Source organism: Periophthalmus magnuspinnatus, chromosome 19 (genome assembly GCF_009829125.3).
Source record: "Periophthalmus magnuspinnatus isolate fPerMag1 chromosome 19, fPerMag1.2.pri, whole genome shotgun sequence".
NCBI lineage: Eukaryota > Metazoa > Chordata > Actinopteri > Gobiiformes > Gobiidae > Periophthalmus > Periophthalmus magnuspinnatus.
The window spans coordinates 24,804,240-24,914,143 of NC_047144.1; the positions used below are offsets into that span (position 1 = coordinate 24,804,240).

At 38.3% G+C, this 109,904-nt stretch overlaps 5 protein-coding genes across 5 annotated transcripts in view; 1 reads left to right on the forward strand and 4 right to left on the reverse strand.

The window, feature by feature from the left end:
- ubtd1b (ubiquitin domain containing 1b) overlaps window positions 1–7,993 on the forward strand; it is a 14,284-nt gene extending 6,291 nt beyond the window's left edge. The window contains exons 2-4 of the mRNA XM_033984185.2: window positions 2,411–2,638; window positions 4,509–4,666; window positions 5,457–7,993. Of these exons, the coding sequence (XP_033840076.1) occupies window positions 2,411–2,638; window positions 4,509–4,666; window positions 5,457–5,714 (644 nt within the window). The 3' untranslated portion in view covers window positions 5,715–7,993. The remainder of the gene's footprint in view (window positions 1–2,410; window positions 2,639–4,508; window positions 4,667–5,456) is intronic.
- A 15,114-nt stretch (window positions 7,994–23,107) lies between these two features.
- Window positions 23,108–66,506, reverse strand: antxr1c (ANTXR cell adhesion molecule 1c). Its single transcript, XM_033984187.2, has 18 exons — window positions 66,308–66,506; window positions 56,127–56,198; window positions 55,171–55,242; window positions 54,806–54,887; window positions 54,713–54,743; window positions 54,561–54,634; window positions 54,372–54,440; window positions 51,851–51,931; window positions 49,878–49,938; window positions 48,257–48,355; window positions 47,361–47,430; window positions 41,075–41,153; window positions 38,424–38,519; window positions 35,713–35,751; window positions 35,453–35,554; window positions 34,975–35,142; window positions 32,902–32,982; window positions 23,108–24,801 (listed from the first exon to the last, which is right to left on the reverse strand). The coding sequence occupies exons 1-18, from the start codon at window positions 66,475–66,477 to the stop codon at window positions 24,562–24,564; spliced, it is 1,686 nt and encodes a 561-aa protein (XP_033840078.1). The 5' UTR covers window positions 66,478–66,506; the 3' UTR covers window positions 23,108–24,561.
- An 809-nt stretch (window positions 66,507–67,315) lies between these two features.
- On the reverse strand, window positions 67,316–69,823 carry rbp3 (retinol binding protein 3). Its single transcript, XM_033984182.2, has 4 exons — window positions 68,561–69,823; window positions 68,286–68,476; window positions 67,952–68,094; window positions 67,316–67,861 (listed from the first exon to the last, which is right to left on the reverse strand). The coding sequence occupies exons 1-4, from the start codon at window positions 69,752–69,754 to the stop codon at window positions 67,536–67,538; spliced, it is 1,854 nt and encodes a 617-aa protein (XP_033840073.1). The 5' UTR covers window positions 69,755–69,823; the 3' UTR covers window positions 67,316–67,535.
- A 1,292-nt stretch (window positions 69,824–71,115) lies between these two features.
- On the reverse strand, window positions 71,116–73,154 carry gdf2 (growth differentiation factor 2). Its single transcript, XM_033984184.2, has 2 exons — window positions 72,385–73,154; window positions 71,116–72,182 (listed from the first exon to the last, which is right to left on the reverse strand). Exons 1-2 carry the CDS (start codon window positions 72,713–72,715, stop codon window positions 71,299–71,301), a joined length of 1,215 nt encoding a protein of 404 aa, XP_033840075.1. The 5' UTR covers window positions 72,716–73,154; the 3' UTR covers window positions 71,116–71,298.
- Window positions 73,155–73,482: 328 nt separating this feature from the next.
- gdf10b (growth differentiation factor 10b) lies at window positions 73,483–77,944 on the reverse strand. Its single transcript, XM_033984183.2, has 3 exons — window positions 77,554–77,944; window positions 75,212–76,107; window positions 73,483–74,893 (listed from the first exon to the last, which is right to left on the reverse strand). The coding sequence occupies exons 1-3, from the start codon at window positions 77,801–77,803 to the stop codon at window positions 74,702–74,704; spliced, it is 1,338 nt and encodes a 445-aa protein (XP_033840074.1). The 5' UTR covers window positions 77,804–77,944; the 3' UTR covers window positions 73,483–74,701.
- Window positions 77,945–109,904: the final 31,960 nt, after the last annotated feature.

Consider the following 109,904-nt stretch of genomic DNA (forward strand, 5'->3'; position numbering starts at 1 on the left):
AATGGGCTGCTCAGCTATTTGCTAAGGAGAAATGAAAGAAGTAGTTGAGGCGGTCTCTGGCACAAAAAGACGTTAACATTATCAGGAAAATATTACATGAAAGAGAAGTTTTGCATCCTTGTGTGAAATGGGACAGTATTTTACATTTGTGGTTTAATTTGCCAAGAGGTGGGTAATATTCAAAGTGTTGTAGGTTTGATGGAGCAGGTCTCATAACATTAATGTACGTAATGGAAGATGTATTCAAATAAGTTTTGTCAAAGTGACACTTGGGGTTGCTAGAACAAGGTTGCGATTAGGATGGCACAAGATCTGCCTGGAATGTTTCATAATGTGGGATTAATCTTATTTTGTAGTTTACTTCACTTACATTTTAAGTGTCATCCATTTTGTCTCTTGTTTCACACCCATAATGTATTATTGTGGAACATTCCAAGCAAAGCAGTAACATCTCCATGGAGCCAAGCAGGTGGCAGACCTTCCACCAGAAAGTTTACCAAGTGTACCTTTAATGTTAATAAGAGGATCAGCTATATTTTTTTCATAATGAACAAAAAGTGCAGCTAGCAGTAGATACTAATGGTTCAGAGACACTGGTAGAATAACTTGCTTGGTCACTTGCTGCCGTTTAGACTATGCTGTGTGCTAACATTTTTTCCACATGGTCAGCACTCTTAAACTTGGAAAACCTTTAAGTGCAGCAATAAACACTAAATAAAAAATAATGCCAAAAGAAAGCCCAGACAGGAATGTAATGGTGCATGGTATTTTGGCCAGAACTTCAAAACAATTTCATAAATAGTACTGTATCACAGTCAGATGTACTTTTTTTGCTTTGAAATGTCCAATAAGCAAGCTTCTTTTAAGTATCCAATTTTCCCCAAGAGCTAACCCTACACCACCTTTAGCCATCCGAGTGCCTATAAATAATTACTCAAAGAAAAACAAACTGTGTCCTCCTGTTTCCATTCCACTGTCTGAAGTTCTTTGTGTGACTCACAAAATAAATGTTTACATGCTAACACATAGGTCATCTTGTGTACACCTTCTATATTATATCATGAATAAAGAGTGCTTTTATGCTAGGTGACATGAGTAAGGTTACATAAATGATCCTCCATACATATCAGGTATTCGTGATCAGGGTCTAATTTTAGCTTGGGATGACATGGGCCGGGTGTGACGCTAACAGCTAACATTTCCCATTGCGGTCTCCCTGTTTATAGACATGAAAACATTAATCTGTACGGGGATATGATTATAAGACGCCAAACACATTCCCAGCATTCCCTGTGGTCCGTTCAGACATAATGATATTCCCATTGGTGTTTTCATTAGCGTGGATGTAGCCGCAGCTAGCGTAGCACCATGCAAAGCAGCCTACATACAGGAAGTGTGGGCATCTGTGGGGGGCATTGTAGTGTAGAATTAGTTTGGGTTATTTGATGTGAAAAGTTTCTGTGGGAATTAAGTCTGGGGAGAAAAATTGGTGTGCGTCCTTATTTCCACTTGAAGTTGCAATGACACGGTGGGCTGCTGGTCTGCCACTGAGCCACACAGATATGCTCATATTTGTCTTAAATTTTGAGTGATTATCTCAAAACTATTGCATTCAACAACATAAGAAGTTTAATACAATATCTTAAATATTGTGTTTTGGTTTGGTTGTTTAAAAAAGTTTACTTTCTTTGTAACTATACTGCAATAGCAATAGTACCTTAAAGGCCCTGTACTGTATTTTTGCTGTCTTAAAACATGAATAACAGAACATTCCCTGCAATAAGCTTCTAAGAGCATTTCACAACTATCAGAGGTCTGAGTTTTACCATCACAAACACTTTATAATTGGATGCAGACAATCTCACTTTGATTTAAGAGCTGCATTTACAATACATTTGAAGTGGGGCAAAACTTACTTACAAATGTATGAGAAAAAAATCTGATCCAGCCCCTTGAACTTTTTCCCTGTTACTACTTCCACAATGGTGCCTTTAACAACACCTAGGCCTCCACTTTAAATGTTACATGACGAAGCTGTATTTTGATCTCATGATACTAAAACTCATAAATTCTCAGTACTCATTTTGATACCAAGATCATAATTAAAACACTCTTTCTTTAGACAGTAGAATGTGATTTTTAACATTAAATCATAGTACTTTCTTTTATATTACCATGTGGTCTAATCCCTCAGTTGTCCACTATGGCCCACTATGGAACCAATCTGGTTGGTTCCAGTTTTGGTGCTAGTTTTAGTGTTAATTTAGTATCTGATTTTCGATACTTTTGATACTCCAAAAATGCTAACAATTATTGAGAGAACCTACAAGTATTCAGTTTTTTCTTAGCAGTGTCAGAATAAATGACTATACGGAATAAGGAATAAAAGTCCATTTCTGTTGTTTCTCAGGCCGCAATGAACCACTGCGTAAGGAACGCCCCAAGTGGAAGAGCGACTACCCGATGACAGAGGGCCAGCTGCGCAGCAAACGGGACGAGTTCTGGGACACGGCTCCGGCCTTCGAAGGGCGTAAGGAGATCTGGGACGCCCTGAAGGCTGCTGCTGTGGCGCTGGAGTGCAATGACCATGAGCTGGCCCAGGCTATCGTGGACGGAGCCAGCATCACCCTGCCCCATGGTGAGCGCAAGGGTCCAAAACTGGTCTAAGCCCTATAGAAGATTGAAGATTTTCAGTATAAGTTGCGCCAGCAAAAAATACATAATAATGAAGGAAAAAACATAAGTTGCATATTTTGGGAAAATTTACAAAATGATACAATACAAGTTTACAAAATCCAAGACCAAGAACAGACATTTTATCTTTAAAGGCAAGTTATAATATTAATAAAATAGAGAACACCAGGCTGAATAGCAGTACAGCACGCTAACGAAACACATAGACAACAAACTGAATACATGTCTGGTATGTTAACATTAGATTTTAAGGTAATCAGATAAACTACACTAATGTAACATATTGTCCACAAACACGACAGACATGAGAGTTCTTTTCATTGATGTTCATTAAATACAACATAAGCTCTGGCTCATGTTACAAATACGCACAAAACTGCACATGAACACATGGAAAATACCACTTACACCACTTTAGCCTGCTAGTATACAGACTGGTGAACCCAAAACTTTATATTTTACTTTTCAATTGTTTCTTAAATAGTTCTGTCGGGTCAGACTTCACATTGGCGTAAAAGGCTGAACCAGAAAACAAAAAGTAGTTTTCGCAACCTTAAACAAAACTTGGGATAAACTAAACATTTACAATATTGTTCCAGATGAAAACTGATCAAGTTTATGTTCTTATAAATGAAGGGGAAATAAATAAAGGGAAAACCAGTCAAGTAAATTTGCTTACAGGTGTTGCATACACACCAGCGTCATCTAGTGGTCCAACCAGTGAACTGTAACATGTATAATCGACTGTTGCATAACACATTTTTCTTTGGCTACATGAAGCATAGACAATGAACTGAATGTGTGTCTGGTCTGTTAACGTAAGATATTAACCGTTAATCAGATAATTAAAGCATAAAAAACAAGCTAACAAGTTAACGCTGGATCTCACTCCAAATCACTAAATCCATTCAATTCTTCATCCTTGGTGTTGCTTTTGAACAACTCCACCAACTCCAGAAATAGATGAAGCGCCGCTCCGGAGGTAGATGACTGCCATACTGATAAAGCCTAGAGTGCCCTCATGCAGTTGAAATTATACATTATAATAATTTTGCATAAATCGCACCCTCCGCCAAACTATGGAAAAAAAAGTGCGACTTATAGTCAGGAAAATACAGTGATAGTAATAAAAGTATACTACATGAAATGCTAAAACCAAGGCCTGTAAAATGATGAATAATTGCTAAAACGGGATATTTGACTTTCCTGTAAATCAAAAACAAATCAACATAAATAATTTTCACATTGTAAATATTGACTATTGGATGTACTTGTGTTATCAAATGTATTTTTTATTTTGATGCGCGAGTCTAATATGGCAGTAGACTTAATCAGACAATGGTGTGTCAGCCAAATTTAGTATTAGTATTTAGACTATTTTATTGGGATTATTATGATTTATGTGAACAAATGCATAATAGGAGAAGGCATGGAGTAAATTTGAGCTGGATTGACTGGACAGTAAAATTTTTCTTTTCACTTTTAAATATACCACTTACTAGTTCTTATACATGGCTTGTGCCACCCTGATCCTGTTTAGTCGATTAATTGATACAAAGTTACAAACCAAATTATCTGGATCGGCAGCACAAGTGCTTGAAATCCCTAAAAAATCTTTTCAAGGTTGGAAAAGTGATGGAAATTTTGACTAAGTGGCTGGTTACGATTTCAGACATTTTCAGGGCTGTTTATTGCTTTTGAAGACTTTGGGCGTTGTAAATAAAACATTTAGCCCAATGTAATCTTGAAAGTGTCCCAAGATGCCTGAATTTCTTGTGTTAGATGTTCTCTGACAGTAGTGTTTTTTTCTGAAGGTACTTTGACAGAGTGTTATGATGAGCTGGGAAACCGTTATCAGCTGCCTGTGTACTGCCTGGCCCCTCCTGTCAATCTGATCTCTGAGCGCAGTGACGAGGAGCCCAGTGACAGCCCTGAACCCCCGACTGCCCCTAAGAAAGAGTTCCAGCTCAAGGTACCACATCTCAGGTTTAATACTACCATTGAAGTTTACCAACACTGTTTTACTGTAGTACACATATTTCTAATGTTGAACAATTTGCCATGAGAACAACAAATAAATTACCATATATTCATATGTAACATTTTCTTTACAGATGACGTCAACATATTGTCAAGTCAAGTATCGCAGAATGTTGTTAGTAATGGCACTAGAATCCTTTGTTCATTTGTACTGTGTGCTCTTTTGTACTTTTTGTTTTTACAAAGTTTACTATCAACACCACCTTTGACAAACCTCTACAGCTGCTTATTGACAGTCGTTGTAATGCTGTTGTGAATTGAAAAGTATAGTCCCAGTCAGATCTCAAAGGTTCAGTGTGCAAGATTTAGAATTGTATAAACATTACATATCTGAGTGCCCAAATACATTCTAACGCTGATTTATTGTTAATTACAAACATTAGACATGATGGCTAGTGACAAGTGTTTTGGTTCTTAAGATGATTATCCAATCAAAAAGTAGAATGGAGTCTTACATGAGGGTTGAGTTGCCAGTTTCAATGCTGAAATCCAGTTGAATTATACCTAAACCTAATGAGGCCTGTCCATATACTCAAAATAAGAAACACTTGTATCTGTCCTCTAAGTTAAGGCACTGGCCACCCAGATCAGTTGTGATTGAAATATCATTTTTAAAACCGTAAGAGCACAAGCTACATACTGTTCTTAATACCATAATCTCCTATTATTTGAAACAACTCACTGTTCCCTCACTTCTTACTTCGTTTTTGTGCCCCCTACAGGTGCGACTGTCCACTGGGAAGGACCTGCGTCTGAGCGCCAGCATGGCCGACACCATCGGTCAACTGAAGAAGCAGCTCCAGGCCGAGGAGGACATCGACATCATCCACCAGCGCTGGTTCTTCTCCGGCAAACTGCTCACAGACAAGACGCGCCTGCAGGACACCAAGATCCAGAAGGACTTCGTCATCCAGGTCATCGTCAACCCGCAGGCTCTCAAAGCTCCCAAACTGTCCACCTCTGCTCCCATTTCAGAATGAGATAGTACATAGAAGTACATGCTGGAAAACTACGGTGGGACTAAAGTGCTGCTTTGAATCAGAAAATTTTTATTTTTCTAAGATTTGCTGCACACTATTTGAAGACAAGCAAGACTCACTTGACATTTTGGCCTTGTGTCTGAACTCGCATTTAAAGTGCCAACAGAAAAATCTTATCTGTGAATTTGAACACCTACAAAATAACTACATTTCTATCCAAGGACACAAAAGGCCTCTAAGATGACACTTTGTTTGTTTTTTTAAGAGGAAACAAGCTTTTTTGCACATTTGATGAAACTTTTGTGGTAGTTTGTGTGCCTTCTATTATCAAAAAAGGGTCCTAAAATATTAGTATGTCACTAATCCTTGTATATTTGTAGCCTTCTAATCTAAATCCCACTTTTTAATTATTTTGAATATGCTGACCTGTTTGGAGAGGAAATTCACTTGATGCATTTTAAGTAGCTGATAAAGACTGTTTCCCCCTCTCTCCATTCATTGTAACTAAAGATGACCCCTTATGCACAGTAGAATATTGCACCTATGAATGTAATCTTGTACAATTCCCTTACCAGCTTTTGTGTATGAGCTACAAAATGGCTGCTAATCAATAAATCATCAAATTGTACCTCTGAAATACAGGGACATACTTCATTCATAAAGGGATACATTACATTTAAACCAGCATTAAAATAATACCTATTTTTATACAATCATTACTTATAGGCGCAATTTGTAACTTTTCCAGTGGAACGTCCAATGTCTGCTTTTGTCCATGGTAGAGTTGTCAACAGTATCGAAAGTCAGATACTAATTGATACTAAAATTGGTATTTAAAGTTGAGTTGACTCATTTGACCAGTTATCAATGCTAAAAAAAGTTACATTCACAGGACAGAAATGAACCTTTCCTGAATATCTTTAGAATGATCTTGAGCTGTATCAGAACAAGAACACAAAGTAGTATACGAGTTAGAAATTTTAGTATCGTGACAACACTAGTCCATGGAGATATTATTGCTGTGGAAAAGACAAGCAGAACTCTATACCAGAAAAGTTATGCATTGTTTCTTTTAATCTGTCAATGTAATACACCTCCCTGTATCTTGTCAAATTACTTTTAGGTCATAATTCATTTTTTCCATATACGTTTGAGGGATGTTTGAATCATATGCAAACTTGAATAAGCCTTGTTTTTATGTGCAATACAGTAGACCTCATTTAGTGTTCCTGACAGGTATATCCACTTTTCAATGTTGCTGGAGTGACCCATGTTGTGCAGGTACAGATCATATAATCACTTACTGTTCTTGGGCCTTAAAAGTTACATTTCTGTGTTTTAATAGTAGAATATTATAACTTTAAAAAGTATATTCAGCGTTTTCATTTTTGTCGGTGTATGTTGGGATGTAAATCTGTGGAATGAGGTTGAAGGTGCAGTTACTATCAGACATTGTCAAATTGCATTATAATTTTAAAAAACCTTAACCATGTGGAAACAATCATCTAGGTTCAGAAACATGGCTATTGCTTAAAAGGCAAAAACTACTACATGTGAACTTTTATTTCTGTACAGTGCGCATTTTGAAAAGCTGACTAAATTTGTTAAATTCTGCTCATTGTTCTCACAAGCACCACAATATTCTGAAAACAATTGACGTCTTGCCATAGTATTATATGGAATTTATGAATTTTCTAATTTGACATTGCCACAATAAATTTCCATTTTGAATATTGTTTTGGCATATCTGCTGTGAATATATATTTCAGTTTGACAAATTCCATTGGAAAAATTGATTTATATCCGTCATTCAGGTTTGGGTGTCCTAGATTGTCATACTGTTAACTCTAAACAGCCCACACACTTGGACTACCTGCAGTTCAAAGTTTGCTTCAATATAAACACTAAAAGGGACATCAGGCTTCTGATCTTGTATTTACTTTAACTACACAGTTAATAGCTGTTTTGTTATTGTGGCTCAAAATGACATGTTCAAAGAGATGATGTCTTGTTGCCTTTGAGATATTAATGTTTCCCAATTTCACACTACAAGCCATACCAAAATGCACAACCATCATTATATCCACAGAGAATTTCCTAAAAGTATTATATTTAGATAAACCAGAGATATTTTTCGACAAATTAAAGACTATAGAGAAAAAAAATCCACTTATGAGAGAGATTAAATCACATTTTTACAAGCAGTTGTTGCAGTTGTACTTGTTTAATTTTGGACTATTTTAAGCTGTGGAATAAAAATGTTTTATTACAAAGTAAAATGCCTAATGTTTTTTGTTTTTTTGTTTTTTAATGCTCCTCTCCGTGGAGATTGCTAAATTTTATGCCATTTTGTGAAAAATTCCAGCAAAACCGCATTCACAGGGAAAAGACTGCTTCTGACAAACCACCAAACTAAACCGAAAACTTGTATAATACTCCTTTAATGTATTAAAAACAATGTTTTTGTCAAATGTCTGCAATGGTGTTTTTCTGCATTGACTAAAAATGATCACACGATGGCACTATTTTGACTAATATCAGGTAAATCATTATTATGCTATGTAATTTCTAACCAATTCTAAATTCTGATAAAATTGTGTCTTTACCCCATGTCACCACACGATGGTGCTCTGCCTTTAGAAAAATAAAGACCAGCCACAGACGTATGAGGCCAACTCAGGCAGCCAAGGTAAGAAGATGGAAACATTTTGGCTGTTTACCTCAACTATGCAGTAAAAGTCTGTTAGGCCACTTCCAGAAATCTTCTCGAGAGCAGTTTTACAAAAAGGGAAATGACAAATCAAATCTTAATCAGTAACAGTGTATTATTAGAGTACCCCATTCAGAGGTAATGCAATCGTTCCTGGACATAGAGGGGGATTTTTTTAGCCAGTGGTTCCAAGCGCATGTCTCTTTCTGCAGATTCAGTCATCCCCGCTCCCATGGAGACTTGTGGTGCACCAGATCATGAAAAAGTCCCTTCTGATGCTGTAGTTTTTACCCTGAAATTGAAGTCTGTGGTCAGTAACCTGCATTATACTGACCAGCAGAGCCAAGATGACCCAGCCACACCGGACACACTGGATTTGGAGTCATAACATTGTTGCCAAACTGAATTAATTTTAATATTTTACCACAATATTTGGTAATAAGGATATATAGGGGCATGACTGTACCACTTTCCCATCTGCTGTTTTACTATAACAAGGAATCTTTCCCATTGTGAGAGGACTACCTCACATTATGCCCTGGAAGGAACTACCATTAACAGTCCATCCATCCATTTTCCTCCACTTATCTGGGGCTGGGTTGCGGGGGCAGCAGTCTAAGCAGGGACTCCCAGACTTCCCTCACCCCAGACTCTGGTGCGACCCCAAGGCGTTCCCAGGCCAGCCGAGAGACATGGTCCCTCCAGCGTGTCCTGGGTCTTCCCTGGGGCTCCTCCTGGTGAGACATGCCCAGAACACCCAGAACAGATGCCCGAGCCAACTCAGCTGCTCCTGTCGACGTGGAGGAGCAGCGGCTCTACTCCAAATCGGCCATTAACAGTCTTTATAACTTAAACAAACTTTACTGATCCACAAGGGAAATTACTTTGGACACAGTAGCAAAACTATCAAGACTTAAAAACAAATAACTTTTTTTAAAATTTATTTTATTTTTTTTTATTTCCATTACCCTAATGCTGTGAGGTTAGAATAAAAAAAAAAGAAATGAAAGTCCCAGGTGTTGCTAGTTCACAAAGCCAGAGCACAAATTCTCTAATTTATCATGAATGGTTCACAACTAACCAAAAACAAACTGTAAATGAGTAAAATGCAGCTGTCATGTCAAAGCTGTCTATAGTGCAATCAAATGTGGTCATTGATTTGTTTATTGTATCCCATAGTACAGCATTGTACTTTTCCATGTCTATGGAGACAACAGGTTCAATTTTGTCACATGTGCTTGAATTTACATAGCCACACCATGTCCATGAACCCCCCAGTGGAAAAAGTGAGGTCTACTGCACCTTTCTTTCTTTATTTTATTTTTTTTTTCAATTTGCCTAATTTTATGGCTAAGGCAGCTGAAAATGCATGTAATACGCCAACTCTTTTCAACATTTCTGTCCTTTTTATGTCATTACTATGCTATAAAAATTGTTAAAAGCAGCTACATTTATTTAACATATGCCCTTCGTGGCTGATCAGCTTACTGCTAATAATACCTAAAATAAAAGAGAAGTGGACATATTATTAGACTTTTATGTTTTTTACTTTTTAAGGAAGTAGTCAGACTTTTTTTCAGGATGTTTTTGTGTCTTTGTCACTTCCCTTTTCAATGGAATATAAAATTCAGAACAGATTTTTCAGAGAGTTATGAGACAGTGCAGGATAATGACGCCCAATCGTTATGCAAAGCAGCCGTGTCCAGAATAGACAGAAATCCCACGGGGTCAGAACCTCAGGCTGGTTTGTAGGCCTAGACGCACGTACGTGAGGCTTGTTATACTAGCTTTAGCCGCTAATCCTTACCGTCAGTCTTATCCATTTAACGCTGGCCAAAAGTAAGTGGTCTAATGCTACGGTGAGTAGCACTAGTGCACTAGCTGACCTCGTGGGCTGACAGGTGGCACCATGTCCAAGTTGTGTCCAGCCAATAGAGGAGGTAAGGACAAGTCGGTCTCAGGGCTTAACCTGCCGGGTCTATGCCGGGAAGGTGCAGACACCTTCCCGGCATAGACTGAATATATAAATGGCCCACCATAGAATATAAATGAACATGCCTAAGTGAAGATATCAACATTAATAACAGACCAATAAGGCGCCTTCTTTCCCCGAGGTTGCTCCTACTAGCGTTAGCAACAGGTCTGATTGACAGTGTTGCTATTCTATATAATCTGCATCGGTGAGAAAGACTGTGAGGGTTTTTTCTTTGCAGATAACGGAAAGATCTGTGGCATTGCTTTGCTGATAGTGTGTTGTCATCAGTGGTTATAATACTCAACAGACACATAGACAGAACTGAATGAACAGTACTACTGCAATGGTGAATACATTTCTATCGTGACATCCAGAGCCTCTCTGGACAACCATTTGCCAACTTGAATTATTTCTATACCAGTTGAGATCCTGAAGCTGCAGTGAAATCAGTTTTATTGCTGAAATCTCCAACAAATATGTTTGGACTGTAAGTAAAGCACTTGCTGATCAAGGGAAGTACCACCTCGTGACATCAGCAGCTGAAACAGAACATTTGGACCTGTGTAGAAAGAGACTGAATAGGCAAGGGTCACCCTAACAGGTATCCATGAAAAGAAACGACATTTTAACCCATGAAACTAATAACAGCTAGCCTGCTAACCATGCACTTCCTGATTTTTGAACCTAAAGCTCTTTATAATTAGATGCAGACACTACACAGATGACTTATTTTGACTTTAAGAACTGCTTATATATCTGGACTGTGGCAAATTTGCTCAAATGGAAAAAAAACACGAGTACAGGCCCTTTAAGTACTTTCTGCATTCAGAGTGGCTCAGACAGACTAGCTCAGATTTGTTACATTTCGTCAGACCTTGAGTTTAATCCGAACAATGTTTTGATCAACCACAATGGTCAGAATTTCACTCTGCTAAAGATCTCAAGTCTCCAAAATGGACTGATATAGTAATACAAGGTAACACACACTCCACTGCACCGTAATCTTCCTGCCAAAAATGAATACCATGGTTAGCTTTGCATTAATACATAAACTATTTTTGATGGAAGATCTGGTTGTGCCCAAGGGCAAAACCATGATTTTCTTAGGAGGATCTTTTAGACTGTGAGTGAGCGTATTTAATAGTCATAGCCAGTTGTCAAACCAGAAGGCCTAGAAGATGATAATTTGTGGTTTCTTCCCCATGTCAGTTTCTTTGACACAGTTGTTGACCTTGGTGAACACCTTGATTATAGTTCCAGAATTAATATCTTAATCAAAAAATAAATAAATAACCTGTTGAGAAACGAGCTTGCATAATCCAGATCTGTAACCATATTTAGCCCTAAAATGACATCTCATATGGGTACATGCTGCAGTAGTTTTAGAGTTACTTTTTCTATGCAGCCTCAACAATTAAATGTAGCCTATTGATCCTTTGCAGTGACACCACATTGGAAGTGTTCTGTCTGTATGTCTATGATGGAATGTTCAGCAGTTACCATGGTGACACTAGGCAACCATTAGTAAGCACTGCCAAAGAAGTTCTAAGATCATGTGAAAAAAATAAATAAATAAATAAAATTGCAAAATGGATTAAAACAACACATTTTCAGGAGTCTGTGATTAATATGAGCGTCAATGGTCTCATTTAGTTTGATTTTCAAGAGAAAAAGTAACTGACTGAAAAACTGTTGACAAATGCTAGTTAGCCACTTAACATTTTATGTGAGAGAGACTTGTTTAAGGCCCTAAACACACTGCATGCGTCAGCGTTTACGTGTGTAACCTCGCTAAACCACATGTGTGCGACACTGGCTCTGTGTTTGTCAATGGGGATGTAGGTAGAAAAAAACTTGATAAATAGGTTTGTATTTGCCGTCTGTACAGGCTGGCCACAACAAACATCAGGATCTCCAAAGTAAATTTGAAAGCACAAATTACTCATTTTTTTGAACCTGGGCTCCTTCAAATGATACATAACTGCCCCGGCAATACGCTGTGCTGATGGTAAATGCACAAATACAGTAACAAATGCATGCTTTCTATGTATTTTGATGGGGATACGGGGGTTGGTCAAGGACGATTTTTCTCAGATCTGCTCCATGCAGCACCTTGCATGAGCAGTGTGGTCATCTCCATTCACTTAATGCATTCTGAAAAAGACGTGTCAAAAATGTGCTGCACTATGTAACTTTTCTGGTGGTGGGCCTCTCACCTATTCATCTCCAAGGAGATGTTATTGCTTTGTCGGGAATATTCCATAGTATCACATGAAACTTGTTATCTCCATGAGACAAGCAGGTCAGATTTTCAAAAAGATTTGCCAGTATTCAGTAAGAATGCATGTTTTTCAAGGTATTTTTGAGTGATAACAAACCCTTGAAATAAATACTAGATAAGTTTAATGTTATACTGTGGAAAATTTCAGGCAAAGTAATAACATGGATCTTGAGATCAGAAAATCTCTAAAACAGCAACACAAACTTGGCTTTATCAAATACTTCTACTTAAAACTATTGCACAATTCCAGTCACAGAAAGTTTAATACTCCCTAATTTCTAGACTATTCCAAAAGTCTGATACTTGATCCGTAATGCTTGTGTGCCCTCCAGGTGACCGCTGCCTCATTTTCCCTGCACTGTGGGAAAATCTGCCTCATGTTAGCCGCTAATACCCTGCAGGCCCCTGGTTAGCCCCTAAGCTACAGTCTGGTTTAGTCAGGCTGTTTCATGATCACAACACAGGTGGCACAGAGTCCCCTGATTGGCTGACAGACCGCCAGGGACAGGACGTAAGGAGAGGTGAATGTAGGTGAATTGGCTGGCACACTTGGATACTGACCATTTGTAGTTGTCCATTCTTAGTCCTGACTGTCAGTAAGGAGGACATCCCATAATAGTGTAATCTGCTCACAGAAATAGTGTTGTCACATGCAGGTTCAGTGAACTTCACCTTGTATAAAACAACAAAAGTCATTTTCAAACTTTTAAACATACACCATGAATGCATTTTGAGAATGATAGTCATATTTGTAAAAATATCCCTTCCAGATTTATAGAAACTACTGGGTACAGCTGCTGATGAAGAGGAAGATAATAATAATGGTGTGTTGGATTTATGTAGCGCCTTTCAAGACAACTTAAGTGCTTTGCATTATTCTTTCACTCCTATGGTAAGCTATTGTAGCCACAGCAATCCTGGAGCAGACTGATAGAAGAGTGGCTGCCAATCAGCCCTTCAGCCATCACCAGCCCTCACACACACACCACATTTACACTAGGCAAACTAGGGGGAGTGCTTTGCCTATGGACACAACAACAGTTTCCACTAGAGCCACTGATGCCCCATTATGGCACCTCGTATTCTCAGTGGTTTCCCATCCAAGTACAAACCAGGCCTGGCCCTGCCACAGAGTTATGGAGCCGCTGAAATGTCTTTTTCTCGTGTTTTGCTGCTGCAATGGAATAAAAGACTATCTGGTTAAAACTTCATTTGCGCTGTATAAATGTCTTGACAGGTGACGGGGAATCTGAGCTGCAGACTGTGACTGACTGACAGTAACAACCAAAGAGGAAACACTGCTTTCATAGATGGATTTACACTCGATTCATATTGTTCCTGTTGTGCAGCAAAGCGATTCTGAATCTTAGTCGATTATTCCTGGTTAAACAAAGCCCAGGTAAATAAAGCTGAAATTCTTGGTTGCGTTTATGATTAAGTAGTAAATCATTTCGAACTTCATCTTAATATCTGACAACTCTAATACCTTCTATGGAACTTTGATTTATCCTTTTGTACTTGTATTTGTTCTTCCCATGCCACGCTGTCAGTCCTGCATCTCATTAGCGCCATCTGGATGTCATTTGTAAGGCCCCTATAAATACAGTTTATTCATGTGGTGTCATAAATAGCTCAAGCGCTGGAAAGACAGTGATGAGCAGTTACTGTCCCCCCTGCGTTCACTATGTAAATGTTTGGATCTTGTTGGAGAAGAGCACTTAACAGTTTTATAACATGACATTTGACATGCGGGTTTGATTAGCGTTGACCTACATAGTCAAACCGCATGACAGAGGAACCAAAATGTATGTCAATATGGTTTTGATATTAGATTGGGAGGGTGTTTTGCACATTCTTAGGGGCATTCCAAGGGTAGTATTTAGTTTGAGAACCAGGTGTCTAGAATTATGAGGTAAACATAATCAACAAACAAATACTTACTCTGAAGTCGCTATGCCCGCTGCCATTGTCATTCTAGTTCTATTATTTTGAGTTGGACTGCCAACCTTGACATCAGATAAATTGCATATTGTAAAAATTATATTACTATAGAGCCATTTTAAAGCCTCCCAGAGAATTGGTGCATTGTTGACTTGTTGGTGCACATGAAACTTGATTATTTTACACAAATCAACCTACTCTATATAATTTTTAGTGGCAAAACTTTTCTCAAATTCTGCATTGAAATGAAGGGCATTATCACTTAACTGGAAGTCTCACCACAATGAACAGTTTTGTAGGATTGAGAATTGACCGGGCCGGAATAAGGTTGATATTGTTTTTATGCTCAAAGCATGTGCGAGTTTTACTAATACAAGTTATGTTACCAAAAATTACATAAAGGTGCACTATGTAACCTTTCATGTGGCGGTTTTAATGCTCTTAAAAACATGCATTCTTATGTGAGCTACATCTCCTTTGCACAGATCTAACCTGTAACTTTGCATCATGTGTCACCTGCTTGTCTCTGTGATGATAAAAAAGTTTAATGTCAAGCATCTCCATGGAGACAAGCAGGTGGCATACCCTCTATCAGAAAAGTTACATAGTGTACCTTTAAACTTGCAATACTATTGAATTTATGGTGCAAACAACTTATACAATAGCATGGTTAGCAGATCAGATGTGTCCACTTAAGTTACTATAAAATGAAAAACTTTCCAAGATGGCCATTCTGTTTAGTCATACGTGTGGTGACCTCTACCTTGTAAATCTGTGGCCATTTTGAAAAACCTCAGTGTTTTGGTTTGAAAGTGCTGTGTTGCCCTGGTGCTGAAACGTTCGATAAACCCTCTTGATGTGTGGTCATTCTTTATTTGCTCAACACATTCATGTCACATACATTTATCTTACAGCCTCTACAATTACCCACTGTAGCTCCCAGTCAAAACCCCATTGTTTGTATATGACCCCAGCAGTTATATAACCATCACTTTGTATTGGGTTATTGTTAAATACCAGATGAAGTTACATGGGGCACAGCATTCCTTTACATTAAATTTGTGAGCGAATAAAACAGCATGGTAAGAAAATAGAATTGCTAGAAAACCTGCATGATCAGAGTTAAATGATTAAACAAACAGTGACTGCCTATGGCCATGAGCTCTGGGTAATGACTGAAAAGACGAGATCGCGGATACAAGCGGCTGAAATGGGTTTCCTCCGCAGGGTGGCTGGGCGCTCTCTTAGAGATAGGGTGAGGAGCTCGGTCACACAGGAGGAGCTCGGAGTAGAACTGCTGCTCCTACACGTTGAGAGGAGCCAGCTGAGGTGGCTCGGGCATCTGTTTAGGATGTCTCCTGGACGTCTCCCTAGGGATGTGTTCCGGGCATGTCCCACCGGAAGGAGGCCCCAGGGAAGACACAGGACCGCCTTGGTGTCCCACCAGAGGAGCTGGAGGATGTGTCTGGGGTGAGGGAAGTCTGGGAGTCCCTGCTTAGACTGCTGCCCCCGCGTCCCGGCCCCGGATAAGCGGAAGAAAATGGATGGATAGATGACTGCCCTGAAGGCGTCTGTAATGAAAAACTTACTTTTGTGCTTTAGCCATGTCATAATGTTCTAGTTGGTCTGAAATGTACATGGAGTTGTTTTTGCTTTGTGTAATACTGCTTTCTGTGGCTGTTCTTCTCAAGAGAATGGTATATATAAAAATGGTATCTTTCACCACATCTGACAAACACTTCTCTTTATCTCGCGAAATGTGTCTTTTGCTGACACACCTTCACAGACCTTGGATGGGTCATTTTAGTACTCCCATTCATTCTACAGAGCATCATGGGACAGACTGATGGAGCCGAGGCTGCCAATCTGTGCCAATGGCTCCTCTGACACTCACACACACACCACATTCATACTAGTCAAGGTGGGTGAAGTTTGCACTACAGCGACTGCTGCCCCACAGTGGATCTGGCATTCCCAATGATCTTTAATCCAAGTACTAACCAGGCCCAACTCTGCTCAGCTTCGAGATCAGACTCAGATCTCCCAAGGTGGTATGGTAACAGTATTACTCTGAGGTAACATAACTTTTCACTTCTCTTCCCAAAGTGAATAATTCTATTTCTGTCAAAAGCTTCAAGTTATGTCAATTTTCTGTCTTGCACTTAACAATAATTTTATTTATTTGTGTTTATTATTCTATGGATCTACCACATACAATGTCATACTCTCTTAGAATTACTTTTTTTTTTTTTTTTACATCCAAAGTAGTTTTAAAGTAATAGTACATCAGTTAAATCTATAGGCTGGCATCAATCACTCCTAGCATGATCCTATGTTGAAAAATCCCCTTAGCCGTCATGTTTGTTGCTCTAGTTCCCGCAGAACTATCTCCATATGTGTAAGAGACACGCTGTGATTTTTGTTTACCCTCACTGCTCTTCCTGCTTCCTGGTTGGAGGCGCTGTAAAACCTACACATTACCTGGAAGATGACTGTTCTTTAGTGCCACACAAGTTGCCCCTGGGGTCTGGCTGGTCGTGTTAGCTTTGGCAGAGGAGGGAGAGAGAGAGAGAGAGGGAGGGGGGTGGAGTGATGGGGGTGCGTAGGAGGAGAGGGGGTAGGTGGGGATGAGGGGCAGTTGGTTTTGCGGTGCCACGTTTGCATCACAGAACTGTAATTCCATTCAGGGCCCAGGAGCAAAGCTGGCACCAGAGCAGTACAGTCAGTTTTCCACGCGTCGACATGTTTACAATAGGAAGTACTCATGAGTGTAGGATTAGCATAAGGACATGTTCTAATAGATAGGAAGAGGGCCATTCAGGTGTAGAGATTATTAACAGTATTTATGTCTTTTCTCACCCTTTTTTTAATTATCATTTTGCAGTTTCAACAAAAAAACAACTACACACAAACAAAAAAAGAAAAAAAAAACTTAAAATCTTTTAAAGAACAAATATTATGCATTACTTGTATTGTCATTGGCCTTTTAACGTGGTCTTAAGTACCTTTGCTTTGAAACTGCATGCTTTAGAGCTTAAAATGCCTAATAAGAGTGCTTCCTATACCTGATCTTATGCAGCTTGCCATCTATTGGCAGAAGAGGGAATTACCACACTAAAAACAATTAATATAAGTAATGAGAAACATTCACAGACGATTTAATGCAAGCACGCAGCAGTAATGAACATGATTTGACATCAGAAATGCTTAGAATGAATCTGGCGATGATTTATTGGCTTAAAAACTGTGTGTAAAAACACCACAATTCAAAATTCAAATGAAGTGTTTAGTGAGGCTCAGAGGTAAAGGACTTTTTTTTTTTTTTTTTTTTTACAAAGGATTACTGAAACCAGTGTGAATGAAGCTAAATACAGCTCCAGGCATGTTTTTAATGAGGGAATAATACACAATAATAACACCATATAGGGTTGGCGTTTTGAGTCCGGCTGCAAAAGTGTCCTCCAATTTGAGCAGTGCTGAAGTGTAATTTTGTTTTAAATGGCCAGAGATAGTAGGTTTAGACAACATCCTTGTCTACTTGACCTTACTGGTACACCCAGTATATGTATGTATGTATATATATATATATATATATATATATATATATATATATATATATATATATATATATATATATATATATATATATATATATATATATATATATATATATATATATATATATATATATATATATATATATATATATATTATGCATGTATGGAAAGCACTCTACTTCAGTTGTTGCTGTTTTCTTTGGGCAAGACATTTCACTCACCTTAATTTCATTGTTTGTGTACACTGTATGAATTTGTATCATGTTGGTACATCAGAGTGATTAGTGTAACTAACACCCCCCCAACACCAGTGCCTGGCAGTATCCCATAATAACACTGTGAATGCAGCATTCCAGTGCGTATGAAACCAGGAAATAGCACGTAATTAATTGGACCCATGCAGAGTCACCAAACAACACGTCTGTTATTGTCACGACTGTTATTACAAAAGGAACGCAGCTGAATCCTCACATGCAAACAGTGTGTGATGTAATCAGAGAAAAACACACACTCTGAATGAATCAAAGTTGTGTCTGGGGAGACAAAGAAACTATAAAAATGTAACAAAATAAGTGAACTCTATGACCCTGGTAGTGTTGTGAGTTAGCAGTTCTTTTCTGTGGAGCTTGGGGTTTTCCAGATAAAAAAAAAAGTCAGTTTAATACAGCAGCTGAGTATTTTCTGGAAAGTAAGTTTTTCCAACTATAGTTGATTAAGTTTCATGTGAACCAGGCCATGTTTTTATGATTCCCATTTTAAATCACCTGCAGTGAGAAATGTTTTGGTGAACTTTTTTTAAGCGATTTGTACAGAGGCTCTAAAGTACCCTAAAAAAGTTTTAAAATGTAAAAATCTTGAGCAAACAAGACATTATCTTGTCCAGGCAAGACATTATTTTGTGTGAACAATGTTGACTTTTATTATTTTTGGGGACTTTAGGGGCTCTGTAGATTTGCCAAAAAGGACAAAATGAAAAAAACAAAAAAAAAAAAAACAAGCAAAAAAACCCAAAACAAAACATACCTACAATGTTTTTCTCCTACATCTGTGCCTAGGTATCAGTCTGTAATTCTAAAATAAATAAATAAATACATAAATAAAATATTACCTATAAATTAGCCTCCTTTTTAATCAGGCAGTCTTTCAGATGTTGATTTGACAAATCTAATGCCTGATGCCCTTCCAGTCGCAACAATCTAACCAGAACTAACCCTTTCAGTGGAATATCTTGCCCTAGACGCCACAGCTGTGAGAAACTTGCAAGATTTTATTTGACCATGCAACATGTTTGATGCTGTCAAACACAATAAATGTATTTTAACTGTATTCATATTCACATTCATTATCTGTTTGTGTATTTATTTTGCGCTTACCAAGTTTTTTCTACACTGGAGAATAATAGCATAAAATGTAACACTTTTGTCTCATGTACGGTCAAATACAGTCATGTTCTCTTTCGCAGAAGAAACCACAACTGTGCCTACTGGACAGCTTTCCATCTTTCCACAGCAGTGTTTGTAATGTGCCAGTCACTATGGCAACCGGAGCATCCAAATACAGGCACAATGACAAATGCTGAATACTGTATGTGTGTGTGTGTGTTTATGTGTGTGTGTGGGTGTGTGTGTGCGTGTGTGTGCGTGTGTGTGCGTGGGGGTGTGTGGGTGTGTGTGTGTGTGAGCGCACATGCTGGGTCAATGAGGTTCAGACTTTGTGGTAACATGAGACCAAGACCAAGCAGGCAACCATCAGCACATTCCTCTGGGCCTCAGGCTGGGTGCTACAGTGTCAAAATATATCACTCTGCAATAAAGATACCAGCTACTAAAAATAAAATCTGTCATCAAAATTCTTTTATAATTCACTACCTTAACAAAAAAAAAGAAAAGTTTTTTAAGAAGGCTATGATGCATCTCTAAGTTTATATATCTGCAGGCATTAGTGGGAAGAGTAACCGAAAAGCTTTACTCGAGTAAGTTACTTCAATATAATATTACAAGTAGAATTAGTGGTGAAGAGTAAAAAAGTATTTGGGGAATCTACTAGATAAGTAAAAGAAACTGCCTGAATGTTTTATGATTTACTATTTGCAGTGAATGTAATTTGAAGGACAAAACATTAAATAATGCAAAAAAATCTGGTATTTTCAAATGATAGACTGCAAAAATGAGAAAAACTGAATCACAGTGGGAAGAGTTTTACTCGACTTTTACTTTTACACACTACAGGATAATTTGCGTGATTTAGGACCTGATTTGATTCACCCAACTGCGGATCTTTGTATGTGATTTTTAAGATGTTGTGCTTCTCATTTGTGTGGTTCCAGTGTGACTCTAAGCAGCTTTGTGATATTGAAACCACAAAACATGAATGACAGACACAGAGGCACAAGATACAAACTCAGGAAATAGTGAAAAATATTTAAAAACAGCTCGAAGCGCTCTTTAAAAAGTAAAAAGGCAAAAGTAGTGCAGATTAGTGATAGTGATTCTACTTCCTCCTAATTCATCTCCAGTATTCTGTGCATTAAAAACATTCATCTGAACTATTGCATTTTACAAATAATAGTAATACAGTTTTGACTAGACCAAACTCAAAGTGCAATACTCTGATCTTTGCAATTTCAAAGTGAATCATTGAATCGTTGAATACTTGACAGTGGTCTGTGCTTTTTGATGCAGGTTTAAAAATCTGAAACATCCTGTACAAATCATCGAGAGTGCTGTTACAGAGTCATTACTACTCAAATGGGAGTAAAAGTATGGTGTTAGAAGTTCAATTTACTAAAGAAGTTACTCAAGTGAATGTAACCTGAGTACGTACTACCCACCTTTAAAATATATACCTTTATAATCATATATTTGGATGGCGGTTATGCAAAATGTTGACAGGAGTATTTGCTGCCCACAAGTATGGTTTTTTGTGTACCCGTGACCCAGACTTCTCAAACAGAACAGAAAAGGCCTGTTGTGATGTGGCTCAACACCAGTTTAATAAGCCTTGTATAATCCTCACTAGGCTCAGACTGTTATTAGCATGAACGAGAATAAAAGCAGCTAAAAACCACAATCATCACTGTGTAGTCTTTGTTAACTTTTTGGTTGTGGAGAGAAAAAAGTGTACTGCATTTTGTGAGATTTAGGCTTTTCATTATGGCCAGTTGTCCAAATGCAAAATTGGTAGCGTACAAATGTTTGCTTGGAACGTAAAAGGCAAGTGCTACTATTTTTTCCATTAACCAGATTCAAAATTTTTATAACACTGATTAGAAACCTACAATTTAAAACATTTAATTAAAGACAATTCAAGTCTTAAATAGTGCACTGCATCTGATGGACGGTCCACCGCTTTTCTATTGTTTTGCTTTGTCTGAAATGTTCCTCAGTATTGCATTATACCTATAGAGACAAGCAGATAATGCCACCAGGCTAAGTTACAGGTCTGATCTGTGGAGAGTCTAGCCCATAAGTTAAGCCAACATCATATGCTTACATTTCTGAAACAGGAAGTAGCCGAAACCTGCAAAAAAATAATATATTTTTGAATAGGCAAAATAAGTTAAGCCTCAGCATGTTGTTCATTTTAACTTATATAATAGTTTTGTTTTAATTGAGGAATAAAAAATGTGAATGATAATGACATTTCACTTCCTGAACCAGACATCCCCACACACAACTGAGCTCCATCGACTTTTTACTAGACCAAACTGCCAAATAAGACAGATAACTGATGGTGACTGACTGGTAAAAAATGTATTTCTACTTTCTAGATTTACACTTTTGTCCTCATTTGAGTCATTGCATGCAACACTTTTACCCAACCAGCTCTCCACCAAATGCATAGACCATCAGAAACTTCAAAGTTTGATGGAGGTGATAGACCTGCAGGAAAAAGCCCCAGGCAGCTGCTGTTTTTTGTCCCTTCTTTGCTCTACATTTTCAATTTTGCCCACCCTTTTAACCATCCCACATCCTTCTCTCCTTCGCATGCACAGGGGAAAAACATTGACTCTGCAGTAATTACCCATCTGGATCTGTTCTTAATTTATTCACTTCATGGATGGTAAACCCATTTAAGATGCCCTGTGGTTGTGTTCACCCAGATAGTTAGGTACAAGGCTCCACGCGCTCGTCGATATGCTTGAATTAAGACCTCCGAGTTGTCCAGAGTGACTGAGTTGGCGATTTGGGAGGTAGAAGTCGGAATGTTTTGACCGGAAGGGATTGACTGAACTCATTTGAACCTGGAAAGAAGAGGGATATTTGTAGAGGGTATTTTATTCCTCATCAGCAAAGAGAACAAGGCGTGGCGGTGGGCTTTTGAGGCTAATGTTCCAAAACACACTTTATTTGGGGTTAGTCAATGGAACACATTACACAAAGAGGAGAGTTATGAAAACATGTAAACTGTCAAAAGCAGGAATAGGCCTATACAGTTTGAAGATACATCAAAGGAAAAGCTTAGCTGTGTAGGTCTATAGTTGACTACAACAAAATATGGTCATCAATTGAGCATCAAGATCAATTGGTGTAATCAACATATTCTGGGCAGATGAAGCTAACTGTAGGCACTGCTCTGTCTGAAGTTTTGTTACTCAAGCTAAGACTTTAATCTGAGCTTTGTTTTAACACAATCTGTCCATAAAGAACGGTCTTAGACAGATCTATAACAGGTGAGATTATTTGTGCTATTAAGCATGTCCCTCTCAAATAACATTACAGTCACAACCTAGCTACAGTTAGTCAACAATTTTTCAGTTATTCTCACTTTGTTATTGATAATTAAACACCTAAATGGAACTATGAAAGCTCATATTGATCGCAGGCTTCTGAAAATATGCTAACTCATTGTTAGCCTTTCTTCTAGGTTCATAGCCTATTTAAGCTCATAATGTGTCGTATTAATGAGGAAAGCAAGGGGAGTCTCAAAGAAGCTTGTAAGCCAAACTTTATTAATAAAGTAACAAATCGTATCAATTAGAAGAAGTAAACATATACGTCTTTCATTTGCTTCAGTTTGCTGTTTATACATGTAGAAACTTGGGTTAACATAAGACACCTGAACTCTAGTGATGCTCTTCATTTAACAGATAACATGTTTGTTCACACACCACATTTACCAATGTCAACATAAACATCTTAGAATGCCTTTAATTAACAATCAATAGTATTTGTCAATTACAATAAATGTTGAAAACGACATATATTTCCAATAAAGTGTATGCCAAATGTTTGTACCTATAGCTAGCAGTGCTTCAAAGATGTGGGACCATACAAAGGCATGTATCACATGACAACATGACATGTGAATGACGTACATAAACTAACATGAAGATTACAGAAGGCACTACTGGCTTATTGATTTTCTGATTCTGTGCACAGTGTCCGGTGCTGGTTGGACACCTTGTCAATATTCAAGTACTCTCCTCTGTGTAGTGGGAGTAGAATAAATTAAAGTTGGTTGAACTGCCCTGCAGTTGCATTGTGACTGATGATGATGTAGGGAACATATGAGAATAAGACATAAGGCAGGGCTGTGTATGTGAGGAGAGCGATTACCTGAAGTCTAACCTGAGTCCACTGTTAGTCTGTGAAATGAACAGCAGCAGTATGTGCAGATACACTTCCCATCAGGACATCAGGACACTAACACTGTTCTAACACTGAACTACATGGAAATATGGACAAATACAACACAAAACCCAAAGCCTCAAAAACATCCAACATTTCATTCACAAAGGGATTTCATACAAATCATATATTGCAACACCGTTCCATACAAAAATTTCTGTACACTTCCCTGTCACTGATTGGTAGATCAGTCATCTATCACAATAAATGTGCTCTTTACCGAGGGGTCACTGGTTTATAAGTTGCTGGATGACTGTAAATTTTGGGATAGTACAAATCAAAACTAACCTTTAATACCATACCATGGCCAAATACAAAACAACCTACTTTGTTTAAATCTAATAATTTAAACTTAGCTCAATTGCACATCAGTAGTTGATACCAATAACAATGGAATCTTCCATTACATTTCTCTGAGGACAAGTGTCTGTACAAACTTTGCTGTCCAGCAACAATTGTGATCTTATAAAAGCAAACTCTGCAAGAGATTCCCTAATTCAACTTGTGCAACATGCCAAGTCACACATGAGCACATTTGGTCCTAAATAGTGGTCCTAATGATAAAATTGAACTGTAATTTAACCCCATAATGAGCGTTTCATCTGTAAAATGATTTTGAAATTTCCATGACTGTGACTTGACACTCTGAAATGTAATAGTGCTGATGTTTGGCCTGTAGCAGAGTCTTTGGCAGCGGGACCACAGTTACCTCCATAGTTTGTGAGAGAAGCCTGTGCTTGAGCAGGCAGAGACTCAGGGCCGCAGGGTTGGCGGGGGTCGAGAGGGCGGACCACAGGGCAGACCAGGAGGAGTACGGGAGGGAGGAGGTCCTGGAGGCAGCTGGCCACATGGGGGCGCTCTGGAGGGAGGGCTGGCACTGCGAGGCACAGAGGTGTAATCCGGAGGAGGAGGACAAGGGGCGCTGTTCTGGGTGCGGGGCGGGACCTTGGCCGTGGATTCATCCTTTACTCTGGTGAAGTTTATGCACCGACCCTGGCAAAAACAATGCAAGTGTAGGTATCACAAAATATACTGGTATCAATCTATGTAACCTTTCTGATGGAGGGTAGGCCACCTTGCTGTCTCTGGCAGTGGTTCAAAATGTTTTTGTCAATACAGAGAACATGAGTTGTCTCACACCTCCTTTTAGTGGTACCAGTGTTTAAAGAAAGAAAGATTTATACAATTATACATTGGTTTACTAATACTTTGCCAATTATTACTATTATATTTTCTTGTTTTAACACAATTTGTGCAGAAAACATTCTCGGCCTCAGTACCCCTGGTAAATACTGCTCTATGGAGATGTTATTGGTTTGCCTGAGTGTTCAACAATATGCTTTAAAATGTATCTATTTCTACTGAGGTAAGCAGGTAATGCCACTATTCAAAGTTACTGGTCTGATCTGTGAAAAGGCAACCCTGCACACAATATGATGCATGTTTAGACACATTTAGCAATAAGCTGTAATGTAATAAAAGTAATTGATATGTTTAATGCCATGCAGTAGAAGATTCTCTACAGAAAAGTTACATAGTGCACCTTTAAGTTATTATTTATCGTCTATACCTTATTGTTTGTATGTGGAATTTGAATGAAACTGATAAATGTTCCAGAGCCTACATCATATCTACAGCACAGGAAGACTGCAAAGCTGGTATGAATTTATTCCAGGAAGAATCACATTTCATTCCACGGTTACAAGTAGAACATTCTAACCACAACCTGAGCTGGATTCACAGGTGGTTGCCGCTACCTCAGACACCTCCATTTGTATTTTGAAAATCGAAATATAGTAACGTGCTATACCCTGCAGTCCATCAGGAACATGTTTCAGTCTGAACTCTGCCGCTTTGATATTGCACCATGACATAGAAACATCTGCCTGGGATAGTGTCTTGCAGTTGTTTCCTCATAGTTACCATATGGTTACTATTTGATTTTACTGTCACTCTTGAAAATGCACCATGATAGAGAATCAAGAGCTTGTGTCAGGCAATTGTTTCCCATGATACTTTGTAACAATATGCCTGATTGGATAGAAAGAAGTGACCCTGTCAGGTGCTTCTGTATTAGTTATTGTCAGCAAAAATGTTATGTAAAAGTGAATGAATTACGGTTTACAGTCAGATTTTTGTTCTTATTTAGCAACTTTTGCCAAACAATGCTGTTATGGGCATTTATCTTGATAAGAGTACATTAAAATCAGGTACATGCCCTTTAATAACTTAATTACAAAGAAAATTCCCTTCCTAGTTCATGTGTTTGTTGAGTTAATAGAACGGAAATTGATGTTTTATTTGAAGAAAAAAGTAAAAACATGAAAAATAAAAATGCAACATTTTGTGAAAGCACTGTCCTACTAAACTTTGAACCCCTTTAGAGCAAACCACAAACTGTTCTCCTATGTAAATGAAACTACATGTGGACAGTGAAATATGACCTGCACAGCAGAGACATGGAGATCAAGTCCAAACATGAAATTGCATGTAGCTTATAGAAAATGTGCTGAGCTATGCATTAAAGATGCTAGATTATATATAATAGAAGAGGCAAGGTTGGAAAGATAAATACTCAAAGGATGATAATCTTTCAGTGTAGCTAGTAAATTACCATCTTCAAGTACCAAAAAAGATTGGATTTTTAGCTCTTAGCAATGTCAAAGTAAGCTAGTATGTAATGGAAATGTTTGCTTTCCTATGTTAGGTGTTAAGTATTAGCTAAGCCACGACTAGCCAGAGCGTTTTGACTTTGCAGCCAAGCTAGAAGGCTGAAGGAAAAAAAAAAGTACTCATTAGGGCAATGGCTTCTTGCCTATTTCTCCTCAATTGACTTTAAAGGTACTTATATTTCAAGTCCATAATGCTTTTTCCATATAGTACATCTATCATGTAAAAGCAGGTATTTGTGGAAAAAAATAGACTCCATGCATTTTGTTAGATGAGAACCATATGGAAGCAACTCCCAAATACAGATTTTATCCAATCAGATGTTGTTGGATGAGAACCTTGTGGAAACTGATTGTGGAATCCCAGACACTTATTTCTCTGCCATGGTTCAACATTAGAATGTGGGAAGATATTAAGTTGGTGGAGCTAATGTCAATTCAAAAATATGGTTCAAAAGTTGCTACAGGTGTCAGTTTTACATGAATTGATTCAAATGACATTAACAAATTAATTTAACACCAATACACGACAAGATGAATTTATTACTGTATGTATAAAGTACTATACTTGCTTTAATCACAAATATAGACAGAAATGGAGGATGGATTTCCAGGTTAGCATTTGCCCAGCAACCACTGAGTTATTGGCTCAAACCTTGAGCACTGTTGTTTTGCCCCTGAGCAAGACAGTTTCTTACAACACTGAGCAGCCTACGTGATAGTTCACTGCAAGCTGTATTTTTATATTAAACATTTACTTGGACTTGGGAAAACCACAGTTGTCAGTCTTCACTCTCCCAGGTCTACAGCTCCACAGGGTCGTAAGAGTTTGGTGCAGTGTGTGTGTGTGTGGGTGTGGGTGGGTGTGTGTGTGTGTGTGTGTGTGTGTGTGTGTGTGAGCTAGCCTAGAAGTACCTCCCGGGAGAGAATCCACTTCATGTGAACAGGGTGGATTAGAGTCCAAGTAGAATGACTTTGACATTCATATGATGTCAGCATAATGGATGTGGTTAAGCAACTGCAATTTGCTGTATCAAATATATTGTAATTTTAGCAGTATAATCTTGATTCAATTGAAACAATAATTGATTATTGATTCATTGAAACAATAAGTTCAGAAATGGAAAAGTTACAAGTGTGATTTAAAAGAAACAAGTTAACATTAAATTTACACAAAACAACTATAATGTTTTTTGGAAATAGGAAGATAGATAATGAAATAAAGGTGTCAGTGGAAGGAACTATTTTAGAGAGAGTACAGCAGAGTAAATTTTTGGGGGTAATAATAGATGATAAATTAAACTGGAAGGAACACATTAAATATATTAAAACAAAAGTAGCTAGAAGTATAGCAGTTTTATCATGAGCGCGGGAAGTATTAGTGTTAAAATCTATCCAACAATTATACTTTTCTTTGATATTACCGTATTTGACTTATTGTGTAGAGGTGTGGGGGAACAATTACAAAACAAATATACAACCCTTAGTTATTCTTCAAAAACGAGCAGTTAGAATTGTGCACAAAGTGGGATTTAGGGAGCACACATATGATTTATTTTTACAGTCTAGATTACTAAAATTTGAGGACTTGGTGGAATACCAAACCATTCTTATTATGTTCAAAGCAAGAAATTATCAATTGCCTCCAAACATTCAAAACTTATTTAGTGAGCGAGAAGGGAATATAACCTTAGAGGAATGGCAAAATTTAGACACGCTAAAGTGCACACTACAAGGAAGAGCTTTTGTGTCTCAGTCTGTGGGGTCAGATTATGGAATGGGCTGAGTGAAGATTTAAGGCAATGTTCAAATATTAGGCAATTTAAAAAAAACTGTATAAATGTCATATTCTGTCCAGATATACCAAAAGAAAATCCTAATTAATGGTAGCAGTGGTTATATGTATACTTTTTTGTTGATAGAATGGTTCAGTGATGATGTACAGGAAAGATTATGGTGATTGTTGTGATAATAACATGAACAAGGAGAATAAGAATAACAAGAAAAATGAATATATAATAATAATAATAATAATAATAATAATAATAATAATAATAAGAAGAAGAAGAAGAAGAAGAAGAAGAAGAAGAAGAAGAAGAAGAAGAAGAAGAAGAAGAAGAAGAAGAAGAAGAAGAAGAAGAAGAAGAAGAAGAAGAAGAAGAAGAAGAAGAAGAAGAAGAAGAAGAAGAAGAAAAAGAAGAAAAAGAAGAAAAAGAAAAAGTAGTTAATACTAAGAAGTAAAGTAAAAGGAAGCTGGATGAAATTTTTGTTCAAAGTTTGAATCAGAAGAACGGGGTGGGATTAAATAAGTGTACACTTCTTCCCACATCCCTTTTGAGAATGTTCAATGTTTTTTGTGGAAGATAATTAATTTTATTTTATGGACTGTAATGACATGTACTACATGATTTATGAACATACTCAAATAAAATTCAAATTCAAATTCAAATTCATGTATCCTCTCAGAGTTGTATTTGGAGTGATTCATGCATGTTTTACCTTTACGCCAATGTCAGCTGTTATTGGGCAAGTCAACAGACTTGTTTCTTTTATTAAGTAGTTTTATATATTGTGATTTAAAGTGTCCAAATTATAACAAGATGATCCTCAGGTGTCACAGATTATAACTATAGAGTGGACACAAGGACAATATGTTTTATTTAATACTACTTGTTACTAGTTGAAGAAATAGTACCATTAGTAGTTGTGAGAAACAAGTGAAAGTACATTTACACATGGTTAGTAATACTCAGTAATCGTTATTTGTAACTAGTACCTTTACTAGTACAGTTGCATCTAAAGTCTACAACTCTTCAGCTACGGAGATGAGTATGGGAACAGCCTACATGTGTTCAGACTTGGTGAACAAATTCCCTTTTTTATGTTATATCTTTATAGCATTCCTTCTTAACCAGAGCTATAAGGAACTGTATTTGTGCCTATAGAGTTTAACGGCATACACCGCAGACAGAATGGAGGCTAATGTTTGTGGCGGATGTCGGACCTCCTCCTTGCCTGGCTCTCCTCCTCCTCGCCCGGCTCTCCTCCTCCTCGTCTGGTCTCCTGGCCGATTTCTTATGTTGTCTGATTTTTCCTGTTGTGTCTGATTTTTCCTGTTGTGTCTGATTTTTCTTGTTGTGTCTGATTCTTCCTGTTGTTTTGTTTTTTGTGTCTTGGCGGCACGGTGACTGAGTGCCATCACTCATGTCTCACAGCAAGAAGGTTGGTTCGATCCCCGGGTCACCAGGCCTTTCTGTGTGGAGTTTTTCATGTTTCTCCCCGTGTCTGGATGGGTTTCCTCCGGGTACTCCGGTTTCCCCCATCAACCAAAACATGAACGCCCTTCGAGACAACTGTTGTTGTGATTTTGGGCGTTACAAAAATAAATGAATTGAATTGAATTGAATTGGATGTCAGTATATAAAATGCATTACTTCCTACCGCGCTAAGCTGTTGTTGATTTGAGCAAATTTTGTTTAGATTTGTGTATATAGAGGAAGAACACGTTGGCATTTGTATTGATTAAGAATAATGACCCAAACACAAGCAAGAATGGTAACAATTTCAGTTGTGTAATTAGGCCAACATTGATTGACATATACTGTGTGTTTAGATTCACGTGTTGGCTCTTTTTCAGGTGGAGACTGCAGCCCTGAAAAGTTTTAGTCTCTTTGAAACAAAACTTCACACCCCTTGGAAATGAGCAGGCTGGTGAGATGGTGAGGTGTTTCTGCTGCCTGGTAACTAAACCACAAAATGACTTGATGAAGTGACATCGCTCCAGTGGGAAAAGAAGCCCAATGAGCATGCACTTAGTCATGAAAAAAATTGCCGCCAGAAATGAAAGCTGTGAAATAGATTTACTAGAGAAAGTATTCCCACTCACAACAAAACACTGTGAAACCTTAACCATTTTCCTAAACCTGACCTTAAAGGTGCACTCTAGCCTTGTTTCCACTGATTCGCTTTGGAGTGGATCGGTATGGGCCACAAGTGTCTCCACTGTATTAAGTGACTACACAAGAAACGAGGTGATTGTACAAGACACACTCATAACTGTAAAAAGCAGATATAAACATAAAATAATACTCTCTCACTAAATGCTGACTTGATCTTGTGATAAACCACCGTATTTCTAGTGATGGCAACTTTATATGTTGTGCTGACATGCTCCGCAGAACAAAGCACGAATGCAACAGCTATTTCCTGTTTATGGATGCATGACATTCACATATAAATATCGTATAAAGATATTATATTTCCAGGTCGTACAAAGTGCTGTGCAAAGGTGCAAAGGTGCAGAAGTGCAGATAAATGAATCAAATGCAGAAAAAGTGTTTATGTTACTCACAGTGCCGCTCACTAAATGCATTTTTGTGAATTGCTGAAATCGGCCTACTGATTAGGAGTATAATTCAAATAAGATTTAGATTTTATTTATTAAGAAAACATGAGTTACGTTTGGGTAATGTCGAAGCTGTGCTTGAAGCATGGAAACACAACTCAGCTGGAGGGAGAAGCACCAAACAGCATTGGCTAAACTGTTCCACAGCATCAAACATTCACATCCATATTAAACAAATCCATCTAGCATTTTTCAGTTGCAGGTGTTTTATTGCTCAAAATACATTGAAAAACATATACTCTTACTGTGAGTGGGCTCTGACATAGGAAACCTGCCTGTTTCCATGGAGACAGAAACATTTCATGCTTTACTGCAAAGCAACAACAGCATAACGAAGACAAGCAGGTAATGGACCTTTATCTTTAACCATAACGTTCATTTAAATTCCTAAACCTCATCACTTAAACTGACCAATCAAAGCAGAGCATCCTTTAACGCTCATAAATTTGGGTGTGGTCATTAAACCTAAAACATGTGTGTGTAGAATTCGTCACAGCTAGCATAAAGGAATATATTAAAGCTGACATATCAAGCTGCAAGGATGTGTCTCACTACTTTCTTTTCACTTTATGACGTCTAATGTAAAGCATGTGTCCATTTTGTCTCGATACGTAGGACATTAGCCAAGAGAAATTCTATCTAGCTCAGACCACACCACCATAACCCAGAATCGCATGCACAGGAGACAAGGGCATGTGTGATCTGTGACTAGAGACACAAATCTGGACACAATAATAGGTTTATGAGACCGTTTCTTCCCTGGGGCCATATTTTCACACTCACACCCAAAACTTAATACATCATAGTCACATTTCCTCCGCAATAAACCTACAATTTATTTTCTGTCTACCCAAGAAGAATGACGGCACAATATTACAGGGCAGGGAAACATACCAGATTTGTAGAAAAAGTGGTTTTGAAAGAAGAATGTGACACCCTTTTTTTAGTGCATTCTCAAATTCAAGATAAGGGCTGCAATCGGACTATGATAATTGTAATGGTTATCTGGACTATATACAGACTCTACAGCACATGCCAAAATACTTTTTATAACAGCAATATTATTAAATCAAAATGTCAAATTTGATCAATATAACACTTCCACAAATATTCTAGAAGCCTTCAGTCACCATACGTCAATGGTTATTTGGTTACAACGAACAGAAATATTGGTTTCATTAGTCAACAAAACCAAAAAATAGACTAGTCGACTCCTAAAATAATAGTTGCAGCCCTCCTTAAGATTGTGAGTTAGATACACCCCAAAATGCAAAATGATGTTCTTTTACTGACCCCTTGTGGCTAGAGTTGGCATCTTACAATCATGAATTTATGATTAGCAGCAATGCTAGTTTAAATGGGGTTCCAGTTCACGTACGAGTGTGTTTTCCTTTTTGTGTCCCAGGTAGTCATAATTGAAATATAACAGACTACCATAAAAAGAAACAAACCACCTGGTTGCGCTCATGAGACATCACAACTTTATAGAATACTTAGATTTTAGAAATGAGCTGGAGGACCGGTCTGAATTATACTTTGGAATTTGTTGTTTATTTGCCAGATTTCAGATTTGTTTACCTGGTTTATTGTTGATATCTCAACTATAAATATAATATAATATAATATAATATAATATAATATAATATAATATAATATAATATAATATAATATAATATAATATAATATAATATAATATAATATAATATAATATAATATAATATAATATAATATAATATAATATAATATAATATAATATAATATAATATATAATATATACTGGAGCTATCCACATGAAACAAAACTGACACAAAGATCAATAAAGCAGGTGTGTGGAGCCAATCCCTAACAAATATGAGCAGAATTATATGGATCTGTCTTCTATCTAAAATTATTAAATTCTAAATTGTGAGCATAATAAGCAACATACTCATATACCCTACTGTTTTTATGCAATGCCCACCCAGTAAATAAAACATGCCACTGAATTTCCATCATGGCATATAACATAGTGTTACTCACATGATCTCCAGGTTGAGGCCTCATCAAAGAGACTTGGTCATAGCCGCGACGGAACAGAGCCCAGATGGCATCCAGTTTACCCTGAACAAGAGGAAACAAATCACCATGAAACATAAAGCCAGAATTAGCATACTAACATCTGATCTCAACTTATTTCCTCTTTCTAAATATGTATGTATGTTGCTATTGACCATTTTAGGAGTACAAATATTATAACAATTTCCTGGTAAAATAAAGGTGATAAAAACAAGAAATATGACCAAAAGTGGTACTGTCTGATGACCTGCACTCTAGTATAAAACTGATACTGAAATACTATGATACTGTAATATTGTCAGCTCTACGTATTATAGATACATGTACGTATATGGTAGTGCAAACAATGTCTCTATTATATTTTTGCACGTGACTGTAGGGAATACAATTTTGTATTTGTCTTGTATATTTTCTGTACATTATTATATCATTATGTTATTTTTAATGATGAAAAAATACTGTTAAAATTATTAAAAACGTGACCTTTAATTAAAGGTGCACTGCATAACTTTCCTAATGGAGAGTACACCACCTGCTTATTTTCATGAAGATATGATTGGTTTACTGTCAGTGTTTGAGAGCATGGGATTAAACTTATTAATGGCAGCACGCATATGCACCATCAGGCTAACAGCACAGATCTGTTCAGAGGTGAGTCAGCTCACAGTAAGAATCCAGGTTTTATTAAAGGTACGCTATGTAACTTTTCTAGCCTTCTTGGAGACGTTTTTGTTTTGTCTGAAATGTTCTACAGTATGGCATTGAACTTGTATACCTTGCAATTCATTCCATTGTGTGTTTTAACTGCTTTAATTATACATTTATAAACTCCAGAGATCTTACCTGTAACCTCTTGACTCAGTGGATGAAAACAGATACGTTTAATACCATACTATGTAACAGTCCAGGTAAAGCAATAACATCCATGGAAACAAGCAGTGGGCAGACCCTCCACCAGCAAAGTTACATAATACTCCTTTAAAACACTCATAATGAATAAAAATGCTGTACTGTGGAACATTCCAGTTAAACCAACAATTCATTCACTATTATACCAATATCATGACACATAATGCATTCATCTTGTGCACAGTGACATATCCATGAACCTCTTCCTCTCACGTATACTTACTTAGTGTTAGCTTCACTGCCGTGCTAACTGTACTACACTGTCCTTCTCCTTCATACTGCACATACTGTTTCCATAGCAGTGAGTAGCCCTTCTGTAGGCTCTTGAATACGCCCTATGTTGTTACAAAGGGCTTCATTGTGTAATAAAACAACAAACAGGGCTGACGCCATATCTAATACCTTTAATTATGTTCCAGAATATCTTATAGGACTCTGTTGGATTCGGGGTTTATGCAACTAATTAGACTGCATAAATATGTCCACAGCCTTTAGTCTTCCCTGCTGACTTGTGAAATCGTTGCAGCGTCTTTACTAAACTTCCAACTGGGCTTTTCAGACTCCTTTGTGGGTTCACACGTCAAATTTTAAGAATATCAGGGCAGCAATGCAAGAATGTACAGCAGCAAAACCACTGATAACCGGTTCGACTGATATGATTTTTTTCATGGTTGATGCTGGTACTGGTTATTTGAGATCCAGAGCAACTTATAGCTGATGAGTGATGATTATCTTGGGGCGACTGTCTATACTTCACACAGCTATACATAATAACAATCGATGGGTCTACTAACGCCCTATACAGCTAAAATTGGCAGTATAAAGGAATACATTTTTGAAGCAACATATTACTGACAAAAAACTTCAAACAAGATAATTTGCTCCCTTTTATTCTAGACAGATAAAGGTATTACACTTGATTAGTCTTAAAATACAACAATACAACACCATCAATTATGTAGTGTTTGAGAATCAATAGCATGTCTACACAATCCCTGCAATATCATATTACATCCAATCAACCAAATACTGGCAATATTATAATTTGTTGCATGTTGAATGCATCCTAACTGAAACCCTTGACCCAAAATGGTGGCATGTCACATACATAGTGCTCATAGTGCTTACCCGGATAGGCGTGTACCACTTCCGGCTCTGCGGTGGCTTCTTGCTGTGAGGTTTCTTGGGTTTGGGCTCATAGGGTTCATACTCCTGCTCGGGCATCTTCACCACAGCGTTCTTAGGTTTCTCCAGCTTGGCCCCTTCCTCTGTGGAGCCCTTCCCTCCCCAGCGCACCTACAGACAGCCAAAACCACAAGATTATAGCCTCTTGTAGGATAATGGTCCATGGACGGTGTTGGGAAGTAACTGAATTCATGTACTGAAAATATTCATATTCTGCATACTAATTACATAATATAATACAACTTGGTGTAAAAGTATTCCAACTATTCAGAATACAGTACTCTGATTGGCCCATGTAACGGAATATGTTACAAAATATATTTTAATTTGGGTATTGAGAATTCTATAACTAAATGTTTTTCAAAGTATTCTTCTCCTCACTGTCCATGGATACTACATGGAGAGACAAGTTATTCTTCACCTCCATTCGCTTGATCCCGCCAATGCCTCTGCCGCCGTAATATGAGGCATCCACGGTTGGCCACTTTTTCTTGGGAAGGCCATCGTCATCGTCATCAGATTCCTGCAAAGGGATACAATGCATTAACATAAGCTACTTTAATAATTTATACTTATATTTAGGAAATATTTTGTTGTATGTACATTCAGAGTTGACACAGTGTAACTTATATTTTGTAGTTATTGTCCATTATAAAGTAAAGCAGCTAATCAGTAACTTACAGGCTCAGGAGGGGGTGGAAGAGGTGGCTCTTTGATCACCTGTAAAAGTCAAAACATGGCAATACAACAATTAGGGTACATGCAAACCACTCATTGCATTCAAGCTAACGCCAAAATGATATTCAATCAAGAGTAGTTATGCCTATATACTCCTATAACTATGAATTGTAGTTAACTGTATATATTGTATTACAAGTTTGCTCACACTTGTTAATATGTTTATATTTGATACAAAGAATAATTTAATGTCATACATAGGGTGTGTTCACAACCCGGAAATAAACCAGGACTAGAACAGGACCAAACCAAGTCCACAACAGGATTTAAACCAGGACCACACCAGAACAAAGGTCAATGTGGCTCTTTGTGGGCGGTACATGACATTTTTCATGAAATAAAGTTCAGTTTGTCCTGCATCAGTAATTTGCATAAACTTGAGTTTCATTCATTCATCCATCCATCCCGCTTATTAAGGGCTGGGTCGCAGGAGCAGCAGCCTAAGCAGGGACACCCAAACTTCCCCCACCCTTGACACTTCCTCCAGGTCCTCATGGGGGACCCCATGATGTTCCCAGGCCAGTCTCGAGACTTAGTCCCTCCATCGTGTCCTGGGTCTTCCCCAGGGTCTCCTTCCGGTAGGCGCCCAGGAGGCATCCAGGACAGATGTCCAAGCCACTTCAGCTGCTCCTCTCAACGTGGAGGAACAGCGTCTCTACTCAGAGCTCCTCACCCTATCTCTAAAGAAGCACTCAGCCACCCTACGGAGAAAAGTCATTTTGACTGCTTGTATCTCCAGTCTTGTTCTTTTGGTCACTACCCAAAGTTCATGACCATAGGTGAGGGTAGGAACGTAGTCAGAACGTCAGTTGAGAGGTTTGCTTTTTGACTCAGCTCCTTCTTTTCAACAACAGTCCGATACATTGACTGCATCACTGCAGATTGCCTGTCAATCTGACACTCCACCCTTTCCTCACTTGTGAACAAGACCCTGAGATACTTGAACTCCACTTGAGGCAGGGATGCTCCACTGACCTGGAGAGGTAAGTCAACTTTTTCGAGAGCCATGGCCTGGGATGAAAACTGATTTTCATCCCAAAAGCAGAAATAAGATCCTGTAGTCCCCAAACCTGATCCCCTCTGGCTCTTAACTGCACCTACCCCATACTCCTGAAGTACCCCCAAAAGAACATCAAGAGGGACACAGTTGAATGCTTTTTCCAGAACTGCCAAGCACATGTGGACTGGTTGGGCCAATTCCCATGAACACTCAAGCACCCGATGGAGGGTACAGAGCTGGTCCAGTGTTCCGCATTCAGGATGAAAACCAAACTGCTCCTCCTGAATCCAAGGTTAAACTATTGGTCAGATTCTCCTCTCCAGTACCCTGGAATAGGCCTTACCGGGCAGGCTAAGTAGTGTGATTCTCCTGTAATTGGGACATACCCTCCACTCCCCCCTGTTAAACAAGGGGGACCACCACCCCTGTCTATCAGTCTAGAGGTACTGTTCCTGACCACCACACAATGTTGCAAAGGTGTGTCAGCAAAGAGCCCCACAACATCCAGAGACTTAAGATACTCAGGGCGAAGTTCATCCATCCCTGGCGCCTTGCCACTGAGAAGCTTGCCTACCACCACAGTGACTTCAGCCTGGGTGATGGAGAAGTCCTCTGAGTTCCCAGTCTCCATTTCCTCCTCGGAATATGTGACGGTGGGACTGAGGAGATCCTTAAAGTATTCCTTCCACCGTTCAACAGCGTCCCCTGTTGAGGTCAGCAGCTCTCCACCCATACTGTAAACAACACTATTTTCCTCTCCTGAGGCAACAGAATTTGCCAGAATTCCATTGAAGCTGACAGATAGTCCTCCTCCATGATCCCCGAACTCCTCCCAATTCAGAGTTTTGCCTCTGCAAGCAAAAGAGCTGTGGAACACTTGGCCAGCTAGTACTCGTCAGCTGTCTCAGGAGTCCCACAACTCGCTTCTCCCCGTGGGTAACGCTAGAGAACTGGAGAGTTCAACCCCTCTCAAGGAGTTGGGTTCCAGAGCTCAAGCAGTGTGTGGAGGAGAGGCCAACTACATCTAGTTGGTAACACAAGCTCAGGCACCTTCTCCCCCAGAAAGGTGGCATTCCATGTCCCCAGAGCAAGCTTCTGTGTCTGGCTCATGCCTTTGTTGGGCCCAAGGGAGGAAGGCCCCACGTTGCGCCTTCAGGCTGTATCCAGCTAGGCCAAGTGGGGGAAGGCCCAGCCACCAGGTGCAAACCGTCAAGAGCCCACCCTGGGTGGGGCCCTAGTGACACCAATCCAGGCAACATATCTGTCTTTGATGTAATGCTCATCATAAATGGCTTTTGAAACGCTCTTAGTCTGATCCATCACCTAGGAGCTGTTGGCCATGAGCGAGCCTACCAGGGCATGAAGTCCCTAACAGCATAGCCCCAATGTTACAGATATACAGCTTCAATTTAACCCCCCCAAAAAAACTAAAAACTGATAGGCTGCATGATATATCATAATTCTTCACTGCACAAACATAAAATGCCACTAACTTGGCTTTGCGCATGCATATAAAGCTCAACTAGTTTTGCAGCACTTTGGAAATACATGATATTCAAAAGCATGTTGGTCATTTTTCATCCTCAAGTTCTTATTGGCCTTGGATGTGGGTTGAGTAATGGTAACATGAATGGCTTTGTAAAGAGATCCTTACCACAGTGCAGCACAGGGGCCAGAACCACCACATGAAGAGCAGAGCCAGTAACAGGAACAGCACCAGGAGAGTGATCAGCAGGATGGTCCCGTCAAACTACACATATACGGTATACAGGTTAGAATGAGGACACCAAAACATATGTGATTCTGCACTGATTTAACAAATAGGTTTTTTCGAGATGACATTGGCTTATCTTTGATCTCAATAAGTCTAACATGGTTCCTATTACTGACCGCAGAGGAGGATCACATGTGGTTTCTTTCTATCTCGTGGCGTATCTATTTGAATGCAAAAGTGGGGATTGTGTTAAACAAGACATATGCTTTTGTCTAATTATAATCTATGACACATGTGGATCATTATATTTTGGCTGCTGACTTCCTGTTGAAAACAGTGCCTCAGATTTCCACCTGCCCCTTTACAGTGCATCGCCGCAAACGTCATCACAACAAATTGCTTATCTTAGGACTATGCTGATGGCCCTGTCTATGGAAAGCTGGATTCTTTTTCATTTGACCCAAAAATGGCTTTTCAATGCTGCTGAATCCTATCCTGCCTTAACACAAAAAAGAATAAATAAATTAAAAATAAGAATGTATATACAAAGCAGTGGCTGTGGACAGGACAATAAATATTACTACTCAAACATATTTGAATTACTAAACACTAAATACAACTCAAGGAGCTCAAGGAGCTGACTGAGTAAATGAGAAGGGGAAACAAGTATAACATGGTTAAAGCTCTTAAAGTCAATTTGCATAGTATGTCTCCTTTAGAAATGACCTAATCAGTGTAATTCTTACTTTGGAAGTATAATGTTTGGTTCTTAAGAATATTTCAGATTGTTAAGTTAGTTTTCAGCATTTATGTGTCTATTACGAAATGATCTCCAAAAATACCCCCAATGACTCCTTGATCATGTTACAAATGGGCTCTATTCAGCCTTATTTATCCTGTAAATCACAGAGTGGCCTCAGGACAAGCGTTAGCAATAGGCTTCTTCTGCACAAAGCTGAAAAGCATCAACATGTGGACTGTACATTCAACCACAACAACGCAGGGCAAACTGTCTCATTCAGCAACAGACTGTCCAAAACTCCCAACACATGGTACTCCTGCTGTTGTCTTCAGTTTTTACTATCATCAGAAAATAATGATGTATATATCCTTAAAGATCCACAAGAACCTGCTTAATTCCTCTTGGAAACAGCAAGTAGGCCATTATGACACCGCACATATCAGGCTACACCAATGTAATATCAGCGAAGTCTTGTGCCTGCCTAAAGCTGCTTGTGATTGGTCACGCGTACAGTTGATGTCTTTTTTTAGCCAATCACTGTCTCTATTTTCCCTGTCTCGCACTTGTTTACTTCTGAAAACAGAGAAAAAAACCTAGCAGTTCATCTGAACAGTGCCTGAACAATCATCGCAGCATTGACTTGGAGGAGATGAGAAGCACATGACTAAAATCTAGTTAAGTTAAATCAAAGAAAACAGTTACCGGAACACACCCCAACAGTTGTCAGATCCTGTTCCAGTTTGTTCTGGCTCAAATTAAGCCCTCTAGCTACCTACTTTTACACTATCAAATGACTATAACACTGCTGGTAGGTCCATGCATAAGTATCCATACTGTATGGCTTAGCAGAAACCGAGGAGCAGCTAATTGCCAAAAGTGTATCTAATTGAGCTCTATATTTGAGCCCACACCACAGCTGTTTGGATTTACAGTTTTGTCATGGCGATGATGTCACTGGGGCTGAGAAAATGCAGCTTCAAAGTGGTCATTTCTGTTGGGGAGACTGGAAATGTGCCATGGCTCTGTTCCATATGCTCCAACATGACTGCTTTATTTTACCAAATCATTTTAAATGCTCTTAAATTGCAATCTGTTTAATCTTGGTTTGAGGGAACTAAGCTTGGTCTGGCCCCATGCTGCGGCTGGCATTCTGATTTATAGTATAGTAGCTTTACGTTAGTGCTAAAGCTAACTCATTGCCCTACGCTTGGTCAAGAACCTGTTGCTCATGTGAAGAGGTTGGGGGACATTTTGGATTGGACTACTTGCATAAAACCGCTGTGGTAAGCACACAGCAAAATTACGTCTAGTTCTTCTAAAAATTAAATGGGATTGAGAAGAATAAAACTGTAACTGAATACAAGTATTTGCATCTAAAAGTATTTGGCAAGCACTGACTTTGAAAAAAACCTTAGCACCTATTGCTAAAAATATACCTTATATTTAACTAAAACATGTATCACCTGGATCCACTATTCAGTTTTTTGATCCAAGAACTCAAGAACTCCCCCAGAAAGGCATGCAAGTAATTCCAATACAAAAAATGTATTTTTAGCATTAGAGGGCCTCATTTCTAGTGGCTTAACGCCCCAGTATGCAACTTCTAGCCAAGAAACAGACTAAAATAAAAAAAACTGTTTTTGTTTTTAGTTTGTTGTTTGTTTTTATTGCATAGAAAAAAGTAAAAAATAAACACGCCCTCTTACTCTGAGCAGGCTTGCATCTCCAGAAACCTGACTGTTATTTGGCCTGCTCGTAACATCTTTGTCTATGTATCTATTTAGAGTGAAATAGTTAGCCTCATTCCATACATGTTTTGACCTTGTCCAGTATTCCAAAAAGTACTTACACATTCTGTTGTGTTGATGTGCACGTTGCTGCTGATGAAGGACAGGCCATCATTCATGCTCACCTGCAGATAGATCACTCTGAGAAAACACAAAAAAACAAAACTTACATCTGTTCAATATCCAATGACATCATGGTCTTATATGGTAATTAGCTTGAAGAACTTTCCGGTAGACACTTAGTAAAACTGGATGAAGTCATTGTGAAGGATAAATAACTTTGCAGAACCAGAGAGCCATGACTTGGTTCATTAGCAGTGAAATGTAATGTGAACCAACAGGAAACCACCAGAGATCACCAGGGATTTGGTCTTGTAAGAGGATACACGGATGTTAAGGAGAAATTAAGTAACTGCTAATTATTACTGTAAAAGACGTAACCATTTTTATTTGAATGATTGGCTAATGCAGCATGCTGCAGATGTTAACTGGGATCTAAATAAACAATACAACCTCCCAACTTAGTATTCATTCATTACCAACCGATATTTTATTAGATTCAGCTATTGTGAAGCCCAAAATTCCCTCATGAATCTTAAAACTGTCTTTGACTGCGAATAAAAACTAAGTATATGATTTTTTCTAAAAATCATTTAAGTAAAGTGCAAGCTACAAATCATTTTACGCTAAATGGTAAATCCATTGAAAGAGTCAACAGTAAATATCTTGGATTTTGGTTTGATGAAAACTTATCATTTAAAACATAGATCTTAGAATTACGTAATTCATAATTTTATTACAGAAACAAATATTGTATTACAGAATATTACAAAAAAGGAATAGTGCAACCAACCTTCCTCTTTGTACTCTATTATGTGGATGTGGTGTACACTTCTGTACTGGATTATGTGGATGCGGTGAACATGCAGACTTCTGTACTGGATTATGGGGATGTGGTACATGCAGAATTCAGTCTCTACTTTGAAACCGTTGGGTCCACTCTTTCACTCAGCCCTTTGTTTCATTACAGGTGATGGATTTGAAACCCATCACTGTGTTCTCTATAAAAAGTGGGTTGTCCATCACTGTCTGCTAGAAGAGAACAGCACTGTATGAAATGTATCTATAAGAAACTACTTCAAAAACTGCCAAAATACATCATCTGCTTGATAGTCATTGCAACCGAAACATTTAATACTAGATCACATGAGGATAAGGACTAGCCACTCCACAACTGAGATGGGAAAGAGGGCTTTTACCTATTTTACTTCATAAAAATGGAATACACTCCAAGAAAAGTAAAACTGAACACGTTGATGACACAGTTGCAATTTAATAATCTAGCAACAAGCTTTCATACATACACCCATCCAGGTATTTTCTTCCACTTTATCTGGTTCCGGGTCGCGGAGGCAGCAGTTTCAGGCCCTATCTCTAAGGGAGCGCCCAACCACCCTGCAGAGGAAACTCATTTCGACTGCTTGTATCCGAAATCTTGAGAGCCCTCATTGTATAAATAAAGACAAATAAATCCAATAAATAATAAATAATAAACTTCACGAATCAGAAAAAAACCCAAACAAACTAAGAACTGTTGTTTTCATTACAGGTGCACTGTGTAACTTTTCAAGGAGTTATTATTTTCCAGGAATGTTCCACAATATGGCATTCAACTTAACTATCTTGATGCAATGTTTTTATAGCTAAAAACACCCTTTGAAAAACTTGCATTCTTGCTGTGAAAAGGGTCACCACAGATCTGACCAGAATTTTGGCCTGGTGACATAATCTGGTCATGTCCACAAATAGAGATACTTTAATGCTATATTGTGGAGTATTCCAGGCACAGCATTAACATCTCCCAGGAGACAGGCAAGTAGGTGGATAGTGGACATAGGTGGACATAGTGCATCATTAACTTTATAATAAATGCTAGAAAAAATAATGGCTGTTGTAACTGGCTGGACAAAAGTTGTGTCTGCCAATAGTTTTAGTTGTGGTTGCCAAAGTGAATCAGCCAGATGCCCTTCCACCGTATTGCGACCAGACAATATGGTCTTGGGTGAAATTTGAACCAGCAACTATCTGATTAGAGGCTGAAGGCTCAACCATCCATTCTTCAAGATAAAACTAAAATGAGCTAAAATACATCTGAAGTGAATTTGAGGTGATGTCCATTTATAAATTTAATTTTGACAAATTTTGGCATGTCTTCTGCCCTTTGGTGTTTTTTTAAATATCAGACATAAAAATACATTCTTCTGCTTAAGAGATTAAACATGCAGAACATCTATATCTGTATCTGTATGTTCTTGAAAAACATTGGTTCAGAAATGTAAAGAATCCGTTTGACCTTCTAAGACCAGTTTAAAAGTATTTGGGGTAAAGCAGGACTTATTGGGTAAAAGTCCAGGTGAGTGTGAGTGCACAGACAGATGGAAAACAGATGTCCAGCTGATGTGCCTGCTCTGACTGACAGGACAAGAGAGGAGGAAGAGGAACAAAGTTGGGTTAGTGGGTGAAGTTTAAGACTGAAAACAAACAGCTAGAGGTCGAGGGCCAAATGGAGGAGTTAAAAATAGAGTTAAATAGATTGATAATATGACACGAATGAATGCTTAAAGGGCGTATATTATGCTATTTTCTGATCTATGTTATAATGTTGTTTCCTCACTGAAAACACTGAGTTGTGTTTTATTTCATTCACACATGATTAACAAATAAATCCCTTCAGAGTTCTTCTCTCAAACTGAAAACACTCTGTTCCACCTTGTGATGTCACGTGGTAATACAGCAAGTGTTTTTAAAAATCCATACACCGTCACTAGAATCATTTCCATGATTTCAGCCCTGGAATTGCCCGTCCTTACTGAAGACAAGATAAAAGGTAACCATTAACATGAAAACTACCACTACATGACCTCACAAGGTGGAGCAGTGCATTTTGAGCCTTGGAGATGTAGCCATGTATTAATAATAAAAGATTCCTCAAACAAAATTCTAAGTATGATTTTTAATGAAGTAACGACATTATAACATGGCTTAGAGTGCACAAAAGTCACGAGAATCCATCTTGACACCCAATAATAATACACCCAATTATCCTTACAGCGGGTAAGGATAATTGGGTGGGCCGACCAGTCACAGAGCAGCATTGAGGTTTGTGCGGAAGCTAAAGGAAACCAAAACAAACCAAAAGACGGCAAAGCCAACAGACATACTTCAGCCTGTTGTAGCGTTACTGCAGACTATTTTGTTTGTGAAAAATATGCAGAAGGTAAATGCTGTATACATTTGTGGACAGCCTTTCTCTGAGCTGGATGTAACAAAAGTTAGATTTTTGTGACACTCAAATAAACGTCATGACATTCCGCGGGAGCAGTTCCAGATTGATTTTGTGTAGAACTCAATTCCGATGATACACATCAATCTGGTGTGAGCCAGGTTACCCTTAAAGTGCATATGACAGATTTTCATTTTGTAATAATTACTTGGTTTGGGATAGTACTTGTGGTAAATAGTCCTGGTCCTGTGGTAAATAGTTAGTCAAGTCAAGTGTAAGGAGAATAGGAAAAAATACTGAAATAGGCCCATGAACTGAAAAACTAAAACAAGAATTACATGTATTATACAGCATCTGTTTGTACAGATCTAATCTACAGGGTTAACAGTTTTTATGTAGAATAAGACAGGATATTTTACTGCTTGTGGAGGAAATGATGGTACTTAAAAAAATCACAGCCATTGCAACTTGCTTTTGATTAATCTTGCAGCCCTACAGCACAGTCATAGCCCTGTCCTTCCTTTGTAGACAAACTAAACATAAACCAAACATTACTAAACTTTATTCAACATCCATTAGTGAGTTACACTGTGTCTATATAAGCCTTCCTTTAAATAAGAAGCTAACTTTTCACATTTTTTTTTCAACCCCGTGGAGCACATGTGGCTGGCTGCACAGTTGAAAGCACAGACTTACTGCTACAAGTCTTTGATCATTCAGAGTGGACAAGCCCAGAGCCTAACACTGACAGCGGGGAGGGAGAGTGGGCGAGTGCGCCACACAGGCAAATAAAAGGCAAAACAGACCAGGAAAGAGGTGGGGAGAGGGGCTGGGGGTCTGGAAAACAAGCAGAGGTGCAACAGAGCCACCGTGGCACCATAGATAGGGCAAAGATGGGGGATGATAAGATAAGAAAGACTTAAATATCTGATGCAAAAATGGTGGAAAAGTAGTTGTAATACATAGCTCAAGATAATTAGGCAACTATATCAACTTATGTTTAATAAATGATAGATGTGAAGACCTTTTTCTTTGCAGTGGTTTAGAAATAATTATTATTTATTTGTACTACATTAAAAGCAGAACTACTTTATTTTAAACGGTTTGCAGGGGACCAATGTATTCATCACTTACTCTTATAGATTATCCAACAATGAAACACTTTATAATTAGATGCAGCCATTACACAAGAAAAATTTGTTTACCGTAATTCTTTATAGTTAAAGCTGCCTGAAGCTGCTTATAAGGCGTTTGTAATGCTGGTACACTGTTAGCAGGCTAGTTGTTGTTGGCATTACCATGACGGCAAAACTCCGCTCTGGTCTCTGTTGTGAAAAGTGCTCATGAACTCATTGTGGTGAATGATAAGAATACTCCAAATGTGTTAGGAAGTGACGAATAACTATTAAAAATGAACTTTTAAGACAGTAAAAATCAAATGTTTGTACTTTTTGTTCATTTTTTTTATGGTTAATTTATTGAATTATTAGTTTCAATATTGTTTATTGTGAGCAATATTTCGCACCTCAACAGTTGCCCTTGTGATATAGTAATTGCAGTAGTAGTAGTAAGATATAGAGTAATGAGTTTAAATAACAGGACAAAATGTACTCTGAATTTGATGACCAATCTCTCAGGTAATCAAAATTTACAGTTTGAATCATTAGCCTGAGTAGAAAATATTCCCTATGAAAGATGGAATGGAGATGACAGCCAGAGAAAATATCTTGTGGGTTTATAGGTTTAATGGCTGATTTAACTGAAGGAATTTTGATCATGGACACTATCACCAAAACAAACAGCTTTAAAGATGAAAAATGTGTGCTGTCAGGTCATTTTATAGACAGGGATTCATCCTAACTTATTTTTCCTTCTTATCTCACAAAATCTGATCTTCTGTTATAGGTTATTTGGTTTTCTAAGGTCAAGGTTATATCATCTAGCACAAGTATACAAATCCTGATTTAATGTAATGTAATGTAATCTTACCTTCTGTTGTTACTACATTACAGATGGTGTTTATTTAAGACTGATTCCACTCACAGACAAATGTGAATTCTAGTTTTGGTCCATTTTGATTTTATTATCTACTGACAGAGAAAGCATTAATGTGAATGTTTTTATTTTTTATTTTATTTTACTTATTAATACAATAGTTAAAGCCCCAGTATGTAAATTTTAGCCAAAAACACTCAAATAAAGCATGTTTGTTCATTTTGGTCATTTTTATTGCACTGAAAAACTTTGAAAAACATGTATCCTTACTCAAAACATACCTGTATCTCCACAAAACTGACTCTTATTGGGCCTGGGGAGGGGAAGGGGGGTATCTATCTCCATGGATAATGTTTCGGAGTATGGCTTTAGCTTTCTATTTTCTTAGAATCATGCAGGTGATGTGCCTCCTCTAGAAAGTTACATACTAGAAAAATCTAAGAAATTAAGGCAAATGTTGAATGTTGAACAGAAAAATATTACAATTGTTTGTCAACTAAAACTGATATGTACTGAAATGTATCTTCCATATTCTGAAAAACCTCACTTGTGTCTGCACATCATAGTCCCTGTAACAAACTTTGATCCATGAGTGAGGAACTATCTCCACTTATGTCACAGGCTTTCATAGGGTTCTCATGCACATTTATTTATTTATTTTTTTACCACATACATCAGTATTTATATCATAGCAAAATACTTGAAGAAAAATCTGGTACAGGGCCTGTATTCAGTCATTGTTACTCAGGCAAAAACAATGCATAATTTAACATGTAAATCCTTATGTTGCGTGTATATTGGCACTGCTACACAACCCGCTATATTCTGCTAAGCTTCGGTGGAATAAAGACCATAGGAATGTGGCCTCCGATAGGGATCATAAAAGCTGCTAATGTATGGCAGGCTTCTTAAAAGGGCTCAACCACACGTGAGCTAACAGTACATGTGCTTCTATGGGCAAAAACGTGAGTAAGAATACATGTGGAGACTAACGCTGAATTATAAGCGTTTTTCTGAGTGGAAAGAGGATCAACAAGAGGGGAAAAAAGTGGGAAAAATAGTCTACTTACTTTCCAACTTCGTCGATGACAGGAGCCGGGCACAGTAAGAAGGTGTCCTCTACGCTGGCTGGTTTCTCATCTAGAGAGCAAATATTGAAGAAAAGCTCAGTTCTAAGTAACACTGTGCATGACTAGTGCTGTCACTCTACCAAAAACAATGTTAAATCTTGCTTTCCTAACTGCTGCTCTGTAAGCTCTTTAAACTTGGACTCAAATATCATAAATCAAAGTGGCAAAATCTGTCAATGAATCTTTGTTGTAATCAAACCATAGGATTAACATTATTGCCTGTCCAGTCAAAACCACATAGAATCATACTTTAAAAAGAAACATGTGTCTGGAACCGTATTTGTGTCTCATATTTCTGATGGGCACTGACAGCTGCATTAACCAATCAAAGAAACACATGGTCCATTTGTGTCAAAACAAATATGTGAGATTAGATTGGAGCATCCCAAGTGAGGATGGTTACTTGTCCCGCTCCTGATCTGAAACTCTTTTGTATTTGAACAGAAATTAACAAAAAAGAAGCATGGCTCAAGTACTTAAAGAGTGAGAGAAAATGAAGGAAGGTGAACTTCAATAGTTTCCATTTTTAAATCTCTATTGGTTTGTATTTTGTATTTGTAGAATTTATTATCCCCATAGGAAAATTCTAACAGCAACCCATTGACCCAGACACAGGGAGAACATGCAACCTCCTCACAGAAAAACCCCAGCCATGTGACACAATCATCAAATCATGTAACTGAAGTGCTGTGATGACATACCTCTTCTATTTTGTTGCTATTTGCATGTTTATCATCCATAAACAGGCACCACACATAATAACAATTCACCTAACTGATGTGTAACCATATATAATATTTTACATAAGAGAGTTCTGGATGTCTAAGAGTACTCACTGATTGTAACTGTGTCGTTGACTTTGAAGCTGCACAGCACCTGGTCGATGTTCCTGGCGTGGAGAAAGCCATTCCCCCTCACCACCACTTGAAAGGACTCTAAACACAAAACAGGGTACACACAGAGATGAATTTATATTAACCATAGCATTTGGAAACATTTTGTGGTTGGATGAAAATTTTGCAAATATAGAAAAGAAGAAGAGAAAAAAAAGAAAATAATTAAGAGGTGAATTCCTGTTCTTGTTGTTTTTGCAAAGTTCTTCTGAACACACTAACCTTATCCTTTTCATATCCATGTATTTCAGAGAGACAAAAAAAAAGTATAGTTGCCTTCACAGTTAACAATTACAAAAAATATATATATATATATATTTTGAATTGTGAAATTTCCTCAAAATATTGTCAATAAACAACTTGAAACTCATTAATCATTATAATCTAATTCTTTGGTGTAGGTCAATTATGCATTGGCTGGGATCCAGAATACACACTTCTTCAGTACTTTACAAAGATGTGAGTCTGGCCACCAGTAAATCTCCACACGTTCAAATGGGCATGACTGACCTTTGGATTAGCCAATCAGGGACACGTGTGGTCTGCTCGTATCAATCAAATAAGGCTGCTCATGAGGGAAAAAGAAAGGAAAAAAATCACAGGGGACTGAAAGAGATTGGAGATTTCTGTAGAATCAATGAGCACTAAACTCTGTTAATCTGAGCTGAGAGAAATGTCATTTGGTTCTAAATGATGGGTGACCAACACTAAAAACACCATTCTGGATTTGCCAGGCAAAAATATACATTAGGAACACAGATTATGGTAGATGTTCATGATACTGTGTGATTAGTACAATATTATACAATATATGAACAAACCAAAGATAATACTTTCTGAAGCACGTCCAGAGATAAAGGGGAAAAAAAAGTCTACAACAAAATTTAAAAAATGCAAAACCAACTTGCCCAAAGACTGCTGGTGTATTGTGTTTGCATGTGGCTCTTTTATAGCCTGTCAAATTTTCATAAAACATAACATTATGCTTCATTGGTTTGCAGAAATTCTATTGTACACAAATTACTTTTTAACAACAGGCCCACAGATGTTCATTCAAAGCTTTCTTGTTTAGCCAACATTATTGAATCAACTTTTAATACAGTCATGTAGCTTTCAGTAATTACAATCATTATTTTGGCAGAGAAGAATTGCATTAGATCTGCAGCCAATCCCACCCCTAGCCTACTCTGATGGTCACTTAGTTTAACAGCTGTCTTTAAAGGCCCTATATCCTATTTTTTCTCACACATTTGAGCAAAATTTATCATGTGTCGCAGATACATTGCTCTTGAGGTCAAAATATATTAGATAATCAGGAAGTGCATATTTGCTGCCGTCTTTAAAATAATTCCCACTGCACTCTCCGTCCCTGCAGATTTCCTATGAGTGACCCGTGTGCCCATGTACGGAGGTCTTCCCGAGCTGGAATTGCCATTACTGTAGTGTGGAGTGAGAGATGGGGTCCAGTAATGAAATTAACACAGTTCGACGCTTAGGGGAGGCCACCATCGCTCAGAATGACTCACAAGGGACCAGTTGAAGTGTGGTCTCTTGAGCTGCTTACCTCCTGCACACACGCTGGAAGGCTCGGCGGCCAAAATCTCTATGCAGGATTTCTTAATGATCTGAAAACACACAAAAAATTAGGAATTATAACAAAGGCAAACCAACTGAAAAGCGCACTATGTAACTTTTCTGGTGAAGGGTTGGCCATCTATTTGTTTCGTGTCAGTTTTTATTTATTTATTTTTTAAACCCTATAGTATAGTATAGTATAGTATAGTATAGTATAGTATAGTATAGTATAGTATAGTATAGTATAGTATAGTATACTAGTCTATGTGGTCTTATACTTGCACAAGGTCATTCTAAGGCTATTCAGAAAAGATTAATGTGACTTTTTTAGTATTTTTTTGTAAAATTTATATCTGCTCAAGTTAGTATCTAGTTTTAGTATCTGCTTTTCAACACTACAAAGTATTTTGATCAATATAAAGACCTCCAATTGACTAACATTCCAACCAAAGCAATAGAATCTCCATGGAGACAAGCAGGTAACAGATTCACCCAATTAGAAAAGTTACATAATGCAACTTTTCATAAATGAGGTTGTGTAATGTTCTCCAACTAGTTTAAAACAGCTTACAATTACAATTTAACCTTGAATACCACTAGCTGCCAGCACCAGAATACCAGGCTCAGTATACGTGGCGCCATACCTTACTTGAAAGCTTAGAACCTCCTCTATAAGTAAAAAAAAAAGTTATAAAATGATTTAATAAACCTACCAAACAAAAATAAGTGTGTGGTTCTTTATAGTACAGTATAAAAGGAACAATAGGATCAGTCTGCCAAGTTTTTACTGCCTAGACTTTTCAGACCACTCTTTGTGAACCCTTGGGTGCTTATGTGACATAATCCTGGTAGATCAGCAGTTTCCGAACTACTCAGCTCATCTGGCAACCATCAACATGCCACGTACAAGAGTCACTTACATCACCTTTATTCAACTTTCTAATGCCCGATTTAAAGGGGCGCTATACCTGATTTTCTGTATCTACTTATAAAATGTTTATATCCTCCGTGAACCAGGAAGTGCAATACTGGCTTGCTAGTTGTTGTTAACATTACTGTGATGGCAAAACTCTACTCTGGCCTCAGAAAAAGCACTTATAAACTCACTGCGGTGAATAAATAAGCTGCTACAAATGCGTTAAGAAAAGTAATAAATAGCTTTGGACCGCTGCAGTTTAAAATGTGCAAGTGCTGTCTTCACATATTTAAAGGTACAGTACGTCACATGTCACCTTTATAATTCCATGTGTGTAATCCCTCAGTTGTCCAGGTTTGATCCATTGCAAAAGAAAAATAATAAATAATAAAATCTGTCAAATGGACAAAACGTTGTAGGAGTGAAGATGTTTCGCTGCTCATCCAAGCCAAAGGAACAACATTTCTATGGAAACAAGCAGTTCAAGGTGCTCCGCCATGCAGAATAAGAGTCGGGTTTGTGGAGATGCAAACGCACTCACTGTAAAGATGTAGACTTTTCTTGTTTTTAAGTGCAATAAAAGTAGCCAAAATGTAAAAGAAAGTTTTTATTTTTGTCACTTTTTTTGCTAAAAAGTTACACACTGTGGCTTTAAGTGGAAACTGGGAACAGCACCTTTTATATAGCCATAAGTACACCCATTTATTTTGATTAGGCTTGATTATTTTGGCCATGAGTATGGTAGTATGTCCTTGATGTACACATGAGGGAAGAAATTTACCTTCTTTCACCTTTGTTGGAAGGGAAACCTGACTGGGCTGCTTGAACTGTACCGCCTCAATATGTTAGTGTTTAAACGTTCAATACACACAAAGACCTACAGTGCTGGCAGCTTAGGCTAACACAGCATGATTTAACTTTAAGCTCCAAAACATACCTGACTACCGTATATAGGTTTGTGTTTTTTAAATCTAAAATTGCAGAGAAAATGATTATTTACTGTAGATGAAGATGTGAGTAACTTGTGTGTTGAAAAGTCTATGTACCGAATCAATGACTCCTCGGAGAGCGTGGAAGCCGCCCAAGACAGGAAACACATGCTCGATGGTGTCTGCAATGGTGGCCAGCTATGGGGAAAACAAAAACAAAAATAAGTTATAAACAATTCACCATTATTCACATTGGTAAATTGCTATGGTTGGGAAATATATTGGTGCTAATATCAATATTGAGGTATCAGTAATGGAAAAAATATAATATATATAGTGGGAAAAATTTGAGTTTTTCACAGTTTTTCTCAGAATTTGCATTCCTTTTTGAACAAAATAGTAAATTAGAATGGAAAAAGAAGCTTGATGAAGTTACAGAAATGGCTCTACGGTTATACAATCAGCCTTAAAAGTACAACAATTCATATTATATACTGTATAAATACATGTTGTTATGTTTTGCAAATGTAAAAAGTGAATTTATGAACATTACTACAACCTTACTTCAATTTGCAGGTCTTACCATAAAACTTTAAATAGGCCTATTATGCAAAAATCTACTTTTTAGAGCTTTTAAAAATGTTATAGTTGTATCCCCTTCTCATTTCCACTCTCAAAGTTGTATTTGTTTCAGTAATCTTTATACTCCTATATTCAAGATGTCATTGCTTCAATCAAGCCCCGTTTCCACAGGTGTGCACCCGCTACTCTGTACTCACTTCGTTCTTCAATTCTATTTTCTTAAGTGGAGATGTGAAAGATTCGGCAGCATCATGTAGTTATTTTGGTAATGAAAAAAAATAACACTATTCGCTAGTGTGATGTGTCTGTCTCTTTCTATTGTTGCTATGAGTCAGTTTGACAAACATGGACAAGTTTTCAAAAGTTTGCGCCTGTGACACAGTTTGCATCCATTAGTGAATGTGTATGAAAGATAGAGTATTTGTATATCTGAAATTGAGTGATTGCGTGTGTGAATAAATTGGTATGGTTGTGTATCTGTGTGAGCTGACTGTTTTTAGAAATGGCGTATTTGAAGGGCGAGATGTGTTGTATTAGATGTATGTGCCATATGTTTACAGGTCTTTCATCCACCTACACCAAACTGTTACTTTTACTTAACATCAAGCTGTCCAGGGGCTACAGGTGGAAATTAATATTTTTACTATAACCTGGCACCATACATCTTTCCTGTTTTTTTGTTTTTCCTGTCAGTGTATTGTTGTGCACTGTCCCTGTCTAAATAAAAGCATACCACACCATACCATGTGCAGTGTGATGTGCGGGTCAGTGGATTTGTTTCTTTTATTAAGTCATTTTAGATCAATATTACGATTTAAAATGTCAAAATCATAACATAATGATCCATGAGTGTCATAGATTATAACAGACACAGCCTTAAAATATTAATATTGACAGCAAATATTCGTTATCGGCCACAGCAGGACAGGACAACTATAGAATATCAGTATGAGATGAGGCAAAAATAATGGACATATGGATACTAATAAGGAATGTTCAAACAGGAAATGAGTCATGCCATTCACAGTGCTCTAAGTCACATAATGGCTGCATTTATAATCAATGAAAATAGGACAGAAGTTACAGTTTAGAAGCTGTATTCGATTACAGCCAGTGATGAGTTCTCATGAGACTCGTCTTTCACCATGTAAGACACGGGAACTCCAATCATCAGGTCGCCTAATTATTTACTATTATGAATGTTGCAGATGTTGCTCTGGCAGAGAGAGGGGCAGCTATAGAGTGAGAATGAATAAAGCTGTTTTTGTGGGGGTCTTGGGCTATAGAAGTCCAGTGAACAGACGTCATTCAGCAGTGTGAGAAAGCCTATTGTACAGACATGCCAGGGAAATCTAGGAGTGCTGCAAAGTTCCTATTCATGAAATTGTACTATTAATGGTAACTTCATGTCTGGATGTAATCTCATGCTTATGTTATTATTTTCCACCTACTGTTAAGAACTTTGGCCCAGCCTTTATACTTTTTAATAGTGCTATACAAAGTTAACTTGGCTTATTTTGCACAGTGACTAATATAAAGCCAAGATTTTTTACGCCAAACTTTAACTAAACTGAGATTACAGGTCAAACATATGATTGTTGCTTTAATGCTACCAAACTACAATAACTGTCTTCTTTCATTTGCTGTATGTATGTATCTTGTATGATTTTGTAAGCTAAGCAGAGTTGGACATAGTGCTTCGTGCATGGATAGGAGACTGATCGGAATACCAGGGGCCATCATGGAGCGGCATTGGCTCTAATGCAACTGTTGTGTCATTAGGCAAGACACTTTGCACACCTTGCCTTGCATAAATGAGGCATGTGCATGAGTTATTGGTGGTGGTGCGAGATGCCAACTGTGCAGATTCAGTCTTTTTTCAGTCAGTCTACCTCTCGGCAACTCTGGAGTGAATGACTAATGTGACTTTGAGAGTCCAAAAATCAAATGTATTTTTATGCTTATTCAGTTGTGTCCAGATACAGTTACCTAAGACTAACCAAAAGAGCTCTATGTCCATCTGGTTGTAGCTTCTCAGTTCATGTAGAAACCTTACCTGCGTTTCATTGAAGTCTTTCACCCCCACACAGTACACAATGGCTCCAAGAGACCTGGCTCTCTCGGCCTGTTGGAAGAGAAGGGAAGTCATAAATCAAGCACATCCATGGGGCAAGTACAGAGCAGACCCTTTGCTGGTCTCCACAGAGCATGGTTTAGGATAGCAGTTTGAATGTGCACTCGTTACCTCTTGCTGTGCTGTTATAAGCTGATGCTCCTGCAGTTCCCCATCTGTCAGCGCAATGATCACACTAGCCGTCCCTAAAAGAAATGTACACCCAGGTTAAAACCTTAGCAAATCTCTTCAAATATATGAATGTTGAATTCTTCGGTGCTTACCAAAGTTTTCCTTGTGAATCTGTTCATTTGCCTGTCAAAATAGAACAGATCATGTAAATATAAATAACTCATATCCAATGATTTCTTACTTACTTTCTGAAGTCCAAGGTGCATGAACGTGTCTCCACCTGGAATCTCTCGTCTTAAAGCGTTAAGGCCCTTCTGGATGTCCACTCTGAGCATTCATAGAAACATAATTTTAGGTTTGTGTACATTGTGGTTGTTTCGTGGTGCGTTTGTTTACTTTTTAAATACAGTTTTGGCTCAAAAAATACTTGATATTCAGATTCTGAATATGATGATGTCATATTCCCAGATGGGGACAAGATACATTTTTGCAATTGATATTGGTATTTTGCTGTGAAAATTTAAAAAAAGGCAAAAATCAATCAATATTAACATTTATAAAGATTTAACATATTCATAAGCTCTGGCAGCAGGTATGGAGGGTTATTTACCTGTTCTCTGTCAGTTTCATGATGGTGGATGCCATTGAGGAGAATGTTATGAAGGACATCCTGAGCATGGGGCTGTTACAGAGGAAAGCATGAAATCACAAACCAACCAAAACATTCCGTCATTGAAGAATACTGCAGAATATTCAGCCAAAAACAAATAAACTGTCAAAATGATTCTTCCCTTGAATTCATAAAACCTCCAATGACTGATTAAGCAAGTTCACCATTTTGATCACAGATATGTGGTTTGGAAGCTATGAGAGAAGAAAAATGTATAGTTCTCACGTAAGGGCTTTTGTTTTTTCCCAGTAGGCCTATTGACTTGCATAACAACATGTTGTATGGGACACTAGTCTGTTTTCAGTCTCATGCGTGACAATGACTCCTAATGACTTATTTCTGCTCAAAACACGTCACAGCATCTTCAGTTGTGGTTAAGTTTTGACTGGGTTTGTAAAATATATTTTGAAAACAACTGGGACCAGCTAAACATGCAACACATGTATTTGAATTGTTTGCAAGACATGCTAAGCTAATGCTGATTTGTAGTTTTGAAAATGTGTTGAAAGCTGAAAGTTATTATGCACAAATAGCATCCAGCTTTTTCCTCACCTGGTCCAGCTTTGCACCTCTATACTACAGTCAGCATGCTAACTGACTTAGCATATGGCCATGTGTAGCCGTAGGGACATGTTTTATGTTTTACTGAAGCCACTGCTGTGTAAAATATGGTTCTTCTTCAGACACCAACATTTGGGTTGTACAGGAAGCAGTGAAATGTTTATAGCCTTGATACTTTGCATTGTTTAGTCAGTACAGTCACCTCTAAATGTCAATAATCTGGTTAGGTCTTTTTTATTTGCCTATTTTTAATTAGTTAAAAAACAAAAAACAAATATGATTTATCAATATGGGGAAAAACGTGATTTAAAAAAAAAATAAAATTGTGCGGTTACCTTTTGAATTTTACTGCGAGGTTCTCCACAAAGTGAAATATTTCATCCCAGTGGTTCTTCACACTGCCAGACCTAAAAGACAAAAAATACAAAAAATATATTTAATCCTTTGGTATTATAAATATAGTACAGCAAATGAAAATAAAATGTGTTTCGCTCCACTCATTCTAAAAATAGGCTTACTGTATGTTGGGCAACAGACACCTCAATCAACTTGCATTTAAACTACAAGGTGTCATTTTTACCATTTAATATTTTATTTTATAATACAAATGTTAGCATTAGTAAAGGTAATGTGATATTTAATAGAATAAATGTCTTGAGACTGTCTGTAATGTTAAATGGCAGTTATTTAACAGCCTGCATTATGACCTGCCCCTGGAGGCTCAGGAAATTGGCTGGTCTCTCCAGGATGTCCTCCATAAAACTGACATTTATGGTAAAAACAAAACAAAAAACTGACCTCGTTTAGCCAATTGCTCTGTACATGTGCAAGTTTGAGTCTTTAATAAGGGTAATCTTTAAGGTAGAGGGCCCCGTGGCATGTGCCCAGTCAGCAGGTCAGCAGTTAAGCTAACAGGCGAGCAGGAGACATGACACATGGGGAATGAGCTAACGGACTATAGAGGCCACCTTATAGTCGAAACATAACTTCAAAATAAAGTGAGAATGACTCAATGTTATTCTAGGAGCTGAGAAACTGATGTTATAGCATATAACAAACTGCAACGGCTAGTGTGGAAATAGTTTACACATTTAATACTATGCAATTAATATCACATTTAAATTACTTCAAATGTTTAAAAAGTAAATAATAAGAACAACACAGATGGCTCGGTCTGGGCAGTTGCCTTTGATCTGTGAAAATAATATCATGAATCAGTCACTTTTTGTGATGATACACCTATTCTTTAGTGTGTTAAAGCACAAAAACACAGCAGAGAGTCTGGTTTGAATTTTTATTCATTGTTGCGTCTTCAAGTCATCATAAACACCATAGTTTTGTAAAGGACACTCTGGTGAAGGCCTTCTCAGTGAATACATCTGTACAAGTCTAGATTCAAACAGAGTATGCTATGGCACTAGTCAGGTCTGCAAAGTTTGTGTTTGCACTAAGGCTGTCATAAGTATTGAAAATCAGATACTAATTGATCCTAAAACTAATATCAAAACTAGCTACTCATTTGAGTATCAATACTGAAAAAAATCACATTAACAGGACAAATCTGAGCTTTCCTGAACCATTTAGTTTGTTTTTGAGTTTATCTTCATTCTGGTAGCATAATTGGTATTGAATGTTTAGTGGACAACATGTGACAACACCAGTTTCCACACTGCATTTATTTTAATGTATAGGCCTAAATCTATAGTGAAATACAATGATTATTATGACAAATTAAGCAACATAAAGTTTTCATTTAACAACCTGTAGTAAACCTTCATTGCACTTTACATTGTAGAATGGGTAATCAGAAGCTTTTAGAATGAGAATATTTATAGGCTATATTTCATTTCTGCAGCACGCCTACTTACTGCCTTCCCGTGTTAGACTGTGTCATCCACATGAGTACTATAAGTAAATTATAGTTTAGGAGAGATAAGTTTAATTCTGTAGTGCGAAACATATGGGGAGAGCAGCGGAGAAAAGCAACAAAAAAAGTTACAGGGTGCACCTTTATGCTGAATGAAGGTGTACTGTGTAACTTTTAAATCTGTGTAAAGTTACATACTGCAACTTTAAGTGTTGCTACTGCATGAGATAGTATCAAACATAATATATAGTGGTGGCAGTGTTGACTTAAACAATGGATTTCCAACAAAAGCACCTTGTAGCAGTATGGCCTCATGTTTTTTGTCGTGAGCTGTTGCTGAGGTTATCCCCCTTGGTGTTTTGTGTCATTGCTTAGCAGTAGATTTCTTGGCCGAGCCTGGTGGTCAGTCATCCAGGGCATACCAGGGACTTTCCCAATATCCTTTCTTTTCTGCCAAACCATTGTGGAGTTCTTACATAAAAACACAAACTTAAACATGAACTTATAAAACAGCTGAGACTGCTGATTTGATATATTCATTGGGTTTTGTGTAAAGATTGAAAAGACCTTACTAGCCTTTATAAAAAAAAAAAAAAACTAAAAAAAAAACTATTGCTTTTGCAGATGTTTTTGCTGAGCTTTCCGAAATCTCTGAACCTATAATAAACAAAACAGTCAAACAATTTGAGCAAAAATGTTACAAATACAGCCAATTTTCAACATCTCAAAAAGATTAATGACTTGGACGATAGCTACTTTTGCGTTGCCTGGATGCTATCAATGTCCGGCAAGAAGAAGTGTTTCCTCAATCTTGTGTCCTGACTTGTTCCTAACCATCAAAACTTTCGGATTGAGCAAAGGAAGTGGATAAGACCTTACAAGCTAAACAGAATTAGAAAAAGGTTGGGGTAAAGAAGGAGGAGAGGTGTCTAGTTGAATGTGCAGCGCTAACAAAATCAGCCACATGAGAATTGCAGATGCACGGCTCTCACCCCTGACTAAAGGACTGAAGCCAAGTTCTTGAGCGAATTGTTCCATTACAGCAACAGAGGGGCGGGTAAACATAAGTCAAACTTGAGGTGTGGGGATAACTTTGGCCTATTTGTTTAACACTGGGGTGAATCTGAGGACTCTTTTTGGTTCTCGTTCTCGTTTTGGCTAATGTTTAAGTTGGAACAGTACCATTGTCTGTGGCGGCTGCAATCGTGGGACTGAGGCCTAGCTTGCACTTTTGCTCACCTGTCCAAACAGCACTAGCCGAAGGAAGTGGGGCATTTTATTCAGCGATTTGTCACGCTAACATCTGATGTGGTACTTTTCTTTTTTTTACCAATTGGTGCTTTGATCTCATTTTAAAAGTCTGGGTTGTTTGAGTTGAAATGCAGCGGTTTAGGTGTTCCGAGGACAAAAGAATGGGGAGGTGACGAGCAAGACATGCCAACAAACTGTTTGAATCTGGTGAGTTATGTCATTGCAAACTGGTCAAACTTGAATGATTGTTTTTTCAAATGGACAGATTATCTCAGAGCATGAACAAAGAACATATGGCTGGCGATGTGCCGCTGGAAGCATGAAAGTAACCAAACAAAGAGATTGTGGAGTTAGCTTATCATGCAGACTGTATTGCTTAGGGCTGGAAGTGAGATAATATACTGGCTTTGATATAGATTTGCTCTGCCAGAATAAACAAGCTGATGATTTGATGAAACGGCAAGGTCAATCCCGCAAGTCACAACATTCCGAACGAGAGCAGAGGTCATGTTAGTCTGTGTGTGTGGTTCAACGTGGGTTAGTGCAAGTTAAACAAAACTAGCTTGCATAAATAGTTTGTTCTGAGAGAAAACAGGGTAACCAAGTCAGACTGATATGTGCAGCACTGTTTATTCAAGTTCTTCTGCGTACTGTCAATCTGGAGGTGTTGTCACGATACTGAAATTTCAAACTTGATTTCAATACTAAGAAATAGATTTAATACTCAAATCTTATACTTTAATCACTTATACTTGCAATTACTTATACTGTGGACTTGCAGTTGTTCTGATACAACTCAAGACCATTTTAAAGTTATTTACTAAAGGGCAATTTCTGTCCTGTGAATGTGACTTTTTTAGTATCAATACCTGCTCAAAAATGTATCTAATTTTAGTAATCTGATTTTTGATACTTTTGACAACCATGATCTGGAATGACTCACAGAATGCAACCCTGAAAAGGTAGAATGTTCAGACAAATATTTGACACTGACTGCCTGAAGAATCACAACAGCAACAGGCAAGAAATCAAACATATAGCAAGGTCCAGTTGAGTAAAACGCACAAACATCTTTCCCCTCCACAAATGCACAAAGTACTTTGATTTTAAAAAAAGAGTATAGTCTGTATTTCTGCTGAAACAGTACATACGTTGCTGATGTTTGTTGTGGTTTATGTGGGTGCTTCGCCTTTGACTTCCATTGAAACCATAATGCTGCTTTGTGATTAGTAACCAAGACCAAACAGAGATGCAGAAGATAGATTCTTGTGAGTTTGATATGCAAGCTAAGACAAAATGATAAAAACACAATCAAGTGTCTTCATTTCCCTCAAGATGTTTCCACAGTTAGCTACAGTAAGTTAGGACATTTCACTTTTCCATGTATAGAATTGAGTTCCAGTGTCTTTAGTTCTATTCCCCAAAAATTCTGGAGTTGTGTTTTGTTGTTATGTAGTAATACAGAAAGTGCTACATTGTATTTTTAACTTCACTTGTATGTGAACTTCACTTCACATTTTAATAATTTCAGAACTAGAATTGCCAATCTCTACTAAACAAAAGACACCTGTTAACTTGAAAACTACCAGTTCAGGAGATGACAAGGACAAAAAATTAGACAATTAGACAGGAACAGATCATTTTGAGTTTTGGAGATGAGACAAAGGGTTACTCAGTTATGTTTTTGATGAGGAAACAATGTTCTAACATGGCTTAAAGTTCACAAGAGTTCATTTTGTGTAGTGTAGGACCTTTAAAAATATGTGCCGTTTTTAATTCAGAGGAGTTTATTATTTCACATTTCAAATACAATTTCAAACGAATGTAAATGTTCTATCATTATCCCTGTGTAGCTCATATTTAAGCAAGAGGCAAACCCTGCACTCTTGAGTCCAAGAATCTGTCAACAATGGGAAGCGATATGGATCATTAGCATTGCGCTGTTCTGTGATGCTGAACAGACCATTGCAGGGGGAGACAGGAATTTCAGAGGTCCCACTGGGTCTGGGAGGGCCTAAAGAATCAAAACATCTCTATACATTTGTCTTTCTGCTGAATATGGCAGAAATTAATGCATCTACCAAAAGGTCATACGTCTAATGACTGTGTGAGAGGGAAATGGATGTGAACGATGACACATTGAGTTGTTTTGAAAGTGTGTTCACACAAATTCTCGGAAATTGGTGCGAGAATGTTTTGGTGCTCTTGGTGCACCTGTCCAAAAGAGATATATGTTGTTTCCTAGATCCATCTGCCTTTGTGTCTGTTGCTTGAGGAGTATATTTATAGACAAAATAGTTTTTCCATCAGAAAGACGAAATGTAGGCTCTGCCATTATAATTCTGCCTTTTATCAAAACATGGCATGTTTTGGAGTCTATGTCTTGGATAACAATTATGTCTTAAAGAAGACATATTGTGCTTGTGTCTGGTGTATAGTTATAATCTATGACACCCGTGGATCGTTATGGTATAATTAGGACATTTCAAACCACATAATTTGGACATTTTAAATCACAATATTCATCTAAAATTACTCCTGCTAAATCCTGTGCTTATCACAGATTTAAAAAATAAAATTGTGACGATTGTACTTCAGAGCTGTGGCTGTATGCCTGTGGTGAAAACGGGAGTTGAAAATAAGCAATTAACGACTAACCAAACATGCACGAATCACTCCAGATTCAACTTCAGGTGAGACAATGGTGAGGGAAAACAACTATAACATAGTTAAAAACTCTGCTTTAAAACAGTCATGCAGCCCTCTGCTAACCATATCAACCAGCATAGCATCAATTACCCAGCATGCTTCTCTTCAGACGAGGACACTGCTATGACGCTATGTGGGAAAAAGCCACTCCAGTCTTGTATGTATTAGCACGCCTCAGCGCAGTTCTCATGGTTTAAAACATTAAAAAGGAAAATAAAGGAAAATGTCTACCACTCCAGCTGGTTCTACCCTCACTACCTCGAGCCTGCAGCCAATAGTGGCACTCCAATTTAACTGACTGGGCACAAGGCTTTGTTTGTTTAAAACCACTAACCTACTTTTACAGCTATAGCAGAAGTCTGAAGTCTTTACTGCCTGATTGTTGAGCTATTGTAACACGTTTAGTCTGAAAATTGAGGAATCATTTGACGCAATGTTCGTAATTAATACAGTTTCCAAAGGAGTCATGCCTAAAACCATGAGGTTTGGGTTAGTGGCAACCTGTCTTGTTTTTGTCTTTTGAGGAAATCTGAGGAAATCTAGAGTCTAAAACAGATTAAATATCAGAACGTTTAAAACTGCAGTAGCAATATAGTTTTTGAAAGTGAACTTCAGATTTTCAAGTTTAACAACAAAAAAAGCAAGCAAAAGCTAAAATATGTAATTTATGTAGTACCAAGCTCATACAGCAATAAAGACTTGAAACTCGGGACAAATATAAGTGGTCACAATGTCATTATTCATCATTACACTTCCCCAGTTGACACATGAGTGATGCAAAAAGAGAAATACATTGTGGCGTGGTCTGCCATATTTGGGAATATGGGTTTAACTCATGGTATCATAATTTTATTAATAAAATATTGCTAAATATTGAGCAACTTGCAATCCAGCCACTGACATTAGCAACTCATTCCCAGTTCCTATTCTTTTGTTATTGTAATTTAATTTCAGTCAGAACAAATCGATCAAGTTGGTTTACATAGCAAGTGAACTGGCCCATGTCCTACATTTCCAAAAACTGGCTATAAGAAACTCATTTTGAACCTCACTGAGACCAAACTTGTATAAATATGTGTTGAAGATTGAGAAGGCTGTCAGAATAGAACTGCACAGCTTCCCTTTACATTCTGACAGCATTGTTATTGCAAAATCTAAATTACCATGTCACCTGTTTGTCTTCACCCTCTCTACATATGGTCCATATGAACAGGACTTAAAGTCTAACATTTGCGTTCCAAATAAAACAGCACGCAGTGACACGCCTGTCCTGAGTCAGCAGATCCACATCCTTCTATGTCCATATGCAGCAGCATGGGGCTTAAAGGCATACATCTAGGGAACCACAGCTTATGCCACGAGAATTCAGAGTGTGTAACCCAAAATGAACAGATGAATGTAGGGCATTCTGGAAAGCTACCACAAGATAATGTATGCAAGCAACATTCTGTTAAAAACGGCACTGAAATGTATGTTACCACAACCTAACCCATGCAAGGACTGGTGTTGTTTGTCATAGGAAATGCTTTACAGGTGAGTGCCCTTAAAGGTACACTATGCAACTTTACTACTTAAGTTGGACAGTCTACCACTTGCTTGTCTCCATGGAGATGTTATTGTTTGATGCAGTGTAATCATGATGATAAAATTACAAACTCGATTTTGATACTGATAGACTCGATACTCAGGGATGAAGACCATTCAATTTTTTTCTATACCAATACCTTAACAATACCTGCTTTTCAATACCTGAACGGTCCTTTTTTCGGGCCTAACTTTTTTCATGTAAATTAATGGCCAATATTAAGAAAATACTGTCCAATCCTTGAATAATGTTATAACTATGTTAATTCATATTTTAAAACATAGTGCTGTGCTCTACATTTATAACTCAAAACAAATGCACACGCAAAAGAACCAGAGCGCACAGCTATTCCTCACATGGACTTACACCTGCGTATGTTTCAGTTCTGTTTTGCCACATACAGCACTTTATATCAAAGGCAGCGCTGCAGAGTACATGTTCTTTGTTTTGACAAATACTAGTGCTGTTTGTGGCTTTTGTTTGTGCAGAGCGCAGCCATGATGTGTGAGCACCTGCACTGCTGTTAAATAAATCAGTGCAGTGTGTGCATTGGTTCATTGACCCAGGCATTTAAAGTCGAGGAACCAAAAGCTGGCACCAAATGAACAGTTTTAGTTTTATGATGCCCGCACTTACCTGACCTTTTTTATCAGCTTCAGTTTCGGGGCCCAGCCCTACTCAAAACCGGTTAACTTCTGTCCTGTGAATGTGACCTTTTAGTATACTTGTGAGTATTTACTTTTGATGATCATTTTAATTGTAGAGAAGCACATGGCGGACCCCGTGACCAGACAGGTTACACAGTGCACCTTTAATATTGAAAGACATGCTTATAACTTGATGTGCAATTTGATAAAGCCTCACTATCACGACTCTTTTATTCCATTACTACCATGGATTTTGTAGAAATGAAATGTATGTGTGCATGTATGAAGTGTATGTTTTTAAGGCAGTAATAAGGTAGTTATGTTAGACATGTTTGTAGCACCTTTCAGCATTATCATACCTCTATGCCATTAAACCCTTCAACTTCTGATGTCTGCGTCGCCCTTTCCCACTTGTTTAAAATGTGACATAATGGGCTCTTGACTTCCATAAAAACCTTTTGGACTTCACTTTACAAGCAAATTGACTAGCGTCTTCTTTGCTAGTCCACTCTTTTCTCTATTCATGTTACAGCTATCCCATCTGCAATCCGAATAGACTTTACATAACTTTGAGCTAAACCAGATGACAATTCCACCCTTTTCATCATAGATTCCATGGTTTTAAAGCCACAAAGAGGGATGAGAAGAGCTGTGAAGTGTTGACTAGACAGAATAAGCACCAGATTACGTCACTACCAGTGGTAATAGTTACATCACTTTGAACCAAACCCAAAAGGAAGAGGCTAGCAATTGGCAGTTTGGATTGATAGTCCCTTTAAGGCAATTTTTCCAAGCTAAAAGTCAATAACCTCATTAGCAAGTGACACCATTAATGAATACAGTAATCAATAGGCTCTTTTACACAACTGCTTTTGGTGTATTATGTAGCAGTTCCTAAAATTAGTACTTTCAAAATCAGCAAATGCAGTAGAATATCCATCCAGGAGTGTAGTGATTAATTGGAATAAATTTTACTATAAAAATAATATATAGTCATTATATGGGCTAACAGTCTTTAAAACATGAGCTAAAAGATGTTTTATAAAAGACAAATGTAAAAATACAGTAGTTAACAATTTGTGATTTTAATCAATAGGTCTACTACACTTCAAGAAGCCTATATACGTACCATATTTTTTATCTGATTTTCTGTTTTTCTCATAATGTGGAACCCAACAGGCCTAGTCCAGAACACATAAAAGTTTCTCCATAAAAAATACACTGCCGGCCTTAGGGGCAGAACCGTAGGTGGGCTATAGGAGATCTATAATGAGCTTCCTCCTGTATGAAGTCCAGTGTTGGCTAATCCTTGTTAGTCACCCCCTAACTGGCCACAGACAAGGCGCACAGACAAGCTAACAATAGCAGCTAACATTTAAGAAAAGGGGATGTTTCATTTTTTGAAGCATGTGTCAGTGTTTACAGCACAGTGTCAGCCAAATGCAGCTCAACATCTGGAGAACAACTGTGCCTTGTCCGGTTGGAAAGATAAGAAACATGTTCAAGATAGGACAAGACATTCACATCATTTAAACTTTTACTATGGCCGTCACTATGACACATCCACGCACCATTTGGAACCATTTCTGTCTGTCTTTGATCATTGTAAGGACCAGTCTTAAAAATTCATCAAAGCACATTTTCCATGCTTCCTGTCCAAGCTTGCACCTCCTTCACATTAAATAAAAGATCCAATTCAGCAAATGCCTGGCTGCAAATACAGTTTGTTACCCAGGTTATAATTAAGTTGTGTTTTGCACACAGTTGAAGGCTCTTATTATGTAGTAAACAGATTGTCCACTGATTTACCTCAGTGGATATGGCAGTAATTATATTCCCATTTAAATGAATAGATTTAAAGTGAATAGCAATTTTGCAGCATGGAGAGCCAGTCTCTCCATTCCTGTGTTTCCCTGGGATTTTATTTTATCCAGCCTCTGAAGGTCAGGGTAAAAAATGCTTAGACCACAGCATTTTTCCTATGTGGGCGTGCAAGAGTGAATGAAAGAGTGTAGCCTACAAGTCACCAAGGACAGTTAATGTCCCTTTATGATATAACATACAAATGTGAGTCAATTGAGCTAAAAGTGTGTGTTAAATAGTTTGAAATAAGACAGAGCATAATAATATAAATCTCTTTTGCTTATTCAGCAAACTGTAAGATGCACTCATGAACGTCATGACGCACACACGCACCCGCGAAACTATGCGCTCGCGCCCAGCAGAGACAACCTGAAACAGTGAAAATATGCACCGACAGAACGATAAACGACACTTTTTCCCCCCAATAACTACGAGGACAAGTAAGAAAGTCAAATGTGTGGACAAGGTAAAACTAGACTAGACTTTTTTTTTTTTTGCTATAGTTCGTTATACTTTGCTCTTTTAGGAGTGACGTGACAAGCTACTACTTTGAAGTGAATAAGCTAACAGTGAATAAGATAACATTCAACTTACTTATCCAGCACAAAGTAGAGGTCAAACGCTCCCTGACATGAACTTTCCTCCTCCTCCTCCTCCTCTTCGTCAGGCAGCTCCGGCTCGGCATTTACAGATGAAGAATTCAGCAAAAATAATCCCAACATCGCCAAAACAAAAGTGACACCCAGTAACCCATGTCTCGCCATGCTTGTCCTTCTAAAAGTGTAAAAGTAAAAGGAGCAAAAAGAAAAACTCCTCGAACAGTGACCTCCGCTGATGTTACCCGGATGGAGACAAAGGATGCAGGCGATGCTTCCACGTCTTTGTAGGAGAGTTCAGCGTGCAAACATGACACCCCGCATCAGTGAGTGCACACGATAAACCAACTGACTAGAACAGGTTAATGCAGCAGGAAAAAAGTTGTTCCAAATTATCTAAAAACAAATCCAGTAACCGCAAAGGTAAGCTAAAATTATCACTTAAATTGTGTTTCATCCAAAATGTCGATGCAGGTTTCGGTCAGAGAAAGTAAAAAGAAGCTGTGTACAGAAGAGGAGCTTTGGCGCTGGAGGAACTGAGGGCCTGGGGGACGACTTGCCTGAAATGGACCAGGTGTCATATTTCAGCATGAGGAGGAGAGAAGGACGAAAAAATGGGTCAACATCCCATTTTGTACCTCCCTCCTTAAAGCTGCCTGATGTTTAAAGGGATCTTGAGCCATGTCAACTCATTACAGCCTAAAAATCAAACTTAAAAGACTATTTTGTTGTGAAAATTGGGAACTGGGGAAAAAGACCAGGGTATTTTTTGGCTCTTCTTTATTTCTGTCTTTTCAAGACTTGGTCTAACTGAAATGAAACAGCACTAAATGTAATTGGTATAAATGCATTTGTCTCACGTTAAATGTACATTAGTGTAATATAGAAAATGCACTATGTCATTCAGCAACAAAGTATTTTCTTTGAAATTAGACACAATTTGCTACAACATCCATTTTTTTTATTTTCCACCTCTTGAATTGATACACATGTGTAGATCCAAAAGTGAATGCATTCTGAAAAGTCAATAAAAACACAGACACAACTGCACATTTGTTTCTTGTAAGTTCAGTGTGCATAAATTGTAGTTAGTAAAATGTCTTTTCTATTGTATTATCTGTATGCTTTTATAAAAGACTCAGTGTAACTAATGTAATTGTAATTGTCTAAAGTTTAATTCCTGAAACTATTTGGCTGCCAGTGTGAATGTGACTCCTTGGTGTGCTTTATTTCTGGCCAGCAACTTGCTTGTTGAGAATCTCCAGTGCTGTGTCGAGAGCTACACTGGCTGCAACAGGGATGTGTGGAGCGATGCCCGCCCCCTCCCAGGCTGGTCCAGCAGAGGTGTCTGAGTGCACTGTGGGGATGCTGAGGAAGATGCCGCTCTCTCCGATCTGGAAGGCCTTGGCTGGGTGGGACGATCCAGAGGTGGTCTGTCCAACGATCATGGCACGACCAAGTTTCTTCATGATGTAGACAAATTCTTCTGCAGCACCCGCAGTTGCTCGACTTGTCAAAATTATCAAGCTCTTTTTGGACCCATACCTTGTGCCTGAACACAATGGAAGGTAAAGGTGAAAAACATAAGATAAAAAAAGTGTCAACAGTGACATTAAGAAAGAAATTTCATTGAAACAATTACCAGTGAGTTCAGACAAGCTGACAAGGTCAGTGGTGGCACCAGTGGTTCTATCATACAGCTTGTCCAGCACAATCTGCTTGTCACCATCAAAGAAGTAGGAGCAAAAGCCAGAAATTGCTGTAGTAGGGCCACCAATGTTGTTTCTGTAAAGTAAGTTTTTGTGAGTGTAAGTTGAGTTGTTAATGTATATTGCACAAATAGTAGCAGACTCAACATATCAAATTAATGTTCTTATCTATATTTACTCTCAAAGTGAGGCACTTTCACAGCTTTAGTGATTTTTTTTCATAAAAGGAAACAGGATCACAAACTGTAGCAATATTGGATTACCAACCTAAGATCGACGATCATGGCATCTGTGTTGACAACTTTGTTCCATACATGTTCAACAATAATCTGGGCGATAGGCTTGACCTCCTCAAAATCACCAAACATATCAAATCGAAGATAGCCAATGTTGTTTTCAAAGGTATTGGTTTGGAAGGAGACTTTAATCAGATCAATGTACATCTCTGGGGAGTAATTCTGGAGATAAAAACATAAATTCATTAATTTGACAGAACAAGGCAATATTTCTGTTTATTTCTGCTAAGTAATAACAACATTTACCACTGGTGGCAGTGCTGGAGTGTTGCTGGATGTTTTTAGACTCTTTCCACCTGAGAGAAATTCCAAAACAGCAGACAATTTTGTTTCCAAGTCTGTCTTAGACACAACCAGGTTAAAGGCTCCACTTGCCAGTAGTCCCCTTAACTTAGCTGCTACAGCACCTCCAACATCTTCAAAGGCATAGTTGTCAGCAATGAGAACTGCTGCACCTTCAATAATAGCTGGGACTTGGGCCTGAAATTGGACAATCTTGATGGCAGTTGCCAGGGCATCTTCAGCATTAACTTCAACATCAGGACTAACACCAACAACTTCCCAAGTGGAGCCAGTTATGGGGTTAATGGATTTAGCTGTTGGCACTGTAACATAGAAGTCTGTGTCTCCGACTTTGATCTTATCAATCTTCACTGAACCCCCAGCAGTCTTCTCCCCCACAATGGTGGCCCTCCTTAGGTTCTTGAGACAATAGGCAACATCTTCAGCAATGCCCTTTGTGTTTTTACTTGTGAGAATAATGAGAGGTTTGTTTGTACCATATCTCTCCCCAAGCAGTGCGGACAGGGACATGAGCTTAGTGGTGGTGTTTGACGGCCGGTCATAGACACTGTCAATGTGAATTGGGGGCTCAGCTTGTGTAAAATAGGACACAATGTAAGGAAGTCCTGAAATATCTCCACTACCAGTGTAACGCAAATCAAAGATCAGGGCTGATGTAGGCAAGATTTTATTCCAGACTAACTCAAGGAGAAGTGCGCCAATCTTATCAGCCACCTCTTCGCCAAGGATGTGATCAATCCTCAGGTAGCCAATGTTACCTTCCAGGATGTCGAGCTTGATGGAAGTCTGGAGGACTGCCACAAGCTGCTCTGGTGGAAGTGGAGGCATCGTTTGTGGAACTGCTGGAACATAGTTTGGCTCATAGGTAACCTCCAGGCGCGGGTCACTTACTGTGCCTTGGACTCCAGCGCTGAGTACCCGAGCCAAGGATTCTGCATCTGGGATGTTCAGGATCTCTGTGTTGCTGCTGGCTGCTCCAATTGCCTCCTTCATTCCGAGCAACTTCTCTGGGGAGCAATAATTGTCCATGACAATTTTTGCCATATCCACCATGAGGCTGGAAGAAAATGTCGCTTCGGTAAAGAAACCATTTCCCAAAACTACCAATGAAACAATAAAAAAGATAACTTTTGACATTTTGACAGCTTGTGTAAAAGAGAAAAGTTGCTATGGAAGCAGAACCTCCGTCTGCAAAGACGCTCTTTGTCAAGTGTCACTGTTTTGGCTGCTTGGTTTCTGTTAACATACACGTAAGAGGATTTGCTACATCATAAACCCGTAATCGTATTATCCCGAGTGCTTCTGGGGAATCAACCTAGCCAAGTAGGTGTAGTAACAAAGGTGTTTGTGGACAAAAATATGCCTGTCTTTTTTTTAACTTTATTATTTATAAAGTATATATTTTTGAAAACATAAGGATCCTTGAGTCAATCAGTTTTGTTTTGTGACCATTAAACTTTATCCATATGTATTGTACTATATAGTGTGAAACTAAACTGATCTTTCCATGGATCACTTATATTACCTGTATATTAGCTTAAAATAGTTTTCACTTAAATACATTGAAGAGGTACAAACAAATGTTTGATTGTTATTTTTAAATATTAATTAGATTACACAGTTAGATTGTATTTTCTAATAGCTCCCTCTAATGTACACAAATAGCTGCCTAGTCGAATATATAAAATGTTCAAGTTCACAATATATTGCTTTTGCTAAAATGTCCTTACATTACATAGCTCTATTTAAAGATTAATTATATTCAGCCAATAAAATGTCTACAATCTCCATAGCAACATCAAATTAACTATGTAGCCACTTTTTTTTTTTTTAATAAAAAAATTACATTAAATAAAGTAGGAAGCATTTATTTGTGTTTGATATTATTAGAAGCCTTCATTCTTCAGTAGCCAATGCTGTTTGGGAGTAGGTCAGACAAAGTGTCAATTCTATATTCTGTTTTTTTGGACATGAACACTGGTGTTCACCTGATGCTCTCCTGTCAACAGTCAACATTCAACTGCTGGCCAGTCTCAGTAAGCATTTGAATCAATAAGGGCATTATTATAGAAAATATTCCTTATTTACCTCTGCATCTAAAAGTGTTAAGCATGGATATTTTACATAAATTCCAAATTTAAATAAATACATTTCCAAATGGAGTCATGGCAAACAAGAAACCGTGTATTTTTGTCTGAAAAAGCCAAGCCAAACAACCTGATGTCACTTAACTCACATGATTCTACAATAATGTGTAATTTCACATTAAACTGAGTGAAATGAGGTTAGTGTGTGAAGCTGTTCTGTGTGCCTTTGCATCAAGGGATTAAGCTCCTCTTCTACACAGTATACTATCTCCCTCTAGCGGTTTGTTGAAGCTATTACTATTCATTAAAACAAACGCACACAATCCTAGTTAGTTCAGGAGCATGAATAAAATAATTCACCATTTAACAAAAATAATATTTATTTAGCAGACTTGTTACATGTTGGCACGATTTACTTAATTACGATATGCATCAATGCAGAAACATGTTGTACTACCTATACAATAAAATGAGGTAAATTGACATTTTACTGCACATGATTTCTAAATACATTAATAACATAAAAATAAAATATATACAATATTACAATATAGATTAGACTAACGTCAGACTGCCATTTACTTTTCTATGAAACTATCTGCAGCCACACTCTGCCACCTTCATTTCTTCATACAAATACCTTATAGTGAGGCGTCCGTTCTCCTGATACATAACTGTGATTGGGTCCAGTTTAATAGGAACACAACATGCCATGTTGGCCTTTTTGGGGTTTTTGATGTTCATTATTGTTTGAATGAGCGCATGCTTGGATGGGGATGACTCATCTGTCAGAGGATGGTAGCACAGGCCCCGACATTCAAATGCATCATATTCTGGAGGAGCAACAATCCAACTGTCCCATCCAATTTCTTTAAAATTGACTTTGAGTGAGGTGCGACGACAGTACTCCCTCTCTGCCTTTCGTTTTTTCCTTCTTGGACGGTGATCCTCAAATGTTACATTGGAGAATTCATTTTCTTCCTCAACAGTGTTATAGTGGAGGATGCTTTCCTCTTCATGAATGATCATGTCTTTCAGTTCTTTCTTTGCCTCTCTTCTTCTGCTTCCAAGATCATCAGAAAAGATTATCAAAGCTGCAGAAGTGGTGTCGGTAACCGACATGTTGAAACATCCATCTGTGTTGTTATTACTGTCCGAAGTCTTACAGCTTTTGGTGTCCACCACTACATCAACCCCACAGACCTCACTGCCAGACTTAATCCAGCTTTTAGCAGATGTAGTGATATCAAATGTTTCCCACTTGCTGTGGAAACAGGTTACTTCTTTACCAACCAGAAGTTGTGTTGTGTCCAGTTCATAGACTTTAACAGTGCCATTGAAACAGTCTTTTGACCTTGTGTTTGCCTGAAAAAAGAGCTGCAGTTCAACCGCTGTGATCATTTCATAGGTGGGGATAGTGATGTTAAATATCATCCTTTGCTTGGACTTGGTGCCATTGATCCCTCTCAGTGATATATCTACAGAAAAGACAACAAAGACCATGTAAAAAAGAAACAAATTACTCAAAGAATTGATTGGTGAAACGCATTTATAATAGCTACTGCATAATGGCTATTTGACACATACTATATGGTTGAGGTCCAACTCATTTCTTTCCTACAAACATATAAATCAATATTGTAAAATATTGATTTATATATTGAAGTTGTAAAACTGTACCTTGCACAGTGAAGCTCCTTATCACATCAGACTGAGGGATGACTGAGCTGTCCAAAGCATACTTGTTGTAGAGCTCCATCATGAACTGAGGAGGAGTGATCTTGTTTTTCTCTTGAGGAACATCCGACAGGTTGAGTTTCCTCAAAAAGTCTTCTTTCATTGTCCCTAGAAGATTTGCCATCCTGTTTTTTGTGTCTTCCTCTTGTGTCAGCTGAGAGTAGAGTCCCTCACTGTCTTCTGGTTGAATATCACCAATTAAGGGCTTGCAGGAGCCACCAGAAACCACAAGGCTCAAACACAACTGGAACAGGAATGTTCTGATGTTCAGCATTTTCAAAGAAAGCTTTCTGCACCTTCCAATCTTTAGCAGCTGTTACTTTCTTCCAAACACATTAAAAGTGACTTTGTAATGGCACAGTCTGAAAATGCATCACTGCAAGGACCGCAGTTATGTCCGCTCCCATGCTCCGAATATAAACAGAGGGACTTGTGTCAACCAAAACAGTAGCTCACCCAGGCTTATCACCCCTCAAAGATGCCTTCTTTAGGCTGTTTATCAATAAAGGGCGAGCTGCTAATGAAGTCTTTGTAAACACTGACAGTGATAATGAGGGAGGCACTACAAACTGTGGGGTCCTTAGGATGCAGACATATCCTGATTATGTCCCTTTTCCCAGCTCAGAATGATACTGTTTGAGCAGGAGTAGCAGAAATAAAACATACTTTTTGATGACTGATACAACTTTGAATGTATTTATTATTCAAGATTCAAGATTACTCATTTGTCCTGAAGGAAATTTGTAATATTTTGTAATACTGAATCACAACTGTCTCTTATTATTTAAAAAATGTAGATGCCATATACCATAAAATTTAAACATCATGTATAAGAATAGCTTTTTCATCTATTGAGTTTTATATTTTTAGCCAAAAGTCCAGAGATTAGTGTGTTTAGTGTCACTGGCCTGAATTCCAGTCACTGTTTTTATTATTAGATATCTTTGATATTCTTCCTTGGACTATGTTCAATATGAAATGAGTCATCAATATGGAAACTATAAATGACAAATGGAAAAGGCAGAGTGGTTAATGTTAGCATCCCAGCTATGAGAGGGTGTGTTTGATCCCTGGGCCATTCAAAAGGGGCTCTGCAAGTCCTCTCTGAGTGACTATGAGTTCTGTCAAGGCAATCCTGCATTTCCAAATGTGCGTGTAGGTGTCTAATGTGTTTGCTCTGATTCCACTTGATAAATAAGGCCAAAATGCCCAAAGTTACTGGGTTAGGATTTATTAAATAAATGTAATTGCATCCACAAAACTTGAACTCAAACTTCAAAATTACCCAACTTATTAGTTTTTGCATATTTTTAACATAATAATATTGATTGAAGCTTTCAAATGTGAACAAAAGTTATTTAAACTTAGTCTGAAAATAAATTCTCACACAGTAATGGTCCTACATTCACAGTATATGCCTACACTTCATATAAACATTGCTGGTAATCTCGTCTGTTTTGTGAAACCTAGTGAAATCTAGCCTACTGATGCATACAATGGTAATTAAACACAAATATGTTTTTACTATGGAGAAAAGTGATAAACACACACAATTATGATTTCAATACCATTGCATAAATCCCAAATAGACAGCAGGGGGCAGCACTGCCTTGTCTTAAAATGTGCTCTCAACGCAACTGATTCAAACTATCATCACGTGTAAGAAATAGGTTCTAATAACAAACAGAATGTCCCCTGTAATCACAGGCTTGAATACTGTATGTATTGTGTGAAAGGTGACAAGAAGACAAAGTCGACATTTAAGCACAATTTTTACAGTATAATATAATTTTAGAGGTTATTAACGTGGCATTGACTTAGGGCTAGCCATTTGAAACTACAAACAGCAACATTAAATTAGGAAAGTGTTGTTGAAATGTGTTCCCAATTATACGGCACAGGAAAAGTCCTGGATTAAAAGAAGCTATCAAGTCAAAAGAAGAGAAGAAAAAAAAAACTCTCCCAGTGTAAAAGAGGCAGGAAAGTATGCTAAGAAGCTTATTTAAGTGTGCCTTATCCACCTAATCTGTTCCAAGACTTCCGGATCATTGCATACTCACAGTACTGTAAGTGCACTTTTGAAGAGTTATTGAAGAATTGCTTAATGAAACACAACTGTGAATAGTTGGCACAGGGATAGAAGTCACCATAGGGTATGTCCGAGAAATAAACTCATGTCCAAAGGTTCATATTTATCCTTCGAGGTTATGGCTGGTATACCCTTTACTCAGTCATTTCTATAGTTCTAGTGACCCCAGCTCTACCGACAAGCACAAGTATCCACTGACATGCCGGGGTAAACTTTGAGCACCATGTTTCGGTTTGGGTCGAGGAAAAGTACACTAAGAGGGCTCATTTTCTCTGGAACACAACAAGGCTCAGGAACACCAGGAATGATCCCCACTGCTCTGACAATGCTCTGGATGGTGGCGTGATTGGATGGATGCACCACCTGCAAAAGCAAAATAAGCAAATGAACATTCTTCTAAATTACAGCTTTTGTCATAGTCTAATGGCTCTTTTTCAGCTTCATTGTTTGATTTTATAACTTTTGGTTGTTTAAATTAACAATTTTGTGAAGTCCTGCAAGGTGACTGCAGTTGTGATTTTACAACAAAAAATAAATTAAATAAGCTCAAATAAATATATTAAGTTAAATAAATAAATAAATGATAACACCAATCTGTTAATGCAGTACAAAAGTAGGTATACATTTTTCTTAAATTGCATATCTTTGAATACTTTTTGAATACTATCTAAACTTCCTCACCTTGGGAATGGGGAATCCGCAGGTGCCAGCACAGTAATAAGCATCAAACGACTTTGGAGCCAAAACCCACTCGCTCCAGCCAATGTCTGCAAAGTCCACCCTTAGGTATCGTCTTGAGCAAACTCTGGGCTCACTCCACTGTCTTCTCCTGGCCTTCTTCATCGTCCTTTCATCAAAGCTCAGCACCTGGGGCTTGCTCAGACCCTCGCTGTTCTCCTGCCCTTGCTTTTTAATAGGTTTAACCTCAGTTTTAGCTTTGGCTGGAAAATATGTGTTATGCCATAGTTCATGATTCTTAAAGCTGTTGTACTGGACTTCTTCGATGTCATTAGTTTGAATCTGGAGATTAAGCTCTCTTCTAATTCTGGATGCTGTTGCTGAATCATCACCAACAGAAGCTGGACCATATCGCTGAAGTGATAAAGCAACGCTGTTTGGCTCATCAATTGCTTGGTCATCTGCATACACCATAATGTAGGGTACGTTAGCTGAAGACAAACGTTCTTGATTAGAAGCACCCCGAGGCTGTGTTTGAGCATATCCCATATCAAAATCTGCAAAGATCACAAGCTTCCTGACATCCCTAGCATGTTTCAACACTGCTGTGATGTCTCTAGTTTGCCAAGATCCTTTCTTAAACGAGCCAAGAGTTATGTTTCCCAGTGGTATTGCAAAATCGGAGTTTGAGGACGATCCGTGGAAGAGGAGTCTCGGAGATTGATGGAGAGGATGGGATTCAGATGTGTGTCGGGGCCTTCGGAAGCGCCACATTCGCTGCTGCTGCTGCTGCTGCCGGGGCCGCTTGTGGAGGAAGTGAAAAGAGGCCAAGAGGATGAGCTCCGAGTCCGGGATGGAGGTTAGATTGAACTGGAAGAATTCCTTGCCTTGAGATATCACTGCGAAAAAAGACAAATGTTAACTATATTTGTTAATGCATGATGGAATTGGAATTGTGACTTGTTTATGCATCATCTTTCTAGACATAAATTTACACTAAAACCAGACAGAAGCAGCAATTATCTCTGGATGATGTATATGCACTTGGATAAAGGCTTGTCCACTTAAAACCCCAAATTGAGCTATAGTTCAATCAAGCTACAGACTGTTACAATAACTATATATCCCACAAGACTTTAAATCCAAGGAAGATTTATGAGGAAAAATTCTAATATGCTGCAACCCACACTGGAGTATACTAAGCTTCAAAACATCCTCAGTGTTTTGAAGAATGATCCTGTAATTGCACCAAGAATATGAGATTCAAAGGGCCGAGCTTTTCGTGACTTGACAGAGTTGCACTGATGCGTTTAGTGGTTTGGCCATACAGATGTTTGGTTTAACAGATGATCTGAAGCCCTCAAGGTGGATTCTCCCTGAAATGAACAATGAAGAAGTTGCCCCGCTCCTTCCCTCTTTTTCCCCCATCAAACTGACTGACATGAATCGCAGTCTAATAAATCTTTCCCCACACTTGTGACTGACATTAGCAACAGCATGGAAAGAATTAAAAGCAGTCTGGTTAAGTGCTGCCTCACGCATGACCAAAACCTCATCCTATATCGCTGTAATCTTCAAGTTCAACCTTGTCTCCCACACTTCCACCGCAGCCTGAAAGACAAACAGTGGATCTGTCCAGTGGGTCCACAGCATATGGAAGTGCTTAGTGCAGAAAGAGCTCCTCTGAGGCTTTTTTCTCTGCGCAGCCGGTGTCTGGGTGTGATAATAGTCTCTTGTCTAACACCTAGGCTGGTGCTGCTACCGGTGAACTTGCACACTTTGGGGCGTCAGTCTCCCACTTCACTAAATCTCGTAGTGACAAGGCGCAGAGGTAAAGATGCGCACCCTATGGACCAGTTAGGACACTTGAAGATGGACTCAACAGCTGTTGGCTGGACACTTCAATGACAGTTTACTATTATTATTCTGCATTATAATGTAGTTATATCCTAATAACCATTTTATACAACAAATGATCGCAACTAACCTCACCACAAACTCAGGAAAAATTAGGTGATATATACCAGGCTTAAAAAACTGAAGCTGGTGGTCTATGTGTTGGCATAAAAGCAAGTCACAAGTTACATTTATTACTACAAATAAATGTATTACTGCCACTGTGAGCCTATGTTTTGTCTGTGTTTGTAGCCAAAAAATAATACTGTAGCTTCTAGACAGCAGTCCTTGTATATAAAAGAATAATTTTGAGATAAACTTCAAATTTGAATGCCCATAATGATACTGCACGTGTTATATAAACCTCATTTTGGTTGTATAGAAGCTTAAAAGTAACCTACACGTGAGAGAACCCAGACCCTGATACGCACACATGTATGAAAACTCACCTGGGAGCGCTTTAAAACTCCTCACAGTGTTTCCATCCCGCTGGCTGTGGCTCTGCGGGTCCTTACTGTACTTCTCGTACACTTTGAACATATTTACCGAAATCATGTCTCGTTTGGCGCTTTCTACTTGCGATGAATCACCTTCACTCGGACGCACTACTTCACCAACTTCCTCCAGCGGTGCCACTTTACCCCAACTGCTCTCCAAAATCACCAATATGTGCACAATATGAAAAAGCCCGTTCGCCATGGCTGACGTTCAGACAGATAGTTCCATTCAAAACCCGCTGCAGAATCTTTAACGCGACTTTGGAGTAATAAGGTGGCGTGCCAGTAGTATCCAGGTGATTCTCGTGTGAGCAGCTCTGCGCGCCTCACGGTCTACGGGCTGTCCTACTGTGTGCGCGCGTACGGGATGATCCTCTTTATGGCACGCGGTGACGCAGACGCACAGCCAACGAGATCCACGGATTCTTAGAGGTGAACTACAACTGCTGAACATCATCACCCTGCCAGGAGCTGAGAATGTAGAAAATACAAGTGTAACGAGAAAATAAACAGCCTGGTTTATTTGTATAGCACAATTGGTACACAAAGTAAGTGATTGAAAGAATAAGCATAATCACAAAACCAACTAATCAAAACGTCAATAATAAAATAAATAGCAAAATTATCATTAAAAGAGAAGAGTGCAAAATAAAAAAATAAAACAAAACAAAAACAAAACGTTAAAATAAATAAAACAACAACAGCAACAACAACAAAAAAATAAAAAAAACAAAAAAAACAAAAAAACAGAACAATTTTGAGCCTGCATTTTCTCCTTGTCAAAGAAGACTATATTTCAGACATTTTTGTGTTTTTACTAGCCTTTGTTGTACACTTGACACCATTGCCTAACCTATAGCAAGTTGTTGAGTAACTGTTCATTTCGTCTTCTTTCTCAGATAGCCACATGTGTGAGGATAGACCTTTTCCAGGTGAGTGATATTATCTTTCTCCTAGTGTTTTAAAGAACAGATTGAACGCTGAAATATAAACAGTACAATAAAAAACTGAAGACGTTTCAAGGCTGACAGGCTATTAAAGTGATAACACATGTCGTGCTATTCTTCTATATATTAGACAAAGAAAGATGCTGTGTACAGTTTTGGTCATGGGGTGAAGAGCTGATGCAGAACACTTTTAAATAGGAAAAGAGACATTTTTCTACAAGATAATGTGCTTTTCTGTAGACTCTTGCTAGTGCTGCACAATGGCTGTATTCTCTCTTATGGCAGCAGGTTAGAGATACATAGGATCAGACTGCCATTAAAATACCTCCAATAGTGCCCAAGGGAACCACAAGGGGCTCTTTGACACCAGTGGGACTTGCAGAGGAGATAAAGAGCCACTGGTGGGACTGGGATCTCTTTCAGTTAAACAGGGGTATGTGTTTAAAAGATGTCTTGCTTCAGCCACTCAGTCAGACAGCATCTCTCTCCACCTAGGGAGTTGGATGGTCTTATCTGTCAGTGTGGTCTCCTCTAATTGGTCCTAATGGGTTAGAAAGATACATCTCCAAGGGTTTCGTCAGATGGACTCATGATGATTGTGTGCAGTTTTTAAACAAACATAAAACTGAGTGACTCTAGATGAAAACCTGACTGGATTTTTATCTTTTCTTCATAAAGATGTTCTAAATTTGACTGAAAATATGAAGATAACATTTATGTACATTTACTGTAGTGGAAATTTCTACATAGGGCTGCTTTATATGAAAGAATAGAGAAAGGACATTCAAAATATACTTGTTGGAGGCTGTCGGACAAGATGTTGCAGACATGTTGATGAAGGTGTGTTTATGAAGTTAAGTTATAGAACGTGGCCTTTGAATATACATGACACTATTTTGACCTTATATACAGTTATACCATTGGACCTTAGCATTTGAGCCTTCCGATTTCCAAGTAAAATGCATCCCTCCTATGTACTCTCAGCTCTCAGTGCCAGCCTGCTTCATGGACGAGGGCCAGCCCACAGTGCGTCCTCTGGTTAACCAGCTGTAGCCACTGAGCCAAGTCTTCTCTAGAGCAATGATTAGCTGCTGCTTCAAAGGTAATTGAAACCCTTGTGAGTATTTATCTCACCCACAGCAAACTTCATAGAGTTGCTCACTTTACAGCCCTCCCGCTATACGAGAAGGAGAGTAAATGTCCAAGCAGGATTTTAAAGGATAATTGGTTGCATTGAAAATGGTTTTGTCCAAGGAGTATACATTCTAAGTGATCATAATGTCACCTCATTATAATGTTTTTGCTGCCAGGAATCAAAAAGCTATGTTGAGGTTTTGTGTCCCACACATATCAACTAACCCCACAACAATTGGGTATTATGTAAAATATGATGTGTTAGAGAGAAATTGTACTAGTGATGAAACATACTTCTAAGGATGTAATTATTTTCAAACATACAAAAAAGATAGTAAGTCATTTCCTGTATATTGCCAAACAACATCAAGAAATTTCAATATTGTTTATAAATACATGATTGCATTGGTTTAAAGGCTGTTCTGGACTGCTTTACTTATAACAAAAGGACAACACACAAGAGATTCCTCTGACATATCCAAGACAGTCACTCATTCAATCAGCCCAAAATGTGCCCTTTCAAATGATTCATGTAAAAATGCCTGTGGTACATGAAAAAGATTGCTGTAGTTTTTAGTAATATTTATTATTTGTTTCTAACTGGAATGGGATAACATAACTTTCATAATTCAGTACATCACTCACTGGAGGTTTGTTGTGACACTGATTGATTTTTGCTCGTAGACACACACTGTCAGTAGTTGCAATGTCTCTTGGGAGGTTTTTTATTATTAAGCTGTCACATACAGTGTGATCAGTGTCTGAACTATGCACATCCCATGGTTCAGGCAAAGCCCACAAAGCTATGCACAGTATTCTATACAATAGAATGTTTTCACACATGGACAAACAAAGGACAACAGGCAAAGTAATGTAAGCAAAACACCAAAATGAACATCTATGACATCTCTGATTCAGCTCCTCCTCTTTCTCCTGTGAAATGGAAGTATACCCCCCTCAAAACCATGCTCTCATTCACAGAATATTTGCCTGGGGTGCTCATCAGGACAGAGTCAGACGGAGGAGCCCACCATGTTTCTTTTGGCCGTGGAGGCCATTCTTCATCCGCCCCCTTCTTTCCTCCTCTTCCTCCCTTTGACTTGTTTTCATACTGCTGGCGAGAGCTGAATGACCATTCATGCTCTGCTGCTGCTGCTGGTTATGGATGTTTGTGAGAGAAAGTCCAAGGGCTGTGACATCCCCTCATGTCAAGTCTGCCAAGTGCCAAGCTATCCACACACTGTGGCATACCTCCCCTCTCACCACTTCTACTTAAATCAACATCAGTCAACTAAAATGACACTTGTGTGAACAAATCTATGCAGTCTCCATGAGAGCTCTGGGTGTGCAGTGTCGCAGCAGTCAGGTTGAGTCATATGGGAACTAGTCCATGACAAATTTATGACTGCAAATGGCTCCAATTTGCCAGAGTCTATTGAAATATGAGGAGCATAAGACAACAGATGCACCTGGGAACGTTGCTGACAGGGTAGTTGTCACCATAATGCACTTGACTACTTTAGATAAATATGTCTGGGGAAAAAAGGAGGATTTTGGAGGACTGCAAAAGAGGTGTGTGAAATGTGACATGTTTGGAAAAGAAGTCAACGTTTTTCAGCAGTATAGCTATGACTTTACTATGGTTAACCTTTGGATACTTGAAGAAAATGATGTAATAATCTACATGACGTATAGTAGAGTACGATGATTTTAATTACACTTCACATAAACTTCAGGTTATATAAAGTTGCTGTAATTCTCATTTTAGTTATAGCAAATGTAATATATATTAAAAATAATTATTCACTGTGGCTAATTTATCCACCCATTTCACCAACCTGTTATATTTTCAATGTCATTTCCCTTATTATACTTCCATGTAAAAAAAAAAAAAAAAAAGTTAGCTCTGGTATGTTTAACTGTGTCATACCATATAGTAAAGCAATCAAAGTCAATTCACATATCCAAAGTAACAGAGAAATAGATGTACTTGGCTGTGAGATGTCCCCATAGGCAAATACATTAACCTCTGTAATAGCTTCTCACATTTAGGGCCCTCAGCTCCACCACTCCGGGGCGTGTTCACGTTCCCACACAACTCGCATATATGGAAAGTGCTCCTCTCTTACCCGATCTATAAGAGCCTCTCGATAGATGTCATTTCGACCTTGAACTACATGACCATCCCAGCCGCACACGTAGACCAGCTCATTTATCATCCCAATGCGGACAGTGGGAATGACTAACTGAGGTAATGAGTTGCTCCTTGCTATGTGCGGCCTTCTCTCCTGAGATCCAGCTAGCATGCGTCGAATCCAAAACCGCATGAACCCTCCACGAGTCCCTCTCCATCAGCAGCACCACCCCCATGTGGCTTTGTGAAGACAAGGCCAGCAATCAGCATGATGGATTTCAGCTCTGACATGCTTTCCCTCAAGTGACCCAATTAGGAAAATTATTTTGCATGTTTTTATTTTATTTTAACAAAGCAAAGTTCTCATTGTCTCTTAACGCTCCAAAAGTGTATGCAGTACTCTGAAGGCAGGATAATGAATCGACTTTAAGGAGGAAATTTAGATTCATTATGGTTTGGAATATGGACTCGGGGAAATCCCTATGCACACAGGGAAAGTGAGAAACCAGATCTTAAAGTTTAAGCTGTAGGTGGTGAACTTAAAAACTAAAGACAGACGGGAGCAAAACGAAGACAAACCTGAAGACAGACCACGGCAGACTTTTGAAAAACGATCTTGCTGTACCATCCAACTGTTGATTTCCAGCAAAAAGTCTGATGGATGCTGCTTGGATCTTAAACTCACCAATCATGTCACGGTGAACCTTTACAGCTGTGGCCTAAACCTTACAAACTCATACTAAATCAAACGTCAATTCATGACACTTTAACGGATGAATGTGAATGTGTCCCATGAGGAGAGCTTTCAGTACTAAATGGCTGTACTTTTCTGGAGTGTTTTTAAGACTGTAATTTTCTTCCCACTGCACTAAGGAGCCGGTTGGCAGTATATCCTCAGAGGTCGCTGTCTGAGAACAATCTTCTATGATATGTTTGTCAGTTATTTGAAAAATTTACAACAATCTGAAATTGCACCCATTATTCAGACCTCTGAAGCAGCTGTATTTAAACCTTGCCGTGAACACATTACATATAACTGTATATTATATGGTTTCTTCGTATTCAGATGGTCTTAGAGGTGAATTTAGCCAAGGATGAAGTTCACTTGGGAATAAGAAATGGCAAAACGTCATTTAAGTTGCCTGCATATGTAACTTTTCTGGGAATGTTCCACAGACATTAAACTTATCTAATCATTTATTTTATTTTTATGTTCAAACATGACTTAAAAAACATGTATTCTTAATATGAGCAAGATTGTCTCTGCTCTGACCCATAATTTGATGCCAAACTGCATAACATTCAGGAAAAGCAAGCACATCTCTATGGAAACAAGCAGGTGGTAGACGCTCTACTTGTAAATTTTTTCCCATTATTTAGAAAGAACTTGTGTTTGTAGCAGCAGGTAGATGCTTGCTAGTTCCATCATCCTCTGTTCCATGTCATCCAATCGTAGGAAGGAGAATCCCATTTGGTGCTTTTCCGTACTAACTTTAATGGAAACAGCAAAATGTTATAACACTAGTTTGCAAGTAGAACATACAGTTGAGTTTACAGCAATGGCCCCCCACTGTTTATGCCTGTGATGAGTTGACCTCACTCCTATCCATCACTTCAAGGGCCAACCCTACAGGAAGGCTCCATTTTCCCATAGTTCTCCCAGTCAGTGAAGCAGTCACTCTCCACATTAATGGACCAAATGGACGCACCACTGGCACCAGGCGCTCTCCATCTTCCCCGTTCACTTTATTGCTGCGTCTTTGTTTACTTTTTCTCCTCCGCAAGCCTACTTCCCTTTCACATTTCCGTCCGATTGCGTTTTTCTTAGCATTTTGTCCCAGCTGTCTATAAATCACTTGTCATTTAGCTGTGACGTGCTGCGGCCCCACTGCGACTGCCTGTGGTGTCATTTCTCCTCAAGCTGGTTTTCGTGCAGTGTGGTACTTTGTATGTCAGTGCTTCTGTCAATACAGACATAGTGAGTTTTCCAACCAGTCCCGAAATTGTATTCTGTATTCATGCAAAAGAATGGAATTAAGTTGGTGCATTATGGCTTTCAATATTTTCTGGCCAGGCACATTGTTTAACTTGGCCGCTGCACTTCAAGTCTGTTGAAACATTGAAACAGGCTCTTTTTTCATGTCTATAAATGGGGTCTTTTCATAAATGCACCAGGGAATGCTTGCTTTTTGAAGGGATTTGAGAGGATAGTGCACTGTACTCAGTTAGACCCCCCTAGATTCCCCTTTGCCTTCACACACTCCATCATATTGAGGTTAATATGGTATGGCATGTCTGCTGTATAGGAATTGTCATGGTATTTATCACAACGGTTTCCATAAGTGCTGCAGACATGAACAACTGGAGTCATGATGAGTGGGGTTACTGAATTGTTTCCTGTCCCAGAAAGTTGACGAGTGAAAAAGACGAGATACTGTGCAGATAATAGAAATAGCAGAGTGATTGGGGAAAAAGTAAAATAAATATTGGATGTAATTCCTCTTAACAGTAAATTTAACTCTTCTCCCAGCAATGCTTTTGTTTTGACAATCTCTGACTGAATCATGTGTAGATAAATCTTGATACTTCTACAGTTTGTTGGTGTTAGTATCTGGCAAGCAGCTGACATGTTAAAACCTTGCATTTGCAGGTGTGTAGTGCTATTTTTCTGACAGAAAACGGGAACATCCAGCTCTTGATTGAAGCACTTAGAATTACAACAGTATCTGTCTAATCAACATCGTCCCTTCACTTCTAATCAACTGAATTTGATCAAGGTAATTCCAAAAGTTAATTCTGCAAATAAACTGGCTTTGCTTGACACTGGCAACACTTCCAAATACACTTTTCATCAACTCGTAGAGGCTCGGCCATCTGCTTGTCTCCATGGAGATGTTTTTGTTTTTGCAGTAATGTTCCATAGAATGTCATTAAACTTATTTATCTCCATGTACAAAAGCAGGTGACATCATCAAGCCAAGTTAAAGGCCAGATCTGTGGAGATGTGAGATTTTAAGCAACAAAAACATCTGCATTTGAATAAATCCTACATAAATATGTTTAATGCCATACTAAGGAACGTTCCAGGCATAGAAATGACTCCATGGTGCAAGACCCCACCAGAAAAGTTACGTAGTGCATCTTTAAAAGCCATGGTTTGATCCCTGCTATTGGTATTGCGTGCTTAGGCAAGGTACTTCATGGTGATCTATGTATAGAATGTCCAACAGAGGTAGAAAAGTGCAATGTAAAATGCTGCTTTATATCTTAACTAACTACTCCTGCACTTTTGGGTATAGGTTTAGCCTAATCTAATTGTGATGTAATAAATAATGTGTTTATTCATTGTTTGTCAAACCTCTTGTGAACCAAGCCGAAGCATGTTTCCTCTCTTTATCAAATAACACAGAGGAAGTACGGCTCACAGTGCACTCTTTTCTCTCTTCTTGTCAGTGCTGCTGATTTTTCCGTGTGTCAGGTGCATGTGCCTGGAGTGAAGTCAGCCGGACACTCTCTGCCAAACGGCCCCAGTAAGATACCTGATATGGCTACTACACAACCCCAGTGGGACTAGGCTGAATGTGTCATTTCACAAGCAATTAGTCTTTATCCTCACAAACCCAAAGCCAGTTCCACAAGTCGGGGAAAAAACAGCAGCAAATTTGACATGTATCACCTCTGTGTTAATAAGAATGTATTGTCTTCTGGCTGGCTTAGTTCAGACCTTGTAAAACTTGGCCTCTAGTTGAGAGAATGTCCTCTTTGTGCTGAAGTGTTTTGATTACTTTTGACTGTTCTTGTCAAATTGATGTTCTGCTACAAATGGAAAACCTGATTCAGTAACCACAACAGAGTAGAGTACTGGAAATCCCTATTAAAACAGCTGATAGAAAAACGTTAGATGTGACTAAGGAAATCTAAATCTGTAACTCTCAGTAAATATAGAAATGACATAAATGATGAGGTGGGGAAACTTGCAATGGTCCAGTTGATGCAAAGTTCAACAATCACTTATTTTTGTGTCACCACTCTTTGCAGTTGAATACTATTGATACACAAAAAATGTACAATAAGGGTCCTGGTGGGGCCAAGTCTCCCCATAGAGGAGATATTGAGCTTCTAAGGGGTATTCCTAACAAATTACATATTCACAGCACCATGTTATCTTTTATTATTAAAATGTTACACTCACCAAAAACAACATATTAACATGTTTTTGACGAGTCCTTGCTTCCCCCACTAAGTCACTCCCCCTTCAGAGCACTATCACAACGCATTTGGCATGCATTTCATTGGAACTACTGGAACTACTGCACATTGCATCAGGTTTGTGAAGCTGCAGTGTATTGTTTTATATATTCATGGAAAGTTGTCATGCCGGAGCATAGGTGACGTAGGCTGGTGGGCTGAGTATTAGACAGAATCATACTGCTAACCGTAAGGAGGGTTCAATGAGGAGAGATCGCTAGATTACTCAAATGTGCATGGATGACATATAACGTTATAACATGGTAAAAAGCTCCAAAAAGTACATTTTACATAATAACAAATCTCATTGTTTTATCATGAACATTATAGGATAAATAAACTACATATTTAAAACTCATATGCTACAAGTCAGTTAATTTATATTGACTTCCTATAATTCAGCAGCCCAATGCAAAAGACATATGGCAAGTGTACCGTAATATGTAACATATGTTTGGTGTAAACTCCTACTTGTGCCATGTCTGATCCTTATTTTTGAGAACAGGTAGAGGGAGCTTAGAAAAACACCACAGATATGTCAGAATGCACATATCAGATAGTGATGCTAAAGGGGCGCTGTGCGGGCAAAACCAACATCCGTGTGGAAACGACCCAGACACACTGAATAAATCCTGGCAGCCAACATCCGAGAGACTGTGTGGGGAGAGGAAGATAAGAAAGAGAAGAAGACAGATAAGAACCCAGTTTAGGAACCTGATTTATTTTAGTCCCACCTGACAATAAAACCTTTGAAGAACCTTTTGAGAGAGATATATAAACTAAACACACACACTCACACAAGAAGATAGGATTGTGTTGATGAGCTATATCTCGCTCCAACAAGTTGAGATTTTTTTGTTTGCACTGTAATGTAAAGAAGCCAGACCCATGCCAAAAACAATTGACGTATTCATTTTTTTCTGATCATTTCATACACATTGTTTTCAGATATAAAAACATAGCCCCACTGAAAAACCCCACTGATTGGATACATGTCATCAGGAGCGATAGCATCCTGACTTTTTGAGCAGTGTGTCTTGGTCAGTCTTTTACTTTTTGAGCATAAAAATAACAGACCCAGAGCCAAAAACCTCACTGCTTGTAAAACATACCCAAGCCCTCGGAGACAAAAGGCTTCTGTTGTTTTTAGATCAATGTTAATTTGTGTCTTGGAGAACGCAGGCCTGAAGGAAGCTGTGGGAAAAACCAGTAGGGTTATATTGTTCACATTTGCCATTAGAAGTCCAAAGCTTGTGGTGCAGCCTTTGAGTTTTGATTTCATCTCTGCTCACATTAACACCCACAACGAGCCAGCCCAAAATGACTGTATCACCAAAAGGCCTCAAAGCCAAAATGGCCACAACACAAGTCTGTAGAGTTGGAATGTGTTGTACCTAAGGCTTCTGTTATGTGGAGCATTTGTCCTTGAGCTCTGTGGTTCCTAACACCGCAGAATAAAGCCCTTGTATTGTCATTTGAGATGGATGTACATCTAGCCAGTCATGAGTGCATCTCCTGATCGCAGAGTTACAAAGAGCAAAAGTGCACATGTACTGTGAATGGATTTCACTATGACACACAGTACATTTTACTTTATGGATCCCTTTAGGTTTCACTGAAGCAACAATAACAAGGAAGAAAGACTTAACTCATAGAATAACACATTTACAGATGGTATCCATCACAAAACATTCTCAAAAAACATTAGGAACATTTCAGGCAAATTATGTCTTGACATTCAGGCAAATTTATATGTGATGGGATTGATAAATGTGACCAAAAGTTTCAACCGAAAAAGAAAATAATTGAAAACATATTTGTCATGTGATAACTTCTGCTCACCATCCAGTGGTGTCCACATCCACCTGCAGACAGGGTTTATGGCAATAATGTCTTTCTGATCATACATTTACAACTCCTTTTGTCAACAGTTCCCATAGGTACTTGTCTATTGTAACATATTGGTAGTCCTGGTGGTTAACATGACCTATCTTTAATAAAGTATTAACCATTCACTTGTTATTCTCCGAAATGCTGTTTATATACATTTACACTCTTTTTTTTTTTTTTTTTCTCCAGAATTTGCATTATAATTGTCAAGTACCAAACGTGCATACTGTACCTATGTAACATCAAAAATGTTTGGAAAAACATAAGGAAACCTTATGTTGTTGCCAATATTTTGCCTGAAAAACAACATTCATGCATAAATTCTCCCCATTGTTCCAGCAGAGGACATTGTTATTGTAGAAGACAAAGCATTGGGTTACACGATACTTGTCTCCTTGGACCAGAGCCCGTTGGAGAGGTGGTAGAGTGGGTCGGCAACTTAAGATCAGAACCAGGTGAAGGCAGTTTGTCGGTCATACTCGGTCAGGGCCTTTGTACCTTACAGCCGGAGGAAAGTGGAGCCAAGTGCAATTTTCCTTTATAGTGTTGATAGCCAGTGTTCAAGACCCAATTCTCCTGCCAAAAAATCTGCTCTGCGGGTTGAAACACCTCTTAAACAGTATTCAGTCCACTGATGGACAGCCAAAGTTTACTGTAAGCACCTCATAGCCAGTGACAGAACGCGACTATAGGCTTCACCTGAACGCCATCCATCTCCATTTACAGGAAGTGTGCGTACACAAAACCAGGTCTGGACTTGATTGGGGAGCTGTATGGCAGACAATTTGTCATCATTTGGGTGACTCTCTTGTCTGACTGACGTGTTCCCTTGGTGACCCCGACTCTGTGCGCACACAACCGATAACATACGGGACTGAGACGAGAGGCAGTGAGGAGAAAAACAGACAGGAGTAAATAGTTGAATACCAGACCGTCATGCCATGGTTTTATTGGAATTTTGATATTCGGTGATATTAGAGTATGAACTTCTAGACTTGCATATGCACGGTTGAGTTGCACGGCGAAGTTTCTCTTACTTGTTTGCAGAAGTAGAAAGTAGTGTGGCCAAAAAACAAGCTGTTACTTATTTACAATAGAGTCAAGCATAAAAATTATGGTAAAATGCAATTGATATGGTTTTGTAATGATTGTAATGTTTTTCCCCCAAAAAAAATCTGCCAATTCTGATATTTTGAATAACAATGAAAAAAAAATAATTCACATAAAACTTTTGTCCTTTTTAATGGTTGGAAGCGTAACGAAAATACTACTAGCATTTTCAGTCAATTATACTCGAATACAAGTTAAAACTAAAAACAAAAAAAAACAAAAAGCATACATGTTGAGTGCAGCCGGGAAGGAAACACAGGACAGAGAACTAGAGGGTATAAGATGGAGTAAATAGGCCCAAGGGAGGCTTCGAACTGGGGCCACTCCATTGATGTGGTATGGCACTGAGACACACTTTTACACTGTTGCACTATGCAGTATCCAAGACACTCTCTGGAAAAGTGGTGTGCGATCTATCCAGCAGCTTGCTTTGTCTTCTGCTTAAGTGAATCTGCTACATGAGCCTGCTTTGACGTCAGGATGTTACTAATTGAATTTCGCGTCTCTGGCCTGTTCCTAAAACCTTTGTGAGCACCTTAAGTAACCTTCGCTATCCGTACAGAACTAAAAGTCTATTTTTCAATCACAAATTGATTTTTATATTGTGATATTTTGTATCTTTACACTGCATATTTTGGAATAAAAGAATGAGAATGTAACTGTCATACCTGTACATTTACTTCAGTAAGAAACCTTAGAAACCTAGCTCTTTGGTGATTGTTACTATTCTGCAATTACATACATTACAAGTCTAAATTAAAGGCAGATGTATTGCTTTTATGGAGGAAAATAACAACCAACTACCCCAATATGTAAACTTGATAACATAATGAGATGCATTGTTTAAGGAGCCATTTGAATTTCAAATTTTATAAGCACTTAGTACCTTACACTTGCTTGCCAATAGAACAATACTGGAGGCATTGTGGAGCGTAATTATCACACAACTACATTAAATGTTTCGTTGGCTATGAAAATGGAAGGAAAGATTAGCTCCCTTGAGTAAGGACCTCAAAATTTTGTTTACTTGTTTAACTTTATTGGCTCAAGTCAGTGCTGCTGCTGATTGTATAAGATGTGAGTAAATACAGTGCCAGCAGAGTGGTAGTTTCCCATTCCTTGTGTTAATTCTCAGTTCTTTCTGACTCCAAATGTCAGTGTCTGCAGTGTGCTAGTGTACGTGGTTTTCCATTACCCGAATAGCACATTGGGACAGCAGAGGGAGAAATACGTGACTCAACAACAGTGTCAAACTGTAATTAATAACAAAATAAAAATACATTGTTTCAAAAAGTGACTATTGTTATTCAGTTGTGCATCAGAGATGTCCAGGCTGCGTGGGTAACACTAAATGGACACTAAAATGTTTTGATGATAACCAATAATAAATCCATGTGGCAATTCACAGATGCGGCTAGTTTGGTGTAGTGAAACAGTAGTTCTTTGTTAGGCCGTAGTGCTCTCCTGGCGTGAATAAAGCTAAATAAGGTGAAGTTGTACATCAGAGTAGAGTGGCCCTCCAAAGCACTTTTAATAAGCCAGCAGAGGGGCCTGTCAAAACGCTCTCACATACAAATTTAATGAGGGGTGTCTCACACATTGGGTTGTAACGCCAGGAATGGTGTGGATGCTTTAGGGTAAAATGTACAGGGAGGGCATGGAGGTGCACGGAAAACACTTAACTAAATACTCAACTAGTCATGCTCATTTAAGTCACATACAACACACACCGAGAACATGCAATCCATGCAATGACAGTGAGTATATTGATATCTGTCTTGGCCAAACATTTTAATGTCCTGGACTTGGTGTAAAGCTGTTTAAATCATGTTATGTGAAATGCTTATAGATTTGATTTTTGGTCTGTCACAGAACCTAATGAAAATCGTCACACTCATGTCGTTTTGTATAAAAGACGAATTTTCTTAGTTCGTTTCAAAGACAATGCTTATATCTGAAACAATAGAGTGTAAATTTAGGAGAATATAGGTACTATAGTTTAATATTAAATAAAAATGTGTTAAATACTCCCACAGAAATAGAATCGACAAAATAACAATTATCTCACCCCTTCCTGGTTAAGATTTTGTTAAGTATAGCATTCAAATACTGTTATTTACTTTGGCACTTAGAACATATTGTGATAAAGTAACCAAAAAACAATGGAACAATCAGTTGTATTTCATAAGTTTGTTTCGCTGCTGTCAGTTTCTTCATTCTTTCACTAAAGTCTTATGGCCATGTGTCAGTCCATGTGGAGGTGGATGTGGCATTTGTTTGTATTCTGTTGTTGCAACCTTTTATCACCCAATCTGGTTGCGTTGATTAGTATTTGACTGTGCTGTACACAGATGTGGTGGCACTCGAGATTCCATTCATTTGAATACAAACCATGTATTGTAATTTGGTTGAGACCTTGTTTTGCAATGTCAATTGTGGTTCGATTGAATGAAAATGTGTGTCAGATGTTGGGCAAAGCATATGACGTGCACTGACCTCACTTGAAGAAAATGTTTTGGAGTTATTTTACAATATAATACAAATCTCTTTGACTTTTAACCATGACATAATGCTTTTTACATCTGAAATATCCTTTACGTATAATTGCTTTTGGTTTGGTTGTCTTCCCCCCAAGAGCTTTTGGTTTCATGTCTATGCAAAAGAAATTGAAACCAGGAAGTAGTGGTGAACACTATCCCAAAAGAGTCATATAATAATTTGATTGTTGCACAGTGCTTATAGGCACACATGTATCTTTACATTGCCTTTTAAGACATAATGAAAGCCATCTGCCACTTTTGTCCACACATCACAGTGATTTGTTAAATCCAACTGTCACTCAGAGCTTGACAGAGATTTACCAACAGGACGAATGGATGTTTTTTGTTTTTGGGCTGCAAAAAACAGAAGCACTTAATCACATGATGCTGAAAACTAAATATTCTTCACAAGACTCTTAGGTCATAAATGGCCTTCACAGTATGTTATCATGCTGCTAATATTTGCGGTGTAGCGATTTCAAAATACTTCACTCTATAGCCAACAGAGGTCAAGAAACACCTAATAAGGTAATAAGTGAAATACAAGTGCTACAAAGGAACTTGTTTTCTATAAGGCGTCCAAAAAATGTAATAGGTCCTGTATCAAGATAAGAAATAGTGAGAGGACACTGCTAATTTGTTCCAGGTGTCAGATTGCCCCTACAGCGTTAATGAAATCTCCATGTGACCTTATTGTACCTGTTGGATCCCTTGGTGCATGTCAGGTTTGCTCTTTGATGGCTATCACCTTCCCCACAGTAGCTAACCCCCTCGGAGCTTAGCGGTTAGCTCTTAACAGTAGATTGCAGTGGTTTCATGTGTACTGAGGCGCTTGATGACTGGGCCGGTGTCACACTCGGATGCCTCCCCCTGGGGCCGGAGCTGTCTCGGCAGTGCTCAGGATGTGTTTGTTGTTTTTTTGGAGCTCGCACAGCCAATTAAGGTTAATGTGATAGACATGACTTAAGCACATGAAAGCGTCTGAGGGTTCCCTGCCGAAAGACTTCTGTGGGGAGCAGCTTGAATGATGTGACGGTTCACACAAGGCCCGAAGCCAGCCCCGGAGTAAGGAGTTGTCAACTACAAGTGGAGCAAAACCGCTCTTTGAAAGTTAGACAGCAGAGGTAGCATTTGTGGAATGTACTGTCAGTTTTAGTTTGTCTGTTAACATTAGCAAAGTACTACACATAATTTAACTGTTATTTGGTATTCTATCTGCTTAATAACAACTTTTTACTATTTAGCGTCTGTTGAAAGATGAAAGCAAATGATGTGCTTGAAGAAAGTTATTGATAGTGTGATCACTAACCATCCCTTTACAATATGTTTAGTAGTGGTTACATCAAAGGTGTTTTATGTAGCATTTCTTGTGGAGGGTCTGATCGTCTACATGGAGGTGTCATTGCTTTGCTTTGAATGTTCCACAGTGTTCCACATTAAACTTGAATAGTGGAGACAAGTAAGTGACGTCAATTTACAGGTCAGATCTATGGAGAGGCAACCCCGCTCACACTAAAGCATTGGATTCTATAGCAATTAAAACACATATAATTTAAAAAATGCAAGATAGATACATTTAACACCAAACTGTGTGACACCTTGTGACATTGCAGAAGGTTACTGAAACAATGCCACAGCGACTGCGTGCCATAATTAAAGCTAAAGGTGGTGACTTTTTTTTTGGCCAGGCAGTGTATAACCTGGCACCAGCATCTCTCCTATGACTTGTCTTGGTTAATGTATTGCTGTGCACTGTCCCTGTATAAATAAAAAGCACGCCATATCATGCCAAAACGATAACATCTCCATGGAGACAAGCTGGTGGTACACCTTTCACCAGAAAGTAACATAGTGCACCTTTAAATAAACCTTCACATGTTTTCTGAGCTAGTAAATGGGTTGTTTTGTTGTTTGGGGTGAGTAAATGATCTTGTTTCTCTTTTTTCTTGCTATTTCTGAGGTAAGAAACACATTTTGTTTTTGTTCATGGTTATTTAAATTGTCAAAATGAGAGACAGCACAGTATCACATTGCATTAGCATGACTGTGGAACTTCTTGCACTTCCTCAACAAGTGTAAAGATATAAACTACTGTCAGGAAGTATACATAATAAGCAGTGCTGCACGTGGCTTGACAGGAGGCAAATGGGTCTATAAATATGAAACATCACCTCTCTGACCTCTTAGAGAGAGCTGTAATGTTCTGTCTTTTATCTCATTATGTTTAGTCATCTTTCCACTGTGTTCTCTGCTCTCTAATGGAAGTGTGGTTCTTTCATTACATGACAGTCTGTGCAACATCTTGGTCACCATTATACTTCAGTTCCCAGTATGATCTCATCTTCTGTAATCTCCATCCGCAGACTCGCCGCACATGTAGGCCCAAAGCGGTGGTCCCCAGCCTGACGATCTGCAGCGCTCCGACGGGAAAGTGAATCCAACAGTGTGTGCAGAGGAGACTCGGGACTAATCCAACTTCTCACCTATTAAAACGAAACAGATCACCACCTCAAAGTAAGGGCAAAATCCCCACTAATAGTTCCAAAAAGGCCCGTGGCTGATAATCACACATACGCACACATTCAAAGAAGACAACCATGATGAATTGTAGTGGGAAAACCCCACGCTACACATCCTTCAAAGGCGAACAAACCTGCAAAGCTCTTCAAGGCACATCCTCGGAGCGCTTAGAGAGAGCTTGCATTCCCCCCATAAAGAGAAAGGAGAGCACTGAAAAGTCATTCAGACACATTGTTAAGAAGTCATAAAGCCAATACATAGTTAATGGGATCTAAGCTCACCTGTTCTATCTACACATCTATCAAATGGCCTGTTGCATTGAAGGTCCAAACTTTGTCACAGAAGCATTTTTATTGGGTTGTTTAAATATTTGTAAACAAATATATTCTCAACTCCTGAATGGCAACAGTTGGACGTTAATGGTAAGTGAAACATTATGTGATTTTTTTAAATTTTAGAACACTGATGTAGGCTATATGTAAGTATTATACTTATAAGTAAGTATATTACTTATAAACCTCAAAGCAGACCTATTATGAAAAACTGACTTTTTTATCCCTTTTTTTCAACTTCTTTACCTGATGTCGAAGTTGTATTTAGAGTAATCCTTGCATCTTTGAGTAATGTCATCATCAACCCCCGTTTTCACCACCACCGATATATACGCCCACTGCTCGCTACTTACTTTGCTGTGTGATGATGTTTACAGTGATGTCAGCTGTCACTGGACACTGCAGTTTTCTAACACAGAAGTCAGCAGTCTTGTTTTTTATCAAGTCATTTTAGATAAATGTTGCAATTAAAAATGTCCAAATTATAACATAATGATCCACATGTGTCATAAATTAGAACTATATAGCAGATACAAGCACAATATGTCTTAAACAACAGGTATGTTACAGTATTATTATATTTTGTAGGACAGTATAATAGGCATAAGATAAAATAAGAAGTTCGATTTGGCAAACAGGCTCCTTACAGAAATGCTGAGACTACAGAAGTTTTTTCAGTTTAGATTTGTCATTGTTAATTCATCAATGCAAATGTATAATGGTACTTTTGCCTCCAGTTGCAAGACAAAAAAATGCTGTTAAATACTACAAATATTACCCAATTAAAATGGCAAGGTATTTTTGTTCTTACATTATCAGCCTTATGTGATCAGCACTGGAGTCAACAAAACTTTATGGCAAAAACTGTATGTAGGTCATGACTTGCCATAATGGGGGATTCTGAAACCACAGCAGTTGAGAACCACCAGCACAGCATTCATCTGTAATAAAGCTCAAGCTCTCTCTTAATCTTATTCATGCCAAATGTTTTAAGAACCATGTACCAACTGAACAACTCAAGAAACAAGTACAACTCAAGAAACAAGAACGTTACGATACATCAGAGGGCGATTGACTGTTAGTGAAAAAGTTACCAAGTACAGTCATAAAGCCTCAATGTAGTGTGTCATGTGCTGATTCAGGGACAGTAGGGCAGCCAACCATGGCGGACGGGCCTGGGGAGAGTAACCGCGGATGCTTAAGAGTTCAAGGGGATAAACCAAAAGGGACAAGAGTTGCTATAGGTCACTAGTTGTTAGTGTTCTACCTTGTTCATTCATGCTTAGAAACTACAAGACAGTATAAAAATAATTATGTCTGTAGTCAGCAAAATGTCACAGAGAGCCTTAAAATGGAACCAATCTGATATAATTTTTAATTGGAGGGTGAAATGCATTACTATTACTATTAGTTATTGGATAGATCAGAATCAGAATTTATTTATCATTACAGTATAAAAATACACAGAAACAAAATATTGTGCTCAGGTCCAGGTTATCAAACTCAGACAAGACTGAAGTCATAATCTTTGGCCCACAGAAACATAAAGAAAGTGTCAGCAGTCACCTCCAGTCTCTCTCTCTAAAAGCTTCAAATCAAGCAGATCTAGGGGTAATAATGGACTCAGACTTGAACTGCCACATCAAATCAGTAACATCTGCAGCTTTTTACCATCTAACATTGCAAAAATCAAAGGTATACTGTTAAAATCAGACTTGGAGAGACTTATTCATGCCTCCAGTAGGTCAAATGGTAAGACAGCTGCAGTACATCCAGAACACTGCTGCTCGGGTCCTGACTAGAACCAGGAAGTACTTGACACATGTGTCCTGTGCTCTGGTCTCTGGCTCCTGTGGCTCAGAGAATAGACTTTAAAGCAGCTCTGCTTGTGAACATGTCTCTCCATGGAGCAGCACCAAAGAACATCTCTCACATGTTGGAGCCACATGAACCATCTCACACTCTGAGGACTTCAGGGACCGGCCTCCTGCTGGTCCCAGAGTCAGGACTAAACATGGAGAATCAGTGTTTCAGTTTTATGCAGCTAAAACCTGGAACATTCTTGCTGAAGATGTGAGACAGGCCTCTACTTTGACAATGTTTAAATCCAAGTTCAAAAAGGTTCTTTTTAGCTGTGCATATGACTGAAAAGTTTTTATTCTGCATTCTTCTCTTTTAATAGTAATTTTATGATGATTATTTATGTTTTGATATGTTTTTACTGGGATTTTAATGACTCTCTTATTCTGTAAAGCACTTTGAATTATTTGTGTACAAATTGTGCTATACAAATAAACTTCCCTTGCCTTATCAGCAGCATAAAAACAGTGTAATAAATAGTTTAAAATATTGTCAACGTCAAAATCAGTGCAGCCTTTAAACAACCCCCTCACACCCCCTTTTTGATTTCATAAGATGATTCCAAATAATGAAACCAGCTAGTTGTAGTTTCATTACTGACTTTAATGATGCTCAACTCATTTCTATGTTTCTGTCTCTTTGTTACATAAGCAAAACATTGGTTGTGGTTGGCTGTGATCAAGTGACATCCCTACATCCAAAACAGTTTAAAATTGAGCTGGAGGACAGGCCAGAATTGATGCTTAACTGTGAAATTGTAGATTGGTTGGCCTTCTTTATGGTTAATGTATCTCTTTAAGTACTGAGTCTATCCACATGAAACAAGAACTGCCACCAAGCTCAATGTCTTCTCTGTCAGCGCAAATAAACAAAGTGAAGAAGAAAAAAAAACAACCCACAATTGTTGTAAGTTGAAAGGACTTGCAGACATAATGATTTATATGGCAAGTTTGTGGAGCCAATCTCTAACAAATAATGATAGGGTTCAACATTTGGGGATTTTCTGTTTGGATATTTCTTTTAAAAACATTAAATCTCCCATCGGGTTACAGGCCCCTGCCCTCCATCTTAAATTATCTCATTTTAAGTTATTAGGCTTTATCGATTTTCCATCCCAGCCCCTGTAACATCATTTTTTCAACTAGAATTTTAAAAAGAGCCTGAGTAAACACAGAAGGCAAAGAGAGGCTGTTATTGTTAAGTTGCTGAAACAGTAGCAGTTTTGAAAAACATAATTACAGTTATTTAAGTGCTTGGGATTTTACAAGTGCTGAGTTGATAGGAGTTGCGTAGGTGCGGTACTTTTATCATCACATCGGCACATTCTGAGGTTTTGTTAAACAGTGTCTCACGCTGGCTTTACCCTGCTCCGCGCACACGCAGACAGACGCACAAAACGGTTACAGCTTTTAACACCCCGTTCCCAAAGCAGCGGTGATATTTTACAAGCTACTCATGAAGAAATGTCTCGTTCTGGATAATTTACTTGCTTTGAACGTCGATAGTGTGCAGTGGGGTTGTGCCTTGATGATATTGACAGTAATTTGGAGAAAAAGATATAACAAATAGAGGTAATAGAGGCACAGACCAGTTCAGTCATTCAGCCATTATTAAAGGAGCACTGTGTAAGTTTTTAGGTGAAGAATCCGAAACCTTCAGTTCACAGTGATTACTTTGAATGTTCCTCAAAATGGCATAAAACTTTGCGATCTCCATGGAGACTACAAGTAGGAGATTCCACCAAACTAAGCATTTGTTTTGGCAATAAAAACACATATAAATGAATAGCTGCCCTAGATGCTCTCTTATGCCCTTATCCTGTTCTGTGGACCCGGACCCTTCCTCCCTTCAGATGCCCGGCGATGACTGGATCCCAGGCGCCCTCCTGTGCCCTGGCTGGGGTGGCTCCCATCCTGCCATGGGTGGGCCCCTCTCTGTCCCTTAGTTGAGTGGCTCTGGGCTCTGGCCCTATAGACTTGAACTTTATTTGTAAATGGATGTGCATCAGTGCTGGACACGTCTGCAGCTGTCCGTCCATGGGAGTGCGTCTTTCCTTCACTGTGGGTCTCCTCGAGGTTTTTCTTTTTCACACTGTTTTTTTTTAGTTGTTCCTTACCGAGAAGGAGGATCTAAGGACAGGGGGTGCTGTGCTCTGGGACAGTTCTCCATTTGCTTGTTTTCTGTTCATTAATTTGCTTGTCTGTTTCTCTTTCATTGTTGATTCTTTAACATTCTGTTGGTTAATGTATGTAAGATAAGTTTATACCAAACAGCAATAACATTCATCATACTTTTACAATTTATCTGTACTACTTGTATTTTATTACATGAAAAATTGGGTACATTCCCGTTAAGATCTTATAGTTTTTTCTCATTGGCACACCATAATCTACAAAATCTTATTTTTAGCAAGTCTAGAGAATTTCTTTGGCCCATATCTCAAAGTAGTAAAAATTTAAACACCCAAATTGCAAAATACTCTTCTGTAGTCCACATCCCTGCTGATTTATGAACAATATGTTTGTTTTTGTTCAAATCTAGTGATGACAGCTGTTACATAAGTTTGATAACAGTACCGTAAATGCGGACGATCTACAGGAAGGGTCACAGTGTACAGCTTTAATGTTAGTAATATCTCATTGGAAATATGACGTTGACTATTAAGTACTGTAATACTACGGCACCTTTAAATTTACATTGCATAAAATCTCTAGAAATCCAAGAAACAGTTGAAAGGAAATTTGAAGGAGAAAACTTTATTGGAAATGGTTCGGGAATTGCAGTGGATAGATTCACAATTTCTCCAGTGAAATAAACAATAATGAGCAAACTGGTCCGGAGATTTCTTTGGTAGTCTACTCAGAAGTCAATGTGCATTCAGCCGCACAATACAGCACAAAAGCGGGATGATGGCCCATGTCAGTAGCATCCTTTAACACTTCCTCCGGCTCTCTTGGGTTACACAGCTGTCCCGTAAACCCATTCTCTTCCTATGGCTGGATACTGTGTCTTTCTCACTGTGTTACCCTGTGTGTGTGTGTGTGTGTGTGTGTGTGTGTGTGTGTGTGTGTGTGTGTGTGTGGGTGGGTGTGTGTGTGTGTGTGTGTGAGAGAGAGAGAGAGAGAGAGAGAGAGAGTGTCTTGGGATTGTAAAGATTTACTTTTACCAGATGCTCCCTGCCTTGTTAACTTTAAACCATTTGTCCCATTGTAGCACTCTTTTAATACGATTTGCATGGCTGAACCTGAGAGCAGCCACAGCTATGTGTGGTGACTGCTATTCACGTCAAGTCTGCAGAACACCCAGCTTCTTGTTCTGTGGCATGGCTATTAAGACGGGCTAATGGCCCCTCTGTGACTTTAAGCTAGTTTTTGGCGTATAGGGAAAGTGTGTTGTTATTTTCGATAGGATGAAATGTTCACGTAAAAGGAAAAAGGTCAAAAAGGTAATAATTTTGTCACGTGTAATGTCTTATATGTCGTATAAATAGCCAGTCATGAAGTGGACAGTACATGATCAGTAAAATCAGATAACCCAATAACTGGATCTGATTTTTGGTGTGTATTTACATGCACAAAAGTGTCACATGTGTCAATTATATAGTAGCTCTTTCAGTTTTTAAAATATCCTTTTTTCTGTCATTGCCACATTAATTTGACATTTTTACATATTTTATAAAAACAAACAAAAAAATGCTTATTTATGTATTTATTTATATTTATTTATACACTCATTTATTTATTTTGAGCACAGGTACACCTAAAGCACATCTCACAATCTGTTCTTATATAAGCTCTAACAGGAGTGGGAAGAAGAACTCTTATGAAGTCCCACCTCTTTCTTCCGTCAGGACACAAACGCTTTGTTGATGCTTCCTATTCACATCAGATTTAATTGTTTACGTGACATTTCAATAATCTGATAACTCCATAAATGTTGATGAAGTGTCTTGCCCAGGAACACAGACTTCTTAAAGGGGAAGGTTGGGTCTGTTTACTCTTGGGTTTGTGGGGAAGGGCTGAACCCACTGCACAACTATCGTCCAAGTAGAATAATACAAGAATGATAATGTCTGGACATGGGGTTGTGTCTCAGGGTTAGCCACAATTTACCTGAAATGTACTTAATACATAGCCTAATCTGTTTGCTCTACTGATAATGATGATAATGAGCAACTGGAATAGCATGAAGATTTTACAGGATCTGAAGTTTCCCAACTCCTGCTAAGTTCTTTCCAAAGTGTGTTATGTTGACGTGATCATACACTACTTGAACATTGTTGTGACTCCCATTACAACACTTGACACAAAGCGCCTTCAGTAGTCTTGTCCCTATCAGTGGATCTCATCTTATCCTTATCTTGTGGCATGGACCAAAGCAGACTGCAGACAGACACCCACTCCCACGGTTGTCTTCTTTGATTCTCTCTCATCCCAGACATGGCCCAGACAGAGCCATAACACTAAAGGCATCCTGTCTGCACACCAGCGCAATGAGGGTTCGAGACCACTTGGCAGTTCTTTCATGGTCCGTGCATGATTTTTGTCAGTAAGTTAGATGCTTGAAGTGCGTCTCCAGCTATTACTGACGGCTTTATTGCGTGTTTTGTCTGACCCGGTGCCAAACAGACGCAGATGGATGCAAGATTAATATGGTCGAACAGTATGACGTGCTGGACATGTGTGCGGCGCTATCACATAACGTTTAATGTTATTGTAATCTCCGCTGTGATCTCCGATGACTTTTCCATTCTTTTCCATTTTTGTGTTTAGTCTTTGAAGATGAGTCATGCGCACGCAGACTTTTTACTACATTTCAGCAATCAATTTTATTTTGACATGGAAAATTTCACAGCAATTTTTAAGACAAGCTGTTTTAATGACTATAATTGTGTGCAGATGAATTGGGAGGTGTGTGAGCTTTCGTAAAGGTAATATTATATCATTAAACTTTAGATCCAGACGAGCTTTGAATGTTCTGAACACATACGTCTTTTGGTTATGCTCTTGTGGAGGAGATTTACGACTTGTACAAGTTACCTCAGATATTTTGGATGCCACTGGCTGTGTGTGCTGCCAGTGAGTTGGTTTTATGTTAGTTTTGTTGTAAATGTCTACAATGAAGATTGATTTCGATAGTTTGCCTTTTGCTGCGATTGTTTCTGTCTGCCTCTGGCTATGTGAACACGCCAGACTTGATTGTGCTTCTTGCCTTGAGAGAGAACATCTAACAGCAGTAGCAAGTAAAACATGATAGGAAATAGAAAAACTCCATTATTCGGTCAATGAATGGGTAGAGAGCTTTGCAAATTCTTCACAATATTAAAGCTGTAACTTTTCTACTACGGGTCTGCCACTTGTTTATCCCTTTCTTTCTTTATTTTTATTTATACAAGGGAACCCAATGAGAGCACCTGGGCTCTCTTTTTCATGGGTGCCCTGTTTAAAATACAATACAAAGAGAAAACCAAACAAAACAAATGTATATAAGACATTAAAAACAGGTGCTGGTGTGCGTATAAAAGTGTATCAACAGATTATTCTTGGAAATGTTATTGCTTTACCTGGAATTTTCCACAGTATGGCATTAAACATATCATCTGTTTAGCTTTTATTGTAAGTTATAACTCGGCCTGAAAGTCTCACATGCTTGTCTCCATGGAATTAGATAAGTTTAATGCCACAGAGTGGAACCTTAAGCAATAACACATCCATAGAAAACAGGCCTGTCATGATAATTACCATATCGACTTATTGTTCAGCACATGTGTTACCGCCCTAGGCCTTAAGTTCTTTTCATTGTTTGTATTTGTTTATTATGTTTCGTGTGTGTCCCTGAATCTGTCCCTTTCCCCATGAAATCCTGTCTTTGTGAGCTGTTGCCTGCGATTCTGATTGGAGGACGGTTTCCCAGCCTGGCCAATCCTGGGGCCCACCTGCAGCTGCCTCCCCCCATTTAAGAAGATTCAGGACACCTGTTCGGGGCTGCTGGCCTGCGTGTGGCCAGTCTGCCATTTTGTGTGTATGTGTCTCTTTTGTCATGTGGAAGTGACTCTGTGTGTTGAGACACTCGACTGTCAGTACTGACTTGTCAAGATGTTGTTACATTATTGTAAAGTTTGTTTCTTAGTTAAACTTAGCCTTTGTTACAGTTTAGTTTAAAACCCTGCACGTTACCTTTTGTTTGAATATTTTAGATCCCTTTGGTTTAGTTTACCCTTTTATGACCTTGTTCATTAAATAATTTCTTACTTACTTACCATTTTTCCATCCTGGTTTCTTCGTTACTTCCCTGACCCTACGCAAGCTGGGTCGTAACGACACATTAGATGGAGCCATTATTTTTGGGGGTCAGTATTTGTCGAGGGTACTTTTTCTTTGTACTATGGGGAACTTTTTGTCATTTTTCTGTACTATGATAGGATTTGAGCAGAGGGTTGTCAGTGGCATAAAGGCATTCAGTATTATCTTTTATGAGCTATATTTTCTTCATCAATACATCGCACTAAAATGCGTAATGACAGGCCTAGAAACAAGCAGACCGCCAGAAAGGTTACTTAGTACACAGTGTACCTGCTCTGCTTGCTTTCCTTGTGGACTTGTGCATTCAGTTATTATGCTTTTTATTTTTGGTTGATTTGAAATATTTGCATAGTAAAAAAAAAGATCATGCATATTATTTTAGATATTGTGTGCTGTCATTAACATTTGTGAGCTCTAGCTTTAGTAACAAAATGCACTGCTCTGTATGTTTTACAACTGTGCACACAGGCACTTCTTGTGGTCTTTTTCATTTTGACATGCTGTTTTGATGTTTGTTATTGTGCGCAGATGAATGGTGAGGTGAACTAGCTTTGATAAAGTTAATTGCAACTCATTAAAAACAAATTCAGTGAAAGCTTTGCAAAATTGAGCCAAGTGAATCATCTGGATTTATGAAAGAGATTTACGACTGCACAATTTTCTTTTCCTCAAATATTTTGGCTGCTACCTGACTTCCCCATTCTGTCTAAATTATCATAACAACTTGAAATATGTATGCCTTTCACTAAAACAACACTTTTCATCAATACATTTTTGGAATCGGAGCCAGCTGGCAAAAGCTAGCTGTTGTCTCTGCCTTTCCTGACTCCTAGGGGCCATTTTGGCATTGTGACAGAAGGAGCGGTGCTGCACTTCTCGTTAGCATCTAGCCCATTTAAATCTGATTATATGGAGCTGGCTGTGCTATAATGCTCCCCTTCATGAATGCACGTCCCAGGCACTGTCAATATGACGCCTGTTGCCGGGAACGACCAAAGGCAAAGATGCTGGAATGCGAGCTAAATCAAAAAAGAAATGCCATATTTTCAGTTTGCCTGGTAAGGGGTCTTTATGTGTGTGAGTGAAGCAATACAAACACGCTAGCAGCATATTCAACCCTTGTTTATATGCCTTTACCAATAGACTTACATGCATGGACGTTTTGTTGTGGAATTGCGGTGTGTCCGGTGGGCTGAATGTATATCCTTTATCAAAAAACAAACACGAATTTCCTGGAAAACTTGACATGCAGCCAGCAGGTTTTAAGATCACAGAAAAAAAATCATCAGAAACGAGCTGGAAATATCCAAGGTTACGTGGATGGGATCACATTATTTGCAGTGGTAGTAAACAAACAGCAGCATTGTGTTTGACCACAACACCGAGTCTGTTTACATGCGCTGTACAGTAGACAGCTGGAAACAAGAGCAGTTAGGTAGCTGAAAGATTACCCCACAAATGCCTTAAAACACAACCAGATTTGTGTATCCTTACTGCTGCATCAAAGCAATGGAGGATGGTGATTTTGACAAATTCAATTACTGACAGAACAAGAAATGAAGACATAGATATATCAGACGGTTTTCCTCGGCATGTACAGCAGGCTAATCTTACTGACCTGCATGGAACCTGCATCTAAATCAGATTTGGGTTTTATTAGGTATATTTTTATGAATAGATTTAGGTAATTTACACAGTTTAGTTTGTGCTGGTTTAAATCTCAGAAAAAGACAAAAAAACAAACAAATGAACGAACAAAAAAAACAAAAAACAAAACATAAATACTACTACTACTAATAATAATAATAATGATGATGATGATGATGATGATGATAAACTCAAAATCTAAGGTTGATTTTTATGAATACTACCTAGTTGGAGAATGAATTGCCGGGCTGTAGTCCTTTAGTCATGGTGTCTTAGTTGACTAAGTATTGTTATTTTTTGTTATATTATATTTTATAATATAATTTATATGGGACAACAGTAGAAAGAACAAGGTATGGAGTGAGTTGGTGAAGCGTTGGGAGTGAATTATACATGTGTTTTTACAGAGAAACACATTGGCTCTTAGTACTTTTTAGTATACATTGTTGTTTTTGCATGAACTCACATGCAGTTGTAGTGTTGCAAGTTCATTTTGAGTCCACAAACATAGACATACTTAATAGTTTTGAGAATTTACCACATCCCTTTTTCATCGACTAATCAATCAGCAGGACATGACTTTAATTGACCACAGAATATTTTAATCAACAACAGCTCTGACAAGCACTTTTACAATATAAATACATTTGGTGGAGAACATATCCTGTGTCCACGATTTCCAGTGTGCATGACTGACAGGCAAATGAATCAAAGAAAAGCATGGTCCTTCTAACGTAATTCATTTCATTATCTTTGACTCTAAATACTTTGATTTCTTTGCAGTCTCTATTTAGTGTGTTATGGGCACATTTCTGGTTTTCTATTGCATTTTTTATTTAGCAGTGGTGTTTATTGTCCTTCATTTTTGTAGTCTGAGATTACAGATATTAGTATTTTCAGTGTTTAAGTATTTAAAAGCATGGTCCATTCATGTCAAAGCGCTAAACTTTGTAAATCTGAGATAAAAATATATTTGTTTTTGGTCATCTTGTGCTCCAAATAAGCATCTGTGATTGGAACGACCCAAAATTGGACGGACATCTGCGCGTTTCTATTCACCATACTTAATCATACAGCTCCAATCATTTACCGTATGCTGCCACAATTCAAACCAAGCTTCGAAAGAGTAAATTATATTCTAAATGTCTTGGAAAAGTTCAGGGAAATTTGTGGCTTCTATAAAATGTGGCAAACGCCCAAATCATATCCATTAAAGCCATATCATTCACTTGCCTAACTGTTGGGTTTATATGTTTATAAGTGCATAGACCACCCATGATGACGGAGGGCCTCAAAGTAAAACAGCATGCATCCACTGGAGACAAAATGCACTCGGGCCCTGCTGTGAATCACAGTAAGGAGCCTGTTAAAAGCTCCAGTTTGAAAATACACAACACAGTAGCAGCTTTTGTCTGACCCAGCGCTCATGTTTTCATCTCTGCTTGATGTTTTTGTCCAACACATTATGTTACGTTATAAAGCACAACCACATAGTAAATAACCTTTGTGAAAATTATTGCTGTATTCTTTATACCACAGCACACACAAACAAACTAATAAATTACATTATGTTGATGTCAAAATTAGTAGTTGTAGTCAAAGGCGTTTTTTCACTCATCCAATAACAGGCTTCAGATAGTATGAAAATAATTATAGGGCTGCCAACTTTGAACTGAACAAGTTTTTTAATTGTTTGTTCCCGTGGAGGTCTGACTAAAATTAGTAAGGGACTATTGTAATGTATTACTTTAATTCTTTACATGGTTGTTTTCCCGTAAGACTGTAAGAAATGAAGCCCTTTGCTGTAGTTGCTGTAGGTGGATTAGCCAATGAGGGACACACGGGGTCTGTATCTGAAAAAACAGGCAAGGCAAGTTTATTTGTACAGCACAGTTTGTACACAAAGTAATTCAAAGTGCTTTACATAATAAAAAAATACATTAAAATCACAATACAACAAATCAAAACATAAATAATCACAAATAATCATCATAAAATTTACATTAAAAGAGAAGAGGCAGAACAAAACCTTTCAGTCATATGTACAGCTAAACTGTTTTGAACCTGGATTTAAACATTAAACATTGCAATGGCGAATTCAGGAAAAGTTCGCCCAAAAGTATGATATTAAGTAGTGTTGATTTGTGTAAAATGTTCTATGTTCATGTTCACCTCACCGTCAACACCTCACCAACTCTGCGGGAGGCTTTAAAACGGCTCTGTAGTCCGAATAAAACTTATTTGCTGTCAAAATCGCCAGCCCCATACAAAATATTATAACTCAAAGACAGCAGTGCCCACAGCAACTTCTGGAATAAGGTGAATAGCTTTTACCATGAGCTTTGTAAAATTTCACTTCTCAATTACACTGGTATTCGTGCCATCATACAGTGCTTTACGCTTTCCTGCATTACTCCAGCGCAGGCAGCCGAGCCTTGAGGAGGTACAAGCCATTAGCGAGACTGGAGGCAAATGTATAAAATAGTCTGAAATGATTGGCAGGCCTGTTATAATAAACACATGATGTAATATTGTTTCATACAGCAGTCTGAGAACATACACCGTTCAATGTATATATTTGTTTTAGAGATGTTTAATTTGTTCGGGATATAGAATTAGCTTTTACAAGGAACATTTGTCTACTCAAATGCAAAGGTCATTTAGGCTCACGTCTTTACTGCAAGCACAATAAATAAGGAGATTTGCAGTGGATTAAAATTATAGAGGGGCATATCGATTACAACATAGGACCAGGCTTTACGGCAATGGCTGGGGGTCAACTTGGACTGTATTTTTATTCCTGGGTTTATGGTCGATGCAGGATAAATAAATGTATGAAGGATTTCTTGGCACGTTTAAGACTCTGGGTCTGCTATTGCTAGGTATACTCCATTGCTTTTAGAATACCTTGTTATGTCTTCCATATTTTAGCTCTGTCCATTGATTGCTGTTTAGTTTGATTTGGGACGGGATTATGATGGCAGATTGTGGAAATAAATGAACTTGAACTTCTGATGTTCTAGGATTTCGAGAAGTGCTGCTACCATTGCATCCAGAGACTTAGAGAAAATACACGTTTGAATTAGCCCCGTGCTAAAAACACAAACAATATTTAGCAGGGAGAAGGCTTGGCAGGTTGCTTGGCTCTATCAAAACAACTGGTGTTTTGCTATTCTGATAAAACATGATTCTTTGTTGAGAGAAAAGTTTCATGGGACAATCACAATCACTTTGCCTGGGATCCAGAATACACACTTCTTCAATATCTTACGAAAATGTCAGTCTGGATAGTGGTGAATGTCCCTGATTTCAGATGGGTGTGATTGACAGGTGGATTAGCCAATAAGGGACACACTGGGTCTGTATCTGAAAAAACAGGCAAGGCAAATTTATTTGTACAGCACAATTTGTAATTCAAAGTGCTTTATAGAATAAGAAAGACATTAAAATCACAATACAACAAATCGGAACATAAATAATCATCAAATAATCATCAAATAATAAACATTAAAAGAGAAGAGGATGAATAAAAACCAGTCAGTTCAGTCAACAGAACCATTTTGAGCCTGGATTTAAACATTGTCAAAGTAGAGTCCTGTCTCACATCTTCAGGGAGACCAGGTTTTAACTGCATAAAACTGAAACGCTGAATCTCCATGTTTTGTTCTGACTCTGGGACCAGCAGCAGATAAAGGAAAAAAAAATATCACAGGGGACTGAAAAACAATGTGAATTTCTGCAGAATCAATGAGTGAAGTCATGTTTGGTTGGGTTTGACATGCAACAGAGGGTGTGGGGACCAGACTGACATCAATCTGTATAAAAAATACACATTTGTAGTGCATTTTGTTGATATGGAAATTATTGTGTAAGAATTGGATTGGCTATTTGCCAGATCACATTGTGGCATTATGTAGCCCTTTAGAGTTAAGGTAAAACTATTACCAAATATGAACAATCACTTGTGGAAGAAACTCCTTCCTATCTATAATGGTGGAATATGTTTTGGATCAAGATGGTACATTTTTGCACATGTCCAAACCCACAGACTGCGGTTGAGGTTGAAAATTATGATAAATATTAAGAAAACTATGAACGAAAAACCAAACGATTTGAGCTAGATAATTTCTTTTACAATCTGACCATAAATATTGAGAGAATGCATTCCAAAAAACTTGGCCTACGATTATTTTACACAGACCACATTGCCATATATTAAATGTGGGAAGGATTAGACTGTACTATGGGAAATAGTTAAAATTCATAAGAACTGCTTGCCCCATATTAACTCGTTGTCTAGTGATAAGTTGAGTTTTTGATTCTTGACCTTTCCATCTAAAATCGTAGGATTGTATTCCATTTATTTTTAATATCAAATTTTGATATTGAGTACCAGCAATGAACTTTAGCTGACACAGATATCCTTCAACAGCATTACTGTAATTGAATCAACATGCGTTTTCCATCCCATCCTTCAGTACAGAGGAAAACCAAAAACACGCTCCCAATGATCTGCTCCATATCTTAACACAATACGGACAGGACTTCTGACTCCGGTGCCAATGGAGACTGTGAATGGAGATCATTTGTGCTGGAAGTTGGAAGAGGAAGTGTGGGCGGAAATGAAACAAGGATCGTCTTTCTCCTGGCGTTTCTCTTTTGAAGGAGTGCAGAATGTCACGATCTTATGATTAATGAAATAATAATGAGAATATCTGTCAGTGAGCGTGCGTACAACTCACATTGCGTACAGTTCACCTACTGCATATTCCTCTGTGTTGTTTTAGTAACCAGGAGAAGACAAAAAGTGACAGTAAATCGCCTGAATTCTGAACATTTTGACAGGATTAGATTACATAACCTACATTGAACCTACATTACTGCCTTGAACCAGGGCATTTATAACAAGTAACATAAAAGCGAGTGAAGTAGGGGTGAAACGACTAAAATTAACTAATTGATGATTGAAATAGTTATGAACAAATTTGGTAATTGGTTAATCATTTTATTATGAGCTATACACAGACTTCAAACCATCAATTACCGTGTTAGAAAACTATGATGCCCAATTGGAGCTTCATAACAAAGCGCAGTGTAGTTGTCAGCACCTCCGACGGATGGCTGCAGATCACTCTAGTGAGCACACTACCGACGACTCGATGCTGCCAAATTCTGTATGTATTATCCATTAAGAAAATAAAATTTGAGAAAAAAAAACTTAAGTAAAAAGCAGTGGGCATATGTGGCGGTAAAGACAGGAGTCGATTGGAGGAGTCTTGAAAATAAGGGATTAAGTAAGTGAAAAGTCAGTTTTGATGATACTACTGCACGTTTCATCAGGTTTGTAAAGCTGTAGTATATTGTTTTGTATCATGTTTTTGTATATTTATGGAGAGTTGTCGCGGTTAGAGCATGGATGACATAAGCTTTTGGGCGGAGCATTGGACGAATCTTACAGCTAACGATAAGGAGAGTTTGAGTGGGGCACGGGAGAGGTCGCTAGATTGCTCAAACATGCATGGATGACATATAAAACCTCTTCAGGCATGTTTCTGATGAGCGAACAATGTTATAACATGGTACAATGCACTGAAAATTTGCATAATACTCCCCCTTTAAGTACAAGCATCAATACTTTT

What these genes read in the sequence shown, in the direction of transcription:
- antxr1c (XM_033984187.2), bottom strand. Translation starts at nt 66,477, where the DNA reads ATGGCGAGACATGGGTTACTGGGTGTCACTTTTGTTTTGGCGATGTTG. An exon ending in TTATAACAGCACAGCAAGAG is followed by an intron (nt 54,441 to 54,560) that starts GTAACGAGTGCA and finishes CTCTTCCAACAG; the next exon opens with GCCGAGAGAGCCAGGTCTCT. An exon ending in AAGACTTCAATGAAACGCAG is followed by an intron (nt 51,932 to 54,371) that starts GTAAGGTTTCTA and finishes TTTTCCCCATAG; the next exon opens with CTGGCCACCATTGCAGACAC.
- gdf2 (XM_033984184.2), bottom strand. Translation starts at nt 72,715, where the DNA reads ATGCTGAACATCAGAACATTCCTGTTCCAGTTGTGTTTGAGCCTTGTG. An exon ending in AAGGAGCTTCACTGTGCAAG is followed by an intron (nt 72,183 to 72,384) that starts GTACAGTTTTAC and finishes TCTTTTCTGTAG; the next exon opens with ATATATCACTGAGAGGGATC.
- gdf10b (XM_033984183.2), bottom strand. Translation starts at nt 77,803, where the DNA reads ATGGCGAACGGGCTTTTTCATATTGTGCACATATTGGTGATTTTGGAG. An exon ending in GAGTTTTAAAGCGCTCCCAG is followed by an intron (nt 76,108 to 77,553) that starts GTGAGTTTTCAT and finishes CTTTTTTCGCAG; the next exon opens with TGATATCTCAAGGCAAGGAA. An exon ending in GCGGATTCCCCATTCCCAAG is followed by an intron (nt 74,894 to 75,211) that starts GTGAGGAAGTTT and finishes TTGCTTTTGCAG; the next exon opens with GTGGTGCATCCATCCAATCA.
- rbp3 (XM_033984182.2), bottom strand. Translation starts at nt 69,754, where the DNA reads ATGTCAAAAGTTATCTTTTTTATTGTTTCATTGGTAGTTTTGGGAAAT. An exon ending in CTCCAGCACTGCCACCAGTG is followed by an intron (nt 68,477 to 68,560) that starts GTAAATGTTGTT and finishes TTTTATCTCCAG; the next exon opens with AATTACTCCCCAGAGATGTA. An exon ending in GCCATGATCGTCGATCTTAG is followed by an intron (nt 68,095 to 68,285) that starts GTTGGTAATCCA and finishes CTTACTTTACAG; the next exon opens with AAACAACATTGGTGGCCCTA.